The sequence below is a fragment of the Schistocerca serialis genome, chromosome 2, assembly GCF_023864345.2.
Source record: "Schistocerca serialis cubense isolate TAMUIC-IGC-003099 chromosome 2, iqSchSeri2.2, whole genome shotgun sequence".
Classification (NCBI taxonomy): domain Eukaryota; kingdom Metazoa; phylum Arthropoda; class Insecta; order Orthoptera; family Acrididae; genus Schistocerca; species Schistocerca serialis.
Window position 1 is genome coordinate 810569241 of NC_064639.1, and position 144179 is coordinate 810713419.

At 42.8% G+C, this 144179-nt stretch overlaps 1 protein-coding gene across 1 annotated transcript; it reads right to left on the bottom strand.

Moving 5' to 3' along the window:
* Positions 1–126167: 126167 nt before the first annotated feature.
* Positions 126168–129917, bottom strand: LOC126456441 (YLP motif-containing protein 1-like). The gene is made up of 2 exons (XM_050092190.1): positions 129704–129917; positions 126168–126724 (listed from the first exon to the last, which is right to left on the bottom strand). Exons 1-2 carry the CDS (start codon positions 129915–129917, stop codon positions 126168–126170), a joined length of 771 nt encoding a protein of 256 aa, XP_049948147.1.
* Positions 129918–144179: the final 14262 nt, after the last annotated feature.

Consider the following 144179-nt stretch of genomic DNA (forward strand, 5'->3'; position numbering starts at 1 on the left):
CGCCGATGACATTGTAATTCTGTCAGAGACAGCAAAGGACTTGGAAGAGCAGTTGAACGAAATGGACAGTGTCTTGAAAGGAGCATATAAGATGAACATCAACAAAAGCAAAACGAGGGTAATGGAATGTAGTCGAATTAAGTCGGATGATTCTGAGGGTATTAGATTAGGAAATGAGACACTTAAAGTAGTAGAGAAGTTTTGCTATTTGGGGCCAAAATAACTGATGATGGTCGACGTAGAGAAGATATAAAATATAGACTGGCAATGCAAGGAAAGCGTTTCTGATGAAGAGAAATTTGGTAACATCGAGTATATACTTATGTGTCAGGAAGTCGTTTCTGAAAGTATTTGTATGGAGTGTAGCCATGTATGGAAGTGATACATGGACGATAAATAGTTTGGACAAGAAGAGAGTAGAAGCTTTTGAAATGTGGTGTTACAGAAGAATACTGAAGATTAGATGGGTAGATCACATAACTAATGAGGAGGTATTGAATAGAATTGGGGAGAAGACGAATTTGTGGCACAACTGGACAAGAAGAAGGGACCTGTTAGTAGGACACGTTCTGAGGCATAAAGGGATCACAAATTTATCATTGGAGGGCAGTGTGGAGGGTAAGAATCGTAGAGGGAGACCAAGAGATGAATACACTAAACAGATACAGAAGGATGTAGGTTGCAGTAGGTACTGGGAGATGAAGAGGCTTGCACAGGATAGAGTAGCATGGAGAGCTGAATCAAACCTGTCTCTGGACTGAAGACCACAACAACAAAAAGCAACTACTACTGCATTAACTCCCTGATGTTGGTTGTAACCAGAGAACTAGGTAAACATGCTCCTGGGATCTACAGAAATCCAGGTCTTGCCAACGCCGTAAAAAATACCCATAAATTCCATCCTTACTTTCATTCCAATGTTTACTGTCTAATGTGTCAACCGTTGTTACAAAGTGAATTAAAGAAAGAACGCAGTACAGTGAAACAATGTGCTGTAGCAAAAGGTTATAAAACCATTAATTTTAGCAATAGATCAATGTTTTAAAAAATCAGACCATGCAATATGCTTTCAAAGTAGATACATTTTGAGGTAACGGCGTAAAACTGGACCTAAACGTAACAAATTCCTGAATACATAAGTGTGCAAAATGAACTGCAGTGAGTGTGATCAGTATTACATTTATCAGATGTGACAGGGGACGATTCTTTAAAACACATACTGAAGAGCTTATCTATTTCCAAAATAAAAGAAGTTTTTTGGTGTGTACATTGTTTAAAATAAACAACCAACAACGAACATAGAGCATAACATGAAAGTCCTGCTTACAAACGTAAAGGAATATTGCCCATTGTGCAAGGGGAAACTGGAATCATTAATTGCAAAGAGTGCTACCCAGGACAGAATTTAAATGTGCAGTGCGAGTTAATAAGAATGAGTATTTTAAAATTTTTATGGTGCTGCTTTAGAGGCGTGATACTTTGACGTTTGTGTTAAAACTCTACAGAATGATGCGCAGAAACGAGAGTGGTTATGACACTTATTGCATCGTATGAAGTCGGAGAGAGGGCGAGACTGCTTCCATATGGGCCTTCTGCACTTGTCAACATTTTATCAGCCACTGAGGGCAACACAAACCGCACTTGAAGGAAGCGAGCCATAGTGTCTACAGTGAACTCTTCGGAGGTTCAAATATCTCTGTGCGTCTCTGTGTATTTTGCATTTTGTTTATAAAAATTTACTTCCCAGTTGACTGATGAGCAGTCGACTCATCTGTGTTACGTTTCAATTTTCTTATCTTTTCATTCTATTTGTTAATTTGGTTTGTATTTTTGTTGAGGTAAACCCATTATTAGTTTGTATCCATCAGGACAACTATTTTATGTAGTGCACCTATATGTTCTCTACACAGTTGTATTTTCAGTCATTGAATTCTTTTACTACCCTAAGTCAAACTGCCAACATTCTTTTTCTGGTGTATTTTGTTTAACTTCCTTGTAATGTAATAAATTTGATTAAGTTAAGCTATACACAGTGGTTAACTACTTCAACCTAACTAATCTAAGGACATCACACACATTCATGCCCGAGGCAGGATTCGAACCTGCGACCGTGGCGCTCGCGCGGTTCCAGACTTAAGCGCCTAGAACTGCTCGGCCACATCGGCCGGCTTATACACAGTGGTGCTTCCTAGTAGGTGTACGTTTTTTTCTGAAGCACCACGATAAAGAACACGCAGTAGTTTTAATAACTCAGAACTTGATTTCACCATAAGTGGTGTGATTGTACATATTGTAAGTGGGTGGAAATTTAGGAACAGGAGTTTCCTTCTGTTTTAGACCTGAAGATAATTGCTAACAATTTCAGAAGTGGTAATATCTTTCTAGAAACTGGTGTTCTAGGCAAATAAGGTTTATATTGAAAATTAAGATTGGTTTTCCAAATTGTTGACCACATGAAGCCCTAAGAAACTTTAATTCTCTCCTTTTTCCGTTTTCACTCAGTCGATGATTCACTCCTATGCAACCTTGTGCTCCAGGCGCACATTTACCGAAATTTAGGCCTGGGAAGGACTGTTGACCGAACCCTCAGTAGACTAACCCTTTTACCATGACATTATTTTGTTCCCACAGTGCAAATTCCTATACTTCCTTGACTACATGGTGTACAACACTGATAACGTCATTTCTTTTCTTTTTCGACCAGTATTTGTTGCATGCTCATCACAGTTCTCAGGACAATTACTCACAGAATCCGGTGGTGTTCGGAGCAGTGCCCGAGCACAACGCTTATAAAATATTTTGTCCGTAAGCAGAGTCCTGAGGTAACGTGGAGCAGAGCCATGGACAGCCCTCATTGTTAGTCTGATGGTTAATCCGTCAGCAGAGTTCAGGTCACGGCTATGTCAATAACGGTGTCCGAAACTTGAGTGAATACGGCGAGAATCAAACACGACGTGCATTTAGCTGATTCTGGTCGCCATTATATGCATTCCTGGACGAGCAGAACCACCCAGGTCACATGTTGCCGCCGGCGTAGGTCGAAGACTACTTGAACATTGTCTTTGTTCCGATAGAGTGGAAACGGACACCAGACTGGAGGAATCATCCATATTGTCGACGGAAACATCCATAGCTAACCCTGTGTTAAGGGGCTCCGGAAAGGGTCAAAATCATGAAAAGTTCAATTTTTACTTTTTTGCGTTTTCTGAATCTGCAGACTATTACCTTTTAATAGATATATAATTTATTCAATTCCGAAGACTACAACTGTTTTTAATTTTTTTTCAAATGTGTTCTACATGGGCGTGACCCACTGTGGCGCTGTTAAACTGCTGTCAAATTGTGTTATTATTAACGTCCGTGTTCATCAGGTACATTTTAGTGATGTGAGATAAAGTATGTGTTGTGGCTAACCTGTGATGGTTCAAAATATATCGCTGGTGTGATTGTCGATTGTTTCATGTTTATTTACTCTGTCGTTATCTCGAAAATATTCGTTATTAATTCTGTTTCTTGAGTCTCTGTTTCGTTAAAGTATAATAATGAGTAAAAGTAAAATTATCAGAAATCCTCTGAAGGCTTTTAAGAAAAGGAGAAATGTTGGAAAGCCAAAGGAATGTGTTATTACTATAAACAATAAAGACGATAACCAAGTGAGTGAACCTAACCTCTCAACTACACCTGCCCATAGCAGTCAAAGTGGGACAGAAAATACTTCACAGAAGAAGCTTGGTTCAATGAGTGAAAACTATGAATGTTTTATAGGCGAATCGGATGTGAATGAAATATTTGATATGTCGGTTCTCAGAGGAATTTTTTCAAACTGTGTAAGATGTATTCATTGTAGTGAAGTTGGTCTGGAACTCTCCATAATAAAGCACGTAGGACTTGCTAGTGAAATACAACTGAAATGTGATAAGTGTTCATACATGACCACCTTTTGGAACAGTGTTGCAGTAACTGCAACTGAAGAAAATGGTAGCAAAATCTACGAACACAACACTAGATTTGTTTATTCCTTGCGTTCAGTTGGTAAGAGTGCTACTGCAGGTGCAATTTTCTGTGGCATCATGAATCTTCCAAATCCCCCAAGCAAGTTTACGACCTATAATAAATTAATAGGGTCTAAAGTAGAAGATGTCTGTATAGAATCTATGAAGAACGCTGTGGAAGAGGAAGTAATGGAAAATAATGGTAACAGAGATTTGACTGCAGCGTTCGATGGTACCTGGCATAAACGGGGACACACATCTCTTCATGGTGTAGTATCTGCCACCAGTATGTATACAGGGAAAGTTTTAGATGTAGCAGTAATATCAAAGTATTGTAGATGTCCACAAAAATATAAAGGTACACATGAAAATAATTGCAAAGCTAACTATAGTGGCAGTAGTGGAGGAATGGAAGTGGCTGGTGTTGCCAGTATATTCCAGCGTTCTGAGGCGTGTGATAAAGTGCGATATGTTAATTACCTTGGTGACGGTGATTCTAAAGTTTCAAACACGTTCAAGGACTGAAGCCCTATGGTGATGATGTTGTAGTGCAGAAATTTGAGTGTATTGGACACGTACAGAAGCGAATGGGAACAAGACTTCGGCGACTGAAAGCTTCGTACAAAAAACAAAAACTCAGTGATGGTAAAGGGTTGGATGGGAAGGGAAGGTTAACTGACAGTGTAATTGAGAAAATACAGAACTATTATGGAATGGCTATTAGGCAAAATACACAAAGTGTCGACGAAATGAAGAAGGCTGTTTGGGCTCTTTTTTTTCATACTTCTTCAACCGATGAAAATGCCCAACGTAGCTTGTGTCCCAAAGAAGAAGACAGTTGGTGTAAATATAACAAAGGATTGCTAACTGGTGAAGTGTACGCTCATAAGCATAGTCTGCCTCATACAATAATGGAGGTGATAAAACCTATTTTCAGAGACTTAGCAGCACCTGAACTGTTGAAAAAGTGTATTCACGGAAAAACTCAAAACCCCAATGAAAGTGTAAATAGTGTTATATGGTCGAGAATCCCCAAGACTGTATTTGTTGGAATAGAAACACTTCACTTTGGTGTGTATGATGCTGTTGCGACTTTCAATGATGGGAACATTGTAAGGTGCAAGGTATTTAGAAATATGGGAATGAAGATAGGTTCTAACATGGTACGAGCGATGCTTGCTTTAGACAAGGAACGCCTTCGGGCTGCAGACAGGGCTGTAAAGAGTCTAGAAATACTAGCATGAGTATACAGGAGGAGGAACAAGAGAAGCTGGAGGAGGAGTTTGCAGAGGATGAAGATAATCCATCCTATGGACCTGGAATGCACTAAAAAATTAATCCAATCTTTGTCGCTCGATTCCCAAAACTTTTATTTTCTCATACTAATTACATGTTTTCTAAGGATCTTCCAAACATATTTCTTTCAAACTTTCAGTAAATGTTACACAGTACCTTCTGCATAATTTAACACAGCCTTTTCCCAAAAAACTGTATATTTTTGAATATATAAATAAAAAATTGCAAAAAAATGTTGTGAATTTTCATTACAATTGAAAAAAATCTTCTTTAATAACTGAACTAAAATTTTGTAAAATCCCTGTGTTAAGTTGTAGCCCATATTCCAATAAATAATCTGTAAAAAGTTCAACTTCCTACCTCAAATACTTTGTGAGGAAAGATGTAATTTATAAGCGTTATTTTAACATTGCAAGTATAGGGCGTTCCGGAGCCCCTTAACGCCTGATGGCCTTGCACTTAACAGGGCGGTGACCTGTGGAGTTCTGGACTATCTCTGGAAGATGCTCCACGTTTCAAGTAGTAAAGGGTGAAGCAATCTGTCGCAAATAACGTTTGTTGTGTACCCAGATCACTGTGTGGATCCGCGAGTAGCTGGATACCGATGCCCACGTCAGAAAAACAAGAGAGAAACTATGACGATACAAGGCAGGAAGACCGCCTGCGGATGGGACTAAAGCCACACCGGAGTCTAGCAACAGTGTTGATTGGATGGCGGACCCAACACGACAAGATTAAGCCAATAACAACCTATGAAACAATGGAGAGCAACAAACAATAGACACAATGCTATCAGCTGATCAAGTGTGAGCCACAATCCAAATCGAGGCTGAAGAGGAAAACATTATCAAAGCAAAGTCGTCGACAAATAGTCAGTAGTACGGTGGAGATAGTAACAAACGCTATTGGACGAAGCCTGATATCTCACAAAAAAGGTTGGGATGATTGTAAGGTAAGACACATGGAAGAATTGGCCCATATTTTTCGTCGTTTTCTGTTTTATGGAGTACACTTTATTGATTAAAATAACTATTATGATTACAAATTAAAAATCCTGCCAAATAGAATAACAACGGTCGCAATACTTTAGAGAACTTGAACAGGTTAAATTCATTAATAACAAACTTTAACAATTTATACCACTGTAGTGGAAGGGTGAGAGGAGGTGCCGTATTAAAACTCGGCCGAGCTTTTCAAATGATTTATTCGTTTCCACTGCAGAGCTTCGTTCACCTTGGTCCACGTCACAGGCCCCGCATTGCTGAGGCCACTGCCCCAGCGACCCGTGCAACGCACCGCTGTGTCTTCCTGGCCTTGTTCGCCAGCTGTAGAGTTCCGATTGCGTCAGGATGGCTGCGCCACCAGCCGACTCAGTGGCCACCGTCCCCATTGACTCCGCGCTGCTCCGCCAGGAGCCGTAGGCCGGCCCCGCTGCGGCTTCTTCCTCGGCTGGCGTAGCTGGGAAGGCGGCGTCAACGACCGCCCCCGTTCTGAGTCCGAACCTGCGGCCCTCGCCTTGTAAGTCTCCGGCGTGTGTCGGGAGACGAGATGACTGCCCGCGTTAGCGAGCTGAAGAGTGGTCCGCCCAAGCTGACTGTGGACTCTGCGTCGGCCTCAGAGGGTTGAACAACGACCCGCTGTGGACTGGGACGCTGTCGCCCCATCTGTTGCCGGGTGTCGTCGGTAGTGTGACACGCCCTGCCATCCAGGAGAGCTGCAACATTTGAGTGAATCTCGTTAGAAAACAACACCTATTTATTCTCGACTGCGTGCCTCTGTTCCGCTAACGCATCGCTCCGAGTCATGTACGCCCCACACTCCGGATGCGCCAGTGGGCCCCTTCTGCCTATAGCTTGCGACATGTGAACCGCTGCGTTTATGCTTTTCAGTGGTTCGATGGCCACTGTGGCCCCCAGTCCTCTTCGCAACAGCTGGTCAGCGTAACCTACTGCAATCCGGCCCGCACCTGGCTGTAACTTGTGCTCAGAATATCGCACAAAACTAACTTTCCCTATCCTAAACACCATTAAGAACAGGGCTTGAAACGAGGGATATATGGTCCCTAATTACAAATAAGAAGTCACACCAGCTAGGTGTGGCTGCAAGGGGGTTCAACAAACTGAGTTTTACCAGTAAAACTAATTACAAACGACTGCCACTAAATGTACTAACAGTTCCAAAGCTTGGATAACACATGAAGTAAACAGACAACGCCCAACTAAAAATATAGAAAGGATAACAAATCAAGCCAGTAATTGTGGCTGTTGGAAAGCCTGTAACAATCTTTAAGCCTTAATTGCTAAACTGTGTTGTATTTTGGGGGGATTGTATATTTATTTAAGCGTCATTGTCAATATTTCTGCTGGTGTGTAACAGGTGGGAGTCACGTTTAAATTCCATGTATCTCCAGCTTACACTACGTGATCAAAAGTATCCGAAAACCTGGCTGAAAATGACTTACAAGTTCGTGGCGCCCTCCTTCGGTAATGCTGGAATTCAATATGGTGTTGGCCACCCTCAGCCTTGATGACAGCTTCCACTCTCGCAGGCAGACGTTCAATAAGGTGCTGGAAGGTTTCTTGGGGAATGGCAGCCCATTCTTCACGGATTGCTGCACTGAAGAGAGGTATCGATTTCGGTCGGTTAGGCCTAGCACTAAGTCGGCGTTTAAAATATCCGAAAGCGAAAGGTGTTTTGTAGGATTCTAGTCAGGACTCTGTGCAGGCCAGTCCACTAAAGGGATGTTATTGTTGTGTAACCACTCCGCGACGGGCCGTGCATTACGAACAGCTGCTCGAACGTTTTGAAAGATGCAACCGCCATTCCCCAATTCAACAGTGGGAAGCAAGAAAGTGCTTAAAACATCAATGTGGGCCTGTGCTGTGATAGTGCCACGAAAAACAACAACGGACGCAAGTCCCCTCCATGAAAAATACGACCACACCATAACACCACCACCTCCGAATTTTACTGTTGGCATTACACACCCAGGGAAGATGAAGTCCAGAGGAAATTCGCCATACCCACACCCTGCCATCGGCTCGCCACATTGTGTACCGTGATTCGTCACTCCACACAACGTTTTCCCACTGTTCAATCGTCCTATGGTTACGCTCCTTACATCAACCGAGGCGTTGTTTCGCATTTACCAGCGTGATATGTGACTTATGAGCAGCTGTTCGACCATGAAATCCAAGTTTTATATTGAGTGGAGCCAGCTAATGACTGTGGAACAAAGGAAGAACTCAACTGTTCATAATCATAAGTTAAAGGCTTTAAAAACTTAGTACACTCTAGAACTAGCAATAAGAGCGCAAGGTATAAACGACTAGTTAAAGAGGAGGTACAGTGATGAGAAACTTCGTGTTTGTAGAACATGCTCCAAAGCTTATGTGCTTGTTGCATTCCAAGTATTGAGTAGATCAAGAGTTCTATTGACTAGATCCAAAGTTCCGATTAAAGGGCGAGACTCCGCCGTGGCACGTATCAAACGATAAAATTTACTTAACTTGAGCCGACACGAAGCGGCTTGTAGAGGCGCCAGATTATGGGTAAATCTAGACGTCATGAGTGTGTGTGTGAATTCCTAAGGGATCAAACTTTTGAGGTCATCGATCCCTAGAGTTACACACTACTTAAACTAACTTATGCTAAGAACAACACACACACCCATGTCCGAGGGAGGACTCGAACCCCCAGCGGGAGGGACTGCGCAATCCGTGACATGGCGCCTCAAACCACGCGTCCACTCTGCGCTGCTAGACATCGTGCAACGACGGAAGTGTCGCTTTAGCAGATAGAACATACGTCTCTGCTCTGGGCACAGGAAACAAGAATGCGTCGTCTGCTGACAAAACAACCCTGCCAATACACATCAGAAGGCAACAGTAATATGTCAAAATAAGCTTACAAACTAGAATGTCTAGGATTTAGGCACAAAACATCTTCCGAGTTTGTCCTAAATGCTTTCTCCGAAAATTATTTCGAGCAGTTAGTCCACGAACCCACGCGAATTGTAAATGGTTGCGGAAACACACTTGACCTCTTAGCCACAAACAATCCAGAGCTAATAGAGACCATCATGACTGATACAGGCATTAGTGATCACAAGGTCGTTGTAGCTAGGCTCAATACCGTTTCTTTAATTTAAAAAAGTAGGATAAAGCGGATAAAGTGTCACTAGAAGCCTTCCTAAGAGACAATCTCCATTCCTTCCGAACTGACTAAGCAAATGTAGACGAGATGTGGCTTACATTCAAAGATATAGTAGCAACAGCAATTGAGAGATTCATACCTCATAAATTGGTAAGAGATGGAACTGATCCCCCATGGTATACAAAACAGGTCCGAACGCTGTTGCAGAGGCAACGGAACAAGCAGGCGAAGTTCAGAAGAACGCGAAATCCCGAAGATTGGCTAAAATTTACAGACACGCGAAATTTGGCACGGACTTCAATGCGAGATGCCTTTAATAGGTTCCACAACGAAACATTGTCTCGAAATTTGGTAGAAAATCCGAAGAAATTCTGGTCGTATGTAAAGTACACAAGCGGCAAGACGCAGTGAATACCTTGGCTGCGCAGTGCCGACGGTACTGTTACCGACGATTATGCCGCTAATGCGGAGTTATTGAACGCAGTTTTCCGAAATTCCTTTACCAGGGAAGACGAATGGAATACTCCAGAATTTGAAACACGAACAGCTGCTAGCATGAGTTTCTTAGAAGTAGATACCTTATGGGTTGCGAAGCAACTCAAATCGCTTGATACGGGCAAGTCTTCAGGTCCAGATTGTATACCGATTAGGTTCCTTTCAGATTACGCTGATACAACAGCTCCCTACTTAGCAATCATATACAACTGCTCGCTCACAGATAGGTCTGTACCTACTGATTGGAAAATTGCGCAGGTCGCACCAGTGTTTAAGACGGGTAGTAGGAGTAATCCATCGAACTACAGACCTATATCATTGACGTCGGTTTGCAGTAGGGTTTTGGAGCATATACTGTATTCAAACATTATGAATCACCTGCTTCCTGCCGCGCCCAGTTTCCTGCTAATTATCTGCAGGAAATGTGACGTATTGCCCTCCTCTTATCAAAACTTGCACGCAGCTGAGCTCTGTTCTGACGACTTGTAGTGCCTTTATATTACGAGGCAGCTGCACGGTTTCAGAAAGCATCGTTCTTGTGCAACGCAGCTAGATCTTTATTCGCAGGAAGTAATGGCCGCTATCGACAAGGGATCTCAGGTTGATTCCGTATTTCTAGAATTCCGGAAAGCTTTTGACACCGTTCCTCACAAGCGCCTCCTAATCAAGCTGCGGGCCTATGGGGTATCGTCTCAGATGTGCGACTGGATTCGTGATTTCCTGTCAGGAACGTCACAGTTCGTAGTAATAGACGGCAAATCATCGAGTAAAACTGAAGTGATATCAGGTGTTCCCTAGGGAAGCGTCCTGGGACCTCTGCTGTTCCTGATCTATATAAATGACCCGGGTGACAATTTGAGCAGTTCTCTTAGGTTGTTAGCAGATGATGCTGTAATTTACCGTCTGGTAAGGTCATCCGAGGACTAGTATCAGTTGCAAAGCGATTTAGAAAAGATTGCTGTATGGTGTGGCAGGTGGCAGTTGACGCTAAATAACGAAAAGTGTGAGGTGATCCACATGAGTTCCAAAAGAAATCCGTTGGAATTCGATTACTCGATAAATAATACAATTCTCATGGCTGTCAATTCAACTAAGTACCTGGGTGTTAAAATTACGAACAACTTCAGTTGGAAAGACCAGATAGATAATATTGTGGGGCAGGCGAGCCAAAGGTTGCGTTTCATTTTCAGGACACTTAGAAGATGCAACAAGTCCACTAAAGAGACAGCTTACACTACACTCGTTCGTCCTCTGTTAGAATATTGCTGCGCGGTGTGGGATCCTTACCAGGTGGGATTGACGGAGGACATCGAAAGGGTGCAAAAAAGGGCAGCTCGTTTTGTATTATCACGTAATAGGGGAGAGAGTATGGCAGATATGATAAGCGAGTTGGGATGAAAGTCATTAAAGCAAAGATGTTTTTCGTCGCGGCGAGATCTATTTACGAAATTTCAGTCACCAACTTTCTTTTCCGACTGCGAAAATATTTTGTTGTGCCCAACGTACATAGGTAGGAAAGATCATCAAAATAAAATTAGAGAAATCAGAGCTCGAACAGAAAGGTTTAGGTGTTCGTTTTTCCCGCGTGCTATTCGGGAGTGGAATGGCAGAGAGATAGTATCATTGTGGTTCGACGAACCCTGTGCCAAGCACTTAAATGTGAATTGCAGAGTAGTCACGTAGATGTAGATGTAGGCAGTATTATTGGCGAAGCGAATAAACACAACATGTTACAGACTTAACACTCCTTAAAAGTACTTGAAAATTAACAAGGTGAAATATCAGGAACTGTAAATCCAAATACTAGGCATACGGATCTATAAAAGGGCGTCTTGCCTTCAGCACAGACTATGTTACAATTTGAATTTCATTAGCTCTATTAGTATCAGAGAATGGTCATACACTTGCCTGGAACAACAAACTCACATCAGTTGCGCTTACCCTCGACGACCACCCACACAATCACGCAGAGGCGCGTTAATATGACAGGTCTAAAGCCACATTAACACAGACGTGGCCTTACGACAGCAAGTACCAATACAAAACGACACTTTACTCCACTCACGTGTGAGGGAACCCTGACTTCCATGATTCTAAGCAGGGGTTTGATTGGCTCCAATCCGTGCAGGCAGTCGTTGGGGCGCCATAAAATATAAGTTTGCAGATCAAGCCGGGAACTTGCCGACAAAGTTGGACGCGGCGTCCACTGCCCTTCCCGCAACTCGTCGGTATCATTCCTTAACGCAGCCGGTAAGGTTTGCCTCAGACCGGTTTAGCCACTCGCAGCTTCTCGAGCCCCGTACCGTACACCAGGAGTCACTCAAAACCAACAACATACCAGCCACGTGCCTTCCAACTAACTGCCAGTCCCAGGGCCATCCAAAAGCCCACAACACTGTTTCGACCAAACACCTTAGCTCCCGACATATATGAGGATCGATATCGACAGTCCAAGTAGTTATTGGCCCCAGCGGAACGCCATGCTCACCTTAATTAAAGCCTTTACGGCTCATCTTGACTGAGAGAGCTTTCTTTTGTGGGTGGTTTTGTTACAGCGTCACCGGTGTAGAGCGGTGTAACTGTCTTGGTCATGGACTAACGGTTTTCTGTCTTACAATGATGGCACTACAATGATATCATTTTTCTGCATGTTGAATGTGTGGCGGTGACTTTAGAAGCCCTATACCACCCTCCGACGGTGTGAGTTGAAGATTGATGATACGATATGACACAAGTACAGAGGTAGTTAGAGTGCTGGTCCCACCAAGGACTGCACAGGATGAGTGGCAGAATTAAAACACACACTGTTACTGACCGTACCTAAGCTATCGTTAGCCTTAGTCGAATCCGAGTCCTCTAGGATGGCTAGAGGAACAGGATGGCAGTGCCAGTGCCAGGGAGTGTTCACTTTATCACAGAGCCGCTTTTTCTTGTCACGTATGGACTTTAGGGGTACTTTGTTGGTCTCCTCATGTATGGTAACAATGATCGTGAATAGACTGGCATACACGGCCCACCGAGGCAGACGCTGGAGGACCTGAATGTGGGAGGCACTATTGTGGCCCACGCGGAGGAGCCATAGGTGATGGAAGGGTGGACAGCTGTCCGACACAGTTGGAACTCAGCGGCTAAGGTCAGTTCCCTTCTGCTTAAGAGCGGGTACAGTGTTTCTATCAGCCTCTGTCCGGTTTGGGTGATGTATTCGGCATGTCGATGAAGGATCAGTTTTTATCCACCCAGACACCTAGTAGTTTGTATCTTGGGACCATGGGACGCGGACGGTTGCAACTGTAGTGCTGTGGCGGAGATCAAGGCGCCGTTTGGTGAAATAGACCGCCGTATTTTTGGCGGTATTGAGGGCAATTTTGCTAGAACGGCTAGACGAGCAGTGAGCTGGTCGGTGTTGTGGCTAATCGTATAAAGCGCCATATCGTCGGCGTATTGCGCAAGATATCAGTGTGGGTTGACTGGCATGTCATTAACGTAAATATTAAGGAGTATGGGCTACAAAACAGAGCCCTGAGGGATACCATCGACATGTGACGCAGGCTCGAGTGTTTTACTTGCCGATTTAACAACAAGGTTACTTAAATTTTTTTTGCCGATCATCAGTCTTCCCACTGGTTTGATGCGGCCCTCCACGAATTTCTCTCCTGTACCAACCTCTTCATCTCACAGTAGCACTTGCAATCTACGTCCTCAATTATTTGCTGGATGTGTTGCAATCTCTTTCTCTACAGTTTTTGCCTTGTACAGCTCCCTCTAGTACCGTGGGAGTCCTTCCCTACCATCCTGTTCCTTCTCGTTGTCAGTGTTTTCATGCTGTGCTCCAGACGTACATTTTCAGAAATTTCTTCCTCACATTAAGGCCTACATTTGATACTAGGAGACTTCTCTTGACCATCAATGCCCGTTTCGCCAGTGTTAGTCTGCTTTTTATGTCCTACTTGCTCTGTTGGTCATTGCTTATTTTTCTGCCTATGTAGCAGAATTCCTTAATTTCGTGTACTTCGTGACCATCAATCTTGATGTTAAGTTTCTCGCTGTTCTCATTTCTGCTATTTCTCATTACTTTTGTCTTCCTTCGACTTACTGTCATTCTGTATTCTGTACTCATTAGATTGTCCATTCCATTCAGCATATCAGCTAATTCTTCTTCACTTTCACTCAGGATAGCAATGGCCTCAGCTAATCGTTTCATTAATTTTAATTTGCATCACTGCTTCTTCGATTTACAGATTGAACAGTAGGGTGGAGGGGGGGGGGGGGGGAGATTATATCCCTGCCTTATACCCTTTTTAATCTGAGCGCTTCGTTCTTGGTCGTCCACTCTCACTATTCCGTCTTGGCTCTTGTACATATTGAATGTTACCCGTGTCGTCCTATAGCTTACCCCTACTTGTCTCAGGATTTCGAACGTCTTGCACCATTTTACATTGTCGAACGCTTTTTCCAGGGCGGCAAATCCTATGAATGAGTCTTGATTTTGCTGTAGTCTTGCTTCCATTATCACCCGCAACGTCAGTATCGTCCCTCTGGTGCATTTACCTTTCCTAAAGACAAATTCATTGTTATCCAACACACTGTCAATTCTCTTACCCATTCTCCTGAATATTACTAATGTCAGCAACATGGATGCATGAGCTGACAAGTTGACTGTGCGATAATTCATGCATTAACCGGCTCTTGCAGTCTTCGGAACTGTGTGGATGATATTTTTCCGAAAGTCAGATGGCATGTCGCCAGCCTCATAGATTCTACGCACCAACGCATATAGACGTTTTGTTGCCGTTTGCCCAAGAATATTAGAAATTCTGATGGAATGTTATCTAGCCCCTTCTGCCTTATTTTTTTTAGGACTTCCAGCGCTCTTTTAAATACTGATTCTAATACTGGATCCCCTATGTCTTCTATACAGACTCTTGTTTCATATTCTATCACACCAGACAAATCTTGCCCCTCATAGAGGTGTTCAATGTAATCTTTCCATCTGTGCGCTCTTTCCTCCGCATTTAATAGTGAAATTGCAATTGTACTCTTAACGTTATCACCCTTGCTTTTAATGACACTGAAGGTTGTTTTGACTTTCCTGTAATGCTCAGTCCTTCCGACAAACATTCCTTTTTCGATGTCTTTACACGGCCATCTCATCATAGATTCCCTGCATTTCTTACTTATTTCGTTCCAGAATTTCCCTGAATCGATCAACTGAAGTATTTCCATTGTTACGCATGATTTCTTTACAGTTACCTTCTTTCTTCTTATGTTTCTCTTTGCAACTTCTGTGACTGCCCTTTTTGGAGATGTCCATTCGTCTTCAACTGTATTGCCTACTGAGCTACTTATTATTACTGTGTCTAAAGCCTTAGAGAACTTCAATCGTGTCTGGTCATCCCTTAGTACTCCTGTATACCATTTCTTCACGTATTGATTCTTTCTGACTAATCTCTTGAATGTCAGCCTACTCTTCATCACTACTACCTTGTGATCTGTGTCCGTAACTGCTCCTGGGTTCTGTCGTGGAGGAAACCATCCACGATCCTAATATAGAGGTCGGGGGATGGTAGTATGTGTCAAAATGGCTCTGAGCACTATGGGACCTAACTGCTGTGGTCATCAGTCCCCTAGAACTTAGAACTACTTAAACCTAACTAACCTAAGGACATCACACACATCCATGCCCGAGGACCGAGCGAGGTGGCGCAGTGGTTAGCACACTGGACTCGCATTCGGGAGGACGACGGTTCAATCCCGTCTCTGGCCATCCTGACTTAGGTTTTCCGTGATTTCCCTAAATCGCTTTAGGCAAATGCCGGGATGGTTCCTTTGAAAGGGCGCGGCCGATTTCCTTCCCCATCCTTCCCTCACCCGAGCTTGCGCTCCGTCTCTAATGACCTCGTTGTCGACGGGACGTTAAACACTGATCTCCTCCTCCTCCATGCCCGAGGCAGGTTTCGAACCTGCAACCGTAGCGGTCGCGCGCTTCCAGACTGTAGCGCCTAGAACCGCTCGGCCACTCCGGCCGGCTATTATGTGTCAGAGTTTTGTATACGCGATTGTCGCAATGGTGGAGTTGAAGCTTTTGCTGTCGTGTTCTGTAATCCTAAGATCGTGTAGTTCGATTGACAGGTGCAAAGAGTAACCGAACTGTTCCGTATGGATTCTTCCAGCGGCTGCACCGAGCTGTCGAGGTGCGGCAGTACTTACGCCGGCCGCGAGAGACGCTATTGGTTGGTGCATTCACGTGGCGAGACAGTGGCGCACTCTGTACGCGAGTGCAGCGCCGCGGTGACACCGCCCTCTATCGTCCCTGGAGGTCCATTTGCGCCGGCGGGCATCCAACTTCCGCGCAGCCCGATACCAGAGGACTTTCATGTCATAAGTTGGGTTCACATATTCAGTGTATCTTTGACGTGAATAATCCACTTCAGACTATGTTCGCTTACTTGGTTTTAATGCTGTAACTTACTGCAATGAAGATGGCCCCATAGTGACCGAAATCTGGATATGCAATAAACATTTTGTCACTACTGATATCTATATCCTTCACTACTCTAAACAAATAGACACGCTGATCACAACTACTTCCCAATGGAATCCAACTTGATCTAGTTGCATATTAATCATATTTGTTCCGTTTCCGGCCGAGGTAGAAGAATTTCTGCTTCTCATGAACTTCACCTTTGTTTGGTTTACTCGTAATTTATGAGTTCAGTATACTGTTTATCCCATTCAACAGAGTCTGTAGTTCTTCCTCAGTTACATAGAGGACAGCAACGTCACCAGTGAATCTTAGCACTGATATCCTTCCACTTTGAATTGTAGTTCGCGAATCGAGTCTTTTTTTCGTTTATTCCTGCTTCGATAGACGTTGTAGGGTAGGGTACAAAAACTGCGCCCCAACCTTACTCCCTTATTAATCCGGGAACTATTCCAACGGTGTTTCATTGATATTGCAGACTCCTTTCCGGATAACAGAGCCACCCCGCCTGGATCCTGGCGGGTGACGCCCTTGCTTGTCTGACGCGCTTGCTGAGCGGGCCCCTCTGACGTCGGCGCTGTGTCCGGCGGACTGGTGCCTTTCTGGGCAGCCGCCCACACACCTGGGCCCGTTCAGGCTTTTATTTATTCAGGGCGTCGGCCGCAGGACCGCGCGGTCGCGCTCCGCCCCAGCTGTCGCCGCCTCCGCCGCTGCCGCCTGCAGCTGCTTACACATCGACCGCGCGCCCGCCACAGCGCGGTCCCATATGGAGCGCGTTCCGGACGAGACGCAAGGCGATGGCTGGAGTTACGCCGCCCAGCTGACGTTCCGGAGTGACATGTGTCGTCGGTCCTCTTCTCGTTCTGAAAGAGGAGACATTTCGTATCACTTCTGAAATTTCATCCCACAGACAAAATACGGCATCAGTGGTGAAGTCTCCCACGAGCACAACCAAAGAAGAGCCATGAACAAACGAAAATAAATAAATAAATGAATAAATAAATTATTGTTACATAGTTACATAGTTTAATTCTTAATTTCTTTGCGTGTTTTTGGTACTTGCATTGTTTAATTCATAAATTTCGGGCGTATTATAGTATTTGAGAGTTGTAGCATCGCGTTTTAGTACCTGAAGAGTGTAAATTCGCGTAGTCGTTTGTCTTCTGTTTTTGTTTTGAACGGCCAGTGTCGGTTGATAACAGTCATTGTGCTCCCTGCCGCCGTTGGATAAGCAGCTGCAGCAGCGAGTCGTATACTACTAGCTCACTCATTTGTTACATAGTTTAATTCTTAATTTCTTTGCGTGTTTTTGGCACTTGCATTGTTTAATTCATAAATTTCGGGCGTATTATAGTATTTGAGAGTGTAGCATCGCGTTTTAGTACCTGAATAGTGTAAATTCGCGTAGTCTCCTTCCGCCGCCGAGCAGTGTGTCAGCAGTGCGCAAGTAGCAGCATTACTGCGTTTACTAGGCAATCTTGTATTTCAATAACCGTTTAAATTTTGTGTCGATTTGTTTGCGCTCTCCGTAGATTAGTTCAGACGTTCTGTGCACAAAAGTTTTTAGCATGGATATGGATTGCAACTGCTGTGTTCGGTTGCAGGCTGAGTTGGCATCCCTTCGCTCCCAACTTCAGGCAGTGTTGGCCTCGGTCACACAGCTTGAGGCTGTTGCCAATGGGCATCACTGTGGGGGTCCGGATGGGTTTGTTGGGGACGGCCAGCTCGTCCCACGCATCCCCCGATCGGACTACAGGTGTGGTTGCCCGGGATACTGCCCGCATTGAGGCTGATCCCTCACCTGTGGTAGAGTGGGAGGTCGTCTCAAGGTGTGGCAGGGGGCGAAAGACATTCCGGAGGGCTGAACGGAAAGCCTCTCCAGTTTGTCTGACGAACCGGTTTCAGGCTCTGTCTCAGGCTGATACTGATCTTCGGCCTGACATGGCTGCTTGTCCTGTTCCAGAGGTTGTCCCTCAGTCTGCAAGATTCGGGCAGTCGCAGAGGGTGGGCTTACTGGTAGTTGGGAGCTCCAACGTCAGGCGCGTAATGGGGCCCCTTAGGGAAATGGCAGCAAGAGAGTGGAAGAAAACCAATGTGTACTCCGTGTGCAGACCGGAGGGAGTCATTCCAGAATTGGAAAGGGTCCTTCCGGATGCCATGAAGGGTACAGGGTGCACCCATCTGCAGGTGGTTGCTCATGTCGGCACCAATGATGTGTGTCGCTATGGATCGGAGGAAATCCTCTCTGGCTTCCGGCGGCTATCTGATTTGGTGAAGACTGCCAGTCTTGCTAGCGGGATGAAAGCAGAGCTTACCATCTGCAGCATCATCGACAGGACTGACTGCGGACCTTTGGTACAGAGCCGAGTGGAGGGTCTGAATCAGAGGCTGAGACGGTTCTGTGACCGTGTGGGCTGCAGATTCCTCGACTTGCGCCATAGGGTGGTGGGGTTTCGGGTTTCGCTGGATAGGTCAGGAGTCCACCGCACGCAACAAGCGGCTACACGGGTAGCAGGTTTTGTGTGGCGTGGGCTGGGCGGTTTTTTAGGTTAGATGGCCTTGGGCAAGTACAGAAAGGGCAACAGCCTCAACGGGTGCGGGGCAAAGTCAGGACATGCGGGGACCAAGCAGGAATCGGTATTGTAATTGTCAACTGTCGAAGCTGCGTTGGTAAAGTACCAGAACTTCAAGCGCTGATAGAAAGCACCGAAGCTGAAATCGTTATAGGTACAGAAAGCTGGCTTAAGCCAGAGATAAATTCTGCCGAAATTTTTACAAAGGTACAGACGGTGTTTAGAAAGGATAGATTGCATGCAACCGGTGGTGGAGTGTTCGTCGCTGTTAGTAGTAGTTTATCCTGTAGTGAAGTAGAAGTGGATAGTTCCTGTGAATTATTATGGGTGGAGGTTACACTCAACAACCGGACTAGGTTAATAATTGGCTCCTTTTACCCATCCTCCCGACTCAGCAGCATTAGTGGCAGAACAACTGAGGGAAAATTTGGAATACATTTCACATAAATTTTCTCAGCATGTTATAGTCTTAGGTGGAGATTTCAATTTACCAGATATAGACTGGGACACTCAGATGTTTAGGACGGGTGGTAGGGACAGAGCATCGAGTGACATTATATTGAGTGCACTATCCGCAAATTACCTCGAGCAATTAAACAGAGAACCGACTCGTGGAGATAACATCTTGGACCTACTGATAACAAACAGACCCGAACTTTTCGACTCTGTATGTAGAGAACAGGGAATCAGTGATCATAAGGCCGTTGCAGCATCCCTGAATATGGAAGTTAATAGGAATATAAAAAAAGGGAGGAAGGTTTATCTGTTTAGCAAGAGTAATAGAAGGCAGATTTCAGACTACCTAACAGATCAAAACGAAAATTTCTGTTCCGACACTGACAATGTTGAGTGTTTATGGAAAAAGTTCCAGGCAATCGTAAAATGCGTTTTAGACAGGTACGTGCTGAGTAAAACTGTGAGGGACGGGAAAAACTCACCGTGGTACAACAACAAAGTTAAGAAACTACTGCGAAAGCAAAGAGAGCTCCACTCCAAGTTTAAACGCAGCCAAAACCTGTCAGACAAACAGAAGCTAAACGATGTCAAAGTTAGCGTAAGGAGGGCTATGCGTGAAGCGTTCAGTGAATTCGAAAGTAAAATTCTATGTACCGACTTGACAGAAAATCCTAGGAAGTTCTGGTCTTACGTTAAATCAGTAAGTGGCTCGAAACAGCATATCCAGACACTACGGGATGATGATGGCATTGAAACAGAGGATGACACGCGTAAAGCTGAAATACTAAACACCTTTTTCCAAAGCTGTTTCACAGAGGAAGACCGCACTGCAGTTCCTTCTCTAAATCCTCGCACAAACGAAAAAATGGCTGACATCGAAATAAGTGTCCAAGGAATAGAAAAGCAACTGGAATCACTCAATAGAGGAAAGTCCACTGGACCTGACGGGATACCAGTTCGATTTTACACAGAGTACGCGAAAGAACTTGCCCCCCTTCTAACAGCTGTGTACCGCAAGTCTCTAAAGGAATGGAGGGTTCCAAATGATTGGAAAAGAGCACAGATAGTCCCAGTCTTCAAGAAGGGTCGTCGAGCAGATGCGCAAAACTATAGACGTATATCTCTGACGTCGATCTGTTGTAGAATCTTAGAACATGTTTTTTGCTCGAGTATCATGTCGTTTTTGGAAACCCAGAATCTACTATGTAGGAATCAACATGGATTCCGGAAACAGCGATCGTGTGAGACCCAACTCGCTTTATTTATTCATGAGACCCAGAAAATATTAGATACAGGCTCCCAGGTAGATACTATTTTTCTTGACTTCCGGAAGGCGTTCGATACAGTTCCGCACTGTCGCCTGATAAACAAAGTAAGAGCCTACGGAATATCAGACCAGCTGTGTGGCTGGATTGAAGAGTTTTCAGCTAACAGAACACAGCATGTTGTTATCAATGGAGAGACTTCTAGAGACGTTAAAGTAACCTCTGGTGTGCCACAAGGGAGTGTTATGGGACCATTGCTTTTCACAATATATATAAATGACCTAGTAGATAGTGTCGGAAGTCCCATGCGGCTTTTCGCGGATGATGCTGTAGTATACAGAGAAGTTGCAGCATTAGAAAATTGTAGCGAAATGCAGGAAGATCTGCAGCGGATAGGCACTTGGTGCAGGGAGTGGCAACTGACCCTTAACATAGACAAATGTAATGTATTGCGAATACATAGAAAGAAAGATCCTTTATTGTATGATTATATGATAGCGGAACAAACACTGGTAGCAGTTACTTCTGTAAAATATCTGGGAGTATGCGTGCGGAACGATTTGAAGTGGAATGTTCATATAAAATTAATTGTTGGTAAGGCGGGTACCAGGTTGAGATTCATTGGGAGAGTGCTTAGAAAATGTAGTCCATCAACAAAGGAGGTGGCTTACAAAACACTCGTTCGACCTATACTTGAGTATTGCTCATCAGTGTGGGATCCGTACCAGAGGAGATAGAGAAGATCCAAAGAAGAGCGGCGCGTTTCGTCACAGGGTTATTTGGTAACCGTGATAGCGTCACGGAGATGTTTAATAAACTCAAGTGGCAGACCCTGCAAGAGAGGCGCTCTGCATCGCGGTGTAGCTTGCTCGCCAGGTTTCGAGAGGGTGCGTTTCTGGATGAGGTATCGAATATATTGCTTCCCCCTACTTATACCTCCCGAGGAGATCACGAATGTAAAATTAGAGAGATTAGAGCGCGCACGGTGGCTTTCAGACAGTCGTTCTTCCCGCGAACCATACGCGACTGGAACAGGAAAGGGAGGTAATGACAGTGGCACGTTAAGTGCCCTCCGCCACACACCGTTGGGTGGCTTGCGGAGTATAAATGTAGATGTAGAAATGTAGATGTAGACATTGCTGCTCGCGTTGGTTGAGATCCAATGACTGCTAGCAGAATATGGAATCGATGGGTTCAGGAGGGTAATACGGAACGCCGTGCTGGATCCCAACGGCCTCGTATCACTAGCAGTCGAGATGACAGGCATCTTATCCGTATGGCTGTAACGGATCGTGCAGCCACGTCTCGATCCCTGAGTCAACAGATGGGGACGTTTGCAAGACAACAACCATCTGCATGAACAGTTCGACGACGTTTGCAGCGGCATGGACTATCAGCTCGGAGACCATGGCTGCGGTTGCCCTTGACGCTGCATCACAGATAGGAGCGCCTGCGATGGTGTACTCAACGACGAACCTGGGTGCCCAAATGGCAAAACGTCATCTTTTCGGATGAATCCAGGTTCTGTTTACAGCATCATGATGGTCGCGTCCGTGTTTGGCGACATCGCGGTGAACGCACATTGGAAGCGTGTATTCGTCATCGCCATACTGGCGTATCACCTGCGGTGATGGTATGGGGTGCCATTGGTTACACGTCTCGGTCACCTCTTGTTCGCATTGGCGGCACTTTGAACAGTGGACGGAACATTTCAGATGTGTTACGACCCGTGGCTTTACCCTTCATTCGATCGCTGCAAAACCCTACATTTCAGCAGGATAATGCACGGCCGCATGTTGCAGGTCCTGTACGGGCCTTTCTGGATACAGAAAATGTTCGACTGCTGCCCTGGCCAGCACATTCTCAAGATCTCTCACCAACTGAAAACGTCTGGTCAATGGTGGCCGAGCAACTGGCTCGTCACAATACGCCAGTCACTACTCCTGATGAACTGTGGTGTCGTGTTGAAGCTGCATGGGCAGCGGTACCTGTACACGCCATCCACGCTTTGTTTGACTACATGCTCAGGCGTATCAAGGCCGTTATTACGGCCAGAGGTGGTTGTTCTGGATACTGATTTCTTGGGATCTATGCGCCCAAATTGCGCGTAAATGCAATCACATGTCAGTTCTAGTATAATATATTTGTCCAATTAATAGGCGTTTATCATCTGCATTTCTTCTTGGTGTTGCAATTTTAATGGCCAGTAATGTACATTAATCCATATTATATTGCACTCTATGTTCATTGAATGGAAATTTGGAATCCGGTATTAAAAACAAAAGTAAGATTTGAAGAACACATTGTGGAAACTTTAAGTGTAAATACAGAAAGACTCTTGACTAATTTATTTATTTAATCGTATGGTGATTTTACACAATATACAGTTGATATAAGGCAAATGATTTCATACAATATACATATAAGACAAGATTAAACCTTAAAGTCCGTGTTTTTCAACCTGTAAATTAAACTCGGTGTGAGAGTGAACAAGTCATCGGGAATTCCAGGGTATGTATGAAGTGGACAGCGTTGGACTCAATTTTCAATTGTTTGCTCTTCTTGATTGCATTCACTCATTGGTCAACTGATCCAGCCTCATTTGTACCTGAAGTAGCTACAACAACCATGTCCAGTCCTTAACCTGTTGAGGCGGCACCAGAGGTTCCTCGGTAGGTCAAAACCTTTTGGCTTCTTTGTGGGATCAAGGGGATGGGCCCTTGTTCCCAATGTTTTTGTTGACCATTCATGTTTCCAGCTTTCATTTAGATCAAAAACATCCGCGATGAGTTGTCCTGCAGTAACACCTGCTGGTCTTCTTGATCGCAGTCGTTGCTGTGGCAGATGACAGAATTCCTGATGCATTGGTAGAGAAGGTTATGCAGAGAATTTCTTGGCCTCCCTCAGTAGAGCTCGTTTCCGCCTTAAGTGAGGTGAGGGATGTGACCCAGTACAGGTAACCAGTGGCATGGGGTTGATTTGATAGGACCAGTAATGCAGCGGATTGTGACGTTAAGGTTTGTGTCTACCTTCTTCGCATATACACTTTCCAACCAGACAGGTGCACAGTACTCGGCAGCAGAGTACACAAGACTGAGGCCAGTTAAACGCAGACAGTCAGCAGAGGTTCCCCAGGTGGTACCACTGAGTTTATGTAGTATGTTATTCTTCGCAGAACTCTATGAGAAAGCTTGGTCATGTGCTCTTTCTAGCTCAGGGTTCTATCTAGAGTGATTCCGAGATATTTTGGGAAAGTGTTGTACCTCAACGTTTGTCCATTGAGCAGAACTCTTGGTTTGTAGTTCGCAGCACGATTCGCTAGATGGAAACAAGAGACTTCAGTTTTTGATGTACTTGGGATCAATCTCCAGGTCTTAAAGAAAGTTGACATCTTCTACAGATGCTCTGCAAGAATTAGTTCACCCTCTTCGGAATTACTGCTCTGTGCTACCAGTGCGATGTCATTAGCATAGATGAATTTAGTTGATTTTGTGGTTGGTAAATCATTAATGTATAAATAGAATAGTGATGGGGCTGTGGTAGTCCATTACTTAGTTTCCGTTTGTGGCCTTTAGAGCTGCCTAGAAGCACTTCAAATTGCCTTTCACTAAGCATGCTGGATATTAGATCAACAATTTCTCGACTTGGTACAACTTGCAGTAGCCTGTAGATCAGTCCCTGTCGCCAGACAGTGTCATACACGGCTGTCAGGTCTATGAAGACAGCTGTTGATTTCAGATGGCCTTGGAAACCGACTTTAGTATGGGTAGTTAGGGTAAGAATTTGGTCGGTGCAGCTGCGTCCTTGTCTGAAGCCAGCTTGTTCAGGAGGGGTAGCAGCCTCGATGAACGGTGCTATTCTGGTTGGAGGACTCGTTCCAAAAGTTTGAATTTACAACTGAGCAGTGCTATAGGGAGGTATCTTTCAGAGCTGTCTTCAGGCTTGCCACATTTGAGAGTGGCTATAACTTTCGACAGTTTGAATTGTCTGGGAAGTTTGTTCTCTTTGAGTATGTAAGTGAAGAGCGAAGTGAGCCAGCGTATGCAGTGTGGGCCCATGTTCTTAATAAATTCATTATAGATGTTGTCGGGGTCAGCAGCCTTACCTTGATTACTGTGTATCGATTTCGGTGATGTAATGATCTAAAAAGAAAAAACGTTAATTTTTTAGCAATTACCGAATAAAATAATATTCTAATGTTTGTCATTACTAATTTTCAACGAATATAATTTAAATGTTGAATATAAAGGTCTGTTTGCGGCCAAATGCGGTTGGCCACAGACACTTTTCACTAGAGTACCTGGTCACTTGACTCGCTGAAAAGGAAGCACGCAGGACTGTTGTCGACGTCTTCTGCCGGTGGACGCCGATCTGGAAAGGTCGTATAGGCGGCAAAGTCCCGCTTGTGCATGCGAGTTGAGTAAGGCATTTTGGGAGTCTGTTTCAACGTTTTACTGACACATATTTGAGTGATTTGTTCTGTGCTTCTGAAATACCAGTCGCTGGTTGTCTTTTGTGCACAACGAAACCTTTTATTTGCCTGCGAACTGCCTCCCATGCACTGGTAGACAAGTGACCAATTCATATAGTTCCTGGAATGACATCGTACCAATGAATTTTCTGTTGACCTCGCGCTCGAATGTTATCTACTGTCAATAAATCAAGTCTTTCAAGAGTGTTGGGTCAAATGGTTCAAATGGCTCTGAGCACTATGGGACTTAACATCTGAGGTCATCAGTCCCCTAGAACTTAGAACTACTTAAACCTAACTAACCTAAGGACATCACATACATCCATACCCGAGGCAGGATTCGAACCTGCGACCGTAGCAGTCGCTCGGTTCCGGCCTGAAGCACCTAGAACCGCTCGACTACCACGGCCGGCTTTCTAGAGTGTTAATGTGTTTTGTTTCCCTATTTGGCTGACTGAGGTTTAATGGCCGCTTGATATAAGTAAAAATGATACGTAAGGACGTAAATCCAATGTGGGAAACGCTCCCCTCAGTAGACGACCCATATGATAATTTTGGGTTGCTTACTCCCCCTTCGGTTGGAGAGTAGCGTTGATTTCTGTTACTGCAGTCTTGTAGGCACGACAGGCGTTTATTAGTGCACCCAATTCCCCGGATATGGATGAAGATGAAATGGGAGACATTATACTGTGTGAAGAGTTTAACAGAGCACTTAAAGACCTGAGTCGAAATAAGGCTCCAGGAGTAGACAACATTCCATTACAACTACTGACAGCCTTGGGAGAGCCAGTCCTGACAAAACTCTATCATCTGGTGAGCAAGATGTAAGACGAAATACCCTCACACTTCAAGACGAATATAGTAATCTGAATCCCAAATGTTTCAATGTGTGTGAAATCTTATGCGACTTAACAGACAAGTTCATCAGTCCTTAAGCTCACACACTACTTAACCTAAATTATCCTAAGGACAAACACACACTACCATGCCCGAGGAAGGACTCGAACCTCCACCGGGTCCGGCCAATCCCAAAGAAAGCAGGTGTTGACACATGTAAAAATTACCGAACTATCAGTTTAATAAGTCACAGATGCAAAATGCTAACGCGAATTCTTTACGGACGAATGGAAAAACTGGTAGAACCCTTCCTAGGGGAAGATCAGTTTGGATTCCGTAGAAATATTGGAACACGTGAGGCAATACTGACCTTACGGCATATCATGGAAGAAAGAATAAGGAAAGGCAAATCTACGTTCCTAGCATTTGTAGACTTAGAGAAAGCTTTTGACAATGTTGACACGAATACTCTCTTTAAAATTCTAGAAATGGCAGGGTTAAAATACAAGGAGCGAAAGGCTATTTACAATTTGTACAGAAACCAGATGGCAGTTATAAGAGTCGAGAGACATGAAAGGGAAGCAGTGGTTGGGAAGGGAGTGAGACAGGATTGTAGCCTCTCCCCGATGTTATTCAATCTGTATATTGAGCAAGCAGTAAAGGAAACAAAAGAAAAATTCGGAGTAGGTATTAAAATCCATGGAGAAGAAATAAAAACTTTGAGGTTCGCCGATGACATTGTAATTCTGTCAGAGACATCAAAGAACTTGGAAGAGCAGTTCAACGGAATGGACAGTGTCTTGAAAGGAGCATATAAGATGAACATCAACAAAAGCAAAACGAGGATAATGGAATGTAGTCGAATTAAGTCGGATGATGCTGAGGGAATTAGCTTAGGAAATGAGACACTTAAAGTAGTAACTGATGATGACCGAAGTAGAGAGGATATAAAATGTAGACTGGCAATGGCAGGGAAAGCTGTCCTAAAGAAGAGAAATTTCTTAACCTCGAGTGTAGATTTAAGTGTCAGGAAGTCGTTTCTGAAAGTATTTGTATTGAGTGTAGCCATCTATGGAAGTGAAACATGGACGATAAATAGTTTGGACAAGAAGAAAATAGAAGCTTTCGAAAAGTTGTGCTACAGAAGAATGCTGAAGATTAGATGGGTAGATCACATAACTAATGAGGAGGTATTGAATGGAATTGGGGAGAAGAGGAGTTTGTGGCACAACTTGACTAGAAGAAAGGATCGGTTGGTAGGACATGTTCTGAGGCATCAAGGGATCACCAATTTAGTATTGGAGGGCAGCGTGGAGGGAAAAATTCGTAGAGGGAGACCAAGAGATGAATACACTAAGCTGATTCAGAAGGATGTAGGTTGCAGTAGGTACAGGGAGATGATGAAGCTTGCTCACGATAGAGTAGCATGCAGAGCTGCATCAATCCAGTCTGTTTACTGAAGACCACAACAGCAACAGGTAACACAAAAATTTATTCTGTTCACAAGAACTGCTAGTTATTTACTCAATATTTACGCTTGTTATAGATCGATGACTAGTCACAAAAACTGACAACGGCTATGACTGCAGTGTGCTGACCACATGCACCTCCGTATCCGCATCAGGTGACAACGAACGGCTGAGGATGATCGGCGGCCGATCGGTTCCGTTTGGCCCTCATGGTATGTTCGGTGTTTTTTGTTTCTATAGGTAGATTACTTTTATGTTTAAACAGTAAGCATGATTCATAATTACTTTTCAAGGTAAATCGTTTTGTATTATGAAAATGATTGTGTTTGTGACACACTTTTGAGCTGTCGATCGAAAATCGTATCATTTTACGATTATATCTAATACCTATGAGGTGTGGTTGGAAAGTTTTAAGAATGAATTCCCTACTGCTTACTCGTTTGGCGGACACGTACACGGACGGTGGCGAGTGCCTTGTCCCAGAACGGCCTTTGGCAGGTATCTGCGTGTCCTTTATTCAGTTCTTCTTGGCAGCTGGTTGAGTGCGGGTCTGTTAGGGCTTGTTGCCGGATTCTGTCTGCGTGAAAATGGACGTAAAAACGGAGCAACGAGTGTGTGTGGTGTGAAATTTTATTTTAAAACCGATAAATCAGCTTCTGAGACATACGAACTATTAAAATCAGGTTTTGGAGATAACTGTATGAGGCAGTCAAATGTTTTTGTCTGCTTTAACAGATTTAAAAATGACCGCGAATCATTTGAAGATGTGCCACGGTCCGGCCATACTTCCACCTCAGAAACGAATGAAAATGTTATGAAAGTTATCGACTTAGTGCGGTCTCATCGTTGGCTTACAAGCAGGGAGATGGCTGATGAACTTTTTTCAAGTTTTTATGCAGTTCAATCAATTTTATCTGCAGATCTGAACAAGCGTCGAGTGTCCGCAAAATCCATTCCAAAAGTGTTGTCAAGTGACCAGAGACAATACCGACTTGAAGTGTGCCAAGAACTGATTAATCGGACTAAAAACGACTCATATTTGTTAAATAGGTTAATTACAGGTGACGAATCGTGGGTATATGGATATCATCCTGAAACCGAAGTGCAGTCTTTGCAGTGGAACACTCAAGGTTCACCATGAATAAAAAGAGCACGGTGAAGTTGGTCGAAGGTGAGGACAATGTTGGCGATTCCTTTCGATTCTACCGGTATTGTGCATCATAAATTTACCCCTGGACGATAGACAATTAACCAGGAATACTACAAATGTGTCCTTGAGCGTTTGCACAAAAAGATGCACTAAAAAGGCCTGCATCGCGGAATGACAGAACTTGGGTGTTACACCATGACAATACACCGGCTCATCGTGTCTTCTCCATCGTTGAATTTTTGATCAAATTCAAAATTCCTGGGCTTCCACAACCGCCACATTCCCCTGATTCGCCCCCTGCAGACCTCTACCTGTTTCCTAAAATGAAATTTTCACTGAAAGGGAAGCGAATTGATTCAGTTGAAGACATTCAGGAAAATACGGAGAGCGTCTTTAATACACTTCAGGAAAAACATTTCCAGGAATGTTTCCAAAAGTGGAAACACCGTTGGAGTCGGTGTGTTCAGTCAGAAGGTGACTATGTTGAAGGAGATGCATCAGAGTAGCATGTAAGTACCATTATTGTACAATTACAAGCCCATTCTTGAAACATTCCAATCACACCTCATATTCAACAAAATGATCGATAAGCTAGGAAAAAAGGGCAGAAAAATATTTAGAAAAGATATTTTTATTCATATACCATGTAAAATATTCATTTACCATATATATATATAGGCTATTTATAATTTGTACCGAAACCAGGTGGCAGTTATAAGAGTCGATGGACAGGAAAGCGAAGCATTGGTCGAGAAGGGAGTAAGACAGGGTTTTAGCCTATCCCCGATCTTACTCAATCTGTATATTGAGCAAGCATTAAAGGAAACAAAAGAGAAAACTTGTAGTAGGAACTAAATCCAGGGAGAAGAAATAAGAATTTGGAGGTTTGCTGATTAAACTGTCTTTCTATCAGAGACAGCAAAGGTCTTGCAAGAGCAGTTGAACGGAATGGACAGTTTCTTGAAAGGAGGACATAAGATGAACAGCAACAAAAGCCAAACTAGGATAATGAAATGCAGTCGAATTAAATCAGGTGATGCTGAGGGAATTAGATTAGGAAAATAGGCACTAGCTGAGTTTTGCTATTTGGTCAGCAAAATAACTGATGATGATCGAAGTAGAGAGGACATAAACTGTTGACTGGCGGTGGCAAGAGGAACATTTCTGAAGAAGAGAAATTTGTCAACATCGAATGTACGAGTAGAATTAAGTGCCAAGAAAGAGATTGTGTCGTCAAAGATACGCACCTAAAATTTTAGAAGTTAAACTCTGATCTTATGGGTATTATCAACCGCATAGCATGAATATCTTGAATGTAAATTAGGGTCTACAGTGATTGGTTTCCTTAATACACACTAAGAAGTAATTAACGTCCCTTCTGCTCTACATTTTAGGAGATGTTAGATAAACTCCAGTGTATTGTAAGATATTGCTTTCTCCACAAAGAAAGGCTTGTCGCAGCTCATTGTTCAGTAGTTTCACAGAATATTAACTCTTATCTGACATTACCTTCATCATCAAACTGAACAAGTGTTATTAAATGAGAATCTTTCCATATATATCTGACATCGTCGTTAGTAGGACAACAAGTCTGTTCTGTAACGTGTGCCGATATGTCGTATTGCGTCACTAGGAAAGTGATTTGGTTACAAAACGTTGTTGAAACCATGCCAATGGCTGCTTGGAATGAAAAATCTAATAGTATCAGGCACGTTGCATTTAGAAATAACGTAAGAATCCGGGTAAGAGGCTGACAGGTCTTTAGATGAGACTTATGTAGCTGTAGCTAAGGATATCTTTGTGTATTTCTAACAAACAAAATTTCTATTAAAGAGTGTATTATTTGTGATTTTAGGGTATAGTGCTTCAGCATACTTCTCTATTTGGTGAGGTTCCGCATGCAGATAGGATGCGTGACGTTATTCAATATATAAACTATTTGTTAAGGCCAGAGATCAACAGTTTTCTCGAAATTTATTTCCAGTTGCTAGCTACTGGTATGTGCCTTCACCATTAAAATAGAATGATAAACGTTTCAACACCTCATATTTCTCAAGCCATTAATTTCCTGTTGTGTTTTGAATACAGGTTGTGTGCATGAATCTAGTCAAATAATAGAGAACAGACGTTTATAATATCGGAGCTAATTCTGATAAATTCCGTTACCAAAAATAGTCCCATCCTTCGTATTAATATTTGTTTGGCGTACTCCATCGACTGCAGTTTCTTTAATTGTAAGAGTAGCGAACAACCAACGAGTTAAGTATTGCGGCGGTTTCCGAAGGACCACGATCGTTTACATTCAACAACTACAGAAGAAACAAGTTTCAGTTATGCTCTGAATGTAATTCATTTAAAGCTACAAAGAAAGTGATATGTAACGACTAAGCCCGATGCTATGCTGTTTTCTTAATTCAAAGCATGTAAATACAAGTCGGCAATCATAATGTTGTCTAAGTTAAGCTGATTTTCCATTCGCTTTCACATGTGGGAATTACATTTTACAAACTAATGGTGCATATATAAACTATAAGAACGCCACCAGCTCCTATGGGAAAACGTTCGAACCCATTCCACCCACCTTCTCTTCCAAGAACCTCAATATCGAGAATAAGTCACACTGAGAAACCGAAATGAGAAAGGCTCGAAGAACGCTGAGCCTCCTCTGAAAGACCTGATCTTTCCGACGAACGTCAGCAGTATATTGCAGTTGCACCACGGAGTATCTTGTTTACTCTTGTGAGTCACTTAAGCAATCATAGACCTAGGCTACTCTTTTTCGTAGAGTTTTTTCTGTGCCACAGTTTACTAGAGCGGATTCAACCCATTTGATACAGAAGCTTGACTTCACTGATCACCTTACATGCTGTTCTACGTACTGCATAACAGCACGTTCGAAAGAAGCTAAGTGCTCGATTCTGTAGTTGCGTGTACGAAGCGGGTAGTATGGCGTGCGTGCAGTCTTTTAGACAGGGTAGCAGCAGCAGATATTATCGGGCGCCAGATTAATGAAGGGTGTTATTACATTAATTGTGTGGCCTTATTCACCTCGTTGTAATAGGGCCAATCTCTATGTTCTCTAACGTATGTGCATCGTAATTCTCACGAAGCTGAGAAGGGCAGATAGTAGATCAAATTTACGATAAGTCTTGAAAGTGGTTTATCAGATAAATTTTAAGCACCTGTAACTGAAACTCTGGCTGCATGTCGCAGAGAGTTCAATCTTATTGTATTGTATACACTGAAGCGCCAAAGAAACTGTTATTCTCACGCAAATTCAAAAGGCAGAGATATATAAACAGGCAGAATATGGCGCTGCGATCAGCAACATCTGTATAAGACAAAAAGTGTCTTGTGCAGTTGTTAGATGGATTACTGCTGCTACAGTGGCAGGTTACTAAGATTTAAGTGAGTTTGAATGTGGTGTAATTGTCGGCGGACGAGCGATGGGTCACAGCATGTCCGAGGTAGCGATGAAGTGGGGATTTTCCCTTACGACCATTTCACGAGTGTACCGTGAATATCAGAAATCCGGTAAAGCATCAAATCTCTGAAATAGCTACGGCCGGAAAAATGTCCTGCAAGAGCGGGATCAACGACGACCGGAGAATATCGTTCCACGTGACAGAAGTGCAAGCCTTCAGAAAATTGCTGCAGATTTCAATGCTAGGCCATCAACAAGTTTCAGAGTGCGAACCATCCAACGAAACATCATCGATATGGGGTTTCGGAGCTGAAGCCTACTCGTGTACCCTTCATGACTGCACTACACAAAGCTTTAGGCCTGGCTACGGTCGCTGGTTCGAATCCTTCCTCGGGCATGGATGTGTGTGATGTCCTTAGGTTAGTTAGGTTTAAGTAGTTCTAAGTTCTAGGGGACTGATGACAGATGTTAAGTCCCATAGTGCTCAGAGCCATTTGAACCATTTTGAACCTTTAGGCCTGGCCTGAGCCCGTTAACACCGACATTGGACTGTTGATGACTGGAAACTTGGCTGGTCGGATGAGTCTAGTTTAAAATTGTATCGAGCGGATGGACGAGTACAGGTACGGAGACAGTCTCACGAATGCATCGACATTGTATGTCACCAGAGGTCTGTTGAAGCTGCTGGAAGCTCTGCAGTGGGGTGGGTCGTCTACTCTTTGAGTGATATGGGACCCTTGACACGTCTAGATACATCTTTTGACAGGTGACACATAGGTAATCATGCTGTCTGATCGCCTGCATCCATTCATGTCCATTGTGCATTCGACGAACTTGAGCATTCCATCAGGGAAATGCGACGCCCCACACGTCCATAAATGTTGCAGAGTGACTCCAGGAACAGTCTTCTGAGTTTAAACACTTCCACTGGCCACCTAACTCCCTAGACATGAACATTATTAAGGATACCTGGGATGCCTTGCAATGTGCTGTCCAGACCATCTCGTACTCTTACGGAATTATGGACAGCCTTGCATACCACTGTGCTGCTGATGCAAGCGGCAAACTCTAATTAGCTCACGGACGAATTCACCACCATCAATCAAAATTAAGCACACCAAAAAATAATACTGTCTGTGCAAGTATTTCTATTTGTTATTGCTGGCGGGGTAGCCGCGTGGTCTCAGGCATCTTGTCACGGTTCGCACGAATCCTCCCGTCGAAGGGTCGAATCTTCCCTCTTGCACGGGTCTGTGTGTTGTCCTTAGTGTAAGTTAGTTCAAGTGAGACTAAGTAGTGTTTAAGCATAGGGACCGATGACCTCAGCAGTTTGGTCCGATAGTACTTACCACAAATTTCCAAAATTCCAATTTGTTATTGAGCAAGAAAAATTAACCCTTAAGAAGCCCTTAACGGTAGTTCACGGTTTTTTGATTCTGCTGTTAACTTCTAGACTACGTTACTCGTATCATAATATATGGCTATATGGCTCAGAACCGCTGCCTGTACGAACACATTGGGCGTGTGGCCGAGCGGTTCTAGGCACTTCAGTCTGGAACCGCGAGACCGTTACGGTCGCAGGTTCGAATCCTGCCTCGGGCATGGATGTGTGTGATGTCTTTAGGTTAGTTAAGTTTAAGTAGTTCTAAGTTCTAGGGGACTGATGATCTCAAATGTTAATTCCATAGTGCTCAGAGCCATTTGAACCATTTGAACACATTCGGGCCGCATGCGGATCGAGGGCCACAGTTTGCGGACCACTGTCGTAGCCGCTATTTCTCGTTCATATAGCTCCTCAGTTGACATCTTGAGCTTCATCACCCCCCGAACCAGTCCTTCCACATAGGTTAACTCCTTGGCAGTATTGGGAATCAAACACAGATATCCCCAAGGCAGCACTACGCAGCTACGAAGTCGGACAATGTAGCCTATTCCGCATACACATGAAACATTGTAACACAAGTTTCTCAGCCGTTCACTTCAAACATTGACGTATATAGGCGATCATGTGACAGGTATGATATCAAGACGTTATTGGCAATGTAGTAAACTCGTGTACCGTTTAGTATTCGTACTACGAGCCACGGTCAGCTGAATGTTTGTACACTTCTCCAATCCTGCTTCACACCTTCTGGTGTTTGAAGTATTGTGTTGGACATTTATTATCTGTTTGTGCTAGCTTTCGTAAGAGTTCGTTTAGCCAAGAAATGTATGCATCGTCGTGCAGAACGATGCTGAAAGCGTAAGTGATAAAAGTTGAAGTGGTTTTGTATTGTTCTGACTGTTGTCACATTGTTTGTTGAATTATTTTGAAGCGTGGAACTGCTGCGGGGGCTTGGTTAGCTTCTACCAGCACCAGATTGCAGTTGTTTCCGGAGAGTGGCGACTGGCATGCAACTGCCGATCTTCTGTGGGACGAGTAGAGGCCTTATGTGTTCGTGGTCTATTCTGTTTCGTGCGTTCGGGAATCGAGCGTAGCTCCATGGGGAGTGGTTCCGCTGTTACATGCGAGAAGATATTGTTACACATGTCGGGTGTGCGTAGGTTACCCTACGGTTAGTATTCTTCCTGCAATTGGCAACGACTAACTGTAGTCAGATCTGGTTTGTAGCGTCACTGGCTTGAGTATTTTCGTTTACTGGGTTCGAACGTTCGGGAATCGTTTACAGTTCCACTGCGAGTGGTTTCACAGTGTCGTGTGACTGGTAATGAGGCACACATTTGAAATATGTTCAACCACATGAATGTTAGTGCTGTATAATTTGGCTGTTTGTTGTGTTGCATTAGCTTGTGAAACTCCTCTAAACCCGCTGAGCAGAACAGGTAATAGGATTGTGAAAAGGTCCAAGGGTTGAGGTCAGTTCCTGCTTCTAATTGTCATTTATTGTAATTTAATAACCTTTACAACCAAAGCGGCACATAGCCGAATCTTTACCGACTGCAACTCTTTCACGGTTGAAGGCCTCCAAGAAGAAATCTTAACAAGATAAAAATCCAATTAAGATAGCAATAAAATAATTCAAAAAACAACATACGCAAGGTGCAATATAAATGGCTGAGGGCCACAATTAAATTCCAAATTTCAGAATGTATTACCATAGACCTTTAAAGGCAGAAGGCCAACAAGAAGTCTTAAAAAATCAAAATTCAATTAAGATAGCAATAAAATAATTTAAAACCCAAAAAAGCAACATGTGCAAGGTGCAACACAAATGGCTTAGGGCCACAATTAAATTTCAAAACTTGAGAATATATTAGCACAGAGCTTTAAAGGCAGAAGGCCAGCATGTTTAACAACAAGAAACCTTAAAAATCAACAAGATAAAAATCCAATTAAGAGAGCAATAAAATTATTTAAAGAAGCAACATATGCAAGGTTTAATACCAATGGTTGAGGGACACAATTAAACTTCAAAATTTTAAAATATATTACCACAATCTTTAAAGGCAGAAGGCCGCAGTGTTTAAGCTTTAAAGATAAATTTAAAAATTAATTTTGCAAAATCTGAAGCAAACAAACAAATAACCATTAGCCTAAAATTTAAAAGCTGACAACAGATAATTAAACACCGGTGGCACTCAGAAGGCCTCCACGGAGGTCGGTCCGCCCTCGTTCACTTAGGTGAGACAGGTGGTGAGCCCAACTATACTTGATCCGTCGGAACCGAACCAGGGGGCAGCCACAGACCGACCAACACAACGAATTGCTTGTCACCAATCGGTACATGAGAACTCTAACACAAAATGTTACGGTCTTAATTATCCACAATCAAACACGTACAAACACTCGGTGTTGCTCACAGGAAAACCTCCTCAACAGCGAACCACCGAAACGAACCACAACATCCATGGACGAGGCTAGGGTACTTAAAACAACACAGAGCTTTGGCGTCCTGGGTCGGTGAACCACGAAGCTCGTAGCGATCCGACAGCTCCACACACGCACCGACACCGCGCAGGGACCGGCACCGGACCCAGCGACTGCACCGCGCGGAGATATCTGCCCTGGTCGGCAGCAACCGACCGACTGCCTGCTGGTCCGTCGCGACTGCTGGTCCGTCGCGACTGCACTGCTGGTGCGTCTCCCACTCACTTCCAGACACACGACGGCGGAAATACTGGCTCGGACCCAACGAAGCGTGGCGGCAATGGTTGGACGAGCCAGGTCGACATAGGACTCACTGCTGCTCCAACGCGACTGCACTAGTGCCGCGATGCAACTCCCCGACTGGCAGGTCCGGACTGCGCTCCAGACGCGTCCCAACTGAATGGTAGACCGAACTAGCGACCGAACTCTATTCACAACAGATAACCAGCTGGAAGTAATAGCAATCAAGCAAAGATACTACGAGAGGGGATATATCGGTACGCGCTGCTAACGCCCCTCACGGTCAGGCAAAGCAGCAACTCAGTGACAGTAGTAATTTAAATTAACGTAGTGACATGGAAGTATGTTAAAATCAGGGCTGTAAAATACATAATGGCGGGCACACGAACCACGCATGGCTCAGCTTGTGTTCAGACTCTGTAGCTACTGTTTGAACTCTGGTTCAGTGTCTTTGTGAAAGAACACGAGTGGTATTTAAGGACGGGGAAATAATTTGACGTTCTCTACAGTATTGCCAGAAAGTAAGGAGTCTGTGTACTAAGCGCAATACCAGTGACTGAACTGAAACTGGAGTTACTGTCGTTCATTAGTGTCAACTGTTTGATGCGATCTGTGAACATGTTGTTTGTGAGAGCTCATTATGAAACAGTATTGTATTAATCCGGCTGGATTTAAGTTTGCTATGATCTCTTTGTTCCTACTTGTAACTACGTCGGCGTGTTTAAGGGTCTCCGTGTCTCCTTGTATTGGTTTCGGCTGTTCCCGTTCTAGAAAGGGGATAATTTGCCTCTGATTGACGTATGGTCTAAGAATTGCTGTGAATTTTCACTGCTTTTAAAAATTCGAGGCTCTTATGGCTCGCTGTATGAACGTGTCTTACGCTTGTCCACTGATTCTTAGCGGTGTCTTCACAATTATCTAGTAGACCTCGTGTTGTACTAAGGAACAACGGACCGGTGTGTTTGTAGCCGTCTCTCAGTAGCAGTCCTTATGTTTCTATTGTGAAACGCTACACCAAGCGCTGCTTGAGTAATTTAATACTTACTATTATACTTCATTTTATTTTAAGTTACGGCGAGTGCCTGTAAGAGCAGACATAGTCCGGTATTAAGGCCAACTGACATAGTGGCACCAAGCAAATCAAGGTACTAACTGCGAGGTCCCTAGTTTGAGGAACTTTGAGTGCGGCTTAGAGCGGCCGCTGTTTGCTAGTAATGTGTACTACTTTGCATTACTAACTGGGTATGTATAAAAACATTAGCTTTGTTACTGTCTGAAGGTGAATGCTCGTTCTTTTTTCATTTTTATTTACACAAGTCCGTCTTGATCACATAGATCAAGACGGACTTGTGAAAATAAAAGTGCTGAAAATAAAATGATCGCGGACTTATATGCCGACTTCATGTCTTCAACTGATAACTTTTTCATTTTTTTAATGTTCGAAATTTACTCATTAATGCATTCCCCGTTTGTTTCAATGGAAATGCTTAAAGTAATGCTCAATAATAAAATACGATGCCAGAACTTGTTTAGGTCCGATTAAGTTTTATGGCACTGCTTACGTAATGTTTTTCTCCTTGACTTTTATTTCCAGATTTCATCGAAAACAGGTGTTGTGCATTGCAATAAGCCCTTTTTATTTATTCAGGTCTCTGTAACAGAGCAAGATAGTTCCGCGTTCTCTGCGTCTTCAGCAGCTGATGTGGTTCCTGGTCATCGTTGCCACCCACGCCGCATCAATACTGACGGTACCGGTCCTTGCCTTCAGCACGTGAATGGCCGCTGCATTCAGCCAACGGTTGATGCGTTTCAGAAAAAAAGAAAATAAATTAACTATTAAGAAAAAAATTACAGTATAAAATTTTTGCCAGTCTTGAACATCATCAGTCGTTAACATACAGTTCTCCACCTCCCTTTTCCCGCTCTCTCTGCACTTTCTAACATATTTACATTTTTGTAGAAAACTTCAAGTGCAAATGGAGTCAAAGGAATTAGCACTCATCGACGTAACTGGAATGCGGATATTAAAAGTAGCTATCTATCGTATAAAAATTCGAAAGTGCGAACAACGAAATTAAATTTGCAACAAAGTTAGGTTTGAATGCGGACTGAAGTAGGAAACGAAATACTTCACCAATGAAGGGCATCCTACTAGAACTACATGTATTCTGTTAATTATTTCTTGTCGATTCCATTAGCTAATCATTTAATACCTTTGTCAGAGTACACAGTTTCCTTGTTGTTGTTAGTTTCCGGTTATATTCACAGGCTTTTTGAAATATCATTTCACCAAAAGCGATACACTCTTCACTGAGCAGGTGACTCTACTTAGGAAAAATTGCAATCTGAAAACGAAAACGCAGCAAAAGTGATACACTCTTCACTTAGTACGCGATACTCTCCTTAGGAAAAATTACAATCTGAAAATGAAAACGGATCTGAATACTTTAGGGTTTTGTTACAAGATGGCGTTTTGCTTTCGCCTTCTGAGCTGGAAGCTGACTGACCGATTTGTAGGGTCATCTAGTAAGAATGCTTGTCGCTGATTAGCGCATATTTGCAAGAACGATGTTATTTAAAGTCGGCGCTCGTAATCAAGCGAGCAACAGCAAATCTATGTTAGATTAGTCATCCTTTATTTCCGAACAAGGGTTTCCGGTCGTTCCCCTTAGCAATAAGGCGGATACTGGAAGTAGAAATCGCCTCCAAAAGATTCACAATTGTGACTCTCTCTACCCCACAACCAGCATACAGGCACATTTCGCTGAAATGAACGAAGCTCGACAACGACTTAAGCAGATGAAGAAAGATACGAGAGAGAAAGTGTTATATTGAAGTGAGACAACAACTCGCTTCGGCTTACGATTTTGAATGATTCGACTTTGAATTGGGAGAGGGCTGTGTCTTCTTCATAAAGCTGTATCGAATGAGTTGGAGAGGGTTGTGTCATCTTCATAAGGTTGTATCGAATGAGGGTACAGATTACGCACTGTGGGAAACATATCTTGGGCCAGTTTGACCATAAGGCAGATTTATTCATTTATGAAAACTTCTGTGGAAGTCATTCTGTGTCGCTTGATATTGTATTCTTATTTTGTTGTAGAACGTCAGCTGACAGAAAAACCACATGGTGAAGAGGACATCGATAAAATGGTTGCTGTTTATTGATAGCAAAATGTCAGCCTAACTGTTGTCATAATACGAGCTTACTGGATGTGAATGGATACAAGATGGCAAACGTTGCGGTGCTAGTTAAAGAAGTTGAGGAACTACCCAAGCTTACCGTTATTTTTGACCTTTCACCTGTCCATTTCCCTGTAACACTGAACTGCCTGGTTCCAATCATTTATTTATCTTTTCAGTTTTCACCAGCTGAAGACACCAGCTGAGAAACTATTTATTCGTGGTTAGTTGCTTGGCAGCAGTTTCCGCTAGCTACGTTGTGAAGAATTTAGAGCTTGTGTCGAACGGGTAAGAACACATAAAGTACAGGAACATCATCAAAATGTGTTTATCATTTAAATATTATTAATATCGCTAGAAATTACCACTACTACACTATCGTTTCGTAACTATGGGAAAGTGTTTTGTCCAGCCCATGCCTTGTTTCATGTAGTGTGAGTTTTTCGTGTATCAGTGTGTTGTATGTGTGTCATCCGTTTGTCGTATTAGACTTCTTTATCCACGTTTCAGTCTTACATTCATTTCATGGGTTTGGTGTTTCTTTGTGATGTTCTGCTAAACTAGAGATCGCGCCTTTCCGTCTTATCGAGAGCCTTCGGCCAAACGTTATTATTCATTCGAGTGTGTTGTTAAATTTCGAAATGTATGAGGATTTGCTTTCTTCTTATATACGGTTCTTCCGTTGTTTTTTTCCTTATGTCTCAGATGGAGGATTCCTACGCGAGATACAGATCACGCTGTTAATAAGTAAAGCAAATGTTTCTTTGGCACATCATGTTTGGGTCTGGTGTATACATTTATCTAATTGTTCTCTTCTTTCCGTGTGTGTATTGTGGGAAGTATGTATGTGTGCATGTAGATGAAACGAATCCATCCCTATGCCGTACCGAGGCTTTTCCCACGCGTTAACTAATAGTTATTGAAATCTTTGCTGTCATACAAACCATATCAAACATTTCTTTCGTACCGTTATTCCTAATGATTGAAGTTAATTGTGATTCTATTAGTGAATAAATGTTAAAAGTTTTTGAATTGTGTTCTTATCGCTACTTGTGCAACCCATCCAACTTTCAGAGGAACCTGTTTTGACCATTTGGTTTCCTAATATTTTATGGGGTGTTAATATGAAACTTTTATTCTGAATTTTATAAACTGCTAGTCAGAGAGGTAATATCCCAGTGTTTCAATACAGTCTAAATTGATTTAATTACTAATCAACTCATAAACTTAAACGAGCAATCTGCCAATTCGGCTAGGATGTGTAGTTGGAATACGAGAGGGTACCGTTCTGCAGTAATTTTTCAAACGACATCCGTCAGTTGGGTTAATATTTCATGATCCACTATATCGGCTGAATCAGTTCGGTAAAAACAAATGTTACGCAAAATTAAATAGAATCACTGTAGACTGTCTTCCTCTTGGCGTCGACTACCAGTTTTTAAGTTCTAAAATCCTATAGATTGATGTTGCATGGCTTTCGGCTGTGCCTGTTTCAGTAACAATCCACATTTCAAAGATCCTTTCAGAAAAGAACAGGCATTAGCATCGCGTCTTTAATTTATTTACTTTTTTTGGTAGGTTGGTACTCTTCAATGGTCTTCACTGCTTAGAAGATGTTTTACCAGAAGAAATTTATTAGGTAGAGTCCGAGATGGGAAGTCAGTGAACAGTTTTAACAATGGGTTGATCCAGTAAGTGAAGCGGTAGGATATCTCGTAAGATCTGAGTGGTAAGGTACAGGGCCAATAAAAGCATATAAAGTTTTAACAACTATATATTAATATTACGTGCTCAAAACTAAAAAAAATAGTGGCGCTTAATGTTGAAGCTTTTATATTTCGCGATAAAGTTCCTTGCACGGTGGAATAAATAAATATTAGAGCTCACCACCACTAGAGTAATTTGGAAAGGCATTTGGCTACTGTTCCTTTTGTACTACCGATAAATGCAATCAGCATAACAACTTAAATGCCTCACGGCAATAGATAACGAATTCCAAAATTTTAAAAAATTTATGGTCTTCTGGCAAATCAGCCCTCAAAATTATACTTAACATACATAGAATGTCAGACTGGAATATAGGGGAGACGCACTGAGGATAAAAAACTAATGTTACGTATATCAAAATTCGCTTACAACTTCCTGATTCAAATTAGGGACTGAAACCTACAAAAAATGTTCAAAATTCAAATCTGTAAGCTCTTAAGGGACCAAACTGCAGGGGTCATTGGTCCCTAGACTTAAACACTACTTAAACTTACTTAAACTAACATATGCTAAGAACAACACACACACCCATGCCCTGCCTCACCATTTATTTTAGTTTTTTGGTTCAAATGGCTCTGAGCACTATGGGACTTAACATCTAAGGTCATCAGTCCCCTAGGAGTTAAAACTAATTAAACCTAACTAACCTAAGGACATCACACACATCCATGACCGAGGCAGGATTCGAATCTGCGACCGTTGCGGTCGTGCGGTTCCAGACTGAAGCGCCTAGAACCACTCGACCACACCGGCCGGCTGTACTTTTTTCATCTAAAAGAAACCCTCATAGATGGCGGCGTAGAATTTTTGCTTAGAAAAGGCGCCTTTGACCAATAAAAAGAAAAAATGTGGAATAAACTGCATGCCGCTAAACGGGTTATTACACCTTAGTCATTTAAGTTGAACACTCTCTGGCATAACATTAATAAATCGGGTCAAATGCCTTGGGTAACGAGCAAAAAGTTTTTTTAATAATAAGAAATTCTTGATGATAAATTAAAAATAAAAGATCGACAGTTAACGTTGCTGAACGGCCATGAACGGTAAATACAAAATTCTTATTTCAACTTTCGTTCACTAGGGGAACAGAAGACAGAACAAAAGATAAGAACAGAATAGTGGCCACGTTACAAAGGGCCAAGTTGACCCAAAATGGGGCTCAAGTCCTCAAACGCTACAATAGAAGCGCACAAATTTGATAGCTGACCGGCTGCTTTAAAAAAAGGACGCAGAGTCCCTTATTTGTCCCTGTATTCAGAAACTGAATAGTTTGTTCCGAATTAGTTGTCAACTGTAGTGCCTGTTACTACTCACATAGGACTATGCAGCGAGGCCCCCTTCCTATCTTCTTTAGCATGTTTGTACAATAATGATAATAATCCTATCCTACCTTGCAACATTCGAAATTATATTAGTAAAGTTTCCACTAACACGGGTACACACATAGAAATCAACTTGACAACGTAGACAACGACATAAAATGCAAATTTTAAAACAAATCTCTTAAAAGCACAGCTCACTAAAAGAATAGCAATGTGAGACACGAAGTTTGCATGAGCACCAACAGGCTACCCATCTTCAATAACTATGGTTACGGTTCGCCTGGTGCAGTTGACAATAAAATTCAGAAAAAGACACACACACGCAGAAATTCACGCTGCGAACTCAAATTGGCCACAAACAGTCCAGTGAAGTTAATTGACGAGTGCACATTTGCCCAGTAGTAGGCAAGGCATACAGAACACACTTCCAACCCGTGACATAACCAAAATGACAGGGACCTCAGGATTAATAAGTTAAAAACGCTGTGGATTGACCGAGGGATATGCTCATCGTAAACATTCTAACAGCTCTCAGATGAGAATAGATTCGAAGCCAGGTTCCCGTCTGTCAAAATCGTTGAGTGGCTAGCGCGAATTCCGACAGGAGTCAAAGCACCAACATCCAGAGGACCTAGTAAATTACATTTAAACACAGTCCACCCCATTATGAAGCCACCATCAGCTTGCACGATGCCTTGTTGACAACTTGGTTCCATTGCTTTGTAGGATATGCGCCGTACTCGAACCCTACCATCAGCTCTAACCAACTAAAATGAAGACTCATCTAACCAAGCTAATATTTTGGAATCGTCTACAGTCCAAGCAATACAGTAGCGAGCCTTGGAGAGTCACTGCAGGAGATGTCATGCCGTTAACAAAGGCACTCGAGTGGGTCGTCTGCTGCCATAGCCCATTATCGAGAAATTTCGCCTCACTGACCTAACGGATACGTTCACCGTATGTCCTTCACTGATTTATGCCGTTATTTCACGCTGTGTTGCCTGTCTGTTAGCACTGACAACACTACGCAAACGCCGTTACTCTCGCTCGTTAAGTGAAAGCCGTCTGCCCTGCTTGGTACGTGGTGAGACGTAATGCTTGAAATCTGCTATCCTCGGCACATTCTTGACGCTGTGGATCTCGGAATACCGAATTCACTAACAAATTCCGAAATGGAATGTCCCATGCTTCTAGCTCCAACACCATCCTGCTTTCAAACACTGTCAGTTCCCATTGTGCGGCCACAATCATGTGGGAAACCGTTTCACACGTATCTCTTGAGTACGGAAGACCATTCCCTCAATGCAGTGCCGTTTCATAGCTTGTGTACGCGATAATACCGCCATCTGTGTGTAAGTATATCGCTATGCCATGACTTTTGTCACCTCAGTGCATATCGCCGCTTGGTGCGACATCTTTGATCCTTTGTGGAAGAACATCCACCTGTTACCCAGCAGCGGGGCAAAGTCATTCCCGCAGAGCGGTTGCTATCACTTTCATACACACGCGGCTCATGTATGGCTTACACATGGGTCAGTAGAAAATTATGGGAACTGGGTGTTAAGGGCAGAGTGTCCTTATAGTAGCCTCGCCGATGGACGAAATCTGTTCCTGTGGGCCGCAGACTAATGTGTGTAACTTGAGTCGGTATACACATCTCTACGCTCACGGCCTGGGATGTATGGGATCCGTCGTGAGGGATTTGATTTCTGAACAGTGCTGTACCGGTAGAGTGGAGTAGTCTTACCATCTGTTAATTTTCTTTTTTTTTATTGAAATCTTATGGGACTTAACTGCTAAGGTCATGAGTCCCTAAGCTTACACACTACTTAACCTAAATTATCGTAAGGACAAACACACACACCCATGCCCGAGGGAGGACTCGCAACTCCGCCGGGACTAGCCGCACAGTCCATGACTGCAGCGCCTGAGACGGCTAATCCCGCGCGGCATGTGTTAATTGCTTTTTGCATTATCATACATGTGAAATATCTTGTTGCAGCTGGGCGTATGTTGTGGGTGAAGAACTAATTTAGGTCACTTTTGTGGTTTGAAACTTCCTGGCAGATTGAAACTGTGTGGCGGACCTTTGCTTTCGCGGGCAAGTGCTCTACCAACTGAGCTACCCAATCACGACTCACGCACAGTCGTCACAGCTTTACTTCTGCCAGTACCTCGTCTCCTGCCTTCCAAACTTTACAGAAGCTCTCCTGTGAACCTTGCAGAACTAGAACTCCTGAAAGAAAGAATATTGCGGAGACATGGCTTAGCCACAGCCTTGGGGATGTTTCCAGAATGAGATTTTCACTCTGCAGCGGAGTGTGCGCTGATATGAAACATCCTGGTAGATTAAAACTGTGTGCTGGACCGAGACTAGACCTCGGGACCTTGGCAGTTTTGTGGTTTGCAGAAACCAACGTTCAGGCGAACAATGTCATTTGAATGTAAATTTACTTGTCAGATTTTATAATGCAGGAAAAGCAGGGTATCACTAGGTACCCTAAACTTTAATTCATGTAGATTATTTTCAGTGATCAAAAAGTTTGCAAATTAATGTTATTCAGTTCCCTTACATATTCAACTGCGTCAAACCAGTCTCTGGACTAAGGGCCCCAACAACAACAACGTATTCAAAAACATGATACTACACCAGTTTCAGCTTAAAATAATTCATAGCACTATAAAAACAGTAAACCTAGTAAGACACAAAAAAAAACTATTTCGCTCCACCCAGGGGGTAAAACATAGGACGCATTTAAATGAATGCATATTCTCAAATACACTACCAAATATTATGACAAATCTTTTTAAGTACCAAAATATGTTTTAACAATTCTGAACTTTTGAAGACTTCAAAGTCATACACTGATACAAGAAAAATTGTCATAATTAAAAAAAAACTAAAAACACAGCTTATTAATGACAGAAATCACAGACGAAATAATTGTCTTCTTATTGAACACTGCGACAGTGTTGATGAGCCCAGACAAGGCAAGATAGACGCTGTTTCACCCCTGCTGATGGAGTCGAAGAATCTTTTTTTTTCCTTTAGCTTTTATGATTTTTCCAACTGCTGTTTAATGCTTACTCGCCTTTTGATTCTTCCTCGTAAAAAGCTTTCATTTGCAGTTTTTCTTTTCTCCTTTATCTTTTCTGGCTATTTTTTCAATTTACAAATCATTTTTGTATTGAGAGGAAGTCAATATTATTGCCTTGGCGTTTCTCCTATGCTGATTTTCTTTGCACTTTCTACCTAGCCAACTTTCATGCATAACACAAACATTGAAATCCACAGGAAAACATGCTTAATCGAAATAGCTACTTCACAACTTTTTATCAGATAATTTTCACTTGAAGACACGGTTCCAAGAAGCACCAACATTGAAGAAAATTTCAGCAAACCCCTTAAAATATCTAGAAGGTAACGTACCAAGCGATCACAAATGGTGGTTGGTAGTCGTTCTGAGTGACTGATGGCACTACTCAGAGAAATCGGAAAAAATGAACTTTCACAGACAACAGATAAACAGTTGTTATATTATATAAATTTTAATGCAGTTACTAAAATTATAGAGAATTTTCTCGTCGTGAAAGTGAAGGAATTTTTTCACAATAAAACCAACGTTACTAAAGAACTTTTCTAGAACGTCTCAAAGACTATAGTTTTTCTCTCCGTTCATGAACTCACAATAAACTACAGCGATGCTGCGATGTAGAAGTTGCATTTTTCAGGAAAGACACCTGAAATTGAAGTTGGGTGTGGCCATTTTTCCATTTTCAGTATTTCTCAAGAGTCATACCAACCGTATGTAATACCACAGCAGAGCGGATAGCGGTAGTGAGTTTCAGGCTGAACTGTAGTGAGCCGACACATTACGGACACAATAAGAACTGCCATTATCGAGGAAATGAACAAAATTCTACTGCGTGTTTTGCCTCTCTCCCAGAAAACGGGCTCACTTTCGCATACAAATTACCATAAAAGTGAAATCAGGAAACTATACAGCTGAAGACGATTAAATAGCGGAGAATCGAATAATATAATGAGTCATTCTATTGATGCGAAATATGTGTCACAGTAAATGCACAATATTTCCTGAAAAGAAAGGTAATTATAGGCCTGTCTTGTATTTCACTGCTACATATTGGAATTGTGCCGTTCTAATGTCACTTCATCCCTGCTGTTATTTATGAGTTGTGTCATATTTACCAAGCCAGATTACTGGCTGTCATATGAATGCTGTTATTAAACTTTATTTTTTACAAACAAAAGTTCTGCCAATTAATTCTGTAGTACATGACTTAACAGCAGAGTAATATAATAACAATGCTGAGGTTCTATAGTAGTAGCTCGTAATCTTACCTTATGTAAGGATTATTTCTACACGCGTTCTGGTATTTTAAGTACACACAAATTAGTTAATTATCTTTTCTGAATAGTGGTATTTCATCTTATTTAATTTGTGTGCGTTTTTCTTACTTGTTCGATGTGTTGTGTCACATTTTTGCATGAGCTTTATACCATAAAATTAAAAATATTTGTTGTAGTCAGAAGTAACTGGAAGAATATTTCGGTCATTCTGACTGACACAGTAATGAGTTCTGTTTAAGTAATCGTGAGCGACAACACTGGTATTTATTTTAGATTCAGCGGTTTGCTACTGAAATATTTTGAGATCACGGTTGGCTCTTGTTTCGTTTTTAGGAAGACATGTTCCCAGTAGAATATACGTGTTTTCACGCGTTATTACTGTTGTTAGAATAGCTAACTGGTTACATAGCACTGTTGTGCAATAGCGAGATATGAACATAGTTCCTTTTATACATATCGACATTATAAGTGATTTTGAAAATTCCCTGTGTGGCTCTCGCTGTTCCGGTTGTACGCAGTAGCGCAATTTTATTTTAATTTTTTACTTTTTTTTCTTCAGCGAGGCATAATAATTTCTTCGATCTTTTAGATTTACATACACGTGGTCTAGAACACACAGCCGACTGTGGTAGGATGTTCACACACAATTTCTCAAAATCCCTCCAGTCTTTGATTTCTGTAAAAAGTGAGGATGACATTAACAGAAATGATGACGATAATTTAACGTGGGTAATGAATCTTCCAGCTCCTGAAGTCAAACAAATTCTCTAGCTCTGGGCAGCAAGACTCCTATCGTGAAGTTTAGCGGAAGCCTATAGACACTGACTTACTGTTTATTGCGCACAGCTTACGTTATCAAGCAGAAGAAAAAGAGTTTTAAACAGGCTGATACATAGAGCTTAAACTGTTTAGAAAAGGTTCGTTTCGATTCCAGAACCAGATATTTAAGGAAGGTATTCAAGTAGAACGTCTGTAGTCTATAGAGAATGTTATACTAGCTATCGATCTCTAAGAAAAGGAAACTCGGAGATAATCATCAAAAGGTGTTTTCTATGACTCTGGTTTCTTTCTTTGGTGCTAAACAGATAAAATAGGCGTAGTCCTACACGTACAAGTTATTTACAAGATATTCAATATATTTTCCGAAGAGCTGGTAAAAAGACATTCTGCACGCAACAAACTACACTGCATTCACATTGGTCAGTCAAGACGATTTCACAACGCTACACACATAACAGGCTCCACACTTAGTACAGCGACTTCGACAGGTCTGGTGCAGTCGAAAACATTCCCATAAACAAACGTACAATCAAGGTAGATGAATCGAAAACTGCAGTCTATGAATCTATTTCCTATAGTTCTGTCATTAAAGAAGGCTTTGAGTCCGAAATGTCCAATAACTTCAACCGGAACAGCGGCTGCACCATCTGGGTTGCATGGAAGAGGGTGTTTCACGCTGAAAGGCTACAGAGAAAAATAGTATCCACCTTGAAACGAAATTTGCATTAGTACTAATGATTATCATAGACATTGACACAACCACTGTTAAGATATGGAAGTTCCATGACTTCGAGACGGCTCCACGACATAATCTGGCCCACTAAACGGTGCTGTGTTGTCCTGCCCTCCATCTTTTTGAAATCCCGCCACCTGCCTTGTATAGCGCTGCTGTCAAAGAGCCGCTCTCTGGTAATTGTTTTCGCGACCTGAGACGTGCAGCGGGTGGGAATTCGGCTCGTCTCGAGTGATGTGGAGAAGCGCGGAACTAACTACAAATATGGGCCGCCTCTCGAGGTTGTAGTGACAGCTTTTCCTCGTACACTGGACTCGAATTTGGGAGGACGCTGCTGTCAAAGAGCCGCTCTCTGGTAATTGTTTTCGCGACCTGAGACGTGCAGCGGCTGGGAATTCGGCTCGTCTCGAGTGATGTGGAGAAGCACGGAACTAACTACAAATATGGGCCGCCTCTCGAGGTTGTAGTGACAGCTTTTCCTCGTACACTGGACTCGAATTTGGGAGGACGACAGTTCAAACCCACGTTCGGCTTTTCTGATTTAGGTTTTCCGTGATTTCCCTAAATCGTTTCAGGCAAACGTCGGGATGGTTCTTTGAAAAGGTACAGCTGACTTTCTTCCCCATTCTTCCCTAACCAGATGGGACCGATGACCTCGCTGTTTCGTCCACTCCCACAACTCAACCATCCAACCATTTTCTCATTGTATCGTCGAGGCGTGTAGTCATGTATTGAGATGTTGCAGTGACAGGCTTTCCATCGAGCCGCCGTGGACAGTACAGTGGAGTTGCGTACTGTTTGGTATTCTTCCATGTAGCTGAGGTGCTTCAAATACGAGAACTATTCGGAACGTGAGGTCCGATAGGCCAGGAAATGGAAACCACCGTGAAACTCAAAAATGTTTTATTTACAGCAGTTAGCTGCAACCTCCAGTTAATTCTCGGCATAGTCACCGCTCCGACTAAGACATTTGTCGTAGCGTTGTACCGACTTTTCAATATCCTCGTCATAGAAGGCAGCCGACTGTGCTTGTCGCCAATTCTCTATGCTGGTCTGCAGCTCGTTGTCTGTACTAAAATCTTTTTTCATGGCCAGCGGTTTATGTGAGCAGAGACGGAACTCAGAGCGAACAAATTACGGGCTGTATTATGTGTGACCAAACACTTTCCAATCGGAAACGCTGCAGGAGCATCTTCATTGCCCCTGTAGAGTACGGCCTAGAACTACCATCAAGAAGGAAACGCATGACCATTGTGTTATACGGGTTGCATGATATCAGGCGAAATCTCTCACCAGGCCCGCATACTTGGCGGGAGACACCATTTTCTAGGTACATTTATGTGGTCACTGTGCTCTCAGAACTGAAAAGGGTGACGTGACGCGATCGACGGGAATACTAGAGACACTGCCCAACACATATGTGCAAAGCTTCATTGGACGTTCACTGTGCTTTCCATATCGTGCTCGACCGGACCTTACTTCCCGAATTGGCCTCGTTCTTTGGTCCTGTTGGCTCGTAGTGGTGGAGACTCGTTCGTCGGATGTTGAAAGCATCAGTTTAAATTCGTACCTTCCGCAATCTATAGTAAAAGTCGCTTCTTGTAGGGACAGGCAAGCTGACGTTTCCATCTTCGCAGAGGGTGTACTGAGCCTTTATGTTCCTAATCTATCATGAATCACATGTTCTGAGATGCGTTGGCTCCAACGCTTGTGGTTTAGTCAACGACGCGATGTTATAGATTAAGCATACTTGTTGTGTTTGTTTGGTGTGCGAATCTAGCGCAGAAAAAGTTTTTTTATTTGTGTCGGTCTCACGTTTTGCGTTAGTGAGCGTGTGCGTTGCCGGGTGGTTTTGGCACCATGCCGAGTCAGATCTTTTTGATCTGTTGGTGATGTTTCCACCGTGACATACCGTTCGTAGAGGGATAATTTCGTTTTCCATAGGTGAGAAACATTTGGTGGTTTAACTTGCAGCAATGGTTCCGCAGTCCCTTTAAAATCATGAGTTCGATTTTCATAATTGTGGTTGCAATGATTTGGGTCACGTACAACGAAACAGGCATAGTGTTACGTAGATCCTAAGCAGTACGATCGTGGGGGCTTTTGAATTGTTTCTCTCGGATGTCATATTGCTTGGTAACGTATTCTGAAACGTGAAAGTACTGGCTAGCCTCAGTCACGTTTAACACTTCTGAATTAAAGACCTTTTGTAGAAGAAATGGGTACATTCACTCGAATGTGGTAAATGACTCGCATTTGTTCGTTCCGCGCCGCGCGGGGTAGTCGCGCTGTCTGGCTCCCTGTCACAGTACGCGCGGCTACCCCGTTGAAGGTTCGAGTCCTCTTTGGGGCATGGGTGTGTGTGTTGTCCGTAGCGTAAGTTAGTTTAATTAAGATTAAGTATTGTGTAAGGCTAGGGACCGATGACATCAGCATTTTGGTTCCATACGAACTTACAACAATTTCCACATGTTGTCCGTTCCGCATCGGATACATGTTGTAGTTCATGTCACAGCAGGGCCAAAAGTCTATTGATGAAGATTTGTCATTTTCAGAGAGAAATCAAATATTTTCGTCCAACTTATTACGTGAAAACACGAAACGTCTAACTCACGACTATGAGGTTGCACTACGTTTTGCGAATGACCCACAGAACCATTTAGGATACTTCCAAGTATTGATCACATGTGTGTTTTTAACTGAAACTGACCTTATGATTTCTATATCTGATACAGCAAGTTACTAGTGTCTTTTTCTGAGAAAAGTCGTTTTTATCGTCGCGACAAGTTGTTTCCACCTAACAGCATACATTGTTCTGGTTTCCCCCGAGTCTGTAATGCTTTTAAATGAGAGGAATCAGATGTTACGAAAATACCCTATCTGTAAATTTGCTATACCATGGTTAACGTCCCTAAGTATTGCATTACCAGAATTCTCATAAACGGTGTTGGTGATTTTCGCCAGGGACCAAAGAACACCAGTGCAGAAACAAGAAAAAATAAATTAGAGTGCCTCCAGTCACCAAAAATATTCCAAGCATTATTAACACCTCCTACGGCTCTGTAATAAATTTGCTCCCACAAATGGACGTTATCGGTGATTTACGTCAGGAATGAGTCGCTCCAGACGCTGTTCCTGACAAGCCATTAGCCAGGCTTAGCACGCGACGATGCTCTGGGCAAACGGCGCACCGGGGGCACTCCAGAAAATTGGAAAGCTCTTTCGCTGTAATAGAGAGCCATCGGAAATCACTGTGCTGTAACGGTAACTGCTTGGTTTTCCATTACTCGCTTATCGCACTAGAACGCTACTCCACGAAATGAAAGACTTCCATTTGACAGCACAGCAATGAAAGTGCAGCGCTGTGATATGTCTGAAACATAAGCTTACGTATCAGAGAACCGGCAGATCGATTATCTCACCGAAACATATTCTGTCACGTACCGCCGTACGGTGACTGTAAGCATGTTTTTCAATACCGAAATACATGTGAAAGTCTCTGCGTCAAGGAGCAACCATATCACTAAAGGAAATGGTGACATGTATAACTGTTGACTTTGTATTTTGGCAGCCTAGGCCTCGCTTTTCCTAATATATTCCTTTCGTTTTTAATATTTGGATACAGAAACTGTCCATAGCTGTTATTTTTCCAGTGGTATGATGGAGTTCTCCTTTCCTGTTGTTTCCCAACTACACACTTTATTTCAGCACAATTGCTGCCTCTTTCATCATCAACGATATGCTTGATGAAATTTTACCATGGATTGATTCTAAGTTTCTAATTTCCTCCGTTCTGTGAAGTTTGAAAGGTAGGTGATGACGTACTGGCAGAACTGAAGCTGTGAGGAGAGGTCGTGAGTCGTGCTTGGGTAGCTCAGTTGGTAGAGCACTTGCCCGTGAAAGGCGAAAGTCCCGAGTTCGAGTTTCGGTTCAGCACATAGTTTTAATCTACCAGGAGGTTTCATATCAGCGCACCCTCCGCTGCAGAGTGAAAATATCATTCTTGAAGCCTACACCTGTCTGTTCACTTTTCAACAGGCTTGAAATAACACTTTTTTTGTCATCAGTCTTCTGACTGTTTTGATACAGCCCATCATGAATTCTTATTCTGTGCTATCCTCTACATCGCAGAGAAGGTCTTCCAACGTACATTCTCTGTTATATGCTGGATGTATTCCTGTCGCTGTCTTCTTCTACAGTTTTTGCCCACTACAGCTTCCTCTAGTACCATGGAAATCATTCCCTGATGTCTTAACAGATGTCGTATCACCCTTTACCTTCTCCTTGTCAATGTTTTCCACATATTGCTTTCCTCGCCTTTTCGCCAGAGAACCTCCTCATTCCTTATCGTATCAATCCACCTAATTTTTAACATTCTTCTGTTGCATCACGTCTTAAATGCTTCTGTTCTAATCTGTTCCGCTATTCCCATAGTCCATGTTTCACTTCCATAAAAGATGTACTCCAATCGTACATTTTCAGAACTTTCTTCCTCACGTTGAGGCCGACATTCGGTACCAGTAGACTTTTCTAGGCCAGAAATACCCTTTTTGGCAGTGCAGCTCCTTTTTTAAAACCTCCTTGCTCCATCCGTCACTGGTTTTTTGCTGTTTAGGTGATCGAATTCCTTTTCTTCAGCTGCTTCGTGATCATCAATCCTGATGTTAAGTTTCTCGCTGTTGTCATTTCTCCTACTACTTAACACTGACTATTCCGTGACAGCATGAAGTTCCCTTCCCTTTCGTCGCTGGGAAACTGGTTGATATAGACCTACACTCAGAAACAGAAATTTTTGTTTTGTATGAAACTAGGTCATTTATCAGCTTATGAACTTTTAATGGATAGTACATTATTAGCTTGAAGGTATCCTCGCTCGTCGTAACGAAGCAGCCAATGTTATAGCACCTCACAATCGTGAGCGAACTGTCTCACCTGAAAGGCTCTGCACGCGTAACCTCAATCTGCGGTTTTTCCTCGATTATAATCTTTAAGTATTTTTAGCCACTGTGATTCATGTGCTGTGATGGACACTTAGTTATATCTTCATTGTGCTGGATGACACGCCTGATGTTTTTGCCTGAGGCTTAGACATTTCAGCCCATTGGAGAAGATTCAGTTGGTATTCTGCATTTGAGGAGACTTTGGACTGAACATGCTATAGCCTGAAGGGTAGGGTCCTGGCAGACTTATGGCACCTGCCCTTTCGACGCTAGCAGTTGTCGTTTTGGTTCACTGCTCTGCGACTGGAAATCTGAAGACAATTAAACTCGCTCAGAATGTTTTGAAAACCTAGCACTTTCAGTTTACCTACCTATCGCGGCGAAGTGACTTAAGTGTTTCTGTGCAGCTTACTTTATTTAACTTGCCTAGCGTCATTGCTCTTTCAGTGTCAATGTTCTCTGACTCTGGCTGTGTTGTCTTTTATGATGTTTATAGCTGCACTGCTTGAACGTTAAAAAATCTAAATTAATGTTATTAGGTTTACGAAATTTTTCTATTTTATATCTTTCTATAAACGCATACACTGGGTCATGCGCTTTTCTAATTGTGTTTAATAAATCGATTAATTACTGCCTATTGTATGGCCCTTAAACGTTAATATTTCTGTAACATAATATAGCAGCATTTATGGATTTATAAATATTTACTGAGGATTCGCATTTACGGCTTAACGCTGTTAAACATGCACTATAAGCAACCTGGAATTGTCTGTTTTCGTGTTAATTTTTTGTAGTGTATCTATTATCTGTTTGTACTTTTTATAAGAGTTTCTCAAATGTTTTAGTGGACAATTAAATGCCCTGGAAACTTTGTGAATCTGCATCACATTGCCAGGCGTCGCACGTCAAGACTTGGTGATGCAGGACAAGTGCATACTGACTCGTAAATGCCAGCCGTTGTGGCCGAGCGGTTCTAGGCGCTTCAGTCCGGAACCGCGCTGTTCCTACGGTCGCAGGTTCGAATCTTGCCTTGGGCATGGATTTGTGTGATCTCCTTAGGTTCGTTAGTTTTAAGTAGTTCTAAGTCTAGGGGACTGATGGCCTCAGATATTAAGGGGAGGTTTACTATCTTTTGGTTCAAAAAATTGATTATTTTAAATTGCATTTTTGGATCAATAATCGTGTTTAGAATCCACCCCTGAAACGGATTTTCCGAATACAGAACTGGGGTGTCTGCATCTGCCTGAAAAATATGCCTTTTTCATGCACCAGTATTTTTCTTTCGGAGGATGAGTTATTGTACAGGTGCTTAGAAAGAAACACACAAAATTCAATTGAAAGTTAGAACGCATGTGTTTTGAAGTTAGCCATCAAGCATTTGCATTCTGGTGCGAAGACTGTGGAGATTGCGAGTTTCCTGGCAGTGAGCAGCTTCAGCTAAGTGTATTCAGCAATTCTGAAGACCATGACAACGATTGACGTCACCCTGGGACACTATTCGACGCGGTTCGCTAAGCATTCGGACGGCCACCGGAATCAAGTGGCCGAAAACCGCTTGTCACCGGTCGTACAAGCGGCTCAGGAGCAGCGCAGGATGGCCCAGATCGAGCTGAAAGCCCTCTATGAGTAAGAGGAAGGACTACTTTATGGACCCGGTTTGGCAGATTGAACGTACGTTGCATAATGTTGCATTTATATGTAGTCAAAACTTCAAACGCGTTTTTCTCGACTTTTTTTTTATAGCTCGGTATGGTAACTTTGAATCTACTGAACCGATTGGTATGATTCTTTGTTTCAGACGAAGCTAACTAAATTGTCTAAGAGTTGTACCACTTTTATTCCTATCCAAAAACTATAAATATCTTTACTTGGCCGACGAAGTTGAAACATCGATGAAAAATTCCCCATTTTTTTCAAATTGGCGTCATTTTGTTTCCTATGGTCCAAATAACTTAAGTGAGGTACAACTCCTAAAGAATCTTATATACTTAGCTAACGTTAACTCAATTTTGATTTCAGACGAGCTGGCTGACCTATGACATACCGCGTGTAATATCCACGACACTATGTACTACCCACAAGATGTTAAAATGAACTAAGTGTACAAACTCAAACTAATATTATCGATGTTGTTGTTATTGTGGTCTTCAGTCCTGAGACTGGTTTGATGCAGCTCTCCATGTTACTCTCTCCTGTGCAACCTTCTTCATCTCCCACTACTTACTGCAACCTACATACTTCTGAATCTGCTTAGAGTATCCTTTTCTTGGTCTCCCTCTACGATTTTTAGCCTCCACGCTGCCGTCCAGTGCTAAATTTCTGATCCTCTGATGCCTCAGAACATGTCCTACCAACCGGTCACGTCTTCATGTCAATTGTGCCGCAAACTCATCTTATTCCCAAATCTGTTCAGTGCCTCCTCATTAGTTATGTGATCTACCAATCTTCAGCATTCTTCTGTAGCACCACATATCGAGAGCTTCTATTCTCTTCTCGTCCAAACTATTTATCGTCCATGTTTCACTTCCATACATGGCTACACTCCATATAAATACTTTCAGAAACGACTTCCTGACACTTAAATCTATACTCGATGTTAACAGATTTCTCTTCTTCAGAAACGCTTTCTTTGCCATTGCCAGTCTACATTTTATATCCTCCCTACTTCGACCATCATCAGTTATTTTGCTCCCCAAATAGCAAAACTCCTTTACTACTTTGTGTCTCATTTCCTAATCTAATTCCCTCAGCATCACCCGACTTCATTCGACTACATTCCATTATCCTCGCTTTGCTTTTGTTGATGTTCATCTTATATCCTCCTTTCAAGACACTGTCCATTTCGTTCAACTGCTCTTCCAAGTCCTTTGCTGTCTCTGACAGAATTACAATGTCATCGGCGAACCTCAAAGTTTTTATTTCTTCTCGATGGATTTTAATACCTACTCCGAATTTTTCTTTTGTTTCCTTTACTGCTTGCTCAATAGACAGATTGAATAACATCGGGGAGAGGCTACAATCCTGTCTCACTCCCTTCCCAACCACTGCTTCCCTTTCATGCCTCTCGACTCTTACAACTTCCATCTGGTTTCTGTACAAATTGTAAATAGCCTTTCGCTCCCTGTATTTTACCCCTGCCACCTTTAGAATTTGAAAGAGAGTATTCTAGTCAAGATTGTCAAAAGCTTTCTCTAAGTCTAGAAACGCTAGAAACGTAGGTTTGCCTTTCCTTAATCTAGCTTCTAAGATAAGTCGTAGGGTCAGTATTGCCTCATGTGTTCAAACATTTCTACGGAATTCAAACTGATCTTCCCCGAGGTCGGCTTCTAACAGTTTTTCCTTTCGTTTGTAAAGAATTCGCGTTAGTATTTTGCAGATGTGGCTTATGACACTGAAAGTTCGGTAATTTTCACATCTGTCAACACCTGCTTTCTTTGGGATTGGAATTATTATATTCTTCTTGAAGCCTGAGGGTATTTCACCTGTCTCATACATCTTGCTCACCAGATGGTAGAGTTTTCTCTGGACTGGCCCCACAAGGCCGTCATTAGTTCTAATGGAATGTTGTCTACTCCTGGGGCCTTGTTTCGACGCAGGTCTTTCAGTGCTTTGTCAAATTCTTCACGCAGTATCGTATCTCCCATTTCATCTTCATCTACATCCTCTTCCATTTCCATAATATTGTCCTCATGTACATCGCCCTTGTATAGACCCTCTATATACTCCTTCCACCTGTTCTGCTTTCCTTTCTTAGCTTACAACTGGGTTTCCATCTGAGCTCTTGATATTCATACAAGTGGCTCTCTTTTCTCCAAAGGTCTCTCTAATTTTCCTGTAGGCAGTGCCTATCTTGCCTCTAGTGAGATAAGCTTCTACATCCTTACATTTGTCTTTTTGCCTGCTTCATTTAACGCCTTTTTATATTTTCTCCTTTCACAATTAAATTCAATATTTCTTCTGTTACCCAAGGATTTCTACTAGCCCTCGTCTTTTTACCTACTTGATCATCTGCTGCCTTCACTACTTCATCCCTCAGAGCTACACGTTTCCTTCTACTGTGTTTCTTTCCCCCATTCCTGTCAACTGTTCCCTTATGCTCTCCCTGAAACTCTGTATAACCTGTGGTTTAGACAGTTTATTCAGGTCCCATCTCCTACCTTCTTGCAGTTTCATCAGTTTTAATCTACAGTTCATAACCAATAGACTGTGGTCACAGTCCACATCTGCCCCTGGAAATGTCTTACAACGCAAAACCTGGTTCCTAAATCTCTGTCTTACCATTATATAATCTATCTGATACCTTATAGTATCTCCATGATTCTTCCATGTATACAAACTTTTTTTATGATTCTTGAACCAAGTGTTATCTGTGATTAAGTTATGTTCTGTGCAAAATTATACCAGACGATATTATCGATACTACGTATAAAAAAGACGGTGTCGTGTAAAAATGACGATAATTATTTCATTATTTCTGTAGTAATTTAATTACTGTGTGAATTAAAACTATTATCAGAGCTCTACATTCATAGACCACGACAACTATAATCTTTTTTTTTCTTCTGTGATAGTTGTGATTCAGTTGCTGTTCCTGTGCTAACCGATGGGCTGTTCGGACGTGAGACGTGTCAGATCTGTAAAGAGAAAGCCTGTAACTATATTGTTAATTATTATTTGAAAAATAGAGTCGCTATTGTCTAGACGTGGAATTGTATATATTTCAATTGTAATTCAATCTAATTAATGTTTTTAAGAGATAATTTTCAGCTCCGCAATTAGGAGTGCAGCCATTAGCGCTAGTAACTTACAGCGGAATTTACTAGTAGCTGGTATAAAAAATATGAAGTATTTTTCATTGAGAATAATTTTAAATGATGTAGAATTGAGAGAAAAAGGCTTAAAGACTTTTATCTAGATATATTAATTTGATATAGAAGGAATCGATGATAACAATAGACAAACTGGCTATCGTCTGTTTGCCTCATCTTAGGAAAAATATCTCCGCAACAGTTTTGAATCAAGAATTTTAACAAACATAAATGTTGTTAGATATAAATGAATGGAAGTAAATGTGCACTGGTGGTTCCGAATCTACTTTAGAAGACAGAATTCAACTCAAAATGGCTCTGAGCACTATGGGAGTTAACATCTGAGGTCATCAGTCCCCTAGGACTTAGAACTACTTAAACCTGACTAACCTAAGGACATTACACACATCCATGCCCGAGGCAGGATTCGGACCTGCGACCGTAGCGGTCGTGCGGTTCCAGACTGTAGCGCCTAGAACCGCTTGGCCACCCCGGCCGGCAGAATTCAACTCGGATTGAATCTTTAAAAATAGTGCTCATAGCACGTTACGTAATATCAATTTCTTGTTGCTGATGTATGAAGCCTAATTATTTCGAAATTATAATTATTTCGGAAGATTTACATGAAATATTTTAATAGGAGACATACGCCAGTGTTGTGCGCGGGTAGTATTTTGTGACCAAATGTTCTTTTCGCTAGAGAAAAGTGCTTCAATCTTAAGTAACATTGCGCTGTGTCATTGATGTAACTGGTACCTCTCACTTCACCGCGCCGCCAACCTCTTCTCACGTCAGGGATGGCCAAGTATATATAGCTGATGCGCTGTAACGCCACGTAAATCGTCACATCAGCGATGCAGTTTTGATGTGAGCATTCCTCTACAGCTCTCCAGTACATCACATGTAGTAACTGGAATGAGTAGCGGATGTAGTTGACAGTGGCTTTTTCTCTCTCAAAAAACAGTCCGTTAGGAGGTGTTGGTGGTTCTGAGCACTATGGGACTTAACATCTGTGGTCATCAGTCCCCTAGAACTTAGAACTACTTAAACCTAACTAACCTAAGAACATCACACACATCCATGCCGGAGGCAGGATTCGAACCTGCGACCGTAGCAGTCGCGCGGTTCCGGACTGCGCGCCTAGAACCACTAGACCACCGCGGCCGGCAGTCCGTTAGGAGATATACTTCCGGTTATCCACCGAAACTAAACAGCCCTGCCGCATGTTCATCTGTGCCCCAGGAAAATGTACTGCGGCCCTTAGTATTGATGTTTGTAAATGATTTGGCAGATAATGTTAATAGCAACGTCAGACCTTTCGCTTATGAGGCAGAATGTCAGGAATGTCGGACTTTGCACCGCACGAAATATAGAAGCTTCGAATTCTGTGATTACAGTATCAAAAACCATCAGTCAGCTAATAAAATACCACATAGCAGCCGTTTCTATGGATATCAAACAGAACGACCACATTGGTTCACTCAAGATAATGCGCTTTTAGGCTGCTGGGAAAATGGGAAAGTGCAGTCGACTAAGGATATTCCTCACAAAACACTCAAGCGATTCATTTCAGAACACTGCCACCACTGTGGTACACACGACAGTTACGAATAACACGGGATATTAAAATAGTACAAATAAGGGAAAGACGAATGGTTACAGATATGCTGAAATCCTAATCTGCCAGACTGAAATAGTCAATAAATTTCTGAAAATCGAAGTACAAAGTTTCGGGAACCAACGTCGGTTGAGGAATATATTTCATACCCTTACGTTTTACCTACTTCGGACTGCAAAGGCGAGATTAATTGCACTGGGTGTGGAGGTATACAAGCTGCCATTCTTCACTCGCTCGTTACGCGAATGAAAGATAACCAGAATTACTTACCCTCTATCATACTCTTATGAATATAGAAGTACACGAAGAAACGTAGATGTCAGGATTGGAGGAGACAGGATAAAAGGAACAGGTCCAAGCTTATCAGCACGACCTCACGGGTTAGATGGTGACGCTGGGGTCACTTAAGTCTTTCGGCGTCTCCAGTTGAGCACAAATGTGAAAGCTCTGCAGTGGCCATCTTCAATGCTGTAAGTTCCCACAGATCGTGGGTGTGCAACTCTGTGCACATGGGGTAGCAGCCAGTTGTCTAGATAGTCAACCTGACTGGTTGGTCCCTAAATGAAAAGGCCCATACCATCACGCCAGGGAATTGCATTTGTTGGATGGACGAACGCTCCATCAGAAAGCTGCTGACGCAACGGGAAACTTTCTTGAAGAAGGCACCTCCATGCCCCACCTCTACTCTGATGTCTGGGACACCCGTTTAGAGCTAACACACTTTGTAGGGCATGTGCTTACAGCCGACAGCATCGATGGAAAATGGTAGCATGCCCAAGATGACAGAGTTGCTAGCTGATGATCCTGGTTCCCTTATGAGGGCTTCGGAGGACATGAAGATTATGTTGAGCCACAGGGGTCTGCATTCGATGCTGCAGCATATGATGACACATCCATGGTGGATGTGTAAATGGCTCTGAGCACTATGGGACTTAACATCTGAGGTCATCAGTCCCCTAGAACTTAGAACCACTTAAACCTAACTAACCTAAGGACATCACACACATCCATGCCCGAGGCAGGATTCGAACCTGCGACCATAGCGGTTCCAGACTGAAGCGCCTAGAACCGCTCGGCCACTACGGCGTGGGTGTGTACTCTCGCCGGAAGGATAGAGGGTAGAAACAATTATAGCAGTGTTGTTCATATATGCCCTTGCTCTGAGCTGGCCCTTGATAGATGCAAGAACACAGTGTGGGAAGATTTCACTAGTTCTTGAGTCAGCAACTGGGTGCCCTTGTGTGTAAGTGGTACCTCAGTATGAGGCCTTTGCTCGAAGTTAACCTCAGTGTTGGCTATGTCTGGATGGGCTCAGCGACGATGGACACAAATATCAGACATAGTGCTGAAGCTGCGATCGAACTTTGGGCAATTGACGGTGGAGACTGTGGCTCAGACTGGCTGTTGTCAGATGATGATGTAACATGTCGCATGGCACCTGCATCAGGAGCACCGCTACCTGGTATCTTCTTTCGTGTAGGGGTAGCTGAAACAAGGGGCAGGGAGTGGCAAGCCTCAACCAGAAAACCCCACCCTGCTAAAAGACGACCTCCAGTCCATTCTCCACCCAACGACACAAGGATGCTAAGGGGTAGGCTGAGAGGGCCTGTACAATACACACCAAGTAAGCTTTGGGAGTCTAGTGGTAGGAAAAACAGCTTCACATCAATGGTGCATAGTAGATGGTCCTCCACGCCGATGTTTCATACCAGTCTACATCTACATCTAAATGGCTACTCAGCAAATCACACTTAGTTCCTACTAGTGAGTTCATTAAACCACCTCCACACTGATTCTCTATTGTTCCACTCTTGAACATTGCGCGGAAAATACGAACACCTCTGTAAAGTTGTGTGGCTGAGAATGAATCCTACTCATGTTGCATTGTATCAAAATTGCGAGAAAGGGAGCATCCTACTGAAGCTATGTGAGGCACAGCATGCTTCGCACCGATGTTGCATGGCAAAGAGTGCTCCATAACAGTGTTGTGTGGAAAAGCGTCAATCCCACTGAAGTTACATGGCATAGTGTGCTTCTTACCAGTTTCATCAGTTTTATGTGCAGAGAGTGCTTCGCAATAACGTTTACGGCAAAGGGTCCTTCGTATCCTAAGGGTTCTGAAAGCCAAAGTAGTGTCGCAGTGGGTTTTTACATCAGTGTTACTTGCTAGAGGGTGCTGCATACCAACGTCTCGTAACAGAAGATGCATCCTATACATATTGCGAATGTAGTGGGTGCTTGACAGTGATGGTGCACTGGGAAAAGCCGTAGAAGGTCGCACAAAAAAGTAGCTCATACGGAACTGGCAGTGAAGACGGGTAGCCTGCAAATAACTGTATCTCGCGCCAGAATGTTACACATGACGCTATGGAGTGTTCAGTAGATTAAATTACCGTTTTGCTGTGCAAATTGTCCGGCCGTAGTTACTTCGTACTACACATGAGAAGCCAGGGTGTGTCGCTAATTACCAGTATAAATATCATTTCATATTATCTCTCTCGCAAATACTTCACTTATTCACTAGGAATTAGTTGCAGTATTTCGTGGAATAGTTATTCAACATTTGGGCATGCCCACGTTTTGTTCGTTTTTACTATTGCGTGAAGTGTTGTTACGTTACTAGTATTCTCTTTCTTTAGTGTAAGATAACGTGAGACATTATTTGTTGGTGAAGAGAAATGATTGACACCTATGAAATCTGGTTTCGGGAGACAGAGCGGATCAGGTTGTGGTTGTGGAAAGGGGCCAAAATTACTGTTAGTTGCACAAAACACACAAACGTTATTTTCCTAAAGACACTGATTACACATGCCCTTAAAAGGATTCAAAAACAATACGGCTTAAGGCCCGAACTCAAGTTATTAAAATTGCTTTAAGGAATACACACGGCTGAAGGCCTTCGTTGAAGAAAAGGAAAAATATTTTACGTAAAAGCTCGGCTGAATGCCACATACTGAACATTGAAATACTGGACGCTTAAGACCTGAATAAGAAAAATTTAAAATAGAGCACAATCTCCTTTTTTAAAATGTTTTAAACAATTCAATCTTGAAACCTTAATTTAAGTCGGCTTAAGGCTTTATTTTAAAATTGAAGCAACTAAATTAATAGACGGCTGAAGGCCTGGCATAGTACTTGAGACAAAAGAAAATCACAATCTAAAAACAACAAAACAATCGTGCTAATAAGTGTTCCAAGGATCGGCCTGACGAGGTAACTCTAACATAAGTTTAGGTGAGACAGGCAGCCAAAAGTAAAACTAAATAATCGGATGGCAACTCGACCCAGGGACGGCTGAAGGACCGACGAACAACCTAATCAATCTCCTTCCGTCCGACCAACGGAACAACAACGAAAAATATCAGCGGGGACGAAGATACCAGCACCACTACGTCTTCAAAATTGGTGTTTAAATACAGCCAAGACACAATAGCCACTCAAAAATATAAACAAGCACCAAAGGCTGTCGAACTACACGCCGTGACAGACAGCATCAAAAAGGCGAGGAAACACACACTCGCTGCTCTGTCCCAACCGACCGACTGCCCAGTCCAGTACGCAGACAACATTAGTAACTACTCTGTACAAATCACAGAAGCTACACACAGTTCCACGTAAACACTTGAACCAAGAACTACGAAAATCCTAAAGCCAATCACTGTGGAACAACAAGGAGAAATCACATGTCGACACCCAGAGAGTTTCCATAAGCGGTCGGCGACCAAATACAGGTCGTCTGATGAGTTATCTGTGCCGTCAACGGTCGGGCGAGTCATGGCTGCCCGGAGCTCCCTGCAGTTCCATCCCTACTCTCTTGATGTCCGTTCGGAACTCGGAGACCAGGCGTCCCGGGCACACTGGCTCAGATGCAACCATGCAGAGGGAACTCTTGCCCATTGGGCACCCGACATCTCTGCACAAGGAAGGAACCGACCCACGTCCGGCAAGATGTGTGCTCCCCGCCGCCGTTGGATAAGCAGCTGCAGCAACAAGAAAATTTCTACGATTTCCATTCACGCTCAAAAGCAACGGAGACAGACGCCCTGATTAGTAGGCGGGTATTATATTACATTAATCGGCAATTTTTTACACTCTCATTCTTTTTTATCTCTCTCTCTCTCTCTCTCTCTCTCTCTCTCTCTCTCTCTCACACACACACACACACACACATATAAACATTCTTTTTTATTTTTATTTGTTTGTTGTGCTCGACTATCGGCGAGGCACGAAAACGCCTGTGAATGAGTTTCTTAGCTTTGAGTACACTTACTAAAGAAATATAAAAACAACAATGAGAGTTACTGATTTATGATGCTTAGTTTGCAGTCAGTTCTGAGTATTATTAGTAACTACACTCCAGTCCCTAAACCTAGTTAGAGTAAGCGAGTCAGACGCATTACGTATTCCAGGCCGCAGCAGCTGCGACTTGGAGACACCAGCTATGGTCACTTCCCAGCCCGCTGTAGGATCACATCGGTTCGTCTTCTTCCTGCTGGTACTGTAACTGAGATTTGGCAACAAGGCAACGTATGTTTGGCAACTCTGTGATCGATGAGTTACTTCCTGGTGTGCACGGAATTAAGCCTCAAAGTTCACTTGATTTTACCTGTCACTTCCATTGAATAATCTGAGTTATTATCGCTTGAAGGGTAACAAAAGATTGTAAATTTACGGTTTTCAGCCCAGGAAAGTCGTTGCAGGTGGAAATCGCAACTAATCTCGACCTTTAAATAGCGGTTTACGAGTTCTAGTCCCTATTGCCTTCGTAAGAGGAAACTCAGACCCATACCTCTTCGCCAGCTCTGTGGTAACACGCTGACCTGTGGAAAAGCGTATCTTATGGTTTGCAGTTCCAGTCTCACTGACTGCAACGTCTTTATCCCTTCTGCGAAAGAGCTACAAGGAGTCGGATCAAACATCAATAAGGAAATCGCAAGAAAATACTTTCGGCTCGTAGTGCAATGTTGAAAAACTTACAATGCTGCACAACAGGTAACGCCTCTTTCCGCTGCTGACAAGCGAATTTTGGGTTTCTAGGAATACGTAACTATATTTATGAAATGACACATTTGCATACCTCTTGAGTACGACACAGCATACCAATGAAACACAGACCCAATCAAAATCTAAGTGAGTAGTATTTTACTAATTCGTGTCGATAGAGGCACATTTGTGTACAGATACTCGGTTTTATTAAAACATACTTTCGTCGTAAGGTTATCGTGGTTAGTTTTATTTCATTTCTTATAATACAGTGCACAATTTTCGTAAGGTTTCCTTTAGTGTTGTTAAAACAATAGTAAACATGAGAGAGAAATTAATCATCAACGATATATGCGAATTCTCTGATGTTATCTATGACAGTATGACAATGCACGTGCAGTTTATTGATTACATGCATGTATAAAACTTGTTCTGAGTTAAAGCTGTCAAACAAAGTTTGAAGAAGAATAAAATCTCACTACCACACGACAGCTAATGTAGAAAATACTTTTCTGACATATTATGGCACGATGCGCTCTCCCTACACATCTTCGAGATGCATCTGCTGCCTGCTGTCTATTAAACCTGAACAGAACAAAATGTCACAGTAGTTAGCCCTTTTTCCACATGCCACGACTTTGGGTTGCGAAGTGAAGGGAAGTATGTTCAAAGTTCCATTAGATTGACAATTTCAGCAGACAGCAGAATTGCGTTTTAAAAAATGTAGCACCGAATGTATTCGAACTCGCGACATCTTATCTACGCTACTAGCTGACACGTAGCTACAACAGCTCCAGTGCTCGACAACTATTCCTCCAGAACTTTTTGATTCCACAGCACTGTGAGATTATGCATATGGCCAGGTCTTGACTTCTGAGAGACAAACAGTTACAGCTTTTCTTTTTTTTTTTTTACTGAACGACGTTTTCTACAAACAGATAGCGCAATAGAATAGCTCAAGTGGAAAGGAACACTTCCTATTTAAACTTCTGCATCCTACACTGTTGGCAGTTCTGTGTAGGTGGCAGTTACGTGATTTTATTTCGGTGATTACAAAATATAGAGTGGAATGTATGCACTGGGTAGCCGAGGCAGCTAGTTCATGGTGATTCGGTCAACCAAGTAAATGAATTTACTGAACATGGTGCACATTACTACAGGACGCCTGTGTGTCAGAATTCTCATCCAGTGTGGCGCAACGGCGTTACAATAGAAAAATGAGAGAAGAGGATTTCGTGGTCTGTTGGACGGATGGTAGGTTGTTATACCTATGGTCTGGGTTGGATTCCCACTTCTGTCAATGATTTTAGATAAGGAGAAACAGAGTCCATTCTCTCCTGGCTACACCAAGTGAAGAAGATGTAATGGCAGTGTGGTCTGAAAATTCACATTAAAGATGATTTTCCTTCTCTACCAAGTAGACGGTAGGTTGAACCACAATAAAGTCTGGAGTGGCGACATGTAGAAACTCTATCACCAGTAACCTTTCTTATACTAGTTTTTTATTTCAAGTGACGAAACAAACGCTATGTATGGTCACAGGACACTTATTCCATCTTTTATCTGAGCTTCTGTGTGTCGATAAGATTGGTTCTGAACTGGGAATGCAATTCAGACCGCCCTTAACGCGGAATTTGATCCCTTCGTGACAATACAGCTCGGCTACAATTAGTTGTTTGTTCAAAACTGCAGATTCCTCAACATCCCCACATATTACGCGTGAATGGGATCGAATCCTGGCCCGGCACTAAAGATTTAATTATGTATTATCAAGCTCTAGCATGAGAACACCTATCTGCTGGTGGATAAGAATTTTGATTTTTAATGTATTTTCATTCGTTGTCAACACTAACGATATCTGACGTTTTTAACTCCCAGTGAGACACAGAACTATTTGCGAGATGACTGTAAGTTCAAGATGAGTAGCTGGTGGAGAAAAATTCGGTAGCTGACGTCTCTTTGTGTGTAGTCAACAACGATATATGTGGGGCTCTATTCCCAGTGAGCGCTGAACTCTTCGTCATATTATTTCTAGTTCAAACATGCTCACATATCACTGCTGGCGCAACAAACCCATATTTAACGTTCGTTTTCTCTAGAATATAACAGCGATAGGTGCCGGGTAGGAGTCCTGGGAAGGAAAAAATTAATGTTTCGTCTCGTCATTTCAGTTAAAACATCTAGCTACTGCCGCGAAAATCCGATATGTCTCATTTGACTGTGCTTCGATAGCAATCCGATTAGGTTCTGGGTTCGAATCCGTGTCCAACACAAAGCTTTACCTCACGGCATTTCAAGTAAGTTACTTGTGAAGAAGCAATATTTAACATCTCTCGTAGTTCGTTAACAGGGACAGTAGATGATGGGTAGGAATTCGCGTCTCTTAAACATGTTTGCGTTATGCAATTTAAAGTTGATATTTGCTAACTGATACTGTCTAAAATCGAGGTATATCACTCTCTGTATGCTTAATCAGGAATGACTGTTAGTTTCCGTCAGTAACGAAATCTTTGCTTAGTCTGCATGAACTGGGTTTGAATCCATATGCGGAACAAGACGGTTCGTCGTGTCATTTGAAGTTCATACATATTCTCAACTAGCTGCTCGTGAATAACTTGAATTTTTAATGTCATTTTGTGTCAAATAATAAGTACGCTACGTTACTTTGAAGAGAAAATCATGAATACGACGAACTTACTACCTGCATTACCAATCTGACGTAATAATGAGGGTGGTAACATTTCAAGTATGTCATTTATTGTAATAAATGTGAGCTTACAAGCCTTAAGGACAGTCTTATCTGTGATAAGGTGTTCCCTGATATTTGTAGTACCGTGGTATTACTTTATATCTTGAGTTATTGCGGTACAGAGCAGTGTTTTCTAGTGGTGACTTGTTGGAACCATTTTCAATAGTCAAACGACTGTACCAAGGAGCGATTAGAGGACCTGCTGGACAGCTTTTTTTGAATAGGACAATGTTCCTGTCCAATAATTTTTAGGTTAGCTACAATAAGCTTACGCTGCAATATGTGGTCTGTTGTCGGTTTGAAGGCCTTACATTGCATCGGCAACTTAGTGCAACTCCACCGAGGGCTGTCTGGAGTAGGGTGGAGATAGCAATGTGAAAGTTGCGAGCTGTCGAAGACGATCTTCATATTCCTAATGCGATTAGGCCATCGTATACTCTTGACGAAGTTTAGCACCTGTGCGGTCAGTCAACCAATTTCAGAATTCATGTTGAGTAATCCTGCTAAATTCCCATAATATTGTCTTCTTATATTGATGAGTAATATGGATAGTCGTCACGTTCATGTGCCGTCTACAACGCAAATTTAATGTTACTATCCTAGGAACTAACCTGCAATACGTTTTGTATTTCATAATCGGAACTATCTGCATTAACCGTCATCAGAGCAATGTCAGGGAACAGAATGCAGCAGTGCCTTGGTACCTACTTGGGGACCTTCTTGAGTCGTGTTCTAAGGAAAGGGTAGTTGCTGGTTCACGTTATATTACACTAGCGAGAAATACCGAATTTTCCTTTTCTCTGCAAACATCCCGAACTAAATTCAGTAACTAAATGCTAAGAATATATTTGCATTGTGCCAACTCAAAGATCAATAGATATGGATATAGATATAGATTTTTATATTTAAAACCATTCTCATTCTGCGTTGGAATAAACATTATTCATTATTTGATTGTTCTTGTTACGATTGTTATTGTCATTCTCTCACTCGCAAGAGTTTTCACATTCCTATTTGGTATCGATGCACATGAAGAGTGGCTATGAAAGAAGGGAATACTGAATGTTACGTCATGCAGACAACACTCATTTACTTCTGCTCCTCGTGATCAACGCTACAGGAGAAGTGAGATACATAAAGTTGACAGTGTGAGGACAGACACGCTGGCACAACTCTGCAACTACACAGTGTTACCAGATAAAATGGTGCTGCGGAATCGAAAGTGTAGTACGGACTTTGTCACAGTAGCAGACAGCTGCTAATTTCGGACCATGACCGTGGATTACACTGCGGTCAGTGCTGGTTAGAGTGTTGCAACTGTAAATGGAAGGCTTTGTTTGACAGTCTTGTGCTGATGCTGTCTGAATAAATTATGCCATTGGATAAAAAGTGGTTTAGTTTTGAGACCTAACCCACAAGGGGAGAAGGCACAGTGGTCTGCTTCAGGAATTCCAAGCAATAAAACACAAAAAGCAACCCAGGAAGGGTTCGAACAGCTACTTTCATGCAGAGACATGCATTTGGAATCTGTTCATCGTTACGGGGTCAAACATGAGGGTAACGTTACTGAAACAATGATCAGGCTACTTAGTATATAAGAGAGCATACAGATTTCAAGGAGGAAACGTATGAAGACGCAGACTTCCTCGTTATCAATATGTGCGGCATATCTTTCGTGTTAACGAAAGTAATATCCCACTTTAACTCTTCTTACGTCTCAAATGAAATGAATGCCATGAGGAATCGAATATTTGTTGATTGCGTCTCTCCTTGCTTCCATCCGTACCAACATATTTCTTCATTCTCGTGGTAATAATGACATTCTTTTTGTATGCTGCAAAAGATTGCACGTGGACAAATTCGACATAGAGGTGCAAAGCGTTTGGTATCTTACATTATATTCAATTCGAATAAGCTTCAGATGTATTTTTACTTACTTGAACGTTACGGAAAATTATCTCACATGCTTTATGTTGAATGAGAAACATTGAATGACCCGTTTTGCTTTCCCTACGTTGAAATGATATAATGTCGGCGTCAACAGCCTTCTTCCACGCCGGAAGCTGAAACTTGTATCATTCTGGATTAATGATAATTGAATGTCTCAAATGTAGACATAGCCCACGTCAGAAACCATCAGGGGAGAACGCCGCATAAAAACCAAACGTGCGCGCGCGTCTCCACTCTGAAGGACCGTATCGGAGAATCACGGCAAGCATTTCGCTGAAGAGCTGCCTCGTAAGAGAACCGAGAAATGGCAGCGTCGTAGCAAGTATTTGTCAACTTGTCCGGGTGTAGGCCGGCGTTACCTCGCTAAATTCACTTGACATTCGTTTTCCACATCGAAGACTCGTACGATAGAATCCAATGTAAGATGAGACACTTAGTAAGTATAATTGATTTCTGGACTCCAAGAACGGCGTTCTTCACATAAGTAACACCTGTTTGTGTGTTTTAAGGTTGCGTTTTGAGGCTCAGGCAACATCGCAGTGACTATAGTCCGTCTGTGGTCGCCAGTGTGTCGTTAGCTCAGAGGTTATTCGTCATATTGTGGCTTTTCTAACGCGGGACATTCTGAATCGGAATACTCCCCTTTCATTATTAGTTCCGGGACGTGACTATTTTCCTCGGACAAAGACCAATGCTGTGAATTTGGATTCGCGGACATGCCATTCACTACCTAGTTGGACAAACTGTAGACTCTGTACTCGATTTTTGGACATACCTCAACGACCGTCATTATGTCATTGTCCGCCACCCAAAATACAGACAATTTTTCTCGAACTTCCTTGGGAGTGCTTTCCACGACCCGCCTCGCAGCTGGAATGTGTTAAGCCAAGAGTGAAGAAGGTTTCCAGTTTGAACCAATGAACATTTCTGAACGGAACACACCAATTTCGAGAAGACGTGACTCAACATATTACCAGAGGGGCGCAGAAGGCGTCTGATCAATTACACAACAAAAATCAACAAAACAAAAATCAAAATAAAAATAAATTTCAGAAAAAAGGAAGATTTTGTTTTGTTTGTAATGATAGCCCTAACCTTGAATTCCCATATTTCCCCTGGTATATAGGCAGCTCTTGGGGTAGGTTTAGTCAGGAGCCAACGCCTGAAGTGGACCAGATTTTTTTTTTTGTTATAGGATGAAAAGTGGCTTAGTTTCTTTTTTTATTGCCATTTTCCTAAGGGGCTTTAAAATAAGAGAGAAAAAAGGGGTAATCGTCAAAAAACGTAAAAGAAAAACAGCAAAATTAAAAAAAAGAGGTTCCCTTGTGCGTTGCGGTGGTCGTACTGTATGACATAGCAGTTCCAATCTCGGTGGAAGCCGCTGACTACAACCTTTTATTTTCCATTTTAATTAATGGAGTTGCAAACGGCTAGCAAGAATTCTTTATACGAAATCTGAAGAATGCCTTTAAACATCAATCTTCATCCGATTCGACTTAGTAAATTAAGTTAATATCATGGATGTCTGCTTTGCAAATGCCAAGGTGCTTCACTGTAAAATAGATCCTGAAAAGATTCAAAGCGACTGTCAACGATATAAATTTGAGTTTTGTTCGTCATATAAGTCTAACATGTCAGAAGGTTGTTTATGAAGTGCACATGTTGATTAGTATAGTTCCCCTCTTCTAAATTTTTGCAATATCATTTAACTGTAGACGTTTTCTAACACCGGCGTTAGCAATTCCTTTCCGTTCTCTGAAACCTCGAAAACGACAAATTTTTCTGGTCTAAATCTGATGACCTTAACTATCACTTCCGATCAACATTAAATACTTCATGAACCCATACATGGAACTCCAAATGTGCAGTGTTCCCGCGCTGCTACAGAGCATGCATGGCAAGGTATTCACACAGTTTATCGCATAGAGCTACCATAAGGAATGAAACAAGAACTGTAATACACTTTACACCACAGACGCTCACCCCGGCTTGACGAAAACATCCGAACATTGACCAAAAGTTGCACAAATAATTGAGATTGAAAGGAAAAGAAACGAGGTATGAAGCATTTATAAATTCATCGAATATAGCGAGGTGGTTTAATTTCGTCCCAGTCTATAAAATTAATTTCGAGCCATACTCAGCTCTTGCCGATTAATGTAATATAATACCCGCCTACTAATCAGGGCGTCTGTCTCCGTTGCTTTTGAGCGTGAATGGAAATCGTAGAAATTTTCTGTGGAGCAACATTTGATAATAAAGCGTTTTAAATCATCAAAAGCGATGAGCGGGAGCAGGCGCTTTCGATAAAGAACGGGGGAGTGCAGCGCCGCTGCTGTCGCCACGGCCGCTGCCGGTAGCCAGCAAATGGATCCCGGAGCTTTGCCGCATACGGCGTCCAGAGGAGGACAGTCTGCAGGAAATCTGCCGCAAAATCGTTACTGGATAAAATTTTGATATCGGTGTGTCAGAAAGCGAAATAGATTGAATCTGCGCCACCATTACATTCACGTCTTCAGCATTCAGACAGAAGAGATATAAAAATATTTTATGCCAGCTGCTCTCGATCGACTGACATTACGAACAGAAACAACGCACGCTACCGCTAGACCACAGGCGTAATCAGCCTACTGTTTCTCTATCATGGGACAAGTTTTCCTCCAGGAAGTGCCGCAGTCTGCAGTGTTGCCAGATTGTGCAGATAACCGGACTTAGAGAATTAGCGAGTTGGCCAGTTTTATTGTCCCATGTCGCGATCGGCGCGGACTTAGCCTCTGAAGCGGCCGGCCGCCGGTCGAGTTTTATGTCAAAGAGTGTACGTGCCGAGTAAAACTGTGAGGGACGGGAAAAACCCACCGTGGTACAACAACAAAGTTAGGGAACTACTGCGAAAGCAAAGGGAGGTTCACTGCAAGTTTAAACGCAGCCGAAACCTCTCAGATAAACAGAAGCTAAACGATGTCAAAGTTAGCGTAAGGAGTGCTATGCGTGAAGCGTTCAGTGAATTCGAAAGTAAAATTCTATGTACCGACGTGACAGAAAATCCTAGGAAGTTCTGGTCTTACGTTAAATCAGTAAGTGGCTCGAAACAGCATATCCAGACACTCCGGGCTGATGATGGCATTGAAACAGAGGATGACACGCGTAAAGCTGAAATACTAAACACCTTTTCCCAAAGCTGTTTCACAGAGGAAGACCGCACTGCAGTTCCTTCTATAAATCCTCGCACAAACGAAAAAATGGCTGACATCGAAATAAGTGTCCTAGGAATAGAAAAGCAACTGGAATCACTCAACAGAGGAAAGTCCACTGGACCTGACGGGATACCAATTCGATTCTACACAGAGTACGTGAAAGAACTTGCCCCCCTTCTAACAGCTGTGTACCGCAAGTCTCTAGAGGAACGGAAGGTTCCAAATGATTGGAAAAGAGCACAGGTAGTCCCAGTCTTCAAGAAGGGTCGTCGAGCAGATGCGCAAAACTATAGACCTACATCTCTGACGTCGATCTGTTGTAGAATTTTAGAACATGTTTTTTGCTCGAGTATCATGTCGTTTTTGAAAACCCAGAATCTACTATGTAGGAATCAACATGGATTCCGGAAACAGCGATCGTGTGAGAACCAACTCGCTTTATTTGTTCATGAGACCCTGAAAATATTAGATACAGGCTCTCAGGTATATGCTATTTTTCTTGACTTCCGGAAGGCGTTCGATACAGTTCCGCACTGTCGCCTGATAAACAAAGTAAGAGCCTACGGAATATCAGACCAGCTGTGTTGCTGGATTGAGGAGCTTTTGGCAAACAGAACACAACATGTTATCAATGGAGAGACGTCTACAGACGTTAAAGTAACCTCTGGCGTGCCACAGGGGGGTGTGTTATGGGACCATTGCTTTTCACAATATATATAAATGACCTAGTAGATAGTGTCGGAAGTTCCATGCGGCTTTTCGCGGATGATGCTGTAGTATACAGAGAAGTTGCAGCATTAGAAAATTGTAGCGAAATGCAGGAAGATCTGCAGCGGATAGGCACTTGGTGCAGGGAGTGGCAACTGACCCTTAACATAGACAAATGTAATGTATTGCGAATACATAGAAAGAAGGATCCTTTATTGTATGATTATATGATAGCGGAACAAAAACTGGTAGCAGTTACTTCTCTAAAATATCTGGGAGTATGCGTGCGGAACGATTTGAAGTGGAATGATCATATAAAATTAATTGTTGGTAAGGCGGGTACCAGGTTGAGATTCAGTGGGAGAGTCCTTAGAAAATGTAGTCCATCAACAAAGGAGGTGGCTTACAAAACACTCGTTCGACCTATACTTGAGTATTGCTCATCAGTGTGGCATCCGTACCAGATCGGGTTGACGGAGGAGATAGAGAAGATCCAAAGAAGAGCGGCGCGTTTCGTCACAGGGTTATTTGGTAACCGTGATAGCGTTACGGAGATGTTTAACAAACTCAAGTGGCAGACTCTGCAAGAGAGACACTCTGCATCGCGGTGTAGCTTGCTCGCCAGGTTTCGAGAGGGTGCGTTTCTGTATGAGGTATCGAAAATATTGCTTCCCCCTACTTATACCTCCCGAGGAGATCACGAATGTAAAATTAGAGAGATTAGAGCGCGCACGGAGGCTTTGAGACAGTCGTTCTTCCCGCGAACCATACGCGACTGGAACAGGAAAGGGAGGTAATGACAGTGGCACGTAAAGTGCCCTCCGCCACACACCGTTGGGTGGCTTGCGGAGTATAAATGTAGATGTAGACCAATTGACGAGGCCCAGAAACGGGCAAATGACCAAATACACGTCGCGCAATGAGTCGACCGACCGAACGACCAACCAACGGTCGTTCCCCCTCCAGCCTCCTTCCGTCGGACAGTGCATGTGCGTCGCAAGCGGTCGGCGAGTACTGGCTGTTCGGACGTCATTGGCGCTGCGTACTGAGAAAACTCCGACTGGGGACGACCCGGAAATACTAGCGGTTGCTCCAGAGATAGTACGACAGCGCACTTATCGTTAAGCGTTGCTGCTGCCACTCACGGGCAAGCAAACCAGAAACTTAGTGACGCAGGTAAATCGAATAAGAAACGAAGCGGCAGTACAGTAAAGAAAAGATGACAAGTAAAAAATGACATTAGCACAAGACGCACACGGCTCAACGTGCATCTTAACTATTCTTCTCTAAGTCACTGCAGATCTTAAGGTTTCACGCGTTCTCAGCAATGTCTAATTATGACTTAATATGTGGGATAAAATTGTCGTTAGACGTATTCTTCTCACTGTTGCAATTTTCAGTAATGTTATAGTCGCACGTGCGCACAAGACCGTGCACTGTTTTTAAAATTGTTAGCGTACCGTTGAATTTGCATGAAAAATATCCCTACGCACAAGTACTGTAACACAGTGGAGCAATCCTGGGGCATATTAATGCAGCTATCGTCACAATGAAACACCAGCGTAGCTCAGGAAATGAAGCTTTTCTATTGAGTTCTAAGAGAAGAAAAACCATTTTACAAGAAACGACATTAAATTTATTTGGGCGGCAGTGGAGGAGGGAAAGAACTTTCAGTTGCCTACGAGCGCGATAGTTTGTAGCGGGATGCAAGATGAGCAACAGCACTGTTACTAAGAGCAATCTCGGCGCGCTACGTTCCTTATTTTCAAATGAGTTACCATCTTCATAAAAACCACATACTGCCTAACAAAAAGGCTGTGTGCTCAGCGCTTCCGGGAGACAGTTGACGTAATGGTATCCCACAGTTGCATATTAGCTAGTAGAGAAACTACGAAGCGGAAAACGTGTGATTCTGATCAATTGCTTGTTACGTGACTGGAAAACATAATAACAATACCGTGGAGAAATGGCAAACCTTATGACGGGTGTCCACGCGTGGTTGAATCAAGCATGATGGCGTTGCTGACACGTGAAGTGGTAAGGAAAGTATATAAGAGGAGCAGCGACGAAAGCGGAATCGTTGCCAGGTACTATCACCATAGAACCCCTCTACCTGAAGAGGGTGCAACGACACATTCAGAATGAATAGCTCCTCTCTGTTGAGAAATTCGGATTCAGACGCTGTCGGTTCACGACCCACCGACTGCTTTGCACAAAACGCTATGGAAGCAACTGAGAATAAACAATACTATGCAGCAATATTACAAGACGTTTTCCGAGCTTTTGATGCCTTATGGCAAGAGGGCTTACTGCAATGATACTACGTTGCCGGTGTCGCCATGTCGCACATCCATGCGCTCTGTACCTACATGCAAGACACTCCTTACTCTTTCCCACGAGTAAATTTGTAGATTCGCCGAAACATCCGTATTGTAGACCCACAACGATCTGTGCTAGGTCCTGTATTATAAGCCCTATTTTGTAGTGACACGTCTCTGATCAAAAACACATTGTATGCGAACGATAGACGTTCCTTAGAAAAGAAGCCCTCCCATTCTCCAACGTCAAATGCACTGCGAATGGGATAAGTTTACTGCGTACGTCGTTTCTAATTGTCTGGCAAACCACCCACTTCTTCATTTCCAACGTATCAAATTCTGTCACGTTTTCACTGTTGACTTCACTTGCGAATAAAAGAATGTTAACTCAAATCTGCTTTTCTTCAGAAGCACGGTCGAGCACTGCTCATCATATATGAGCACGAAAAACTGCGAGTAATTGACTCAGGTGCTGGACCTTGGCTGATCAGAACAGGACTGCGCGACTACTACGCAGGTTCGAATCCTGCCTCGGGCATGGATGTGTGTGATGTCCTTAGGTTAGTTAGGTTTAAGTAGTTCTAACCTCTAGGGGACTGCTGACCTCAGAAGTTAAGTCCCATGGTGCTCAGAGCCATTTGAACCATCAGAACAGGCGTCGGTGGTTACAGTGAGTCCAGCTTCATTTCCAGAAGTTTTCCAGTTTAGGACTTGCTGGTAGTTCCGTAGCGAATGATACTGCGTAGCATTTCTGTGGGTGGCAATCTTGTGCAATTTCCTGCCCGCAGCATATTTAGCGAATAGCTGATACCGCAAATCGTCTAGCGTCTGGGAACTGCTGACTCCTCAACTATACAATGCGATGATATCCTGTTCTGCAGCTGTTACTGTTTCTTAAAGTGTAGCGTCTGGTTTCTTGAAAGTGCCAAGTTCTCATTTTAGATGTTCCTGTTTCTTAATAATGTTTCAAAAGTTAATATTTCTTTACCGAAAAAAGCGGATGTTGTATCACATTCACTAATGGCGAACTTGTATGATGGGGTGCAAAACTACTTGTCTCCTGCAGTTCCTCTTCTTGGATTTGGAAAAAAAAGTTTTCAATGCCTTGTCCTAAACCAGTCATGAGTAGGAGGTCAACAACTGCCCCCACTATGATAACACTTCCAATATCGTCAGTTCTCGAAATGGCAGGTGCTACAATTATGTAATCAGTGGCTTCTTGTGCACATTCCACCTCAATGTTACACTCCCGAAATCATTTTTGAGAAGTGTGATTGAGTCCAGTTTCGTTCGTTGGACAAAGACTTGTGCTGACGGACTTAGTTTACCATATCTGATTCAGCTAGAACTATATAGGAGAATGTTTTCTACACCTATGATGCTGCACAGGGTGCTGGCCACGCTGCAAAGTAAGACGATCATTTCCAATGTATAACGTAACATACTCTGTTTCAACTATATGAACATGAACTGAAATAAAAATGTTCAGAAAACCTGGTATTTTTCCATTTAGCACGAACTTATTTTCTGACTAATGGAGTGTTCTTGATATCGGCTGCAGATAAACGTTGCAGTAAAGAAACGTGTGAGAATGTTGTGCTCTTTTAAAAGGAAGTAGACACCTGAGCCGTGCTCCGGCTCGCGTTTGTGCCGTTGACAGGTTGGCGTCGTGTATTCGGACTGGGACATCTCGTTTTCTTAGTGCGTTCACTGGCGCCACTGTGTTTCCTCGCTTTGTCTGTCCGTGAGTGGTAGCAGCGGCGTTTATCGACAGCGAGTGCTGTGGTACTATCTTTGGAGCGATCTCAAGTGTTTCCGGGTCGTCATGCGGCGGAGTTCAGTTGGGGGACAGAGCAGCAGTGAAGTCCGCACAGCCAGTACTCGCCCGACCGCTGGCGCCATACATGCACTGCCCCATGGAAGGATATGAACGAGAGAGTGCACGACCACGTCGAGGGCCGGATTCAGCGAGTTTAAGTTGAATGGACCTTTACATTCCAGTAGTGCAACCTTCACTGGTATGTGTGTCTCCGTCCATCGAAGTGACATGGCAATAAGTGGTCAGTCGACGATTCATACTGGGACCTTTCGATGCCTGACTTCAGCGGGAACGACAGTAGGTAGGTCTTTCGGTCGGTCGTCTCAGTGGACGACGTGTGTTTGGTTTCCCGACCGCTTCTGGCTCCTCTGTGTTTGTGTCGACTAGTACTTCCTCCTGTTGCTCCACAGTGATTTTAATATTGTTTGAGTTGTCTGACGAATTGTTTTCGGGAATCCTTGTGCACCTTGTGTGGTTTGGATGAGCTGTCTGCCTGCTGGATTAAGCAGTTGGTTAGGGCGGTCAGCAGTGAGGTCAGCACAACGCCGGTACTCGGCGCCACCGCTGCCGACACATGTGCACTGCTCGATCGAAGGATGTGGTCGCCATGGAGGAAGACCACGCCGGGGACCCGATTTACCTAGATCAATTTGAATGGATCGTTAAATCCGAGTAGCGAAACCTCCACCATTGTGTGTGAGTCTGTCCGTCGAAGTGACCTCATGCCATCAAGCTGTCAGTTGGCGGCTTTATACTCCCTTGCCTGACTTGACTGGCAACGACCGATGGTTGGTCGTTCGCTCAGTCGTCTCAGTGGACGACGTGTATCTGGTCTTTCGACCGTTTCTCTGTGCTTAGCGTTCATGTCTACGTGCAATTCGTCTTGTAGCTGTACAGTGACTGTTTTAGCATTGTTTGTCTAATTGTCTTTTGCGGTTCCATCTGCATCTAGTCAGATTTCGAATAGGCAGATTGGTCTTAAATCTGTCTGCGTACTAGGATTTGGTGGAGCCAACTTGTGTAATTAAATGCTTGTCATTTGACGATGCTAACTGTTATTCTATCATGGTGTTGGTTATGACATCTTAGCTGGATTTTGCGAGTGTGCTGGTCGGCGTCTAAACTGTCCCTAGTTTGAGTTGCCATCCCGGTAAGTGAGCATAACCCTTGGCTGCCTGCCTCACCGCTTACGCAGCTGTAGGGACCTTTCTAAGGTCGATCCTTGTAGCACAGTCTGTGGATCACTTCCTTGTTTATTTGGTCTGATTGTGTCAATTGTTTAAAAATAATATTTTGTTTAAATTATTCCTATTGCTTGTGGCCTTCAGCCGACAAATAATTTGATTTTTTCTTAAGAAGGCATTCAGCCGTCACTGTAGCTTGTCTTACAGCCATTTTTTTTAAATGATTGTTTTAAATAATGATTTTGGTATTTTCTACGTGTAATTGTCTTCCTCATCTGTAATTCAGGCCTTCAGCCGTTAATTGTTCTGAAGTATTGCTCGTGGCCTTCAGCCGACAAATAATTTGAATTCTTTCTTAATAATGCCTTCTGGCGTCAGTGTAGGTTGCGTTACACTCAATTTTTTAAATGATTGTTTTAAAAATTATTTCCTTAAATAAAGTGTACGTCTTTACGGTGCAACCAACGGTAACTGATAAGGCCCCGTCCACACCTCTTCCTGCCTTCCCTAAGTACCACATCTGAACGCCAAACCAACTTTAAAAAAAAAAAAAAAAACCTGAAATGAAACAGAAATTTTCGAAGTTTTTTTACTAAAGTAAGATTAGCCAACATAAATTTTGCTAGCAAAACTTGGTTTTCCAATCTTTCCAACCATCTGAATGCTTTAGAAGAACAAAATCTTCTATCTCACTTTCTGCAAGAAATACGCATTTTCTCCGACAGTTTGACAAGAGTATTGTAGGAGGTGACATACGGGCATTCAGAGCATATGTGGTCGGCTTATTCTGGGCAAATTTGGTTCTCTTTATTAGTAGATCAGCTTCTTTCGAATCACAGTGTGACAACAAAAGAAATGGTTCAAATTGCTCTGAGCACTATAGGACTTAACATTTGAGGTCATCAGTCCCCTAGACGTAGAACTAATTAAACCTAACTAACCTAAGGACATCACACACATCCATGCCCGAGGCTGCAGCAGCTCGGTCCCACACTGAAGCGCCTAGAACCGCTCGGCCACAGAGCCCGGCAGTGTGACAACAGTTGTCAACGGCAGAAATAGACGATAACCATTTAGCTTGAATTATATTACAACATGATTAAACTTTCATATGTACCATAGTTACTATTCAGGACAGAAAATTTGGTGATAATGCTGAACAAAATGTCAAATGGTAATAATACTCGTTCATAAATAAAACATTTTCCACATAGGTGATATTAGTGACCAGATCATCGGTCGCCAATGCCTGATAGGGCAGACTGTGCTTCCGATACCCGAAATTTAGAGTGTAGTCGCCAGGAAGTCCAGAATGACAGGCACAAATATCTCCAAACTGACAATGTGAGATACAGTGGAATGAATGCCAGATTGTTGACAACCATTTCTAGATTGACGTTTCTATATGCATTTCTATCTACAGTTATACTCACTCATTTTGTTCCTACACTAGAATGTTTTGTACTGTCATCTTATACTCAACCATTTCATAGTCTACTCTGTCGTTTACTGTCTCGTGTTTTCCTGTAAGTAACAGCATTGGACCATGCACCATTCATTTTCAAGTTTAATCTGTCTCTCGTCTCATTTTTTTTCTTTTGTTTTCCGACCTGCCCTAATAGTTCTCACCACAAATCTCTATTAATCGCTTAGGACACCTCAGTTTTCTGAACGTGTGTCTCACTAGTAGATGCGAATATTGTTAATATAATGCAATTTGCAATAAATATTTCTTACAGATAAATCAGAAAATAAGTTTTGAAAACCTTATTTAGTTTACCAAAATACACTCCCGGTTATATTTTTATTCTTCGGTTTACTGGTAGTTCTTTTGGTGTCCCTCATGAACTTGCTCTCAAATGCACTAAATGCAAAAACGCAAATGGCTCCATGTCTTTATTCGTAATTTTATCACTTTTTCGTGCTAATGTCAGTGTTACTGTAATTTTTAAAGTTATGGCTTCCGTTCTTGTAGATTGTCAGTCCTAAGTCATGCAATACAACGTCAGTAAGAATACTATGATGGTTCTTTCACGTCTGGGTAACTTACTTTTTGTTAAATTTCGCAGTTAACTGAAATCATCGTTTCGGACTCATCGGTTTTGGTGTTATGGAATCTACTTGTTTCACTTATCTCTTGAGTTTCTTTTTATCCTGATGAAGGATACCTGAAGCAGTGGTATTTATGTATATATCCTTCAGTATAGAAACACTGAATTAAGGGATGTCTTTCTTCTCATGAGTTGCTATTTTATAATAATTTCGGAACTGAGCGGAAGGCTTCCTCTAAGTGTATGTATTGTTGAGGTATTGAACCCCTTTCCTTGTCGCCTCAAATCCATGACAGAGTTAACAGCATGCACCTCTGCAGGCTAACGCAAGAAGCATCAGAGATGTGAGAGAGAGTGGAGCCGACAGAAAGCTTTATGCACGCTGAGCTTATGCTGCAAGAATTACCGCTGGGCTACACAGTGGGGTAAGTTACCTCTCAATAAAACCTCGATGCCACAGAAAGGGGAGTAACATCGTTGACACAGCGAAAATACGGTAGCCAGACTATAATACTGATGGCGCGATTACCATACCACCAGTCCTCGCTCTGTGATGTCTATTTCGGCTAGCGTGATACAGAACGATTGCCTGTAAAACAGGAATTAGACGGGCCACTCGTTTCAGCTGTGCAGCGAGCTAGCCATGGAGCTGAATTGGTTCATCCTGTTTATAATACTATACACCGTTTTCGACAGTTGTCGAGCTATGAGCTACACCTAAGTCTAGATTCCAGCTGGTGCTGAGTTGGTGCTTTGCAACTGGTGGGCCAATGTCTATCAACTGCAGAATGCATACTTGGAGGTCGATAGTTCCTACTTGATCCTGAGTAGGCACCCAGCAGCTGCTTGCCTTGTGCGGGCACACTCTGCCACTGCTGCCTTATCTCCTTGCGGGCACACTCCATCACTACAGGAAACTGTCACTACTGCCTACGCTGGGGTCATTGGTTCATCACTATCCGCTCGAGTAGTGTTTTCTGCAGTGAGTCACTTCTGCGCCGACTTCTGCAGGGGCCGACATACTTGCCTCCGTTCCCGGCCAGGGCTGGGCAATGTGCTTCTTTGCCCGTGTAACCGCCCTGTTTAAATTTGTAGGAAGCTTAGTCAGCCGGTGTCCACATTTTGAAATGAGATTTATTATGAATGTCGTATAGTAAGTATTTCGCGTGAAGCGCCGTTGCGACACAGGCAAAGTCAATTGTGGAAACTAGGCCACTGAATTTAATAAGTTATAATTTATTAAAGAATTCACTCGACTGACAACACAAAATAAGAGGGTACGTACATTCGCGAGTGAGTGGTTAAAAATAAGAATTAACACCGCAAAGGAAGTGGGTCATAAATGTAGTTACGGTCGGTACACACTCCGTTGTATGCGTTCTGAATGTTGAGGCACATATGGCCTAAATATTGAAGTTAACATTGGCGGCCCCTAAGGCAAAGAGATGAACACATTCACGTACCTCTATTGTTGAGCGGCGGCGTCGTGATGGTCGTCGCCTCCACCTTAATTCTCCATACAAAATTAAATTAATAATCTTCCAGAGTTACAGGAGCTGGGATCCATGGTCTCGTAAGTGAGAAAGTCGTCCTCTTTCATAAGCAGGTTTCATTATTTAGTACAATTTCACTACAAATCACACAGCGCCTCGCCTGTACGTCCTCTCACCAGAACATGACAACAACGAAAGGTAAGTGTCACTAAAAGTAATAAACGAAGAGTATGAAACTCCTTTTGTCCGTCAGCGTTAAATAAACTTAATCTTTGGTATGAGAACCGAATAATTATCTACACATTTATCAATAAGAAAAAAATTATTAAGTTCCTTTATAGCCGCCAGTGTGCTGTCAGCGTGACGGCCTCCCTGCAGCCTGCTTAACTTTTCCATTACCAACACTACACAATAATTAATACTAAAAATTTTCACAGGGCTCACTTTGGAACTACTGGGACACAGAATTCTGAACTAATCATTTCATGAGACAAACCTGGAAGCATTTTCGCATTTCTTCTAGACGCAATACCACATCTTGAAATTTCGATGAAGTCGTAATGCCTCCAAGAAGTTATAATACTAAATTACGAGCGCAAATGGGTCTAAAATTTAATAAGTATGTATGCAAAGTACACACCGTCTAGTGGTTTCATTTCGAAAACACGCACAACAGCAGTAGTAAAAATTCAAATTTAAGTTACAATAACTTAAGGTATACGTTTTTTCACTGTCACTGATCTCAGTGTGATCACTATAAAATAAATCACATGTCACATGTCACCAATCACTTGGCACAATCTCGGCACTGGCTGTTGCCTTGAATACTGTAAGCGACTGTTACAGCGCACTACTCTCGTACAAGTACGTCAGTGTACCATTAGACATTTCTATTCTATAATTTCGTCCGTGGTTTCATACAAAAGGCACTGGTACTTCAAAAAAAAATTACAAAATTTTAGTTTGAGACAGAAACCCCTGGTACTCGTAGGGATAAGCCGTTGTCGTACTGGACGAGGCAGCTAGCGTTGATGTGGATGGCAAATCCAACGTCCCGAGGCACAGCGCCATCGTCACACATGAAGAGCTGGTTAAAATAATTTCGCGCTCTCAGCTGTCTAGCGGCAGCTGTCGGCGTTGTTTGGCTCACAGACCAAACAGATCACGCAAAATTTCTACGTTAGTTCTGTTAAAACGCACATTCCCTCCCTCACCCAAATGTTAGTCGTTTTCTGACTGTAGCATCGTAAGTAAAAACTTCAATATTCGTGAATCTGTAATAATACATGTCTTCTCACTAACGACATTAGCTTATAAAAGTTCACAAAATCGGCATCGCAGACAGAGTCGTGCTTATATTGATATAACGTCAAATAGTACAGAAAATATTTTTGTTAATTTGATAAGCGTTTCCCACAAACTTTTAAAAGACGCAAAAGTGAAGAAAACTGGGCACCGTGGGACACAAACCCACTACCCACTCTTCCGTAATAGGACATCCTTACGCGCTACGCTACGCTGTTGTCGGGCAGTGAGCGCCTATGTAGTGTACGTTAAGATCTTCTGAAGGCCTTTATCGCCGGACATTTAACTGTAACAATTGCTACCGAGAATGTCATGTTGTTCATGAATCTTCCCTGTGCTACTGCCGTAAAACGGTGTATTTTCCTACCAAGCGAGTTATGACACGAAAAGAACGGAATACGAAACTTCTTTACTTATATCTCGTTTTCGGTTGTTTTATTACAACAAATCGTACCAGTAATGAAACTTTCTAGAGAGATTCAATAGTGCTGCTTACAAACTGCGTATATTCATAATATGTAAATTATAACTTAAAACCCAACAAATATGATTTTTAAGTGAATACCACAAATACAATATGGCGAGAACTAATTTTGTATTTCACGTAACAAAATGGCTTCAACGTAGACTAGTAGCAAGTGACGTCACAGAAATCGTACAGCGCCACGTCAACGTTACGTAACTCACGCTGCGTGGCAATCACTCCAATGCTGAGAGGTGGTCATGCGATCAAAGACAATGTGCGTTCAGAACCCTCTCCAGCGCTGACGTCCGATCTTCGCCGATCAAAGCAACAGAACAACTGCTGTACCTGACGGAATAAACATACGAACGTCTCTTCCGCTTGTCTGATTTAGATGCAAACATCCACATGGATCCAAGAACTCGCCACCCGATAATCAACTGACACCATCACCGAAACCTGTAATAGCCATCCCGAGTCCCACTACAGTATCCTTAGGCAAACATACGTTTAGTAGGGAGTTCCACAAAGCTCAATCGTATGTGGAAGAAGTCATATTTGAGAACTGCTAAGAGCTCTCGATAAATTATTGCACATCGGTTTCGAGCGTTTGATAATTTGCAGGTTTCATGAAAGTATTTATACAGGCCTGCATATTAACACCACACTAAGAAGATTTCATTACAGGATGTCCTAAACATTTATGATACCTGAAGCTCACCGGACGAACAAAATAATATGTCACAGGAACTGTTCCATTCTATAATTTCGTTTATGCCTTCACATCTTTGTCCATGATTCGCATTCGTGAATTGAAATATCAGTTTTAAATGAAATTTTTGCCCTATTTGGGCAAAGCTTCAAATTTCCACATGGTCCTACAGCGGTAGGAAAGAAATGGTAGAAGTAAGAAAACATGTCATTGTTTATAGTAGTCACGTAACGATTTCGCATAAACACATTATGATTCATGACATATAGTAGGTTGCATTGTGACCCTATAACGAAGGACTAACACAGCAGTCCCATTAAAGATTTTATTTTTGTTCCTAAGGAATGAGATATTTACATGTTATATATCTGCAGTTTCACTACTGTATAAACGTTGTAAACTTAACATGATAAATGAGTTTGCTGTAAATGTGTATCATTATCTGAAACAACAAACATCAATAGTGTAACATATGTGCAGTAGACACGCTAGCAGTGTCAGGGACTTTGCATAATTACGTAGGCACTGAAACCGTCAGAATGATCGAAAGAAACTTATTGGAGTGCAAATGGCCTCTGACAACTGCTGTAACGGGCGTTTAGAAGTTCTCCTGTAACTGCGACTGTTAAAGGACGTGGGTGCGTGTGTGGCGTTGTGGCAGAGAATGCGCATGCAGTAATTTCTTGCGATTGCGACAGGTACAAGACACAAAGGCCTAATGTCGGGGACAAATAACGCTACTACATGACGAATAAAAGAAGAAATACTGGTTGACTACTGCAAGTGTAAGAAACATTTGTATCTGGAGACGAGAATACACGACTTTAATTCTTGGCTCCCGGGTAACACTTTGCGGCTCTAGTGTCTAAAACTATAAGATCAAACTGCTTTAGATATTTAGCTTTGTAAGAGACTCACCAGTGTTTTGAGTCTCACTATACAAAATTTTTGTGTGAACAATTATAATTTCACCTTCATTATGTCAAGTCCTTATGTGGAACCGGATACATACTGTGTTATCCTATGTTCTGAGGGTCATATTGTGAATGAAAAATTTCGTGAATATTGAGAACAATAACTTCGCCCGAAAGTGAAACTAAATTCATCCTTAAGTTAGAAGTTCGTACTGTTGCTAATTAATTAAAGGTATCAGTGTTTGAGGTAGAACTATAACGACTAACTGCAGGAGTTAACATTTATAAGAACCGCTGAAACCATTGATTAAAGCAGTTAATTTTAAATTTTGGTTCTCTAAATATTTCAATTTATTTTCTGTACTTCAAATAGCTATGTGTATCGAAGCCTTGGCTATTTATTCCAGCGTTGCCATAAGATTTTACTGTTGCAATGAGGTTTTTGTGATTTCGATGACCTGGAATATTTTAAAAGTATTGTGTTCACTATGTCAACCAGATCGCGAGAACGGGCACTGCAGTGAGCCAATAATTTTGTCAACGTCTTTCCAGACAAAATATCATACCACACGGCTGAATACTACACATGAATTCAACCTATTCTCATGAACTGGTTAACGATCAAGTGAAATACCGTTGAGAGTGAAATTTTAAATATTTGTAAAAGTCTATGTATAATATTTCGTAAGAGTACAAATTATTATGCTACATAATTATTACAACTGAAAACCAGGTGAGAGGTTCTGGATAGGAAAGGATCAAACATCAACACTTGAAAGGGACACCCATCAGATAGTTCGTTCTATTCGCCAAATTAACATTTATTTAAGAAAACATAGTGATCAATTAAATTTCACATTAATAACATGAAAACCATCAGAATAATAGTGACATATAAAGTGACAAACTACTGAAATTTACCAATATAAGCAAAAGGAAACAGTATTCAATGAACACAAAGCATCTGATTTTGTAACAGTAAGAACGAAAATTGAATCGTTATTTACAGAAGTTCATGAATGAATCCCACCAAACCCTGGCGTCAGTCGCTCAACCCAGGTATAGCTCCAAAGAACAAGACAACTACTCAACATTTGCTAGGTTTGATAGATGACGCGGCGATAACTCACACCTCGGGCGTTGGGCAGTATGCCGACAAGGTAGTGGCCCAGAAGTCACGGCTTCAAACACCAAGAGTCTGTGTTTCAGAATCAACTGTGAACATAAATAACACGAGAGGCAGCAGCCTCAAACAATAACAGAATATACATTAACAAATGATGAGACTTGCTTTAGCAAGATAAATACAACTCGTAACCTCAGATAAAACAAAAAGTTAAAAAGCCAAACTTAAATAATATATACGCCATCACAGGGATTCTTAATCAGATCAGGGGAACCTCGATAAGACTGACAGAGAATTAGAATTGATCTTGTCGTACATAATAAATGCATACGCCTCTGTCTAGGTAAGATGATAACCGAGTACATGTAACTGACAAGGTGCAGGTACGAATAGAGCAGCTGCAGATAAACCCTCTGAGGTGTGAGTAAATAGTGCTAAAACGCCTGAAGAATCACTAATTAAGGTGAGCATAAGAAAAGAAAATTTCACTCAGTAGTAGCCCTACATAATTCAATTATGACTAAAATACCAACGTAGATCAGAATAAATGTTGTTGTTGTGGTCTTCAGTCCAGAGACTGGTTTCATGCAGCTCTCCATGCTACTCTATCCTGTGCAAGCTTCTTCATCTCCCAGTACCTACTGCAACCTACATCCTTCTGAATCTGCTAAGTGTATTGATCTCTTCGTCTCGCTCTACGATGTATCAGGCATTGGGTATGTATTTGAAAACTAATTGTGATTTAGTAAAGTGTATGTATTTATTGCAATTGTGATTTAGTAAAGTGTATTTATTTATTAGAATATATACACTTTACTAAATTACAATTAGATTTCAAATTCATACCCAGTACCTGATACAGTACCATGACATTGCCACTCACTGGTATTACCACTTGATTTCGTAACATCATACGCCAAGCGGGTGCATGCAAATGATTTACCATTTAACAGGATCACGTGGCTTCAAAGAAGACGTCGTAACAACTATTGACCACTCTCAAGCCGAGGCATACAGCAGAACAAACAAATACATGTTATTCGCTGGACAAGACAATAATATTGCGCCAAATTTCCTTTAAACAATAAAACCAAAAGAACAGAATATCAGTAGGCAGTGTGTTACAGTGCACTCTCTCCACCGTCAATCACCCTTTTTACTCCTTTTCAGATATAAAAAGGAGGGCCCCCGTCACTAGAGCTCCAGAGCACGACCTTCGTCACCTTCTTAGCGGCTGAACAACATTCAACAAGTCTCTCTGGAATCCGACTGCTTACATGCGTTGTCAAACCCAAATGCGCCCAAGCAAACACCGTCAACAGGCCTGCTGCTCCTGCTCTCCTCCCTCCATCAAGTACCGTTCGCGACTCACTGCCTCCGTGTCGAGCCTCCACACCCCAACCAGGAAAACCAAAGATAAGTCACAAGGGAGGTGACTATCGATACTAGTGCCAGAGGTAGTTAGGCCAGCAAACCGAGCCTCCACACCTCAACTAGGAAAATCAAAGGTAAGTCACAAGGGAGGTGACTATTGATACCGGTGCCAGAGGTAGTTAGGTGAGCAGACTGAGCCTCCACACCTCAATTATGAAAACCAAAGATAAGTCACAAGGGAGGTGACTATCGATACCGGTGCCAGAGGTAGGTGAGCAAACCGAGCCTCCACACCTCAACTATGGAAACCAAAGATAAGTCACAAGGGAGGTGACTATCGATACTGGTGCCAGAGGTAGTTAGGCCAGCAAACCGGGCCTCCACACCTCAACTTGGAAAATCAAAGGTAAGTCACAAGGGAGGTGACTATTGATACCAGTGCCAGAGGTAGTTAGGCCAGCAAACCAAGTCTCCACACCGCAACCAGGAAAACCAAAGATAAGTCACAAGGGTGGTGACTATCGATACTGGTGCCAGAGGTAGTTAGGCCAGCAAACCGAGCCTCCACACCTCAACTAGGAACATGAAAGGTAAGTCACAAGGGAGGTGACTATCAATACCGGTGCCAGAGGTAGGTGAGCACACCGAGCCTCCACACCTCAACTATGAAAACCAAAGATAAGTCACAAGGGAGGTGACTATCGATACTGGTGCCAGTGGTAGTTGAGCCAACCAAGCCTCCACACCTCAACTATGGAAACCAAAGATAAGTCACAAGGAGGTGACTATCGATACTGGTGCCAGAGGTAGTTAGGCCAGCAAACCGAGCCTCCACACCTCAGCCATGAAAACCAAAGATAAGTCACAAGGGAAGTGACTATCGATACCAGCCCTAGAGGTAGTTAGGTGAACAAACCGAGCCTCCACACCTCAACCATGAAAACCAATGGTAGGTCACAAGGGACTTGACTATCGATACCGGTGCCAGAGGTAGTTAGGCCAGCAAACCGAGCCTCCACACCTCAACCACGAAAACCAAAGATAAGTCACAAGGGAGGTAACTATCGATACTAGTGTCAGAGGTAGTTAGGCCAGCAAACCAAGCTGCCACGGCTCAACGACGTCGAGCACTATTGTGATCCCTTCAGTTCTGAATTTCTTTATCATTGTTTTAAGGAACTCTGGAGTTTTGAGTATAAACATTGAGTTAACCAAATGTTATATGATCCGTAGAGTGTGAAAATGTATGCCGGACTACATAGAGACCGACGTCATCAGCACACGGGTTACTGACTGTTACGTGAAGTTAAGTCTGATTACATCCAATTGTTTTCAAAAACAAATTGTCCAATTTGAGAGTGTGACCAGATTAATTCATTCCATGAGTACAATTTAAGTGATTTGTAATTTTTTTGTGAATAGGTAACTTGATTAACCATTCCAAATTGTTCTTTGTAAGTACGTTTCTTTCACTTAGTTTCCTTTAAGAAAGTGAATTCAGTTGCGAAACTGGCGATTTGTAGCACACGTCCCCACATCTTTTCTGTCTGTTTCCTTGAGAATACACGACTTTCCAACACATTAGGGTCCTTATAGCTAGTACCGCAGAGCGGTAACGTTACACGGTAAAAACGAAGGAAAATTTAAAGACGTATATGCTTTGGCATGGAGTTAGCAATACACGTACATCGTTGCCTGTATTTTATTGTCGACAATGTATCGAAGTGCTGCCACCTCCAGAACGCTTTCGGTAAAAGCTTTTGCAGATGCTGGCTTCACTTGACAGTCAGCAACATGTCGTTTCCCGGAGCAAAAGAGCAATGGAATGCTCGTGTGAGAGGTAATACTGTGCGAGAGGAGGGCGACACGTAGTGTGCAGTGGACGCCGGGCGTGGTGTCAGTTGAGGGGAGGCGTCGAGGGAGCGCCTGCGCTTCCAGGTCACAGCAGAGAGGCGGGCGGCGGGCGGCGGGCGGCGGCCGACACGAGGCAACGTGACGCCGTCTGGACGCGGATGTGTGTCCGCGACGTGTGAAACGGGACGTGGGAGGGTGGGAGGGGGGGGGGGGGGGGGGGGGGGGGGGTTGGGGCTGGACTGTGGAGTGTAGCCGGCCGCAGCACCTCGTTACCCGGCGTCCTGCCCTGCCGCCGGCACAGCCCTGCCAGGCCACAACTGTCGCATCTCTGAAAGCATGCGCGGTTGATGTGCACACCGTGTCCTAGTGTCAATGGAACGGCGGCCACTAATAGACTGTAGCAGACCCGGCAGCGTGGACTGAGGCAATGTTTAAATCGCAACAGGGTCCACAGATGAGTACCTTTTTAACGACAATTAACTGCACCGAGGTGTCGTAACTTGAATCATAATAGCCTTTTCCTTTGCCTTTTTCAGAACTACACACTTTCCGCTGTGCATTCATATTCGAGTGTCTGAGATACATGCTTTTGTAACATCGTAAAATTTATATCTATACATGTTACAAAAGTGGATATTCTGCATTAATAAACATTTTGGTTTTTTCCTTTATTTACCATGCATACTTATAATACTGCATACATGAAAATGTATAGCTATGTGTTTAAACCCACTAAGATACGTGATACTCTGCTTAGGTATTTAATGACTTTATGTAATTTAAATGCAGCCTTACTGTATGCAGCTTTGCTGTATGGTTAAATGATGATGGCGGTAAAATAGTCCCCCATTATGATTTCCGGGCGGGGACTAATCAAGAGAACATTATCAGGAGAAAGAAAACTGGCGTTCTACGAATCGAAGAGTTGAATGTCAGATCCCTTAATCGGGCAGGTAGGTTAGAAAATTTAAAAAGGGAAATGGATACGTTAAAGTTAGTTATAGTGGGAATTAGTGAAATTCGGTGGCAGGGGGAACAAGACTTTTGGTTAGGTGAATACAGGGTTATAAATACAATATCAAATAGGAGTAATCTAGGAGTAGGTTTAATAATGAATAAAAAATAGGAGAGCGGGTAAGGTACCACAAACAGCATAGTGAACGCATTATTTTGGCCAAGAAAGACACGAAGCCCATGCCTACTACAGTAGTACAAGTTTATATGCCAACTAGCTCTGCAGATGATGAAGAAATTCATGAAATGTATGATGAGATAAAAGAAATTATTCAGGTAGTGAAGGGAAACGAAAAATTAATGGCTGACTGGAATTCGTGAGTAGGTAAAGGGAGAGAAGGAAACTTAGTAGGTGCATATGGATTGGGGGTAATAAATGAAAGAGGAAGCCGTCTCGTAGAAGTTTGCACAGAGCATAACTTAATCATAGCTAACACTTGGTTCAAGAATCATAAGAGAAGGTTGTATACAAGGAAGAATCCTGGAGATACTAGAAGGTATTATATAGATTATATAATGATAAGATAGATATTTACGAACCAGATTTTAAATTGTAAGACATTTCCATGGGCAGATGTGGACTGTGACCACAATCTATTGGTTATCAGCTGTAGATTAAAACTGAAGACACTGCAAAAATGTGGGAATTAAGGAGATGGGAACTGGGTAAACTGACTAAACCAAAGTTTGTACAGAGTTTAACGGAAAGCATAAGGGAACTATTGACAGGAATGTGGGATACAAATACAGTAGAAGAGGAATGGGTAGGTCTAAGGGATGAAGTAGTGAGGGCAGCAGAGGATCAAGTAGGTAAAAAGATGAAGGCTAGTAGAAATCCTTGGGTAACAGAAGAAATATTGAATTGAATTGATGAAAGGAGAAAATATAAAAATGCAGTAAATGAAGCAGCAAAAAGGAATACAAACGTCTCAAAAATCAGATCTACAGGAAGTGCAAAATGGCTAAGTAGGGATGGCTAGAGGACAAATGTAAGGATGCAGAGGCTTATCTTACTAGGGGTAAGATAGATACTGCCTCCAGGAAAATTAAAGAGACCTTTGGAGAAAAGAGAGCCACTTGTATGAATATCAAGAACTCACATGGAAACCCAGTTCTAAAGAGAGAAGGGAAAGCAGGAAGGTGGAAGGAGTATATTTAGTTGTTGTTGTGGTCCTCAGTCTTGAGACTGGTTTGATACAGCTCTCCATGCTACCCTACCCTGTGCAAGCTTCTTCATCTCGCAGTACTTATTGCAACCTACATGCTTCTGAATCTGCTTAGTGTATTCATCTCTTGGTCTCCCTCTACCATTTTTACCCTCCATGCTGCCCTCCAACGCTAAATTTGTGATCCGTTGATGCCTAAGAGCATGTCCTACCAACCGGTCCCTTCTTTTTGTCAAGTTTTGCCACAAACTCCTCGTCTGCTCAATTCTATTCAATACTTCATCATTAGTTATGTGATCTACCCATCTAATCTTCAGCATTCTTCTGTAGCACCACATTTCGTAAGCTTCTATTCTCTTCTTGTCTAAACTATTTATCGTCCACTTTTCAATTCCATAAATGGCAACACGCCAAACAAATACTTTCAGAAACGACTTCCTGGCACTTAAATCTATACTCAATGTTAACAAATTTATCTTCTTCAGAAACGCTTTCCTTGCCATTGCCAGTCAACATTTTATATCCTCTCTACTTCGACCATTATCAGTTCTTTTGCTCCCCAAATAGCAAAACTCATTTACTACTTTAAGCGTCTCATTTCCTAATCTAATTCCATCAGCATCACCAGTTTTAATTCCACTACATTCCAATATCCTAGTTTTGCTTCAGTTTTTGTTCGTCTTATATCCTCCTTTCAAGACACTGTCCATTCCGTTCAGCTGCTCTTCCAGGTCCTTTGCTGTCTATGACTGAATTACAATGTCATCGGCGAACCTCAAAGTTTTAATTACTTATCCATCGATTTTAATTCCTACTCCGAATTTTTCTTTTGTTTCTTTTACTGCTTGTCCAATATACAGATTGAATAACATCGGGGAGAGGCTACAATCCTGTCTCACTCCCTTCCCGACCACTGCTTCCCTTACATGCCCCTCGACTCTTATAACTGTCACCTGGTTTCTGTACAAATTGTAAATAGCATTTCGCTCCCTGTATTTTACCCCTGCCTCCTTCAGAATATGAAACAGAGTATTCCAATTAACATTGTCAAAAGCTTTCTCTAAGTCTACAAATGCTAGAAACGTAGGCGCACCGTTCCTTAATCTATACTCTAAGACCACGAGATGCGGGCTTGTTTTTAGAGCTTCAAAAATGTTTCAAATGGCTCTGAGCACTATGGGACTCAACATCTGAGGTCATCAGTCCCCTAGAACTTAGAACTACTTAAACCTAACTAACCTAAGGACATCACACACATCCATGCTCGAGGCAGGATTCGAACCTGCGACCGTAGCAGTCACGCGGTTCCGGACTGAAGCGCCTAGAACCTCACGGCCACCGCGCTCTGCTTTCGATCTTCCAAAGATCTTTCAAATTCTAATACTCGATCCTCTGTCTCTTCTACATCGATTCCTGTTTCTTCTTGTATCACGTCGACAGACAAGTCCTCCCCTCTCCCCATAGAGGTCTTCAATGTATTCTTTCCACCTATCCGCTATCTATTCTACATTTAAGAGAACTATTCCTATTGCACTCTTCATGTTACCACTTTGCTTTTAGTTTCTGCGAAGGTTGTTTTGACTTCCCTATATGCTGAGCCAGTCGTTACGACTATCACTTAGTTTTCGATTTCACTTCACTTCCTACTTATTTCGTTCCGAAGTGACTTTTATTTCGGTATTACTGAATTTCGTTGAAATTTTTGTACTTCCCTCTTTCATCGATCAACTAAAGTATTAAACTTCCTGGCAGATTAAAACTGTGTGCCGGACCGAGACTCGAACTCGGGACCTTTGCCTTTCGCGGGCAAGTGCTCTACCAACTGAGCCACCCAAGCACGAGTCACGCCCCGTCCTCACAGCTTCAATTCCGCAGTACGTCGTCTCCTGGCGGAATTAAAGCTGTGAGGACGCGATGTGAGTCGTGCTTGGGTTGCTCAATTGGTAGAGCACTTGCCCTCTAAAGGCAAAGGTCCCTAGCCCGAGTGTCGGTCCGGCACACGGTTTTAATCTGCCAGGAAGTTTTATATCAGCGCACACTCCGCTGTAGAGTGAAAAGTGAAAATTTCATTTAATTAAAGTATTTCTTCAGATATCCATCGTTTCTTCCCAGTTACCTTCTTTATACGGACGGTTTTCTTGCCAACGTCAGTGACTGCCCTTTTTAGAGACGCCAATTCCTCTTCAACTGAACTACCTACTGAGCTGTTCCTTAACAACCACAGTATTTATGGCCTCACAGAACTTCAAGCGTATCTCGTCATTCGTTAGCACTTCCATATCCCGCTTTTTTGCGAGTTGATTCTTCCTGATTAATCTCTTACACTTCAGTCTCCTCTCCATCACTACTACATTGTGATCTGAGTCCATATCTGTTCACAGGCACCACTTACAATCCAATATCTGTTTTAGGAATCTCTGTCCGAGCGTGATGTAATTGAACTGAAATCTTAAACGTATCACCCGACCTTTTCCAAATATACTTCCTCCTCTTGCGATTCTTGGACCGAGTATCTGCTATTACTACTTGAAATTTATTACGGAACTCAATTAGTCTTTCGCCTCGCTCATTCCTTGTCCCAAGCCCATACTCTCCCGTAACCATTTCTTCTACTCCTTCCCCTACCATTGCATTCCAATCCCCCGTGACCGTAAGATTTTCATCTGCCTTTATGTCCTGTATTACCCTTCCAATATCTTCATTTACATTCTCTATCTCTTCAGCTTCAGCTTGCGACTTCGTCATGTGCACCTGAACTATCGTTGTCGGTGTTGGTTTGCTATCGAGTCTGGTGAGAACAACCCATCACTGAACTGTTCGCAGTAACACACTCTGACCTACCTTCCATTTCATAACGAATGTTATTCACGTTACATCATTTTCTCTCGCTCTTGATATCACTCTGTAATCATCTAATCAGAAATCCTTGTCTTCTTTCTGTTTCACTTCACTGACCGCCACTATATCTAGATTGAGCCTATGCATTTTCCTTTTCAGATTTTCTAGCTTCCCTACCAAGTTTAACCCTGTGACATTCCACGCCCCGACTCTTAGAACTTTATCTCTTTGTTGGTTATGCCATCTCTTTGTCATGGTTATCTCCCCCTTGGCAGACCCCTCCTGGAGATACGAATGGGTACCTATTCCGTAATGTGATTCGATGAACCCTCTGCCAAGCACTTAAATGTGAATTGCAGAGTAATCATGTAGATGTGGATGTAGATGTAGAATGTTTTGGCAACGGATAAAACATCACGACCCATTTCAAGTACAGACAACATGTCCTGTGGATACAAATTACGTGTCTTTAATGTAGTGGTTTCCATTGCCTTTAGCTTCCTCATGCCGTTGATGATTGCCCGCCCAAGGGCAAGAGAGTGCCCTGAACCTCTGTCCGCTACTCCATCCTTTTCGACAAGATCGTTGGCTGAGTGATGGATGAGTGACTTCTTTGGTCGTCGCCGCTGATAATTTATATTCAAAATTTAAGAGCAGTCGGATTTTGATTCCGGGACCGAGGACTTTTTGAATACTAATTGAAGACGTTATCCCTAAACCTCCGGTATAGAGAGGTAGGAAATGTGCAACAATAGTTTAAGTTCTAAATGGATATGTTAGAACAAGCGACAGTAGACATTCGCCTCTCTGCACAATTACAGACACAAACATATTAATGAAATGCCGAAAAATGGCTACAAGGCTAATACCAAGTTCACATGCTCCGAATGCCAAGTATATCTCTGTATCACTAATGATAGAAAATGTTTCCTTTACTTTCATAATTGAAAAATGGTTGGGCTGTACTACGACAATTTCAGAGTGATCGATAACTGAAACTGCTTTTCTCTGTCACAGTTTCGAAATACTTTGTCCACCTGAGCGGATCTTCTGCACTTGTTGTTTGGTGCCTCACACAGCGTTACCATCATTTTGTACTTTAATTTGATTTTCAGAGAAATTTCTTCTTTTTTAATTTTATTGTGATTTTTGTCAGTCATTGTAACAAATAAATTACAGTTAATGTCAGTACTGACTCGGATTCCTAAATCCTTTACACTGTCCTACGACTTTTTCCGCGGTTATGCAACCTTATATAATAAGTTGCTATGCTTGCTGTTCTCATTGTATCGGCTGTATCATTGTGCACAATGCCCAAACGCAATGCTCAGCTATATTAAGAATTCAGAGAAAAGAACGAGGATTGCATCCGCTCGTCTATTTGATACTTTATACTGCGCGTTGCGCTTTCGCTCCTCAACTTTGATCCAGCAGTCTGGCGCAACTTTCAGCTCTGGCCGATAACTTGACAGAACAGGACATCGTAGTGGTGGACGGTAGGGAGCGAACCAGTGTCCAGTGTGGTGCTGCCTCTAACGAGAAAACAATCCCCCGAACTAATACCACCCTCCTTCCGCCGGCTGATCCCTGCCTCGGCGGCAGGCTGGATACATTTCGGTACCGTAATGGCCTTCGCCGACGCCGGATACAACCTGGGACTCCGCCAGCTCCTCATTATGCAAAGCTTCCTCTGCCGGTATACTGGCGGCGGTCTCGCCAGCGTCCGGCCACTGTGTGCAGCAGAGCCTCTCCTTCCGCTATCTCCCGCCAGAGGCGCCCCGCCCCCCCCCCCCCCCCCCCCCGTGACACACCCAGACACGCAAGACTATGCAGATGAGGCGCCGGGAAAGGACACTGAGGCGTCGCAGTTCGCACCAGGTCACGCTGAGAAACCACTTAGTCACTACCACCATCCAGAGAAGGCTCGTATAACGTATCGTGATACAAGTAGGTTACCGAAGTATGATCCAGTAGTCGTGGAGTACATGTGAAACAGGTTATACGATACTAGACGACATAGACTGACACGTTATAATAACAGTTACCCTTCGCGATAGACATGTCGACTGGTTGTAACTGATAGTGTACTAGCATTAATAGACCTAGAGAAAGCTTTTGACAATGTTGACTGGATTGCTCTATTTCAAATTCTGAAGGTGGCAGGGGTAGAATATAGGGAGTGAAAGGCTATTTACAATTTGTACAGAAACCAGATGGCAGTTATAAGAGTCGAGGGGCATGAAAGGGAAGCAGCGGTTGGGAAGGGAGTGAGAGAGGGTTGTAGCCTATCCCCGGTGTTATTCAATCTGTATACTGAGCAAGCAGTTAAGGAAACAAAAGAAAAATTTGGAGTTGGAATTGGAGAAGAAATTAAAACTTTGAGGTTCGCCGATGACATTGTAATTCTGTCAGAGACAGGAAAGGACATGGAAGAGCAGCTGAACGAAATGGACAGTGTCTTGAAAGGAGGATATAAGAACAACATCAACAAGAGCAAAACTAGGATAATGGAATGTAGTGGAATTAAATCGGGTGATGCTGAGGGAATTACATTAGGAAATGCAACACTTAAAGTAGTAAAGGAGTTTTGCTATTTGGGGAGCAAAATAACTGATGATGGTCGAAGAAGAGAGGATATAAAATGTAAACTGGACTGGCAAGGAAAGCGTTTCTGTAGAAGAGAAATTTGTTAACATCGAGTATAGATTTAAGTGTCAGGAAGTCGTTTCTGAAAGTATTTGTATGGAGTGAAACGTGGACGATAAATAGTTTAGACAAAAAGAGATTAGAAGCTTTCGAAATGTCGTGCTACAGAAGAACGCTGAAAGTTAGATCGGTAGATCACATAACTAATGATGAGGTATTGAATGGGAGAGAAGAGATATTTGTGACACAACTTGACTAGAAGAAGGGATCGGTTGGTAGGACATATTCTGAGGCATCAATGGATCACCAATTTAGTACTGGAGGGCAGCGTGGAGGGTAAAAATCGGTGAGGGAGACCAAGAGATGAATACACTAAACAGGTTCAGAAGTATGTAGGTTGCAGTAGATACTGGGAGATGAAGAAGCTTGCACAGGATAGAGTAGCATGGAGAGCTGCATGAAACCAGTCTCTGTACTGAACACCAAAACAACAACAGTACGTGAAACGAAAGATCAACCGCATGAACAGTTTTGCGTGAGTATTTTATTGCTAGTAAAGACCTAGTTACAATTTAGACAAAATGAAACGTTAATGCCGCTATAATCAATTACCTAACTATGGTAACTACGAGTATTAACGCCTATGGACCGACTCGTAACAAGAATCTCTTGTCCATTTATTTTTTTTCTAGTTTTCAACCTTTCAAAATCTTCTATCACTTTTGTACTTGACGAGCGAGTCCCTTGACCTGGTGATTTTGAGTTTCATGTGAGACATTTATGAGATAGATGTCAGATATTATTCATGATATCTTAAATTTTCATTTTTTTCTGTGTTTGTGCTGTAGACCAAGTGTAGCTATTTTTTAAAATTGTTTTCAACTTCTCAAATTCTGCTTTTACCTTTATTTGCATATGCCGCCTGAGACGCCTGACCTGATGACTTAGATTTTCATTTGTGATATCTGCAGAGGATGATTCAGATATTCTTTCTGCCTTCAACTTTCATGTTTCGTTGATGTGCAGCGTAGACTGGAATATATAACACACGAGAAACTTTTTATAATCACTTCTACGTTTCGTTCCACTACGTGTTTCAGGTGCGTTTATTTAACCATTCGCAACATTGATAAACTGTGAACTTGATTTTAGAGACACGTCTATGTTCTGTTCATCTGAATAAATCCATTTTATCATAAAGGTATAATCCTAAAAACGTGTTATGGGAATGTCGCCCAAGGTCACTGGCTACGGTTACACTCTTACTGGTTTCATATTCATAAGTCTTATTGCAGTTTGACCAGATTGATCAGAAATTTCATATTGAGAGATTTGTGTGAACGTTATTCTTTTTTACACTACAAATAACACAATTTTATGGAGCTCCTAGAGCAAGTAAAACTCGGTTTTACAGCACAAGCATTGTGCTGATACACATTCGGTTGGTTGGTTGATTTCAGGGAGGGAACCAAATAGCGAAGTCATCGGTCTCACCAGCTTAGGGAAGGATGGGGAAGGAGGTCGACCGTACCCTTTCAAAGGAACCGTCGCGGAGTATGCCTGAACCTATTGAGAGAAAATACGGAAGATCTAAATCATGATGGCCAGACACGGGTTTGAAGCGTCATACTGCCGGATGAGGGTCGATTGTGCAAACCACTGCTCCACTCGCTCGGTTATACACATTTAATTCTGTTTTTGATGTATTAATATCTGTTACGAAGTGACGTAAGTTTAGTGGACACTGGTAGAGCAAACAATTTGTTGATAAGACTTCATTACTGAGCCTTCGAAAGTTCTTTGTTTGATATAATTTATCGTCAGTGGAAGTTTAGCCACATATCCAGCCGTTATTCACCAGGAGTCTGAGCTAAAATTTGGCTGCAGTTCTTGCAAAGAAGATCCACATGCAACCACAAATAAAAGTATCAATATGATTCATAATAACCGATAAAATACATATAATAATCAGGGAGAGCAGCCTTTTCAGTAGTTCCAGGGGCAACATTCTTGAGGATTGACTGATTCGGACTTGTAACATAAACCAAAACGGCCTTGCAGGTAGTGCGAACGGCTGAAAGCAAGGGGAAACTACAGCCGTAATTTTTCCCGAGGACACGCAGCGTCCTCTTGGGTAAAATATTCCACAGGTAAAATAGTCCCCCATTCGGACCTCTGGGCGGGGAATATTCAGGAGGACGTCGTTATCAGGAGAAAAGAAAAAACTGGTGTTCTACGGATCTTAGCGTGGAATGTCAGATCTCGAAATAAAGAAGGTAGGTTAGAAAACCCAAAAAGAGAAATGGATAGGTTAAAGTTAGATATAGTAGGTATTAGTGAAGTTCGGTGGAAGGAGGAACAGCCAGCCGGAGTGGCCGTGCAGTTCTAGGCGCTGCAATCTGGAACCGAGTGACCGCTACGGGCGCAGGTTCGAATCCGGCCTCGGTCATGGACTTGTGTGATGTCCTTAGGTTAGTTAGGTTTAATTAGTTCTAAGTTCTAGGCGACTGATGACCTCAGAAGTTAAGTAGCATAGTGCTCAGAGCCATTTCATCCACTTTTTTGGGGGGGGCGGGGGGGGGGGGGGGGGAGGGGAGGAACAAGATTTCTGGTCAGGTCAATAAAGGGCTATAAATACAAAATCAAATAGGGGTAATGCAGGTGTAGGTTTAATAATGAATTTAAAAAATCGGAAAGCGGGTAAGCAACTACAAGCAGCATAGTGAACGCATTATTGTAGCCAAGATAGACACGATGCCCACGCCTACCACAGTAGTACAAGTTTATATGCTACTAACTCTGCGGATGATAAAGAAAATGAAGAAATGTATGATGCGGTAAAAGAAAATATTCAGACAATGAAGGGAGACGAAAATTTAATGGTTACAGGGGATTGTAATTCGATAGTAGGAAAAGGAAGAGACAGAAAAATAGTAAGTGACTATAGAATGTGGGCAGCGAATGAAAGAGAAAGCCGCCTGGTAGAGTTTTGCACAGAGCATAACTTAATCATAGATAACACTTGGTTTAAGAATCATGAAAAAAGGCTGTATACCGGGAAGAGGCCTGGAGCCACTGGAAAGTTTCAGATACATTATACAGTGCTAAGACAAAGCTTTAGGAAACAAGTGTTAAACTGCAAGACATTTCCAGGGACAGTTGTGGACTCTGGCCACAATTCACTGGTTATCAACTGTAGGTTGAAACTGAAGAAACTGCAAAAAGGTGGGATGTTAAGGAGATGGGACATGGATTAATTGAATGAATCAGAGGTTGTAGACAATTTCAGAGAGAGCGTTAGGGAGCGACTGACAAGAACAGGGGAAAGAAACGCAGTAGAAGAAGAATGGGTAGCTTTGAGAGATGAAATAGTGAAGGCAGCAGAGGACCAAGTAGATAAAAATACGAGGGCTAGTAGAAATCCTCGGGTAACAGAAGAGATACTGAATTTAATAGACGAAAGTAGATAATATAAAAATGCAGTAAATGAATCAGGTGAAATGTAATATATACGCCTCAAAATCGACATCGACAGGAAGTGCAAAATGGAAAAGGAGGAATAGCTAGAGCACAAATGTAAGGATGTATAGGCATATATCACTAGGAGTAAGATAGATACTGCCTACAGGAAAATTAAAGAGGCCTTTGGACAAAAGAGAACCATTTGTATGAATATCAAGAGCTTAGATGGAAAACCAGTTCTACGCAAAGAATGGATAGCGGAAAGGTGGAAGCAGTAGGGAGAGAGTATATAAAAGGGCGATGTATTTGAGGACGTAGATGAAGATGAAATTTGAGATACGATACTGCATGCAGAATTTGATAGATAACTGAAAGATCTAAGTCGAAACAAGGTTCTGGGAGTAAGAGACATTCCATTAGAACTACTGATAGCCTTGGTAGAGCCAGCCATGACAAAAATGAACTATCTGGTAAGCAAGATGTATGCGACAGCCGAAATACCCTCAGACTTCAAGAAGAATATAATAATTCCAGAACCTAAGAAATTAGGTGCAGACAGGTGTGAAAGTTACCGAACTATCACTTTAATAAGTCACGGCTGCAAAGTACTAACACGAATTCTTTACAGACGAATGGACAAACTGGTAGAAGCCAACCTTGGAGAAAATCAGTCTGGATTTCGTGGAAATGTTGGAACACGTGAGGCAATACTGACCCTACGATTAACTTTAGAAATTAGATTAAGCAAAGGCAAACCTACGTTTCTAGCATTTGTAGACTTGTATTGTATTGTACTGTATGTTAACCGGGAACCTAGAAACGACGCAGAGGCTGCGGCGGAGACGGAGCCTCTGCGTCGTTTCTAGGCTCCCGGTTAACATACAGTACAATACAATACAAGTGGTCCACAATCCCATGACGACTACCGCAGTCCACTTCACCCCTCCGCCTCCCAACACCGAACCCAGGGTTATAGTGCGGTTTGGCCCCACCGGTGGACCCCCCCCCCCCCCAGGGAACATCTCACACCAGACGAGTGTAACCCTTATGTTTGTGTGGTAGAGTAATGGTGGTGTACGCGTACGTGGAGAACTTGTTTGCGCAGCAATCGCCGACATAGTGTAGCTGAGGCGGAATAAGGGGAACCATCCAGCATTCGTCGAGGCAGATGGAAAACCGCCTAAAAACCATCCATAGACTGGCCGGTTCACTGGACCTCGACACAAATCCGCCGGCCGGATTCGTGTCGGGGACCAGTCACTCCTTCCCGCCCGGAAAGCCGTGCGTCAGACCGCACGGCCAACCGGGCGGGCTTTGTAGACGTAGAGAAATATTTTGACAATGTTGACTGGAACACTCTCTTTCAAATTATGAAGGTGGCAGGGATCAAACACAGGGAGTGAAAAACTATTTGCAATTTGTACAGATACCAGACGGCAGTTATAAGTGTCGAGAGGCATAAAAGGGAAGCAGTGGTTGGGAAGGGAGTGAGATAGGTTTGTAGCCTATTCCCAATGTTATTCAATCTGTATACTGAGCAAGCAGTAAAGGAAACAAAAGAAAAATTTGGAGTAGCAATTGAAATCCATGGCAAAAGAAATAAAAGCTTCGAGGTTTGCCGATGACATTATAATTCTGGCAGAGACATCAAAGGATCTGAAAGAGCAGTTGAACGGAATGGACGATGTCTTGAAAGATGGATACAAGATGAACATCAACAAAAGCAAAATGAGGATAATGGAATGTCATGAAATTAAGTCAGGTGATGGTGAGGGAATTAGATCAGGAAATGAGACACTCAAAAGTGCTAAAAGAGTTTTGATATTTGGCGAGCAAAAGAAGAGATGACGGTCGAAGTAGAGAGGATGTAAAATGTAGACTGGCAATGGCAAGAAAAGCGTTTCTGAAGGAGAGAAATCGTTAACATCGAGTATTGATTTAAGCGTCAGGAAGTCTTTTCTGAAAGTACTTGTATGGAGTCTAGCCGGGTATGGAATTGAAACATGGGCGACAAACAGTTTAGACAAGAAGAGAATACAAGCCTTTGCAATGTGGCGCTACAGAAAAATGCTAAAGATTAGACAGATAGATCAGTAACTAAAGATGCAGTACTGAATGTAAATAGGGAGAGGAGGAATTTATAGCGCAACTTGGTAGTAGAAGAGTGGGAAGACACATTCTGAGGCATCAAGAGATCACCAATTCAGTACTGGAGGGAATCGAGGAGAGCAAAAGCAATAGAGGGAGACCATAGGATGAATACACTCAGCAGATTCTGAAGGATGTAGGTTGCAGTAGTTACTCGAAGAAGCTTGCACAGGGTAGAGTATTGAGGACAGGTGCATCAAACCAGTCTCTGGACTGAAGACCACAACAATTATAAGTTAAATAAAATATGTTTAATATTACTCGTTTTTAAAACGGACTAATATTTTCTCCCAGGCCCATACATGTACCTGACCCAATAGAAATAGCTCTGAAAATTTATGCTTGTGAATTTTTTATCAGCTGCGACAAAAATTGTAAAGTTTAAAACGAAAAGCGTAGGGCACAAGCAGTAAATAATTGATGCAGGGATAATTCACGTAACTACACCCCTTTAATGCACTGTGAATGATGTGAACTTTTGTCCGATTTTTCTCAATGTGAGCTACTCTCAACACGCCCTACCATTATCTACTGGAGGCGCCCCACGCTTTTCATTTTAGGTTATACGAGTATTGTCATAGCTCTTTGAAATTCACAAGCACAAATGCTGAGGGTTACGCAATGGGATCAAAAGTATCCGGACACCTGGCTGAAAATGACTTACAAGTTCCTGCCGCCCTCTATTGGTAATGCTAGAATTCAATACGGTGTTGGCCCACCCTTATCCTTGATGACAATTTCCACTCTCGCAGGCATAAGTTCAGCGAGGTGCTGGATGATATTTTGGGGAATGGCAAACCAATCTTCACGGAGTGCTGCACTGACGAGAGATGTCGATGTCGGTCGGCGAGGCCTGACACTAAGTCGGCGTTCTAAAACATCTCAAAGTAGTTCTATAGGATTCAGGTCAGGACTCTGCGCAGGGCAGTCCATTACAGGGATGTTACTGTCGTGTAATCACTCCACCACAGGCCGTGCATTATGAACAGGTGCTCGATCGTGTTCAAAGATGCTGTCGCCGCCCCCGAATTGCTCTTCTGCAGTGGAAAGCAAGAAGGTGCTTAACACATCAATGTAGGGCGGTGCTGTGATAGTGCCACGCAAAACAACAAGGGGTGTAAGCCCCCTCCATGAAAAACACGACCACACAATAACACCACAGCCTCCGAATTTAACTGTTGGCACTACACACGCTGGCAGATGACATTCACCAGGCATTCGCCATACCCAGACACTGTTATCGGATCGTCGCATTGTGTACGATAGTACGTCACTCCACACAATGTTTTTCCACCGTCCAGTCTCCAATGTTTACGCTCCTTACACCAATCGAGGCGTCATTTGGCATTTACCGGCGTGATGTGTGGATTATGAGCAGCCACTCGACCATGAAATCCAAGTTTTCGCACCTCCCGCCTAACTGTCATAGTACTTGCAGTGAATCCTGATGCAGTACGGGATTCCTGTGTGGTCGTGTGAGTTGATGCCTGCCTATTATACATTACGACCCTCTTCAACTGCCGGCAGTTTCTATTAGTTAACAGACGAGGTCGGCCTGAGCGTGTCCCTTCACTTTCCCACTTCACTAACACGTGGGAAACAGTGGAGCTAGGAATGTTTAGGAGTGTGCAAATTTCGCATACAGACATATGACACAGCTGACACCCAATCACCTTGGAAGGTGGCTACACTGAGTCACAGTGCCAGAGATTGCGTCAAAGAGTATTATTCCGCCGCCTCCACTGGCGCAGTAGTTGTTCAGAGAATGTCGAGAGCAGTTGCAGTGCAGAGGTTGCCATGGGCAGTGCTTGTTGAGAGGATGTCGAGAGCAGTACTAGTTGAGAGCATGTCGTGTGCAGTTATTGTTCTGTTGGGCGAGAGAGTAGATGCTGTTCGGTTGGTGTAATGTATATATTGAAGATGTTGCAATGATCACAGTGTATTTTTCGTCAATATATATGAAGGTAACAAATTATTTTTTTTTCAAAACTCCTTAATAGTAATGCCTCTTGGTCACAGGTTCAGTCAACAAAGCGTCTGGCTCGTGTTCATGTATTAGACTTGTAATTCTGGTTTCTATGTGCAATTATAGTATTTCTGGTTTTTCAATTAGTTCATTGTATATGGTGTTTAAAATTTCTTGTTGTATTGTGGAAGAACCGTGCCAGATACATTTACGTTGAGTCACACCACCACACACAGAACAGTTACACTTGAGCTTTGTTGTTTCGTAGCCTTTATAGTTGCAGAGGACTTAATTGATCGATTGTGTTAACGGAACTTTCCTTTAATTCTTTATTGTTATTTTATGCAGTCAGATTGCGTACTAATATTAGTCAGGGCCAACCGGTTACGAGACTTCGTAACCGGACACACAGCTACTAAAATTAAAATTATTTTCATTTTATAATTAAGCCCCCATGCAACCTGACCATGTTCGAAGTCCGTGAGTTCCACGGAGCGCCCCATTCTGCTGTCTCACAATGTCTAGTGACTACTGAGTTCGCTGATATGGAGTACCTGGCAGTGGACGGCAGCACAATGCACCTAATAGAAAAACGTATGTTTTCTGGAGTGTCCGGATTCTTTTGATCACGTATCTGTAAAATGTTAGGAATCTATATGGCGGTAGGAGATGTTATTTTACCCTTTCTAATCCCTTTTGGAAATATATTATTTTTAAAGCGCTTTTAAAGCCTTTTTAGTATTATTTGTTTGAAATTTTTCAATCGATTTCATATAATTTGATTAGGTTGCGGCAGGAACTGGGCTGTATTGCAGGTTTCTTTCAATTTATCTTCAAGTGAGGCAACTGATATACTGCTTCCTCAAAGTATAGCTCACAGCAAGAACGAAAGGTAAAAATGAGAGGGTATTGAGTTCACACAGAGGCTTACTAGCAATTGTTCGTAAGATAAACCGACTTTAACACTAAAAGTTGGAAAGGCAGCGGTGCACAAAATACCCTACAACACATACCTAATTCTGAGCAAAGCTGAAGCTTTCAAGTCTGTAGCTCATAGGGAAGTTAATTGGAAATCTCCTTCAAAATTTGTACCGAACAGACAGAGAGAAAAACGAAGTACCTCTGCCACACGACGGACACAAAAGCAAGTTCATATGCAATTGTTGTCCAGTTCTGAACTCTGTTCAAACTTTCAAGGGAGTAGCTCATCGGAAGGTCAGTTAAAAATGAATTGAAAAATTTGCACCGAACGGAAATATAGGCAAGAAAACAACCTAATGAAACGTGTTAAAATAGCTGATGCCCTAAATGCATCACCAAGTACATTTTACATGAATAACTATGACAAGTTGTTGAACATGGGAAATGAGTTGTGGCATACTGATCAAATGCTGCTGTAGAGATAACTTTCATAGTATTCTTATAAGATGAGCCAACTACTCGTTCACAGACATGTTCTTAAAAGTATTTTTCACTAAGGAGGCTAAAATGTGAAGTAAGACTTATTGAAGGCTTAACCCTGTTCGACAAATGTGCTATCTTCTGTCACCCACAAATTTGTGATTGGAAGAAGTTTGAAGTCCAGCAGTGAAGTCTTTACAGGAACTTTAGACAGGGATTTTCAAATTTTCGAGAATTTTTCTTCAGCGACTGAATATAGTCACTCGAAAATTCTAGTCTATGAACACATGCATTTTCTATGTGAAATCATGGCTTTCCATTGTTAAGCCGAGTAATTTTCTTTCATTCCTTACAAGAACCAATTAAAATCTGGTAAAACAAACTTATTACTATAGTGCGTATTATTCTCTTGTAGATTCTATAGTGTCAGTTTCCAGACGGATAGATTTCTTCACTGCAGATAGCTTAAATAGCACGTAGAGATCTTACTACCAAACGCATATTTATTAGACATGTATAAATATTCCATAAATTTTCTATCCATTCATCCGTCGTTAAACAAACTTCATGGCTTTGAAGTTTAGTTATTTGCATGGGGAGTCGCATTAAAATTTTCCATAAACTGTAGATAATTTTTTTAATTGTTTGAGGAGTTTATTTGCCATTGGCGTTCTGCAAGATACCAGGTTTCATGTTACCATTTTAAACTGGTTACAGAATGAATGCGATGTGTGGCACAAGTGGTTTCCGACAGTATACGCTGCGACGGAAATGATTATTATCTGTGAGTGTATGCAGATGGGAGACTACGTTACAGAAAGCGTTTCATGTGTATTTCTCTCGCAGTACAACAGTTCGATTTCAATTACAAATAGTGCAATTAAAATGGACAGCTTACTTCCACGCCGCGTTCGCACATGTTTAGATAGCAATGGGCTATGCACCCGATTTTGAGAGTACTTTCTGTTTGTTGTGAAGCCTTCAAAACGTGTGATGACGAGGACAAACATTTCAAAGTCTGATATTCGCTGTGTTCGGCTGCAGCTAACACTGTAAGCAAGCAGGAAGTTGTTCCTGCTGAAGCGATCCGTCCCTCCTGCAGTTTCCGCCGTTGTTTTCAGTTCGGAAGCGGCTCTCATCATCCAGGGTGGCGACGCGACTGTGGACTACGGCGGAAAGGGTTTTCCGCCTTTCCCCCGGGTGTCGCTGCCGCTCTGACTACGTCCTACACAAACTCCCACGAGTAATTTTCGGGAACCAGATTTTTCCGTGAGAGTTCTGCAAACACCATGGCTCTATCTCGTCTGCTCGGCGTTTCTCGAATACAGTTCCCTCAGTTTGACTTGCTTGTACGAATACGTAATCACATATCTATGATGCTATCCAAGACACAGTACACCTTTGTGTACATGTACATTCCCACTCACACTCATAACGACAGAATATATTTCCGCTTTTTACTAATTTTGAAACGTCCCCTTAGAAAAATTATTGAATTACTGTGCTGATAAACCTCTTACATTATTTGCTTTCCAAACAGCTGAGCAAAACTGAACGTACTCAGACATTCACTAAAGTGACACTCAATAATTTTAGCGCAACGCAATCTGACTTTCAAAAACCCCTACAAAAGAATGGCCCTGACTAACATTAACCTATACGTTTCACAAATCACTTACCTCACAAAAATCTTCGTTACTCGAACTACTGCAATACAGCAAGCGCCACTACTGCCAGCTAAATAAAAGATTCAAACTACTGAAGACACTAACTACTAATAGGCACAGTTAGCAAAAGAATGTATTTACCTTAATATTGTTCAAAAGTCATATTATATATATCAGTTCATGACATCCATTCTTACAAATTTCAAAACTCCGCCATTTCTATCCCCACATCCACCACTGCTGGCGGCTCACCTCCAACTGCGCAATGCTACGCGCTGTTAACAGCCAACTGCCAAACGCTACAATGGCGAGTATTAAAACAATGCCAACCAGCCACTGACTGCACACAGCACAGCCAGTGATTTTCATACAGAGCGCTATGTGGCGTTACCAATAAAAGAAAACTAAACAGCCTACTTACATAGCCCCCATGCTTCCCACAAAAAATTTTACAGATTGTTTTGGGCACTGGCCAATATGTATTTGTTAAAATTTTTTTACAATTACAATAACAAAGAAATCAAATGATCACTCTTATTGATACAATGTTGGTCAAAAGATAGAATTTTCTCACAGTCCATAAAGACAGTCCTGATCTTTCATCACAGTAAAATAGCAGTGTTTTTCTAAAAGTCTGGGCAGTAAAAGAAAATGCACACAGAAGTAGTGGATTTCCATGCAGTCTTGAAGAAGTAGTGTTGCCCTTCTAACAGAAAGACAGTGCTGACTCTCAACATGCAGACAGGTAATGGGCCACAACAGAGGAAACCCACGACAGAGTCAGTCGAAGTTTTGAAGTATATTGGTAGGTAGGTCATCACAGAGTAGACCCACTGTAGTCCTGTGCAGTGAAATGTAACTTACAAGTGACTTAATTTGATGAACTGGTGTCAATTACAATTTTATAACATAAGAATACAATAACAAAGGTACAAAATACGTCATTAAAGAACATAACAATACAGATAACATTTGTAGTAAAACAGGCTTTACAAAAGAATAGAAATAAACACGTACGTCAGTGTTACAAGAATTATGACATAAAAGATCAGAATAACTTTTGAAACATCAACTTCACACATGAGCATTAAAAAACACAGAATAAATAATGTCTAAACATCTTTACAAAGTAAATAACATATTATCAGGAAAATTCTACAATGTAACTCTCATCAGATAAACACGTAAGGACAGGAAGAACACAAATACCCAAGGGTACAAAAACACATAGTGGGATAACACAAGGAAAGGACAGGGTTTGTTTTACTGCAGTGTTTTGCAAACAAAACTTTCTTTACTTCTCGGAGATCTCCCTTCGTTCTTCATTATTTCCAAAAAGTCCTATCTATACCTGCTTTCTGACTTTTTTCGTATAACTTCTCAAAGCATTTCTTCCAATTCATCGCAACTCATTCTCTTATATAGTCTACCCCCTCTTAAGCTAACTTAAATCTACTGAGCTCAGATGCTAAACTAAGGGACGAGGCAATGCAGCAGCACAAAATAATTAACACAAACAGCAATGGCAAAAAAAAAAAAATGCAAATCGGCAAAGCTAGCAGCAGTAAATCTAAATTTGAAGAGCAAATGCAACATTATCACTAATATGAGCCAATGCGCAGCAAAAAGAAAAATAAATCAGTAGTAAAACTCGCTTAACAGAATAATACAAAGTGAAATTTAGTAGCAGTATGCCTGGCAAAAAGCAGCAGCAAATGCACTAACTTATACCTAAGTATGACATAGCTCAAGCAGAAAAAACAGTACACTAAAGACAACAATGCAGATAAGGGAATGTCTATTCACATGTTAATGTCTATGTAATTAAAGTGGTGCACCACAACTTAATCTAACAAAACATTACCAAGTACTTGAAAAGAAAATTATATATGCAGTTACTGTTATTAGTCCTTTCTTATTGTTCTTTCCTTTCCAAGTGCTCCTCTCTTGAATAATGTGGATCACAAAATTATTATTTAATAGATCTGTTGGCAGAAAGTGTTAACATTAGCAAATGCACTCAATTTTATTTTATAAAACCAATGCTGCAACACAGCTGGAAACCAGATATTAAACAAAATGAGCAATCTCTAAACTAGAAAGACAATAGATGTAAAATGTTTCTCATCATTTCATTAGGAATTTTAGTAAATATCATAAATTAAAAGCTCCACAGTGTAATCATATGTTTTCTAGTTTGAGTGTGTCGTATTTGCGATGCTTTTTACAAAGAAATGTCAATAGCGAGGATAATGGCCTCCTTTTTGCTCCAGCTGTGCCTCTGAAAGGCACACTCTAATGGCTTTTTTCCAGGCAACTGTCACGCAGCTGGGTGCCCACAACGCATTACGTGAAGGTGGTCAATTAACTTTCTTGCTGAAATATTTACGACACCAGTTTGCACTACAGTGACAGTCTCATATAAATTTTCACAGGTCGAGAATTTGCGTTACAAATGTGTAGAAACAAAATCCTGTAAATATAACAGTGTCCAAGAAATTTTCGGCGGCATTGTGATACATTCACGCATATACACACATTTCATAACTCTTAAAGTACGATTCCTGATTTCCAATATCCGTTTTCACAAACCAGAGTCCCTAACCACTCCTCATTATTCCTTACCTTATTACACATATACATATTCGTTGACACTTCTTCAATATTTTTCCTCATAATAAATACATACCATAATAAACATTCCTCAACAGCATAATACACATCGTCATCATAATAATAACATCATAACACCTCTGTAAACTCCCAAAAACGTCATAGCTTTCTGCAATAATTTCAAAACCTAAAAAAATTTTCTACTTATTTCAATAGTGTCATCTACCACAAACGTTCTTTAAAAATCATGATCCCATACCAAATACGACATTCAAAGCCCTCATAGTATCACAATGGTTCCGAAAAAATATGAACAGTTCACGAAGTACAGGCAAATACTATTTCATAAGTGTGAAGTTATCCAACGGTGTAATTACTTGAACATCTGTCACTGATGTAGTAAAATAAATGTTTGTCTCTCTCAGTTAAATGGTCAGATAGCTGTGTAATTTTGTGTTAGAGAAATATGGTACCGATGTGTAAAGTTGTATAAGCAAATACCACATTAGCTATGGCTCCTTGTGCATGCCAAACACATGATACACAGAGTAGAAGTGTACCCCCTGAGGATTAATGTAATTATATCCTCAGGTGTTACAGATTACAGCAATGGAATGAAATGTATCACAGAAAACTTTCTTTGTAATTCAAAAATCTTTAAAAATAAATGTTTTAAGTACAAAATTAATCACTCAAATACGTGTACTGTAGCGCTAAACTGTGCGTCTTGTTGTAAGATAATCTCTGTCATTACTTAAGGGTAAGAAATGTGCCAAGTGTCGTAATTATCGTCGTCCATAAGCAAAGTTCTAGTCAATGTACTTACCTCGTAATAAACAAAAGTGAAACGCTATGCATGTAGATATCTTAGTTAATACGCTTATTGCTGTGATGAAGAAAGTAATGTGCTGTAACGTATTGTTGTGCTACAGAAAAGGCTGTCTCATTGTAGCTATACCACAAAAGTTACTACTAAAACATGTTTTACTTTCCAGAATAACACATAAAAACTGTGCAGATATAAAACGGAAACACCGCAAAAGCAACATTGTAAATTGTCACTCATTAGTAGCGTCGTGATAAAATCGTGTAGCTGTCACATAGACTAACCACTGTGTCATCTGGTATCTCACAGAAAGTACTTTAAATCCAGAATGTATTTTCAAGTAAACCAATATGTTGCATTAATATCTCGTTAGCAGTACTGGTATATGTTCTAAGTGTGTGATCCTTATAGTCATTACGAAATCGTACAACTAAAAAGGAAGAATGTACACACACAATAACACTGTGTTGTCTGTTCACTATTACAATGCATTCGTAAGTACTGTCTAAATATGTTCCCTAGGTTCTATACTGGATAGTTAACTTTAAAACATAGTTGCATGTTAACAGTTTCTAAGTCTGATGAAGCGTACTAGTAACGTGAAGTGAAAAATTTTATAGCAAAGACTAAGTTAAAAAGCAGATTATCTTTCAATAAACGGTTTTACATGTGAAATATGGTGTAAACCTTTACTCTTCCTAGTACGCAGAGTTTCAACTTGAATGCAATTATCATGTAGTATACATCGGTAAAGAATACTGGAATTTTTCTCACGGTTAGCGTCTATGTTATTTTTCTCTGAGCCAGCTGGCGTAAGCGGCTGCCTGCGATGCAAGTCGTTGTCTGTTCCCTTGTTGGCGCGCATAGTTATTGGGATTAGGAGATCTAACTTCTACAAATTCACCTTGTCGAGAGGGCCTTGCCCTGTTTGAATCCCGCCAGTTCTGATGCAATTCAGGTCTGTTGTTACGATCATATCGTCTGTCGTCATGTCGGTAGATTGCATAGTTTCTTTCTTGCCGGTCACGTGATGGAGAATTTCTCCCTGAATCGTAACTGCGCGCTGAACTGTTGCATCTGGAGTTATTCTGATTCCCTTGATAATAATTGTTTTGGTTCCCATATTGCCTGTTTCTATGATTGTCTCTGTCATATTCATTACTACGGAAATGCGGTCTTTCTCTGTAATTATTACTACTCTGCCAACGGTTGTCATATGGGTGGTGTCTGTTTTGGTCACGATTTGTGTTGTGTGAATAGCCTTCTCGTGTCCAGTTATTATTTCTTTCATCGCAGAAATGGGACAGATGTGACCTGTAATTGTTGTGCTCCTGTTTTCGCGTCCCGCAATTGTCAGTGTCAATTTCTAATTCTTGTGAGAGTCTCTGAAAAGCTTCAATGTCATCTTTGCAATGTCTTGCCAAAATAATATGTCGTAAATGTTCAGGTAATTTGATTAAGCAAATGCGGATTAGGTCTGAGGGGCTGTATGGGTTTGACAGGTACTGATTCTTGTGCAACATGTCTTCAAAATATTTCACAAGACTGGAAAATTCAGATTGTTCGAAATGTTTCATTATTATGATGCTATGTTTTACTCGGTCTTGTGTAGCTTGAGACCAATATGCTGAGAGGAAGGTATGGTAAAATTCTCCTTCACTGTGACAATCGTGAATGACCGATCGCGTTCTTACAGCTGGTTCATTCTCTAAATAGCCACACATAAATTCTAATCTGTGCTCTAATGACCAGTTGGGAGGAAAAAAATAAGAGAATTGATGAAGCCATGCTTGTGGATGAATGTCGTTGCCAGAATTCTTAAATGTTTTAAATTTACGTGTAGTAATGAACAGCTTATAGTCAAAATCATCGTGTCGGCGAGTCGCATATCGGTCATTGTTACGTCGTGTTGGCAGTTCCATCTCAAAATTCGGTGCACCCTGCCAATTTATTTCATAATTTCCGAAATGCCCTGTGTTATTATTCTGCGGCTTTTCCGTATTTCTAAGTCCCTCTTCCAGTGTTGGAGCGCGAGTGTCCTCTGAAATACGTAATTCTTGTATTACCTGTGTCAGCTGATCTTGTACTTCCCGGATTTCTCATTGGTGTTGCGTATTAATTTGTTTCTTATTTTGTTTGAATTTCCTAATTTGTTCGCACTCTCCTGTGTCATTAATGACTACCGGTTTTGTGTCATTCAGATTATCATCTACCTTCATAGATAAATTATTTTGCTGATCCGAAAGTTCAACTACTTTCTTTGATAATGAACTAATTTCCTCCATGTGTCTTTCTGAACCAATTTTCAGAGTATCTAATGTGTGCTTTAAGTTTTCCTGAGTTTTTGCAAGTTGCGTAACCGAATCGGTAGATGCAACTGAGTCAATCTCAGATTGCAAGGTCTCATGATTTTCATGAACAATAGTTTGCAGTTCTTTTACGGCTGCTTCGTGATTCTGTAATGCGTTTTCATGCTGCGACAAAATAGTTTGAAAATGCTCACAAATTTGTGATTTTACGTCATTACAGACTTTTTGACATTTCGATTCAATGTTATGTAACTCAGAAGTTAAATCTTCACGTGTTTGTTCAAGTGTGGTGTCTAACTTCCGAAGATTTTGTTCCATTGTGTATAACTTTTGAAGCTTTTGCTGTGTTTGTCTCTGATTTTGTTCCATTGTGTCTAGCTTTTGCTGTGTTTGTCCCATTTGTTGTATTAATTGTATTAACAATGCACTGGTGTCTGAAACATGTTCCTCAGTGCTTTTCGGCAGTGAATTTGCACCGGCAAAATTCACATTTTGACAAGCAGAAAATGTGTCTTGACTTATTTGAGAAAACGGTGAGGACCCAAAACCTGAATCTACAGTTTTTGCGAGATTGTGTCCTGTCATTTCGGATTCCTGAGGCGAGCTATTGCCGACCGATCGATCGATAATGCTTCCCTGTTCACTAATTGTTTCACTGTCTACGCCATTATTTGCCACCCACTCCATTTCCCTATGCACAAATACCAAATTACTACTTTGAATCTCTGTTAATTCATTACACAGTGGTGCTGACAAGCAACGCTCGTCGTCACTATTATTTCTCAGTTTACTTTGGCGCCTAGTATTACGTTTTTTACACGCCATTTTTGTCACAATATTTCACACGATAACACAGAAAATTTGAAGAGAAAAATACGAAAACACATTAACATAGCACTGAAAATAATACCTCGTTAATTGCAAGCGCAGCTGCGAAATACTTGGTGCAAATCTACATGCATGCCACAACTGTTTTACTATACAAGAATGAAAAACTACAACTACAAAGGAAATTCTCTGTACAATTACGCGCTAACAATTAACAAAGGCTGCACTAATTGCACAAACTACAAGAGAAAATCAGAAGCTTCCAGTGAGGTATCCTCGGCTAAGGGTCGACATATGAAACGTCCCCTTAGAAAAATTAATGAATTACTGTGCTGATAAACCTCTTACATTATTTGCTTTTCAAACAGCTGAGCAAAACTGAACGTACTCAAACATTCACTAAAGTGATACACAATAATTTTAGCGCAACGCAATCTGACTTTCAAAAATCTCTACAAAAGAATGGCCCTGACTAACATTAACCTACACGTTTCACAAATCACTTACCTCACAAAAATCTTCGTTACTCGAACTACTGCAATACAGCAAGCGCCACTACTGCCACCTAAATAAAAGAGTCAAACTACTGAAGAAACTAACTACTGATAGGCACAGTTGGTAAAAGAATGTATTTACCTTAATATTGTTCAAAAGTCATATTATATATATCAGTTCATGACATCCAGTCTTACAAATTTCAAAACTCCGCCATCTCTCTCCCCACATCCACCACTGCTGGCGGCTCACCTCCAACTGCGCAACGCTACGCGTTGTTAACAGCCAACTGCCCAACGCTACAATGGCGAGTATTACAACAATGCCAACCAGCCACTGACTGCACACAGCACAGCCAGTGATTTTCATACAGAGCGCTATGTGGCGTTACCAATAAAAAAAAGTAAACAGCCTACTTACAACTTATCACTCTTTCATTGTTATTATGTAGCAGAATAAATATAGAAATTCACAATTATACTCATGGGCGTCGGCAGAAATTTTTCCTGTAGGGGGAAAGATTCGAATCTTATCATTTTTCATACGATTGTATCTGTGAGTTTGAACGAGTCGTGCCTCAGTAACTGAAGAAGTAAATAAAACTTACTGATTATAAAAAGTCTGTTGTCATCTACTTGGTACATTAAAGGTAGATTAATTTGGTGCCCAAACGGTAAGCATATTTCAACAGTACATGCAGTGTACATCTTTTTTTGTTATTCATTTAAATACGTTGCAACTTTTTCTTCCACAGTGATATATTCATTCCGTTAAATCCACGGTGTTCAACGAATTATAAAATAAAGTTGCAAAATATACACAAAGCTAATTTACTAATACTCACATAATATTAGGTTGCAACTGAAAATTGGATACAGAAAAAGGTCAAAATGACCTGCTGGATACCAACAAAATGCCAAGTTAATACCACTCAAAGTGCCGTAACATGCAATAGACTTTCAAAAAGGCTTATTCAACTTTGATGCCTTCTATGATACTTCCCTTATGAAAATTCAAATCTGTTGTCGTGGATACACTTACTACATTACATTCATGGTTTATATTTAATAACTTTGGGCTGAAAGTTTCTTCTTTTTGGGAGGAGGGGGTGGGCAGTGGGAGGAGCGGAAGCGCTGGTCAGTTAAAGTGTCGTCAAAATGCCGAAAAACGACTCGAGAAATGTTGAAAACCTCCCAAAATCGTCTTCAAATTTGTCAGTGGAAACAACTTTTAGCTGTCTAGGACTGCATCAGCATAATCCAGTTAGTCGCACTGTTGTGCAGGATGCCAACGGCAGTGCAGAATTCATGGTTCTCTGATTGCTTTCGGCACTGCGTTACACCCATAAACTACGAGTATGGTTCCAGTTCGATCATCACCTTGAGGTTGAAGTTTTTCTGTCCGTGATTGCTTGCAAACAGGCAGAAGATCTTCATCCTGAAGGTGATTGTTTCAACACCCTAGGCACTTCCGATCAAGCTCAGCAGCAAACAATAAAAGCCCACTGCTGATTTTGAAATTCCAGCGTAACATTTCTGAGAAATACAAGAAAAGATAAAATTGTGTGTTCTTCAGTGCGGATCCCACCCCCCAACCTAGAAACAAAAAAAATGAATTCTAGTTAGACTATATTTTTTCGACCTTGAATTTTTCTCCTCTCTTCAAGCATAGAAAATGGTATTTCTGTTTTTTTTTTTTTTTTACTAGTGTGTTTAGCGTTAAGTATAGTTTAAGTATGTACGATGTCGAGTTGCCTTGTTCTTCCGGTTGGACTACATTAGCTTCGCCGTGTATCCAAAAACTGAATGCGGAATGAGCAAGCTATCATTGGCTTTCTTTCACCAATGTCAAAAGCAACCCCTGTTGCGATTCCGTTGTGCATGGTGGGAATGAAGCGTTCTTACTCCCGCTAAACCCGCAGCACAGGACAGATAGTATAAATTGTGGAAAGGGGCCAAAATAAAGGCTTTCAGTTACACTCGAACATACAACTTTATTATTTCATCAAACATTACTAGACCCCAAAATAAAAAATACGCACACACACACACACACACACACACACACACACACACACACACACACACACACACACAGCTTTAATCCTTGGGGCTCAATTACTGGCTGAAAGCCACTTTAATTTAAAAACGGCTAAAGGACAATAGCTTAAAACAGCATAATCAGAAATTTAACAGGCAAGCCTTATCTTAAAACACTTCTTTAATTAGACTGAAGTAAACAAGTTAAATTCAAATCGGCTTAAGGCCTAACACTTAAACTCCGTAACATAACTTTTTTTAAATACCAAAGGCCTTGCGTGAAACAGTTCTTTAATTTCGGCTGAAGGCCTTAAGAGTAAAACAACTCTAATTTTAAAAAAAATCGGCTAGAAGCCATACTAGTACAAACAACAAGAAAAAATTTAAAAAGGGGCAGTACGCCCAAGGGCGCTCAGATGGCCGATGAGGCAGGCATTCGGGGCAACCATTCACGATCCGACGACAACCCAACCGACAGACAGTGAACGGACCCACCAACAAAATAGCTTCCACTTCACCCGACCAGGACAGAACAGAGAGTTCAACGGAACAACGTAGAAGTTATTGGCACCCATATCCAATCATACACCGAGCTGTCAAACTACACACCGTGCTGGACAGCAACAACACGATGAGGAAACTACACTGCCTGAAATATACGTCAACGGCCAGGGCGGGTAACCGGCACGTTAACGGCCACAAGGCAGAAGATTCCGCTGGTCCACTTCAATTCAAATAACCAATTACAGTTAAACTCCACCAGAGGGTGAGTAGAATTTTCCATCTTGAAAACCACATTGTTGCTTGCGTGAATGTCGCAACAGCCGACAACGAACTCCAAACGACACAATGTGAACAATCTTGACTTGCTGGTGGGTTAAATCAAAACTCAACTTTCGTGTCCAGGGTCGGTGAGCCATACCTCTTCGCAATGGGAACAGCTCCACACACTTCGACACCACGTAGAGACCGATAGCGCGCCTGGCCCAACTACGCGCCACGGAGAATTCCTCGCTGCTCCACGCCAATGGACCAACTCAGAGCCAGAGCGCCGACAACATTAACTTCTGAGACAAAATCACATAAGGTGCACACAGTTTCACCAACAGCTGTGCGACGAACTAGGCGATGCTAACGGCAGTGACAGTGCAATAACAAGGCGAACTACGAGTCGGGACACACAGCCAACCCATAAGCGACACCGGGCAAATGCACGTCGTCGGACAAGACGACCGAGCGACGACCAACCAAGTCGTCCCCACTCAAAGCGTGCGAGTCGGCAATCGTCTGGCGACTGCTGGCTATCCGCGCCTCCTTGGCGCTGCATGCCCCACTGGTCCTACGTCGCGACTGCGTCAACTGATAAACTGCAACACATCACGGAGACAGCACTAAAATAACTGGTCAGTCGACATCACCAGCTACACACAATTTCACAAACATCAGGACGAAGTGCGCGACCAATGCTAAAAGCCGTGACTGTGCAATCACAAGGACGAACCACGAGTTGAGACACACACCGCCAACCCATAAGCGATCGGCGAGCAAACACACGTCGTCCGGTAAGACGACCAACCGACGATCAACGAAGACCGTCCCCACTCAAGCCATGTGGGCCGGCAACGGTCGGTCGAGTCATGGATATCTGAACCTCACTGCCGCTCCAACCCCACTGAACTTCTACCGCGTCCCAACTGTCCGGCTGCCAGGTCTGAACTCCACTGCTAGCACGTTCCAACTCACTGGACGACACACAATGACCGGAAAGTAATATCAGTCAGCAAAGATAATACGGCAGGGCTTACATCGATAAGCGCTGCGGCTGCCGCTCACGGGCAGGCGAAGCAAAAGTCAGTGACACCATTAACTGAAACTAACATAACGATGTGGCGGACAGTAAAAACAGGATGTTACATAATAGATGGCACGAACACGAGGCACGCACGGCTCAGTACTGCCTGATAAAAGTTCGTAATTTCTTATCTCGATAGGAAATGTGGCATCTGTAGTCGCAGGGCGCGCGAATCTAGAAATTTCAGAGAATTGTCTAACGAGTGAGAAGCCTGCACCTCGAACCAAATCCAGGAAAGCACAAGATCCTCTACCCGCTTCTCCGCCCCCCCCCCCCCAATTCCTGCCCCCCTCCTCCACCATCGGACGCCAAAGGTTGTTGTACCGAAAAGTAACTGAGACAGAGAAGTAATGACAAACACAGATCTAAAAGTGTGAGACATACGCTTACCTCAGGTGCTCCAGTGTTGTATCAATTCATAGAATGCTGTACCTGTGTCTGTGAGTTTTCTGTTATGTGAATGTGAGAGTTCACTGTCTTTTGCTTTTGGTCTCAGCAACGGGCCTTGTTTGGCTTGCGCAAGCGTGCAGTGATTGTTGTACAATACCTGTAGTACGTGCGAGAGCGACTCAGTGTAGGGACGCGCGTCTAGCACGCCACACTGGTCTGGATTGTTTATTAGGCCTTATGATTTATGAGTACGTTACGTCTAGGGCTAGGTTAGAAGTCTCTGTGGTAGTGGCACAGGGCTATAGGAGATCTAAAACTGTCACGACACCTGGTAAATAAACAAAGTCACGGTTCCATATTGGCCGACTTAAGTGTTAACATGAGACTGTTATTGAAAGTTTTGCGAATTGCAAGCAACTACAAGTAAAGTCAGTTTACTTCCCATACTGCCAGCATGCCTGAAGGACGACCAAAAATAGTACCGAGCGAGAGGATTATAGGCGAGCGTCTGGAAGAAATGGTGGAAAGCAACACAACATGTGTCCTCTTATCGAACTTCCTCGTGGTTTTTCCATTTTATTTAGTGAGCCGCCCGGAGTGACCGTGCGATTCTAGGCGCTACGGTCTGGAGCCGAGCGACCGCTATGGTCGCAGGTTCGAATCCTGCCTCGGGCATGGATGTGTGTGATATCCTTAGGTTAGTTGGGTTTAATTAGTTCTAAGTTCTAGGCGACTGATGACCTCAGAAATTAAGTCGCTTAGTGCACAGAGCCATTTTTTATTTAGTGAAAAAAATTACAAAGGTGTACTGGATACTAATACATAAGGTCCCCCCAAATTGTTGTTTACGTGTGTTTGAGACAGAGCTACGTCTGCATCTATGTCTACACACATACTCTGAAAACCACCGTAAGGTGCGCGTCGGTGGGTACGTTGTACCACTACAAGTCACTTTCTTTCCACTTCCAATAGCAAAGTGAGCGAGCGGAAATTGATTGTCTGTATGTCTCTCTGCGTGCACTAATTATTCCTGTTTTCGTGGTCCTCACGCCAAATTTGAGATGGAGACGACGGAGTCGTTCTGCAGTCAGCTTTATATGCCGGTTCTGTAAATTTTCTCAACAATGTTTCACGAAAAGCACGTCTTCTTTCCTCCAGGGATTCCCATTATGTTTTACCAAGTATCTCCATAATCCGTTGATCGAAGCTGTCGGTAACAAATCTGGCAGCCCGCCTTTGAATTGTGTAGATGTCTTCCTTTAATTATACTTGTTCGGGATCCCAAACACACGAGCAGTACTCAAGAACTGGGCGCTCAAGTGTTCCATACATGGTGTCCTTTACAGGTGAACCACGCTATCCTAAACATCTCCCTGCCCTAGTACCGTTCTTCCGTGCTTGCTCCATTTCACATCTCACTGCAACGTTATGCATAGATATGTGTCGAGCAGCACACTACTATCGCTGTAACCGATCATAACGGGAGAGTTTGACGTAGTGATCTTAAAGGATTTACATTTTTCTAGATTTAGAGCAAGCGGCCATTCATCACACCAACTAATAATTCAGTCTAAGTTATCGTGTATCCTGCTCTGTCAACCACCGAAGATACCTCCCCATTCACCATACCGTCACCAGCGAACAGCTGCAGCTTACTACACACACTCTCCGTTAGATCGCTGAGGTAGACGGATCAGCCATAACGTTATGATCAGCGACCTACTATCAATATAGACCCGTCCAGGCTATAGTAGCGTCACCTGGCGAGTAATGACTGTTAGTCATACGAACATATCGTGCATGCAATATCACTGAATGTTCTGTCCGTGCGTAGAATGGGGAAGGCGCGCGATCTACCTGAGTTTGACCGAGAGCAGATTGCGATGGGCGGTGACTGCACGACTTGTCAGAAGTTCGATGAGTGCTGTGGTGAGTGTTTCCAGTAAGTCGCGAAACCATGGTGAAACCACGTCCAGACGTCGTGGTGTTGGGCGACGACCCCTCATTACAGATGTGGGGGTCGTAGGCTGGGCACAATGGTAAAATTGGACAGGTGGCGAATAGTGGCAGAACTATCATCAGACTTTAATCCTGGACAGATTATAATTGCCTCTGAATACGCAGTGCACCGAGCACTCCTAACAATGGGCCTCCGCAGCCGACGGCCAACGCATGTGCCAACGTAAACACAGGACATCGGCAACTACGTTTGAAATGGGAACGTGACTATAGCACTGGACGATGGGGCAGTGACAGATCTTTGCACGGACTGCTGAATCCCGATATCTTCTTCGACTTTCCGATGGGAGTGAGCAAATCCGTTGTCTTCCGCGGGAAAAGCTCCTTGACACTTGTACTGCGGGACAGAGACAAGCTGGTGATGGCTCCATTACTCTCTGGGGAACATGCACGTCGGCATCCATGGGTCCAGTGCAATTTGTGTAAGACAAAATGACGGCCAAGGAGTATCGTACACTACTTTAGACTGCATCCTTCATGATGATCATATCTCCCGACTGCAATGACATTTTTCAAGGAGATAATGCACCATAGTACAAGGCCAGGAGAATGAAGGAGTGGTTCGAGGAACGCAATGGCGAGTTTTAATTGATGTGCTGGTACCCCAACTCGCTATATCTGAACACTGCCGAACACATGTGAGATGTGTTTGAACGTGGCGTCAGGGCTCACTGCCCGGCTCCCCGGAATTTATGGGAATTAGGTGACTTGTGGCTGCAGATGTGTTGCCAACAGCCTCCAGCCTCACTGCTTCCATGGCACGACGCTTTGCGCCATTATCCGTGCCAAAGGTAGACATACCGGCTGTTAGGCAGGTGGTCATAATGTTCTGGCTGATCAGTATTTATAGGTAATAGGAGCGTTCGTGTCAAATTTCTCAAGGGCACTCCCCACGATACCCTTATTTCAGATGGACACTCGCCACAGTGGAGAACCGATTGGGTTATATTTCTTAAGAAGGCTCCGAGCCACTTACGTATCTGGAAAAATATCTGAAATGGGAAATAATGTGAAACACTTTCCTCAAACTTTGAAACATCAAATCTGTCCTATGCCGTTCACACATGTGTCGCAGGATTCCACGCGAGAAAAGGGCAAGCTGTCTCCTTCTCAATCCGCGCTGATTTATGGATACAAGATTTTCGGTGTCAAGGAAGTCTGTTATATCCGAAATGAAAATATGATCAAGAAATCTGCAGCATATTGATGTTAACTAAAGTGGTCAGCACATTTGTTGGTCAGCTGCTTTATCCTTCTTATCTGCAGGAATCAGATGTACTTTGTACCAGATGCTTGAGACTTTGCTCTGCGCGAGATGTTCGCGGTAAATGTAAGCTATGGAAGCTACAGGGTGACAATTAATAAAATATATAAAAAACGTAAATTAGTTACAAACTACGGCGTGCGCACACTTTATTCAACATGTAAACGTCACTGCAGACATACGGGTTTAGGTTATGACATTTCCAGAATGAGATTTTCACTCTGCAGCGGAGTGTGCGCTAATATGAAAGTCCCTGGCAGATTAAAACTGTGTGCCGGATCGAGACACGAACACGGGACCTTTGCCTTTCGCGGGAATGTGCTCTACCATCGAATCTACCCAAGCACGACTCTGCAGCGGAGTGTGCGCTAATATGAAAGTCCCTGGCAGATTAAAACTGTGTGCCGGATCGAGACACGAACACGGGACCTTTGCCTTTCGCGGGAATGTGCTCTACCATCGAATCTACCCAAGCACGACTCACGCCCCGTCCTCACAGCCTTATTCGCCAGTACCTCGTCTCCAATCTTCCAAACATTACAGAAGCTCTCCTGCGAACCTTGCAGAACTAGCACTCCTGAAAGAAAGGATATTGCGGAGACATGGCTTAGCCACAGTTTGGGAGATGTTTCCAGAGTGAGATTTTCACTCTGCAGCGGAGTGTGCGCTGATATGAAACTTCCTGATAGATTAAAACTGTGTCCCGCACCGAGACTCGAACTCAGGACCTTTGCCTTTCGCAGGTAAGTGTTCTACCAACTGAGTTACCCGAGCACGACTCACGCCCCGTCCTCACAGCTTTACTTCTGCCAGTACCTCTTCTCCTACCCCCCAAACTTTACTGAAGCTCTCCTGCGAACCTTGCAGAACTAGCACTCCTGAAAGTAAAGATATTGCGGAGACATTGCTTAGCCATAGCCTGGGGGATGTTTCTATATGAACGTTTCACTCTACAGTGGAGTATGCGCTGATATGAAACTTCCTCGCAGATTAAAACTGTGTGTCGGACCGAGACTCGAACTCAGGACCTTTGCCTTTGGCGGGCAACTGCTCTACCATCTGAGCTACCCAAGCACGACTCACACCCCGTCCTCACAGCTTTACTTATGCCAGTACCTCGTCTCCTACCGTCCAAACTTTACAGAAGTTCTCCTGCGAACCTTGCAGAACTAGCACTCCAGAAAGAAAGGATATTGCGGCGACATGGCTTAGCCACATCCTGGGGGATGTTTCTAGATGAAATTTTCCCTCTACAGCGGAGTGTGCGCTGATATGAAACTTCCTGACAGATTAAAACTGTGTGCCGGACCGAGACTCGACCTCCGGACCTTTGCCTTTCACGGGCAAGTGCTCTACTATCTAAGCTACCCAAGCACGACTCACGCCCAGTCCTCACAGCTTTGGGTTTTAGGTTATGACATTTTCGATATGCCTACCATCCCTGGCGACGATATGCGCAGACGGATAGGGAAATTCCGTATGACCCTCTGAAGCGTCGGAACATCGATCCTGTTTTCACCTCAGCAATGGTTTTGAGGATGTAATATCCACGACACTATGTTCTAGCCACAAGATGTTAAAATGAACTAAGTGTACAAACTTCAACAAATATTATAGATAATACGTATAAAAAAACTGTATCGTGTAAAAATGATGATAGTTATTTCATTATTTCTGTAATAATTTAATTTCTGTGTGAATTAAAACTATTATCAGAGAACTACATTTATAGAGAACGACAATTATAATCTCTTTTGCTATCTGTGATAATTGTCGTTCAGTTGTTCTTCCTGTGCTAACCGATGAAGTGTTCGGACGTGAGACGTGTGAGGTCTGTAAAGTGAAAGCCTGTATTGTTAATTATTATTTGAAAAATAGAGTCGCTATTGTCTCGACGTGGATTTGTATTTATTTCAATTGTAATCCAGTCTAATTACTGTTTTTAAGTGTTAATTTTCAGCTCCGCAATTAGGAGCGCAGCCACTAGCGCTAGTAACTTACACTGGATTTTACTGGTAGCTGGTATAAAAAATATGAAGTATTTTTCATTGAGAATAATTTTTAAATGCTAAAGAATAGAGATCAAATGGCTTAAAGACCTTTATCTAAATATATTAACTTGATATAAAAGAAATCGAGAATAACAATAGACAAATTGACTATCGTCTGTCTGCCGCCATCTTAGCAAAAATATCTCCGCCCAGTTTAGAATCGAGAATTTTAACAAACATAAATGTTGTTAGATATGAACGAATGGAAGTAGATGTACACTGGTGGTCCCGAATCTACTTTAAAAGGCAGAACTCAGACTGAATCTTTAAAAATAGTGCTCACAGCACGTTACGTAATATCAATTTCTTATTTGCTGATGTATGAAGCCTAATTGTTTCGGACGATTTACGTGAAATATCTCAATAGGAGACATACGACAGTTTTATGCACGGGTAGTATTTTGTGACTAAATGTTCCCTTTGCTAGAGAAAAGTGCTCCCATTTTAAGTAACAGTTGTGTAATATCTGATAAATGATATGCCATTTAGTGCCACTCACACGACTTTACAAACATCATTCCTACACAACGTCAAGTGGAGATTTCCTTAGCAGACTGACAAATATTAGAAGGGATAATCTTTTTTGAGATCAAAGAAATTGTTACGCTGACAATAGGTAACTAGACTTATTTTTTTATCTATCTGAAATATAATTTATAATTAATTAAAGTGACGAAATACACTAATGCCCATTAAAATTGTTACACCAATAAGAAATGCAGATGATAAACGGGTATTCATTGGACAAATATATTATACTAGAACTGGCATGTGACTACTTTTGTGGCGGTGTTCGTAGCGACAAGCAATTCGCTGTAGAAACGGCTTACGAAGTCACCGCCACACTTTTAATAGCGGGCCGACCGGTCCGCTGGAACAGTGAACAGAAAGATGAAAACCCAAACACTCTGATTAAATAAAAGTCGGTACTTATCTTTATTAACGAAGATACAGAAACAGTAGTGAACTCCGTGTCTACAGAAATCTGTCTAGTTCGAGTCGGAGCGGCTTGGTCAGCGTCGACTGACGACAAACAACAACTCTGCTGCGATGAACACACAACTGACTAGCAAGTACACAATTCGGTTGCGAGTATACAACTGAGCGGCGAATACAGAACTGTCCTAGCGCTCGCGACTCCAGCGCTTAAGAACCCAGAAGCCAGCGGTGGCGCGCGCAGACTTGCGGCGATTTCCTGTCTCACTGGCGCTGCTTATGCGGACGGCGTCCGGACTTTGATGCTGCCAACCTTTTGGCAGCGGGCTCGGGTGGCATTACTGGCTAGGATATAACACTCCTCCCCCCCAAATCGCGGACCGGGGCGGAGACTGTTGTCGGTGGCAGTCCCCGGTCCGCACCCCAGCATTGGCTGCGCGGGGCCTCGGGAAACACCGACTGAAAACCGAGGTCAGGGTGCACGCCTGTGACCACGGGCGCAGCTTCTGGTACTGGACGCGACGGGGCGTCGGGACCCACGAAGAGAGGCAGCGTCTCCTGACGCTGCGTCGACGGCTGCTGAGTGGGCGCCGGCCAAGGCGCTGCGGTGTCAGACTCCTTGGGGGTGCCCAAGGAAAGCGGCTGCAGGACAGGCTGCACAGCCACCGCTTGAGAAGGCGGCCCGGCTGAGGGGTCGACGTCCATCAGCTCCGAAGGCGGTGGCGACTGAAGAGGGACCGCAGGCGCCGGAGCGACCACCTGGGGCGCTCCCAGATGAAGCTGCGCGGGAGGCATCAACGGGACGGGCTGTCGGCGTGGTAGCGGCGACGGCTGCTGCTGCTGCTGCCCTGGGGGCGGCAGCGAAGTCGGAAGGCGCGGCTGGAACCCGCCGCGGACCAAATCTGTGGCCAAAAAACGAGCGGCAGAATCCGGGCGGCCAGCGCGGCGCAACTGGTTCTGATGCCTCCTGTGCACCGCAGTAGCACGTTGAACAGTATAAAAACCGCGACCCTGGACACTTAACACGGTACCACGTTCCCAACGACGGCGACCGTGATAAACTCTGAAAAAAACGGCGTCGTTGCGCTGAAAACGCGTGCGATGCTCAGAAGCGGCGGGTCGATCCGGGGGGTGCAACAACCGTAGTAGGGTGCGATGACGACGGCCGTGGAGAAGCTCCGCAGGCGAAGGGCCGTCGCGTGGCGTGGTCCGGTACGACGACAGGAACGTGATGAGGGCCTGCTGACGAGAGTGCGTAGCACGAAGGCGGTCCATATGATCCTTGAATGTACGTACAAAACGTTCCGCTGCACCATTCGATTGAGGGTGGAACGGCGGCGTAAGAACATGGCGAATGCCATTGGCAGAACAAAAACTTTCAAATTCAGCAGAGGTAAATTGTGGACCATTGTCAGACACTAAAACTTATGGAAGACCCTCAATACAAAAAATTGAAGTCAACGCCTGTATAGTTTGTGCAGACGTTGTAGACTGCATGGGCACAACAAACGGAAAATTACTAAATGCATCTATCACGATGAGCCAACGAGAATTACAATATGGACCAGCGAAATCAATATGTACTCGCTGCCAGGGACCGGCAGGGCGTGCCCACTCAAAATAGCGTTGAGGCGGAGCAGCTTGGTGTTCGGCACACGTCGAACAATCTGTAGACATCTGCATAATCTGCTTATCAATGCCGATCCATGTACAATGACGGCGGGCAAGCTGCTTGGTGCGGACCACTCCCCAATGACCTTGATGCAACAAGTCGAGGACCTTGGATTGGAGCACTTGGGGAACCACTACACGAAGCTGGTCATTCTCGGTGCGTAACAGCAAAACTCCGTGCGAAACAGACAACAGATGACGTTGCGGATAATAGTGACGAACCACAGGATCCGATATGTCCTTTGCCTTGGACGGCCAACCACGTTGAACAAAACGTAATAGTAAACTTAGATGAGGATCCGTAGCTGTCTCACGTGCCACCTGAAGAAAATCAATCGGAAAATCCCGGAGGGATTGATGCTCATCGGCGTCAATCTGACGCCAAGAGTCGTCAGAGGAATCGAAGACATCATCCGCAGCAATCGGCAATCTAGAAAGCGCGTCAGTGTTTGCATGCTGAGCTGTAGGGCGATACAGTATCTCATACTGGTATTGTGATAACAAAAGAGCCCAACGTTGTAGTCTCTGAGCTGTCCGCTGAGGAACTGGTTTAGACGGATGAAACAGTGACGTCAGGGGCTTGTGATCTGTTACTAAATAGAATGGTCTACCATAGAGGTAGTGATGGAATTTTGTGACACCGAACACAATAGCCAACGCTTCCTTGTCCAATTGGCTATAATTACACTGAGCTTTGTTTAGCAATTTAGATGCGAACGCAATAGGACGTTCGGTGTTACCGACTCGGTGAGACAACACAGCACCGAGGCCGAAAGAAGAGGCATCACAAGCTAACACCAGAGGCTTGTTAGGGTCGTAATGGACCAGACAACGATCATTCAATAAAGCCTCTTTAAGCTGCTGAAAGGCTGATTGGCAATCAGCTGACCACACAAACGGAACATTCTTACGGCGGAGACGATGCAACGGTGCCGTAATCTGTGACGCATTAGGTATAAACCTAATATAATACGTCAATTTGCCAAGAACTGCTTGCAATTCATGCAGATTGCGAGGGGCGGGAAAATCACGAATAGCTGCTAAATGTGACTGGGAGGGATGAATGCCTTGAGCATTAATAACATGTCCCAGATACTCCATCTCCGTAAGGAAAAATGAACATTTATCGATGTTGCAACGTAGGCCTGCCTGAGACAACACTTTAAACAAACACTCCAAATTACGGAAATGTTCAGCAGGCGTCCGACCGGACACAACAATATCGTCTAAATAGTTGCAACACGATGGCACATTAGCCAGAAGTTGTGACAAAAAACGCTGAAAAACAGCTGGAGCTGACGCACAACCAAAAGGCAAACGCAGAAAACGGAACAACCCCAACGACGTGTTTATGACAAAATACTGTTGTGATTGCTCGTCGAGGGGCAATTGCAAATATGCTTCACGGAGATCAATTTTGGAAAAGAAACGAGCTTCCCCTAACTTATCCATCAGCTCGTCCGGTCTACGCAAAGGAAAAGAATCAATGACAGTCTGAGGATTAACTGTCGACTGAAAATCAGCACACAAGCGTAACTTGCCAGACGGTTTCTTTATAATAACTAAGGGAGAAGCCCACTGGCTCGCTGAAACGGGTTGAATAACACCGTTGTTTTGCCAACGACGAAGTTCATCTTCTACAGGCGCCCGGAGGGCGTGAGGCACTGGACGAGCACGACAAAATCGAGGCTGAGCATTATCTTTTAACGTAATATGAGCGGCAAAGTTCGCAGCACAACCTAGTTCGTCTTTAAATATGTCACTGTAACGTTTACACAAATCGGTTACGCTGTCTTGAGGAACAACAACAGAATTAATTTGCAACACATTGTCTTGGATAGACAGGCCAAACAAGTCAAAACAGTCTAATCCGAAAATGTTTACACTGTCTGTAGCGCGGAGCACTGTGAATGAAACTGTTTTTGTATTGCCACGGAATGTGGCTGGCACGCTACATACACCTAACACAGGAATTTGTTCTCCACTATAAGTAGCCAAAGAATGTTTTGCCGCTGAAAGTTTAGGGCGGCCGATAGCCGCATACGTAGCACTATTTATGAGAGTCACAGACGCACCAGTGTCTAATTGAAAATTGAAGGTCTTATCCTGGATGCGTAGCTTCACAAATAGTTTATTACACTGTCTCTGGATCGGTGCAGTGGAGGCGGAAGACACAAAATCAGCGCGTTTAGCGCGTGTTCGCTGCTTACGACAAATCGTGGGTTGGGCGGGTGGAACAACAACTCCCGCTGCACTTGCAGTCTGTACATCACTTTTTACAGCGTTTGAATTATGCTTGGGTCGCATAGCAGAGGGCTGGGTGGGTGGCTTATTGCGAACAAGTTTATTACCCACACGAACCGTGGAAGAGTCTTTAAACGCGACCTTCTGGGCGGGCTGGCTTTGAAGAACATGAGTATCCATGGGCTAGGCAGCACTAGAATTGTTCTTACGTTTACGCAAACAAACAGTCTGGATGTGTCCTTTCCTTTGACAAAAGTGACAAACCGCGTTTCTTAACGGGCAACGTTCACGAGGATGAGCAAGAACACACTTAGGGCAAGACTTTTATCATTTTGCACACGCGGCTGACGAATGTGTTTGACATGACGCGGCCGGCTAGTGTTTACAGTCTGACTCTGCCGGTGGGGCCGCGGGCGTGACATAACTTGCTAAGCACAGGCAATTTGAGAAATACATGGCTGATCTAACTCACACTCACCATAGTCAAAAGTATCTTGGGCTTCAATGATGTTCATCACAGTCTCTAATGACGGGTCAGGCAACTTTAAGATAGCAGCACGAATACGAGAATCTGCAATGTTTTGAGTAATAGCGTCTCGTAACATGACATCACTGTAGGAAGCTCCACACACACAATTAAATCGGCACTGACGGGTGAGGCCCCGTAAATCTGTTAACCACTGTTTATTAGATTGATGTGGCAGTTTCTTTAATCTGAAGAACTTGAATCTGGCTGCTGCCACATGAACTCGCGACTCGAAATACTCAGCAAACTTGTTAACAACAACGTCATAGTCTAATGCTTCTGGCTTGGATTCCGGGAACATCTTACAAAGTAGTCGATAGACTTCCACGCCTGCAGTGTAAATTAAATAAAGCTGCCGCTCAGTACCCGTGATTTTGTAGACTGTCATGTGCGCCTGCAACTGCGCGAAATATTCTAGCCATTCTTCTCTTGAAGCATCTAAAGCACGGAAAGGTGGTGCTGCCTGTGCTTGTTACTTTTGTGTTGGAGGATTAGCCGCTTGTTTGGCGATTGCTTCCACCAGACTTTGTATTTGCTGACTCTGTAACAAGATCAACTGTTGTAATTCGGCAGACATAGTGAACACAAATCAAACCAGCCCCCAAAATTTTATCGCTATAATTAGTATAACCAGAAACAAGTTGAACCAGCCCTGCACACGAGTTCGGAAGCCCTCGTCGCCAGTTTTGTGGCGGTGTTCGTAGCGACAAGCAATTCGCTGTAGAAACGGCTTACGAAGTCACCGCCACACTTTTAATAGCGGGCCGACCGGTCCGCTGGAACAGTGAACAGAAAGATGAAAACCCAAACACTCTGATTAAATAAAAGTCGGTACTTATCTTTATTAACGAAGATACAGGAACACAGTAGTGAACTCCGTGTCTACAGAAATCTGTCTAGTTCGAGTCGGAGCGGCTTGGTCAGCGTCGGCTGACGACAAACAACAACTCTGCTGCGATGAACACAGAACTGACTAGCAAGTACACAATTCGGTGGCGAGTATACAACTGAGCGGCGAATACAGAACTGTCCTAGCTCTCGCGACTCCAGCGCTTAAGAACCCAGAAGCCAGCGGTGGCGCGCGCAGACTTGCGGCGATTTCCTGTCTCACTGGCGCTGCTTATGCGGACGGCGTCCGGACTTTGATGCTGCCAACCTTTTGGCAGCGGGCTCGGGTGGAATTACTGGCTAGGACATAACAACCACATTTTCAAGAAATTTGGGTGCATAGATCCTGAGAAATCAGGACCCAGAACAACCACATTTGGCCATAATAACGGCCTTGATACGCCTGGGCATTGAGTCAAACAGAGCTTGGGTTGCGTGTACAGATACAGCGGGCCATACAGCTTCAACACGACACCACAGTTCATCAAGAGTAGTGACTGGCGTATTGTGACGAGTTAGTTGCTCGGCCACCTTTGACCAGACCTTTCCAATTGGTGAGAGATCTGGAGAATGTGCTGGCTAGGGCAGCAGTCGAACATTTTCTGTATCCAGAAAGGCCCGTACAGGACCTGCAACATGCGATCGTGCATTATCGTACATCTACATCTACATGATTACTCTGCAATTCACATTTAAGTGCTTAGCAAAAATATCTCCGCCCAGTTTAGAATCGAGAATTTTAACAAACATAAATGTTGTTAGATATGAACGAATGGAAGTAGATGTACACTGGTGGTCCCGAATCTACTTTAAAAGGCAGAATTCAACTCAGATTGAATCTTTAAAAATAGTGCTTTAATGACTTCCATCCCAACTCGCGTATCATATCTGCCACACTCTCTTCCCTATTACGTGATAATACAAAACGAGCTGCCTTTTTGCACCCTTTCGATGTCCTCCGTCAATCCCACTTGGTAAGGATCCCACACCGCGCAGCAATATTCTAACAGAGGACGAACGAGTGTAGTGTAAGCTGTCTCTTTAGTAAACTTGTTGCATGTTCTAAGTGTCCTGCCAATGAAACGCTACCTTTGGCTCGCCTTCCCCACAATTTTATCTATGTAATCTTTTCAACTGAAGTAGTTCGGAATTTTAACACCCAGGTACTTAGTTGAATTGACAGCCTTGAGAATTGTACTATTTATCGAGTAATCGAATTCCAGCGGATTTCTTTTGTAACTTATGTGGATCACGTCACACTTTTCGTTATTTAGCGTCAACTGCCACCTGCCACACCATACAGCAATCTTTTCTAAATCGCTTTGCAACTGATACTGGTCTTCGGATGACCTTACTAGGCGGTAAATTACACCATCATCTGCGAACAACCTAAGAGAACTGCTCAGATTGTCACCCAAGTCATTTATATAGATCAGGAACAGCAGAGGTCCCAGGACGCTTCCCTGGGGAACACCTGATATCACTTCAGTTTTACTCGATGATTTGCTGTCTATTACTACGAACTGCGACCTTCCTGACAGGAAATCATGAATCCAGTCGCACAACTGAGACGATACCCCATAGGCCCGCAGCTTGATTAGAAGTCACTTTTGAGGAATGGTGTCAAAAGCTTTCCGGAAATCTAGAAATACGGAATCAACTTGAGATCCCCTGTCGACAGCGGCCGTTACTTCGTGCGAATAAAGAGAGCTAGCTGCGTTGCACAAGAACGATGTTTCCTGAAACCATACTGATTACGTATCAATACATCGTTCCCTTAGAGGTGATTCATAATGTTTGAATACAGTATATGCTCCAAAACCCTACTGCAAACCGACTTCAATGATATAGGTCTGTAGTTCGATGGATTACTCCTACTACCCGTCTTAAACACTGGTGCGACCTGCGCGATTTTCCAGTCTGTAGGTACAGATCTATCGGTGAGCGAGCTGTTGTATATGATTGCTAAGTAGGGAGCTATTGTATCAGCGTAATCTGTAAGGAACCTTATTGGTATACAATCTGGACCTGAAGACTTGCCCGTATCAAGCGATTTGAGTTTCTTCGCAAATCCTAAGGTATCTACTTCTAAGAAACTCATGCTAGCAGCTGTTCGTGTTTCAAATTCTGGAATATTCCATTCGTCTTCCCTGGTGAAGGAATTTCGGAAAACTGCGTTCAATAACTCCGCATTAGCGGCATAATCGTCGGTAACAGTACCATCGGCACTGCGCAGCGAAGGTATTGACTGCGTCTTGCCGCTTGTGTACTTTACATACGACCAGAATTTCTTCGGATTTTCTACCAAATTTCGAGACAATGTTTCGTTGTGGAACCTATTAAAGGCATCTCGCATTGAAGTCCATGCCAAATTTCGCGTGTCTGTAAATTGTAGCCAATCTTCGGGATTTCACGTTCTTCTGAACTTCGCCTGCTTGTTCCGTTGCTTCTGCGTTCGGACCTGTTTTGTGTACCATGGGGGATCAGTTCCATCTCTTACCAATTTATGAGGTATGAATCTCTCAATTGCTGTTGCTACTATATCTTTGAATTTGAGCCACATCTCGTCTACATTTGCATAGTCAGTTCGGAAGGAATGGAGATTGTCTCTTAGGAAGGCTTCTAATGACACTTTATCCGCTTTTTAAATAAAATTATTTTGCGTTTGTTTCTGGTGGATTTGGAAGAAATGGCATTGAGCCTAGCTACAACTACCTTGTGATCACTAACCCCTAAATCAGTCATGATGCTCTCTATTAGCTCTGGATTGTTTGTGGCTAAGAGGTCAAGTGTGTTTTCGCAACCATTTGCAATTCGCGTGGTTTCGTGGACTAACTGCTCGAAATAATTTTCGGAGAAAGCATTTAGGACAATCTCGGAAGATGTTTTCCGCCTACCACCGGTTTTGAACATGTATTTTTGCCAACAAACCGAGGGAAGGTTGAAGTCCCCACCAACTATAACCGTATGAGTGGGGTATTTATTTGGTACAAGACTCAAATTTTCTGTGACCTGCAACTATATCATCGGAGTCTTGGGGGTCGGTAGAAGTGCCAATTATTAACTTAGTTCGGCTGTTAAGTATGACCTCCACCCATACCAATTCGCACGGAGTATCTACTTCGACTTCACTACCAAATAAACCACTACTGACAGACATAAACACTCCACCACAAATTCTGCCTAATCTATCTTTCCTGAACACCATCTGAGACTTCGTAAAAATTTCTGCAGAACGTATTTCAGGCTTTAGCCAGCTTTCTGTACCTATAACTATTTCAGCTTCTGTGCTTTCTATTAGCGCTTGAAGCTCAGGGACTTTCCCAGCACAACTACAACAATTTACAACTACAATTCCGACTGTTCCCTGATCCAAGCACGTCCTGTATTTGTCATGCACCCTTTGAGACTGCAGCCCACCCTGTACTTTCCCGAGGCCTTCTAAAATTAAAAAACCGCCCAGTCCACGCCACACAGTCTCCGCTACCCGTGTAGCCGTCAGCTGAGTGTAGTGAACTCCTGACCTATTCAGCGGAACCCGAAACCCCACCACCTTATGGCGCAAGTCAAGGAATCTGCAGCCAACACGGTCGCAAAACCGTCTGAGCCTCTGATTCAGACCCTCCACCCGGCTCTGCACCAAAGGTCCGCAGTCGGTTCTGTCAACGACGCTGCTGATGGTGAGCTCTGTCTTCATCTCGTAAGCAAGACCGGCAGCCTTCACCAAATCAGATAGCCGCTGGAATCCAGAGAGAATTTCCTCAGATCCAAAGCGACACACGCCAGTAGTGCCGACATGTGCCACCTCCTGCATCTGGCTGCACCCTGTGCTCTTCATGGTATCCGGAAGGACCCTTTCCACATCAGGAATGACTCCACCCGGAATGCACACGGAGTGCACACTGGATTTCTTCCCCTCCTTAGCCGCCATATCCATTACGCGCCTAAGATTGGAGCTACCAACTACCAATCAGCCAGAGACAGTGCCTGAAACCTGTTTGTGAGACGCACCGGGGAGGCTTTCTGATCAGCCTCCGTGGACGTCTTTCGCTGCCTGCCACGCCTTGGAACGACCTCACAAACAACCACAGGCGAGGGCTCAGCCCCACAGCGGACAGCAACCGGGGCAACCACAGCGGCAGACCGATCTGGGGACAGACGGGACGAGGTTGACATCCCCGTGATACCCAAGTCCGGCTCCCCACAGTGGTGCCCATTGGCAACAGCCTCAAGCTGCGCGACCGAAGTCAGCGCCGCTTGCAACTGTGAGCGAAGGGATGCCAACTCAGCCCTCATCCGAACACAGCAATCACAGTCCCTGTCCATTCTAATCGATGTTGAACAACAGTTACTGAAACACGAGTCCGTGCCTAGATAAGGCAAGGGAAACACGCAAAGAATGTATGAACTACCCTGTACAAATGCCTAACGACTGCGCTACAATCTGCCTGAATTTAAGACTACAGTAACTAAAACTCGAAATTACACCTCCTATACGAAATCACACGCAATTTAAGTAAGAATCTACGAAGTAAACACTAAACCGTGATGCTACAACTCTCAAATACTATAATACGCCCGAAATTTATGAATTAAACAATCCGAGTACCCAAAACACGCAAAGAAATTAAGAGTTAAACTATGTAACAAATAACTAAGCTAGGAGTATACAACTTGCTGCTGGCAGCTGCTTATCCAACGGCAGCAGGGAGCACACTCTGCTCCCTGCTGAAATGTAGGGTTTCACAGGGATCGAATGAAAGGTAGAGTCACAGGTCGTAGCACATCTAAAATGTAACGCCCACTGCTGGAAGTGCCGTCAATGCGAACAAGAGTTGATCGAGACGTGTAACTAATGGCACCCCGTACCATCACGCCGGGTGATATGCCAGTATAGCGATGGCGAAAACATGCTTCCAATGTGCGTTCACCGTGATGTCGCCAAACACGGATGTGACCATCATGATGCTGTAAACAGAACCTGGATTCATCCAAAAAATGACGTTCTGCCATTCATGCACCCATGTTCGTCGCTGAGTACACCATCGCAGGCGCTCCTCTCTGTGATGCAGCGTCAAGGGTAACCGTAGCCATGGTCTCCGAGATGATAGTCCATGCTGCTGCAAACGTCGTCGAACTGTTTGTGCAGATGGTTGTTGTCTTGTAAACGTCCCCATCCGTTGACTCAGGGATCGAGACGTGGCTGCACGATCCGTTACAGCCATGTGGATAAGATGCCTGTCATCTTGACTGCTAGTGATACGAGGCCGTTGGGATCCGTATTACCCTCCTGAACCCACCGATTCCATATTCTGCTAACAGTCATTGGATATCGACGAACACGAACAGCAATGTCGCGATACGATAAATCGCAATCGCGATAGGTTTCAATCCCACCTTTATTAAAGTCGGATACGTGATGGTACGCATTTCTCCTTCTTACCCGAGGCATCACAACAACATTTCACCAGCATCTTCTTCCTGTCGGTTAAATTTCGTGTCTGTAGCACATCATCTTCGTGGTGTAGCAATTTTAATGGCCAGTAGCGTACTATAAACCGGTTCCGCCACATTAAGTACACCTCGCCTTTAATATAGCGCCACAAATGGAGTTGGATGTGTTCATATGCGGAGAGTATGGCACCCAATCAAGACCTCTGCCAGTGGCCTCTCCGGCCGCTTTGGTCGTGAGGTTCTAGGCGCTTCAGTGCGGAACCACGCGGCTGCTACGGTCGCAGGTTCGAATCCTGCATCGGGCATGGATGTGTGTGATGTCTTTAGGTTAGTTAGGTTAAGTAGTTCTAAGTCTAGGGGACTGATGAGCTCAGATGTTAAGTCCCATAGTGCTTAGAGCCATAGTGCTTAGAGCCAGTGGCCTCTAGGTACCGTAGGGCCGGAATGCGGTCCACAAAGTGCTTCTCCAGGAAATCAAACATTCTCCTGCTTCGATGGGGTCGAGCTTCGTCTTGCATGAACTAATCTTGTCGAAATCGGGGTATCTTTGGATAATCGGAATGAAATCATCTTCCCGAACCTTCACATACCGATCGGTAGTTACCGTACCATAGAGGAATATTGCACCGATTATTCCATGACTGGACATTACACACCACACAGTTACCCCTTGAGCACGAAGAGACTTCTCGATTGCGAAATACAGAGTCTTATTCCCCGAAATGCGCCAGTTTTGCTTGAGTTGTTAAACTGACTGTGCTATAGTTCTCATACGTATCTGCGCTTATTATCTTCGGGAGTGCGGAGATGATGTTCTTTTCCGACAGCCTTATGGTACATATCTGGAATCAGAGATTTTACTCATCAACTTGATAAGTTGCTGAGTAGCCACTTCCCTAAATGATTTATGAGATTGCGAAGGAGTTTTACCTATTCCATCCGCCTGTTTGTTCACAGGTCTTACGAAGCACCATTAAAACCTGACTCTTATTTGAGACTTTCTGTGTGCCATATACCGGGTGATCAAAAAGTCAGTATAAATTTGAAAACTTAATAAACCAGGGAATAATGTAGATAGAGAGGTAAAAATTGACACTCATGCTTGGAATGACATGGGGTACCATTAGAACCAAAAAGTAGCTAGACGCGAGAAAGATGTCTTGCGCGCGTCGTTTGGTGATGATAGTGTGGTCAGCCGCCACTTTCGTCATGCTTGGCTTCCCAGCTCCCCAGACCTCAGTCCGTGCGATGATTGATTTTGAGGTTACCTGAAGTCCCAAGTGTATCGTGATCGACAGACATCTCTAGGGATGCAGAAAGACAACATCCGACGCCAATGCCTCACCATAACTCGGGACATGCTTTACAGTGCTGTTCACGACATTATTCCTCGACTACAGCTATTGTTGAGGAATGATGGTGGACATATATAGCATTTCCTGTAAAGAACATCATTTTTGCTTTGTCTTACTTTGTTATGCTAATTATTGCTATTCTGATCAGATGAAGCGCCATCTGTCGGATATTTTGTGAACATTTGTATTTGTTTGGTTCTAATAAAACCTCATCTCATTCCAAGCATGTGTGTCAATTTGTACCTCTCTATCTACATTATTCCGTGATTTATTCAGTTTTAAAATTTATACTGACTTTTTGATCACCCAGTATGTTACCACCTCTTCCCCAGTCACATAATTAGACAAATCCTCCCCACCGCAGAGACCTTCAGTATACTCTTCTCACCTTCACACTCTCGCATCTGCGCTTTAATCTATAATTCTCAAAGCGCCCTTGATGCTGACCCCCATGCTTTTAATTTCACCAAAAGTTGTTATTATTTTCCTACATGCTGAATGAGCACTTCGGCCAACCATTTCTGTTTCGATTATTTCACATTTCCTTCAGGTATTACTCCTAGGCTTCCCTGCGGGTCTCCCGCACCGTCCCCTGCGCTCCTTGAAGTATGTGACCTCATCATCATCATTCCCTGCATTGCCTTTTCATTTCATTCCTAAAAGATTTATGCACCCTCTTCCGTTTCAGGTTGCAAACAGGTGTCTAACCGGTGGCGCTCGTTTCGGAAGCTAACATGTTCGAATCCTGGTTGTGGATGACATTTTCACTGCCAGTATTTGGCTGGCTAGGCAAGGGGAATTGGTGGCGCTAAGATTCTTATCACCAGTCTTTACTCCACTGTCCTACATTAAATTCCTTACCTCTCTACAGTGTCTCGTGAAGTAAGGATATATAATCTCGCGGTGATGATCCGTTCTTCGTATGGGGGCGTTAAGATCGGCAGACCCATTGGTGCTGTTCGAGAGAAGCAGGCCACGTATCGGCACCGGGTTTCACCATCTCCCACCTCTTCATCCATAACAACACAAATCCGACACAATACTTTGCGAGTGCTCGTAATACCCATACGACAGAGATACACACTTTACAGCGTATGTTATGATGAAACCTAGATGATGGGCTATCTGGCTCGAGCTTAAGGGGCATGATGATGATGATGATGATGATGATGATACCCAGTATTTTTTCTACTTACGAGCTCTTACGTAGTTTCTATTGAAGTGTTTGTGTAATTATGCAGCTACATTAATGAACAGAAAGAAAACCGTAATAATGTTGCGCTAATACGTCATGCCTTCTGCAATTTTTTCTGCTCCTGGGTACCCCTCAAAAACCAACATCTAATTTTTAAATCTGTGTTTAACCATGATGCAGTTCAGCGGGAACACTCTGTCTCCAGGTCTTTTGCAGGGAAACCCCTTCTCTTTTGATTTCCGAAAAGTGTATTCGCTATGACGGGTTCAAAGTTATTCCAGAACGTAATTAATCTTTCCTTTCTCTCACTTCCATTTTCGAACCTATCCTATGCCTTAACGGTTTCTTCTATTCCTTCCTCTGCTACCACATTCCAACCCCCCTTGATTAGTAGATTATCATCTCCTTTTGCATACTGAATTAGCCTTTAGATATCCTCATATATTTTCCGGTCGTCTTCATGTTCTGCTTGTGACATAGGTATATACGCCTGAACTATTACTGTTGTTGTTGGTTTGGAGTGCTGCTCACTAATTGGTGAGGATCATATCTTTGGGAATGTCTCTATCGAATACGTATGTACCAAACATAAAATGTGAAGGTTTTCCCGCTAGAATGATTTGTTTGTGTATTCCTCTAACCCAGTCACCCTGTATATGTCCTACCAAGCCATGTGGCGTCATCTTTGGCCCCGAAATAAAAGGGTAAAATTATATAGTCACTGCAGTGCTCATTCTCAAGAGGTGTTTGACTCACTGAGCAACGTATTTAATGCAGAGACTGCGCTTCCTAACTTTAAGGTATTCCAAACCAACCACTTACAGGAAAGAAATACAAACAGGACATTTCCGGATGCATCAAAATGTGACCCGCATCCCATCGTCAACCGCACCCCTGGCCGTAGTAGAGGTGGCTCAGTCCCATATTATAATGCAGGTAGTAAGTCATGTACATTTGCTTGACACTGCTGAGGGTATTCCTGATTTATGGTTTTACGTCACTCCTTTTCAACGCAAGCTCTCAGCCATTGGTGTGCTAGTAGTGTTTAAGGTGACAGTAACTCTCTCCATTTAGCAAGTGATACATGTGCCAATTTTGGTGGGAACTTTGTGTTAAAGAGATATGTTGATACTGATTTCATACTTATAGCATTTGTTATCCAATATTTCTACATGTCCATCCTTCACTGTCTCACCTCTAGAAGCTGAGGTGTATTATCCCACAATATTTTTAAACAGTTATTTAGCTCTGTACTCGACATTCCCAGGGTAAGCATTTATTCCAGTGTTAAATTAATCCATCTCCTCCATCCGTCTCTCGCTGTCCATCTTTACTCCCTCTCTGCCTATCCGTTCCACCTCCTCTCTCGGCTCTCCTCTTCCTACTCCCACTGTATGTTCATCTCGTTCTGCCTGCCTCTCTGCCCATATCCTCCTGCCCTTCTCTGTGCAACATCCTCCTCCCCCTCCAATTTCATCACCACCTCCCCTCTCTCTGCCATCCACTCCTCCCCCTCCCTGTTTATCCACTATTTCCTCTCTGTGTCCATCTCATCCTCTCCCATCTCTCTGTCCGTTTCTTCCTCTACCCTTTCTCTATCATGTTCCTCCTGCCCCTCTGTCTGTTCATTGCCTGCTTTCCCTCTCCCTGCCCATCTCCCCCCCCCCCTTTCTTAGTCCTCCTCTCTGCCCATCTGCTCTTCTGCCATCTCACTTTTCATTTCCCTCTCGCCTCTGACTGTCCAACTCTTCCTCCACCTACCTATGTCTATATCCTCCTTGCCCCCTCGCTGACTGTCAGTGTTCTTCTCCACTTTCCTACCTTTCTGTCTCCGCGTTATCGTTTTCACCCCAATAGGCGGCTGGTGGTCTTGTCTTCCACGGTATTTCGTTCCGTATCGAAACTAGTACATGTACCAAATTTTGTACAAATCGTTCCAAGTGTGTAGGATGAGCTTTTTATCCATGGATCTGCCCGTGTACACACATGTCAGATACATTTCACATACATTTAACTTATTTCACGCGTATCTATACACGTTTTGCACCGGAATCTCTAGCAAATTTCGCCCTGCAGCTTCATTTTCGCGCTCTACGATGTTGATGACATCTTATCTCCTGTACTGTGAGCTGTACAGTGATGTAATTTTGTAGGTAGGTACATCCCGTGGCTACTGCCTACGATACAATTACGAGATGAAGTACAGAAGTGATACATTAAAAACGTAATGCATCATGCAGCAGTTTTCCACATATCTCTGTGTTTTTGTAGCCATATCTCCTGAAATATGAATCTTACAGTGATATAGTCTTCTAGGTATATTTAGTGGTATGTGTGGATACTATCTGCCAAACGTGTTGCGAATAGAGTTAGCAGCAAAGAAGAAATAAATTAAAATGTAATACATGATGGCAGAATTTTTCACGCATTTCAGTATTTCATGTCATATCCCCTAATCTATAAGTCGTATACATTCTACGAGAAATGTGGATACTATCTGCGAAATGTGTCGCGAATATAATTAGAAGTAAAGGAATAATAAACTGGAACGTCATCCTTCATGTGGCAGTATCAGTGCAACAACAGGGAAAGTATTGCAAACGATAAACATTCTTCTTTTCATCATTTTGCGGGGACTCCAGCGATAAAATGTTCTTAATGGATAAACATAATGTAAATAGTTTGTTGCAAGTCCCTAAGTGCTCTCATTCCTAGTTACTGGGTGACTCAAGTATGGGTATTCGCATGTCTTGGGCTACGCGGCTTTTTAACACCCGCCCGCAACGATTTTCAGGTAGAAAGTGATATCTATACCAAGTCAGGTTGCAATCAGTCCAGTTGTTTAGGAGAAGATTTGGAATATTTATACATACACACATAAACACATTGGAATGGTACCTTTCAATGGTGTAGCTTAACGGAAATGAAACACAGCGCAAGGGTTTTAAGTACAAGTCATTCACCATTTGCCAAACTTTGATAACATTAAAAAACTATACATACTAAGAGAAACAATTTCTGACAAAAGCAACAATTACATCAAACAGCAGTTAAACAGGGAACAACAGTTTGTCTACAATAACAGTACTCAAACGAAACAGAGTATTCTATCAAATTATAGCTTTCTATAGACAACCGCATAAACTGTAAATATTATCGTTTAAACCACAGGACGCATATATCTTAACAAAGGGCAAAACTTGGGAGAACAGTAATGGACGCAAATAAGTTAAATACAACTCCATTACCCGTAACAAGAAAGTTACAAACTTGCCCCACTGGGCTGACTCATGCTATGGAACCAAGATGCAATGGTCTGAATTTTAGAATTAAAAAAAAATAACCAATATGAAATATCAAGAGTGGGGGCTGCCTCTATACCTTCAGCGAGAAACTGATTTAGGCTCCGTAGGTAATCTTAGAATTCAAAGAGTGAAGAAACAAATTTAATACTTTTCCCATTTCTTTAACAGCTCTCACACGTTCCGAGTTAAGAGGTCACCCTCATTCTGCCAAGGGCCTTGCTAAAGAGGGCGAAGGAGACGACAGAGGTTAAGGGCACTCTTTTGCCCTTGGGGTGGGAAATCGACCCTAAAGACAGAAGACTCAGCGATGCTCAACCTCATGAGGATGTAGAAGGCAATGAAAACCTATGTATCCACAGGACATGTGGCCTTCATCTGATAAAAGTTTTTTGATGATCTCTCCATTGGCAAAAGGGTCCAGAATAGTCCCCGTTCGAATCTCTGGGAGGGGACTGCCAAACAGGGCGCGACAATGAGGAAAAGACTGAATAACAAACGAGAGGATTACGTTCTATGAGTCGTGGTGATGTCAGAAGTTTTAACGTAATAGGGAAGCCAGAAAACCTGTAAACGGAAATTGAGAGGCTCAGTCTAGATACGGTAGGGTCAGTGAAGTGAAAAGGTAAGAAGAAAAGGGTTCCTAGTCAGATGAGTACAGGGCAATGACGACACCAGCAGAAAGTGACACAACGGGACTAGGATTAGTTAGATCAGGAAGATACGGCGGAAAGGGTATTACTGTGAAAAGCTCAGTGACGGGGCCGTTCTCATCCGAATCGAAGAAAACGAACATCGACAACCATAATTCAGATGTATATGTCGTCATTGCAAGCTGACGATGAAGAGATAGACGACGTATACGAGAATACTGATCGGAGAATTTAGTATGTAATGGGGACGAAAGTGTAATAGTCATCAGCGACTTGAATGCGCTTGTATGGGAAGGAGAAGAAGAAGAAAGGGTTACAGGAAAATACGGGCTCCGTACAGAAATGAGAGAGAGCAGAAAGTCTAAGTGAGTTGTGCAAATAAATTCAGCCGGTAATAGGGAATACCCTGTTCATGAATCAGGAGGGGAGGAAAGATCGGGTGTTACGGGAAGAATTCAGTTACATTACATCATGGTCAGGCGGAGATTCTGAAATCAGATACTGGACAGTATGACGTACCCAGGATCATATAAAGACCCAGATTACAATTTAGCAGTGATGAAGAATACATTAACTATCTGATGAGCACTTACCAACAAGAGAAATACGAAAATTTTACTAATCGAATCAATATTTTCAATACACTCAGGAGTTACAATTGCATATAGAAACATCAACAGCAGCGTTACTGCATCGACCAAGCACACAAATATTCGTAATGGACGATAATGCGAAATCAATATTGAGACTGAATAGCGTTACTGATGGAAGAGGACTCTATCCTCAGGATAGTATACAAATACTCGAACTTCATGTCATGAACAGATCTCTTAACCTGCCTACTTCACAAACCCACGCAAGTGTCATCAGAGGTAGATATGACACTTGCAGGGACGTAGGTCAGTTACCACACTGCAGATCGGGACCTGTGAGAGAATCACAACTAAGTGACCTTAGTTTCATTCAGTTCACCATGACAGACGCAGTAAGGGGCAGAAGCTAATATCCAACCCGAGAGTTTATACAATCTAAGCAAAGCAAACTCAGAACTTTTAAACGATACTTTCGA

Bases quoted from the DNA above. Each gene is read 5' to 3' on its own strand.
- LOC126456441 (XM_050092190.1), bottom strand. From the start codon at position 129,917: ATGGATACTCATGTTCTTCAAAGCCAGCCCGCCCAGAAGGTCGCGTTT. The intron at 126,725-129,703 runs GTAAGCAGCGAA...TTTTGGCCACAG, and splicing joins CGCCCAACCCACGATTTGTC to ATTTGGTCCGCGGCGGGTTC.